General features: G+C 34.6%; 1 protein-coding gene across 1 annotated transcript; it reads left to right on the top strand.

The window, feature by feature from the left end:
• Positions 1-58,428: 58,428 nt before the first annotated feature.
• Positions 58,429-61,582, top strand: LOC139861454 (zinc finger protein JACKDAW). Its single transcript, XM_071849845.1, has 3 exons — positions 58,429-59,010; positions 59,622-60,021; positions 60,489-61,582. Exons 1-3 carry the CDS (start codon positions 58,821-58,823, stop codon positions 61,333-61,335), a joined length of 1,437 nt encoding a protein of 478 aa, XP_071705946.1. The 5' UTR covers positions 58,429-58,820; the 3' UTR covers positions 61,336-61,582.
• Positions 61,583-144,179: the final 82,597 nt, after the last annotated feature.

The following is a 144,179-nucleotide window of genomic DNA, read 5'->3' as shown; positions in this document are numbered from 1 at the left end:
GCCATAAACGGTTCACCACCGACAAGATCAATCTTACCATCCAACCAATCCTTTGCCCTACCCCGCAACAAACTAGTAGCGAGTCTTGTCCTCTTCTCAGGAGGGCATTCAATAGTACGAAAACACCCTTCGACATCCGAGATCCAAGTTATGCTTACCAAAGGATCCTGTTTTTCGTCGTACATCGGGGGTTTAGTCCTCATGAAGCTCTTAAGACAACGCTCCATTTCACCACTACATTGAAGTTCGAAATACTTCCTATCCATTTTTTCTCGAGACACACCCATTTGCTCCGCAACGGCAGCCGCAACTCTAGCGTTAAACTCCAAATCGTCCGTCTCGATCTCGTTCCGCGTCGTCATTCTAAAGAATGCAAAACGATTAGTCCACGAACGTATAAAACAACACGCACAACACCGCCCCATCTTGCTAAACACGATTTGCACCTGTAATAAGGTTTGCAAGTCCTTATTACGCACACATGCCGTATCGACTCGTTAGTACAACCAACGTCTCGCTCGATGCTATAAACAAACACAAACGAAATTCTACGCGATTTAAACACACGCGAGAATTATCATTACAACACAATCATATATTAATAATATCCGCATTACTAATATAAACGTTAGTCAACCTATAGACAAGGCACTAACTAAACCCATTTCGACCCGTAATCCTACAAGTCCCGCAATAAATTACGCACACACAAAAGTCTAAGTCTAGGCACCTATCTCAAGTCACCTAAATCCCTTAGACCATACTCTGATACCACTTGTAACGTCCTAACCCGTATTAAAACCGGCCCATAATTTTTTTTTCCTTTTAATACGCTTTAAATAACACTTTAGGTCCCAATTGTGTTTCCATAAACATCTTTAATACAATAGAAGGTTTAATAAACCTTAAAACATTTAATACATTGATTAATTGTTCAAACGGACATACACGACCCGACTAGTTTAGTTTCCAACTAAAACCGAGCATGGTGATTTGGGACTACGCTACCCAAATCCTAATCGAATACAAAAGCAAGATATTCTAAGCAACCTAGCCAAGATCTCTAATCCCCAAGCTTACCCGAGCCGCCAAGCATGCGAACCTATAAAAATATCAACAACGAGAGGGTAAGCTAACGCTTAGTGAATGATAATATACTACATACATATATATGTATAAAATGGACACGCCACACAAATATCAAATACCGCATTCCAAAGCATCCATGTATAAGGCAACTACACTAAGCATACCGTACGATCTCTAAGCAACAAGCTAAAGATATCAACAAAGTATAAGTTTACCAACGACGATGTGAACAACGCCAAAAAGCTACACCCGGAGGGTTAGCTACAACACAACATTACATTAATATATAAACAATATAAAACGAATAAGGTTAACCCCTTAACCCATTACCGAATACCAAACGCCAGAATGAAGATTGGCCGAGCTACACAAGCCTTAGTAATCCGAACCCACACGAGATTACTATCTTCACAATATCGAGGTTGGCCGAACTACACGAGCCTTAGTAATCCGAAACCACACGAGATTACTACCTCAATAAGATGACCGAACAACACGAGTCACCATGAATCCGAACTACACGAGATTCATTTTTGATAAGATGACCGAACTACACGCGTCATCGTGAATCCGAACTACACGCGATTCACTTCTACAACTCAAACCCACGGTCACGGGATTATAAAATCCACCACATCGGGGTTATCCACATCACGACAATATCAACCCTTCGCCATTGGGGTTATAACATCCAAATCACAACCACGTGTGATAACGTATACACAAACATGTACCTCGCCAAAGGTGGTCAACCAAAACGCACAACCGTGCCAATTGGACTCATACAAAGGTCCATCAAATCCACCTATATGTGAAGTGAGCTCTATAGCCGAGAATCACTTTACCCGACCCGCACCCATCCTACACATATATATGCATATAGGATATTAACACTCACCTTGTCGCCTCGATGAATGCTTCCAAGTAATCCGCAACTCGTCAATGGAAAGTACCTATTCCATTATCACAAATTCAACAACACACTTAGATTGGATTTACAAACCAACCCAATTTGACACTTAGTGCAAATTCGACCCAAATGTACTTCCAAGTACAAACCGCGCCCAAACTATCCAATAATTAATAACACGGGTGAAAATGGCCCTAACATGCCAATTAAACCCAAACCCAAGTGTTAAACACTTATTGTTCTCAAAATCGCCCATAAACCCTAATTTCTTCCAACACCTCAATAATCACTAAATACTAGTGATTACACCATTTGCAAGTCTTACAAGCATAAACTTGCACACCAAACCCAAAACCCACCAATAACAACAATAAACCCGAATATTGGTGTTAATCTCCAATTAACAACTAAATGGGTTTCACCTATGAATCATACAATCAAAAGCCCTAAATTTGGATGATGAACACGAAAATGAAATTCAGAGTTAGAGCTTACCACTAGTATCACCGTGTAGCTAAGAACGAGGAGAACAAACTTATCAACTACGCCAAAGATCAAAACCGGCTTCTTCCTTTCCAAAATCCCACTTGAATCTCTTGGGGAAATTGAGTTTCTTGAGAGAAAATGAAAAGAAAAGGAAAAAGAAAATAAGAAAATGAATGAGTGGATGAGGTTAAAACCCCATATCTGTCTCAAACGTGAAAAGACCAAATTGCCCTTGAACTTCATTTAAAATTACAAGAATCTGGTGCCAGTTCGTGCAGTATGCCGCACCGCGGCCTTAAATGTCGCGCCGCGACATTTGACTAAGTCTGGGATCATTTTATAACTAACTTCTGATCTAAATTTCAATAGAATGCCGCACCACGGCCTTATTTGTCGCGCCGCGACCCAAAGCTCGACCTGATCCCTTCTCCCGCGTACAAGACTTTAACACCCGAACACGTCTCAAATCCTTCAAACTCTAGTCGTACCTACACAATACACCTATATATATATATCATGTACGGAGAAAAACGGGATGTTACATATATTTTTAGAATTAACCTCAACCCTGTATAGATAACTCCAACATTACTGCATATAGAGTGTCTATGGTTGTTCCAAATAATATATATACATGGGACGATATGATATGTCAAAACATTTGCATACGTGTCTATGGTATCTTAAGATTACATAATATATTAGAATACATGTATAATATAATATGAGTTAGCTAGGATATGATTAATATAGATTTGTTACCAATTTTCACGTAGTTACAACAAGCAAAAATATCCAATCTTGTTTTACCCATAACTTCTTCGTTTTAAATCCGTTTTGAGTGATTCAAGTTGCTATGATTTCATATTGAACTTAAGTTTATGAATCTAAATAGAAAAAGTATAAGTTTATAGTTGGAAATACAGGTTACAAGTCGTTTTTGTAAAGATAGTCATTTCAGTCGAAAGAACGACGTCTAGATGACCATTTTGGAAAACATACTTCCACTTTGAGTTTAACCATGATTTTTGGATATAGTTTCATGTTCATAAGAAAAATCATTTTCCCAGAAGAACAACTTTTAAATCAAAGTTTATCATAGTTTTTAATTAACTAACCCAAAACAGCCCGCGGTGTTACTACGACGGCGTATATCCGGTTTTACGGTGTTTTTCGTGTTTTCAGGTTTTAAATCATTAAGTTAGCATATCATATAGATATATAACATGTGTTTAGTTGATTTTAAATGTCAATTTAGAAGGATTAACTTTTGTTTGAGAACAAGTTTAGAATTAACTAAACTATGTTCTAGTGATTACAAGTTTAAACATTCGAATAAGGTAGTTTTATATATATGAATCGAATGATGTTATGAACATCATTACTATGTCAAGTTTAGTAGGTAAACCTACTGGAAATGATGAAAAAATAACTTGAGCTTCAAAAGATCTTTGATGGCTTGGAAGTTCTTGAAATAGAATCATGACACAAAAACAAGTTCAAGTAAGATTATTACTCGAATTAAGATAGTTATAGTTATAGAAATTGAATCAAAGCTTGAATATGAATATTACCTTGATTTAGAAAGATAACCTACTGTAAATAACAAAGGTTTCTTGATCTTAGATGATTGATTGGAATGGATTAGGTAACTTGGAAGTAAACTTGTAAACTTGGAAGTGTTATTGATGTGTTCTTGAGTAATTGTTTTTATGATGATTATAGGTAATAACCAAAATTTGTATTTGATAATTTTTGTTGTAAAAATAGTAACTTAGACATTCATGGAAGTGTGTGTGTTTTGAGAGAGAATTGGGAAGAAAATTGGAAGTGAAATGGAGTAGGTGGTGAGTGGTGAAGGTGAGTGGGGTTAAAAGGAGTTCTTGTTTTTGTTTCTTTGCTCATAAGTCATGCTAGATGTTAAATTATGGTTCCAACATGGTTAGGTGACTCACATGGGCTGCTAAGAGCTGATCATTGGAGTGTATATACCAATAGTAAATACATTTAGAAGCTGTGTATTGTACAAGTACAAATACGAGTGCATACTAGTAGAATTGTTGATGAAAATGAATGAGGAAGTAATCGTAAGAATTTTTATCAAGTAGAAGTACTTTGATATGTGTCTTGAAGTCTTTCAAAAGTGTACTAATACACTACATGTATATACATTTTAACTGAGTCGTTAAGTCATCGTTAGTCGTTATATGTAAATGTTGTTTTGAAACCTTTAAGTTAACGATCTTGTTAAATGTTGTTAACACATTGTTTATTATATCTAATGAGATGTTAAATTATTACATTATCATGATATAATGATGTATTAATATATCTTAATATGATATATATATACAGTTAAATGTCGTTACAACGATAATTGTTACATATATGTCTCGTTTCGAAATCCTTAAGTTAGTAGTCTTGTTTTTACATATGTAGCTCATTGTTATTATACTTAATGATATGTTTACTTATAATTTAACATGTTTATATATAGTGTATCAATATCTTAAAATAATTTATATGTAATTAGTAAGACGTTGTTATAACGATAATCGTTATATATACTGTTTTCAAGTTTCTTAATTCAATAGTCTCATTTTTATGTATATAACTCATTGTTAAAATACTTAATGAGGTACATACTTATCATAATATCATGATAACTACATATATATCCATATGTATGTTATCATATAGTTTTTACAAGTTTTAACGTTCGTGAATCGCCGGTCAACTTGGGTGGTCAATTGTCTACATGAAACTCATTTCAAATAATCAAGTCTTAACAAGTTTGATTGCTTAACATGTTGGAAACATTTAATCATGCAAATATAGTTTTCAATTAATATATAATCATGAAAAATTTTGGGTCACTACATAAAGCTCCCACAAGCTCGCGTGCCAAACATACCCAATGACAATATGGGAATTCTTTATAAACTCTTCTCGCCTATTTATCGATCTTGGACCACTTTATTTATCTCTTCTTGCCTATTTATCGATCTTGTTAGACCACTTGCTAAGCGGGACATAAGATTCCAACCGGGCGCAATTTGATGTTCGTTAATCCTATTATGAGGCGTCAAATCCAACGTTTACAAAATTTAAGGTGTTAGTGTATTGGTGATAATCTAACTTTCCATAAGGGAGGTCAGAGGTTCGATCCCGATGAGCTCGCAAAATATTTGTCTTGAGGTTACCAACCCATTTCATAGGTCTCGAATGTTGCGGACGTCTTGCGTTCGAGCCTCATCCGATAGGATTTTACCACACGCGATGTAAGTATGGATTCGTCGTGAGGGTTTGAGCCTCACACGAGGGGGTTTATTTTATGAATTACTCCTTACGTCTCATCAGAAGTGTCTACATTGACTTTTGACGATCTTTATTATTCAACTTTGACTTAAAATTTGTGTTCGTGTTATATCATATTTAAAGTTATATGAATGGTTTGAGTTTTAAATATGTTTTTTATTTGTATAATGATTTTCAATAAAGATTATGTAACACAAATAAAAATATTTAAATTAAATGTTAAAAAATGAAGACTTTAAAAGTCAATAGTTGACATTTCTGATAAGACAAACAGAGTATTAACTAATGTAATTTTTTATATTATAAATTTTATGTTGATGTTATTAAGTAATTAATATTGCTTTAATTTTATTAAATGTAAACAACTGAGCTACTAAAATTTGACACTCAATTTTGACACTAATCTAACACAACTTCAAAACAAGTTATTTTTCATATTTATCTCTCATATAAAAAGTAAATATATAACTTCACGTCACACTCAATCATCTAAGACTATTTGTAATGGACATAGGTGAAATGTCCCGTTCATATTGATTATAAACGTTCCATATTAATTGATTTCGTTGCGAGGTTTTGACCTCTATATGAGACGTTTTTCAAAGACTGCATTCGTTTTTAAAACAAATCATAACCTTTATTTTATCGACAAGGTTAAAAAGACACCACCTAGATTATCCAGCAATGATAATCCAAAAATATCACACTTACACACTACCAATACATATTGGTTTACAATATTAATATGCTACAACAAAATAAATCTCGAATGCAGTTTTAAACAATATTATACAAGCATGCTGACACCAAATCTTGTCCATATATTAGCATGCAACAGCGGAAGCTCTTAATAATCACCTGAGAATAAACATGCTTTAAACGTCAACAAAAATGTTGGTGAGTTATAGGTTTAACCTATATATTTATCAAATCGTAATAATAGACCACAAGATTTCATATTTCAATATACATCCCATAAATAGAGATAAAAATCATTCATATGGTGAATACCTGGTAACCGACCTTAACAAGATGCATATAGAATATCCCCTATCATTCCGGGACTCCCTTCGGACATGATAAATTCGAAGTACTAAAGCATCCGGTACTTTGGATGGGGCTTGTTGGGCCCGATAGATCTATCTTTAGGATTCGCGTCAATTAGGGTGTCTGTTCCCTAATTTTTAGATTACCAGACTAAAAAGGGGCATATTCGGTATAATAATTCAACAATAGAATGTAGTTTCATGTATTTGTGTCTATTTTGTAAAACATTTATAAAACTGGATGTATTCTCATCTCAAAAATATTAGATTTAAAAAGTGGGACTATAACTCACTTTCACAGATTTTTACTTCGTCGGGAAGTAAGACTTGGCCACGGGTTGATTCACGAACCTATAACAAATATGTATATATATATATATATATATATATATATATATATATATATCAAAGTATGTTCAAAATATAATTACAACATTTTTATTACGTTAATGATTTGGGTGTGTTAAGTCAGCAGTCCTCGTTAGTAACCAACAACTAGTTGTCCACAGTTAGATGTACAGAAATTAAGTAATATATTTTATCTCGAATCAATCCACGACCTCGTGTATACAAGTCTCAGGCTAGATCACAACTCAAAGTATATATAATATTTCGGAATCAACCTCAACCCTGTATAGCTAACTCCAACATTAATGCATATAGAGTGTCTATGGTTGTTCCGAAATATATATATATAGATGGATCGATATGATATGTCAAAACATTGTATTCATGTCTATGGTATCCCAAGATTACATAATATAAGTTGAAATACATGTATAATACAATATAAGTTGATTAAGTTAGGATTTGTATAGATTTGTTACAAATTTCACGTAGCTACAACAAGCAAAATTATCCAATCTTGTTTTACCCATAACTTCTTCGTTTTAAATCCGTTTTGAGTGATTCGAGTTGCTATGGTTTCATATTGAACTTAAGTTTATGAATCTAAACAGAAAAAGTATAAATTTATAGTCGGAAATATAGGTTACAAGTCATTTTTGTAAAGGTTGTCATTTCAGTCGAAAGAACGACGTCTAGATGACCATTTTGGAAAACATACTTTCACTTTGAGTTTAACCATGATTTTTGGATATAGTTTCATGTTCATAAGAAAAATCATTTTCCCAGAAGAATAGCTTTTAAATCAAAGTTTATCATAGTTTTTAATTAACTAACCCAAAACAGCCTGCGGTGTTACTACGACGGCGTATATCCGATTTTACGGTGTTTTTCGTGTTTTCAGGTTTTAAATTATTAAGTTAGAATATCATATAGATATAGAACATGTGTTTATTTGATTTTAAAAGTCAAGTTAGAAGGATTAACTTTTGTTTGCGAACAAGTTTAGAATTAACTAAACTATGTTCTAGTGATTACAAGTTTAAATCTTCGAATAAGGTAGTTTTATATATATGAAGCGAATGAGAAAAATAGATCTAGCTTCAAAGGATCCTTGGATGGCTTGAAAGTTCTTGAAGTAGAATCATGACACGAAAATAAGTTCAAGTAAGATTTTCACTCGAAATAAGATTGTTATAGTTATAGAAATTGAATCAAATTTTGAATATGAGTATTACCTTGTATTAGAAAGATATCTTACTGTAAATAAGAAGGATTTCTTGAAGTTGGATGATCACTCAAAATGGATTTGCAAGATTGGAAGTAAGCTAGCAAACTTGGAAGTGTTGTTGGTGTGTTCTTGAGTAGTTGTTTTATAACTTGGTTTATGTATGGATTTATGAATTAGATTGAGCTAGATTTTGATGAAGATGATGAAGAACACTTAGAACAATGGAAGAACACTTGAGAGAGATGAGTTTGATTCAAGAAAAATTGAAAATGAAAGTGTTTGTGTGTGTACTCCGTCACGTGAATATGGGGTGTTCATAAAGGCTCCATTAGTTTGTAATCATTCATGCTAGTTGCCAAATGATGGTTCCCACATGGTTAGGTGACTCACATGGGCTGCTAAGAGCTGATCATTGGAGTGTATATACCAATAGTAAATACGTTTAGAAGCTGTGTATTGTACGAGTACAAATACGAGTGCATACGAGTAGAATTGTTTGCGAAAATGAATGAGGATGTAATTGTAAGAATTTTTGTTAAATAGAAGTACTTTGATAAGTGTCTTGAAGTCTTTCAAAAGTGTATGAATACATATTAAAACACTACATGTATATACATTTTAACTGAGTCGTTAAGTCATCGTTAGTCGTTACATGTAAATATTGTTTTGAAACCTTTAAGTTAACGATCTTGTTAAATGTTGTTAACCCATTGTTTATTATATCTAATGATATGTTAAATTATTATATTATCATAATAATATGATGAATTAATATATCTTAATATGATATATATACATTTAAATGTCGTTACAACGATAATCGTTACATATATGTCTCGTTTCGAAACCCTTAAGTTAGTAGTCTTGTTTTTACATATGTAGTTCATTGTTAATACACTTAATGATATGTTTACTTATCATTTATCATGATTAAACATAGTGTATCAATATCTTAATATGATTCATATGCATTTAGTAAGACGTTGTTATAATGATAATCGTTATATATATCGTTTTCGAGTTTCTTAATTCAATAGTCTCATTTTTGTGTATATAACTCATTGTTAAAATACCTAATGAGATACATACTTATCATAATATCATGTTAACTATATATATATATATATATATACATATATATATATATATATATATATATATATATATATATATATATATCTATATATATATATATATCTATATATATATATATATATATATGTCATCATATAGTTTTTACATGTTTTAACGTTCATGAATCACCGGTCAACTTGGGTGGTCAATTGTCTATATTAAACCTATTTCAATTAATCAAGTCTTAACAAGTTTGATTGCTTAACATGTTGGAAATACTTAATCATGTAAATAACAATTTCATTTAATATATATAAACATGGAAAAGTTCGGGTCACTACAGCACCTACCCGTTAAATAAATTTCGTCCCGAAATTTTAAGCAGTTGGAGGTGTTGACGTATCTTCTGGAAATAAGTGCGGGTATTTCTTCTTTATCTGATCTTCTCGTTCCCAGGTGAACTCGGGTCCTCTACGAGCATTTCATCGAACCTTAACAATTGGTATCTTATTTTGCTTACGTCTTTTAACCTCACGATCTATTATTTCGACGGGTTCTTCGATGAATTGAAGTTTTTCGTTTATTTGGATTTCGTCTAACGGAAAAGTGAGATCTTCTTTAGGAAAACATTTCTTCAAATTCGAGACGTGGAAAGTGTTATGTACAGCCGCGAGTTGTTGAGGTAACTCAAGTCGGTAAGCTACTGGTCCGACACGATCAATAATCTTGAATGGTCCAATATACCTTGGATTTAATTTCCCTCATTTACCAAATCGAACAACGCCTTTCCAAGGTGCAACTTTAAGCATGACCATCTCTCCAATTTCTAATTCTATATCTTTTCTTTTAATGTCAGCGTAGCTCTTTTGTCGACTTTGGGCGGTTTTCAACCGTTGTTGAATTTGGATGCTCTTCTCGGTAGTTTCTTGTATTATCTCTGGACCCGTAATCTGTCTATCCCCCACTTCACTCCAACAAATTGGAGACCTGCACTTTTTACCATAAAGTGCTTCAAACGGCGCCATCTCAATGCTTGAATGGTAGCTGTTGTTGTAGGAATATTCTGCTAACGGAAGGTGTCGATCCCAACTGTTTCTGAAATCAATAACACATGCTCGTAGCATGTCTTCAAGCGTTTGTATCGTCCTTTCGCTCTGCCCATTAGTTTGTGGATGATATGCAGTACTCATGTCTAGACGAGTTCCTAATGCTTGCTGTAATGTCTGCCAGAATCTTGAAATAAATCTGTCATCCCTATCAGAGATAATAGAGATTGGTATTCCATGTCTGGAGATGACTTCCTTCAAATACAGTCGTACTAACTTCTCCATCTTCTCTTATTGGCAGGAAGTGTGCTGATTTGGTTAGACGATCAACTATTACCCAAATAGTATCAAAACCACTTGCAGTCCTTGGCAATTTAGTGATTGAATCCATGGTAATGTTTTCTCATTTCCATTCCGGGATTTCGGGTTGTTGAAGTAGACCTGATAGTTTCTGATGTTCCGCTTTGACTTTAGAACACGTCAAACATTCTCCTACGTATTTAGCAATATCGGATTTCATACCCGGCCACCAAAAATGTTTCTTGAGATCCTTGTACATCTTTCCCGTTCCAGGATGTATTGAGTTTCTGGTTTTATGAGCTTCTCTAAGTACCATTTCTCTCATATCTCCAAATTTTGGTACCCAAATCCTTTCAGCCCTATACCGAGTTCCGTCTTCCAGAATATTAAGATGCTTCTCCGATCCTTTGGGTATTTCATCCTTTAAATTTCCCTCTTTTAAAACTCCTTGTTGCGCCTCCTTTATTTGAGTAGTAAGGTTAGTGCGAATCATTAACAATTCAATCCACCTTCACTGCCTCATGTTCAGTTGTTTCTAATTAAATATGTGTTGAAGACTTTTGTGGTCGGTATATATAGTACTTTTGACCCTATATAAGTAGTGCCTCCAAGTCTTTAATGCAAAAACAACCGTGCCTAATTCCAAATCATGCGTCGTATAATTCTGCTCGTGAATCTTCAATTGTCTAGACGCATAAGCAATTACCTTTGTTCGTTGCATTAATACACAACCGAGACCTTGCTTTGAGGCGTCACAATATATCATAAAATCATCATTCCCTTCAGGTAATGACAATATAGGTGCCGTAGTTAACTTTTTCTTCAACAATTAAAACGCTTTCTCTTGTTCATCTTTCCATTCAAATTTCTTCCCTTTATGCGTTAATGCAGTCAAGGGTTTTGCTATTTTAGAAAAATCTTGGATGAATCTTCTGTAGTAACCAGCTAGTCCTAAAAATTGGCGTATATGTTTCGGAGTTTTCGGGGTTTCCCACTTTTCAACGGTGTCAATCTTTGCTGGATCCACCTGAATACCTTCTTTGTTCACTATATGACCGATGAATTGAACTTATTCCAACCAAAATGCACACTTTGAAAACTTAGCGTACAGTTTTTTCTTTTCTTAACAACTCTAGTACTTTTCTCAAATGTTCTTCGTGCTCTTGGTCATTCTTTGAGTAAATAAATATGTCATCGATGAAAACAATGACAAACTCATCAAGATATGGCCCACACACTCGGTTCATGAGGTCCATGAACACAGCTGGTGCGTTAGTCAAACCAAATGGCATAACCATAAACTCGTAATGACCGTAACGCGTCCTAAAAGCTGTTTTCAGAATATCATCCTCCTTCACCCGCATTTGATGATATCCAGAACGTAAATCGATCTTCGAATAAACCGACGAGCCTTGCAGTTGATCAAATAAGTCGTCGATTCTCGGTAGTGGATAACGGTTCTTGATGGTAAGTTTGTTCAACTCTCGGTAGTCGATACACAACCTGAATATACCATCCTTCTTTTTGACAAACAAAATAGGAGCTCCCCATGGTGATGTGCTTGGTCGAATGAAACCACGCTCTAAAAGTTCTTGTAATTGGCTTTGGAGTTCCTTCATTTCACTGGGTGCGAGTCTGTATGAAGCACGAGCTATTGGTGCAGCTCCTGGTACAAGATCTATTTGAAATTCAACGGATCGGTGTGGAGGTAGTCCCGGTAATTCTTTCGAAAATACATCGGGAAATTCTCTTGCGACGGGAACATCATTGATGTTCTTTTCTTCGGTTTGTACTTTCTCGATATGTGCTAAAACAGCATAGCAACCCTTTCTTATTAGCTTTTGCGTCTTCAAATTACTAATAAGATTTAGCTTCGCATTGCTCTTTTCTCCGTACACCATTATGGGTTTTTCTTTTTCCCGTACAATGCGAATTGCATTTTTGTAACATACGATCTCTGCTCTCTCCTTTTTCAACCAGTCCATGCCAATTATCACATCAAAACTTCCTAACTCTACTGGTATCAAATCAATCTTAAATGTTTCACTAACCAGCTTAATTTCTCGATTCCGACATATATTATCTGCTGTAATTAATTTACCGTTTGCTAATGCGAGTAAAAATTTATTATCCAAAGGCGTCAGTGGACAACTTAATTTAACACAAAAATCTCTACTCATATAGCTTCTATCCGCACCCGAATCAAATAAAACATAAGCAGATGTATTGTCAATAAGAAACGTACCCGTAACAAGCTCCGGGTCTTCCTGCGCTTCTGCCGCATTAATATTAAAAACTATTCCGCGGCCTTGCCCATTAGTATTCCCTTGGTTTGGGCAATTTCTAATAATGTGGCCCGGTTTTCCACATTTATAACAAACTACGTCGGCATTATTTGTTCTGACATTATTTGTTTCTTTATTTTTGTTGTTCTTTGGTCCGTAAACCTCACATTTTATCGCGCCATGACCACTTCTCTTACACTTGGTGCAAAATGTTGTGCAGAACACATTCGGATGATACTCTGCACACCTGAAGCATGGTTGTTTCTGTTGTTTGTTGTTATTGAATCGGTTATTGTTGCGATTATTATTATTGTTGAGACGGTGGTTGTAATGGTTATTGTTGTTGAGATGGTTGTTGTTGCGAAGTTTGGTGCGATTGATGTTGTGATTGCTGTGTTGATTGTTAAAATTGTGACCCTTGTCACTGGTTTCTTCCCACTTTCTCTTGATTTGTTTCGTGTTGGCTTCTTCGGCCGCCTGCTCTTTAATTCTTCCCTCAATCTGATTTATGAGTTTATGAGCCATTCGACTTGCCTTTTGTATGGAAGCGGGCTCGTGTGAACTCACATCTTCTTGAATCCTTACTGGTAACCCTTTTATAAACGCGTCGATCTTCTCTTCTTCATCTTCGAACGTTCCTGGACACAATAGGCACAACTCTGTGAATCGTCGTTCATATGTGGTAATGTCGAACCCTTGTGTTCGTAACTCTCTAAGCTCTACCTTGAGCTTATTGACTTCGTTTCTAGGACGGTACTGCTCGTTCATCAATTGCTTGAATGCCGACCACGGTAGTGCGTAAGCAGCATTTTGTCCTACCTGTTCAAGATAGGTGTTCCACCACGTTAACGCAGTACCTGTGAAGGTATACGTAGCGTACTTAACTTTGTCCTCTTCAGTACACTTACTTATGGCAAACACCGATTCGACTTTCCCGGTCCACCGTTTCAATCCAATTGGTCCTTCGGTTCCATCAAATTCCAAAGATTTGCAGGCAGTGAATTCTTTGTAGGAGCATCCTACACGATTTCTTGTGAAATTAGTTCCACTGCTAGATCCAGAGTTATTGTTATTTTGCATCGCAGCCTGTACTGCGGCTATGTTTGCTGCAAGGAAAACACGAAAGTCTTCCTCACTCATGTTCAAGTTCTGACGAGTCGTTGGTGCCATTTCCTTCAAAAATAGCCAAAAGAATTGAGTTAATCATATAGAATTTAAGAGTAGTCAATAGTATTTCGTAGCATAATATGAACTTATTTATAAAAGCTTTTTCTTCATATTAGCATTTTATAGTTTTAATTCGGGTAGTACCTACCCGTTAAGTTCATACTTAGTAGCTATTATACAATTCAACTACTACGATTCTATATGAAAAACTTATTACAATAATATTTCGCGTTCAAACTTTTATACAATATTTTACAAACATACAATACCACTTATTATACATATAGAATGAAATATAACACATAATAACTTGCTACTCGGCAGCTATAAAGGTAGTTCTGATTAATACGCAAGTCGTTCAGCAAAGACACTAAAGACACGTAATTCATAAGTCCAGAAACAAGTCATGCATTCTGGTTTTACTAAGACGACTTCCCATCCTTGATCTTGTGGAAAGTAACCGTTATGACCATTGGCTAGGCAGCATGTTGTAATGTCGTCAAAAGGACGAGGGTTTCGTAATGTCCACAGCCCCGTAATAATCTAAAAACCTTGTTTCTCACCCCAACTACTGAATCCGTCACTTCTGGGAAGGTTTTATTTAAAAGTTGTAAACCGATGTTCTTTTTCTCACTTTGGTAAGAAGCGAACATCACTAACCCGTAAGTATAACATGCTTCTTTATGTTGCATGTTAGAAGCTCTTTCTAACTCACGAAATCCTATGTTGGGATATGTTGAGTCAAAATAGGTTCTTAACCCGTAGCGTAAAATTGCATTTGGGTTCCTCGCATTTAACGCTTTAAAGAAAACACGGCGTAACTTACGGTCTCCCCAATGTGATATACCCCACCTATCAAAGGAAAGCCTTTTATAAACTAAGGCATTTCTGGAAAGTCTTTCAAATGTTTGACAAGTTAATTTCGCCATAACTAATTGTGCTGATGAATTCTGACCGACTCTAGACAAGATTTCATCAATCATATCATCTGGTAGGTCTTCTAAAATATTCGGTTGTCTACCCTTAACGTCCATTTTGTGTTTTTATACTGTAAAATAGACAAGGATTAGATTCGTAAAAGATAATTAATAAACAATACAAGCAATTTTTACATAGAATATAAAAGTACAAGCACACTACAATACATATAATACACAACATGATTTCAACCCTCTAATCTGAATCACTGGTTTCTTCTTCTTCGGACTTGGTTCATTTTCCTAATTTTCTAGGGATATATGGTGTTCCTCTAATACGAGCCGTCGTTTTCCACAATGGTTTAGAAAAACCTGGTGGTTTAGAGGTTCCCGAGTTATTGTCACAATTTAGGAAATACAGATGTTGCCGATACATATAAAGCTCATCGGGGTTGGAATCAGGTTTCTCTATTTTTATACATTTTCCCTTATTATTTTCTTTTGCTTTATTAAATTGGGTCGAGGTAATTTCTATAACATCATCGGAATCCTCATCGGGATCCGATTCATCGAAAAATTGGTAATCTTCCCAATATTTTGCTTCCTCGGCGGAAACACCATTGACCATTTTTAACTTTGGTCCGTTGGTTGAGGATTTTCTATTATTTAATCGATTTACTGTATGTATCAATATTTCTTCCTCCGGAACCTCTTCTTCTTCTGGTTCTTTCTCATCCAGTTCCTCCTCTTCCGGTTCCTCTTCTTCCGGTTCCTCCTCTTCCGGTTCCTCCTCTTCCGGTTCTTCTTCGGGAATTTGTGAATCTTTTCAAAATATATTCTACTCTTCATTATTATTAGGTGAGTCGATGGGATTTGTACTAGTGGTAGACATCTATCACACAATATCAAACACATTAACAGGTTAATATATCACATAATATTTACATGTTAATAATATATAGTTTCCAACAAAAGTGTTAAGCAATCGTTTTTAAAGAAAATACGGTCGAAGTCCAGACTCACTAATGTATCCTAACAAACTCGATAAGACACACTAATGCAAATTTCTGGTTCTCTAAGACCAACGCTCGGATACCAACTGAAATGTCCCGTTCATATTGATTATAAACGTTCCATATTAATTGATTTCGTTGTGAGGTTTCGACCTCTATATGAGACGTTTTTCAAAGACTGCATTCGTTTTTAAAACAAACCATAACCTTTATTTTATCGACAAGGTTAAAAAGACACCACCTAGGTTATCCAGCAATGATAATCTAAAAATATCACACTTACACACTACCAATACATATTGGTTTACAATATTAATATGTTACAACAAAATAAATCTCGAATGCAGATTTAAACAATATTATACAAGCATGCTGACACCAAATCTTGTCCATATATTAGCATGCAACAGTGGAAGCTCTTAATAATCACCTGAGAATAAACATGCTTTAAACGTCAACAAAAATATTGGTGAGTTATAGGTTTAACCTATATATTTATCAAATCGTAATAATAGATCACAAGATTTCATATTTCAATATACATCCCATACATAGAGATAAAAATCATTCATATGGTGAACACGTGGTAACCAACCTTAATAAGATGCATATAGAATATCCCCTATCATTTCGGGACCCCCTTCGAACATGATAAATTCGATGTACTAAAGTATCCGGTACTTTGGATGGGGCTTGTTGGACCCGATAGATCTATCTTTAGGATTCACGTCAATTCGGGTGTCTGTTCCCTAATTTTTAGATTACCAGACTAAAAGGGGGCATATTCGGTTTAATAATTCAACCATAGAATGTAGTTTCACGTACTTGTGTCTATTTTGTAAAACATTTATAAAACTGCATGTATTCTCATCCCAAAAATATTAGATTTAAAAAGTGGGACTATAACTCACTTTCACAGATTTTTACTTCGTCGAGAAGTAAGACTTGACCACGGGTTGATTCACGAACCTATAACAAATATGTATATATATATATCAAAGTATGATCAAAATATAATTACAATATTTTTTATTACGTTAATGATTTGGGTGTGTTAAGTCAGCAGTCCTCGTTAGTAACCTACAACTAGTTGTCCACAGTTAGATATACAGAAATAAAGCAATATATTTTATCTCGAATCAATCCACAACCTCGTGTATACAAGTCTCAAGCTAGATCCCAACTCAAAGTATATATAATATTTTGGAATCAACCTCAACCCTGTATAGCTAACTCCAACATTACTGCATGTAGAGTGTCTATGGTTGTTCCGAAATATATATATAGATGGGTCGATATGATATATCAAAACATTGTATTCGTGTCTATGGTATCCCAAGATTACATAATATAAGTTTGAATACATGTATAATACAATATAAGTTGATTAAGTTAGGATTTGTATAGATTTGTTACAAATTTCAAGTAGCTACAACAAGCAAAATTATCCAATCTTGTTTTACCCATAACTTCTTCGTTTTAAATCCGTTTTAAGTGATTCAAGTTGCTATGGTTTCATATTGAACTTAAGTTTATGAATCTAAACAGAAAAAGTATAAGTTTATAGTCGGAAATACAGGTTACAAGTCATTTTTGTAAAGGTAGTCATTTCAGTCGAAAAAACGACGTCTAGATGACCATTTTGGAAAACATACTTCCACTTTGAATTTAACCATGATTTTTGGATATAGTTTCATGTTCATAAGAAAAATTATTTTCCCAGAAGAATAGCTTTTAAATCAAAGTTTATCATAGTTTTTAATTAACTAACCCAAAACAGTCCGCGGTGTTACTACGACGGTGTATATCCGGTTTTACGGTGTTTTTCATCTTTTCAGGTTTTAAATCATTAAGTTAGCATATCATATAGATATAGAACATGTGTTTAGTTTATTTTAAAAGTCAAGTTAGAAGGATTAACTTTTGTTTGCGAACAAGTTTAGAATTAACTAAACTATGTTCTAGTGATTACAAATTTAAACTTTCGAATAAGGTAGTTTTATATATATGAAGCGAATGATGTTATGAACATCATTACTACCTCAGGTTTTGTGGATAAACCTACTGGAAATGAGAAAAATAGATGTAGCTTCAAAGGATCCTTGGATGGCTTGAAAGTTCTTGAAGTAGAATCATGACACGAAAACAAGTTCAAATAAGATTTTCACTCGAAATAAGATTGTTATAGTTATAGAAATTGAATCAAAGTTTGAATATGAGTATTACCTTGTATTAGAAAGATATCTTACTGTAAATAATATGGATTTCTTGAGGTTGGATGATCACTCAAAATGGATTTGCAAGATTGGAAGTAAGCTAGCAAACTTGGAAGTGTTGTTGGTGTGTTTTTGAGTAGTTGTTTTATAACTTGGTTTATGTATGGATTTATGAATTAGATTGAGCTAGATTTTGATGAAGATGATGAAGAACACTTAGAACAATGGAAGAACACTTGAGAGAGATGAGTTTGATTCAAGAAAAATTGAAAATGAAAGTGTTTGTGTGTGTACTCCGTCACGTGAATATGGGGTGTTCATAAAGGCTCCATTAGTTTGTAATCATTCATGCTAGTTGCCAAATGATGGTTCTCACATGGTTAGGTGACTCACATGGGCTGCTAAGAGCTAATTATTGGAGTGTATATACCAATAGTAAATATGTTTAGAAGCTGTGTATTGTACGAGTACAAATACGAGTTCATACGAGTAGAATTGTTGGTGAAAATGAATGAGGATGTAATTGTAAGCATTTTTGTTAAGTAGAAGTACTTTGATAAGTGTCTTGAAGTCTTTGAAAAGTGTATGAATACATATTAAAACACTACATGTATATACATTTTAACTGAGTCTTTAAGTCATCGTTAGTCGTTACATGTAAATGTTGTTTTGAAACCTTTAAGTTAACGATCTTGTTAAATGTTGTTAACTCATTGTTTATTATATCTAATGATATGTTAAATTATTATATTATCATAATAATATGATGAATTAATATATCTTAATATGATATATATACATTTAAATGTCGTTACAACGATAATCGTTACATATATGTCTCGTTTCGAAACCCTTAAGTTAGTAGTCTTGTTTTTACATATGTAGTTCATTGTTAATACACTTAATGATATGTTTACTTATCATTTATCATGATTAAACATAGTGTATCAATATCTTAATATGATTCATATGCATTTAGTAAGACGTTGTTATAATGATAATCGTTATATATATCGTTTTCGAGTTTCTTAATTCAGTAGTCTCATTTTTGTGTATATAAATCATTGTTAAAATACCTAATGAGATACATACTTATCATAATATCATGTTAACTATATATATATCCATATATATATGTCATCATATAGTTTTTACAGATTTTAACGTTCGTGAATCACCGGTCAACTTGAGTGGTCAATTGTCTATATGAAACTTATTTCAATTAATCAAGTCTTAACAAGTTCGATTGCTTAACATGTTGGAAACACTTGATCATGTAAATAACAATTTCATTTAATATATATAAACATGGAAAAGTTCGGGTCACTACAATAGACAAGGTTGTAAAATTCGTTATTTGGGGATTAATCGGTCGGGACTTTGAAAGGATTAATCGACAATTCGAAGATTAATCGGGGATTAATCGAATTGTACTTTATGTATTTAAATATTAAATTTCAAAAACATATGTGTAAATATAGAAGAAAACCATAAACATTAAATATAGAAGAAAACCATAAACATAAACATACAGTTTAACATAATTGTCTAAAATTGTTCATTTTGTTCAAGAACTCTAAAGTTCTAGTTTAAATTCGTGTTAAAATGTTGACCAATTTTGACGTTGACCGACTTTGATTACCAAATTTGATTTTGATCCAACAACGTTGACCGATTAATTAAACGGATTTTAGAACATCGGAACGGTTTACTCTTAAAAATGAGCAATCGGATATTAATTGGCGAGTAATCGGATTTTTTACAACAGTGGATGTAAGTGTGAGTTGGTGTGATTTTTTTTTTTTTTTTTTGATGATGTTGCGGTATGGATTGAAAATGTGAAGTAATGGTAGTGTATGTGGTTTGAGTGTTGGTCGGGAGTGCTGTGATGATGTGGTTAAATATAATTGGAAGTCGTGTAAAAGAAGATAAAATAATACTTTTAATTAAGATAATAATAATAATAATAATAAATAAAAAAAATTATTTTGAGCCAATCACAAACAAGTCACAACCGTGGCTCTCATCGTGACTTTCCCGCGACTGACCTCCCAACACCTTCCAACACCCAAACTCACACCACCTTTAGAGGAAGTATTTAGGCGTGGCATTTTGCCACGTAAAAACTCACGGGCGTGGGATGAACACTTACAAAGGGTCTAAGAGATACTCTTGAGATAATTTAGGGTTTAAATTATCATGTTTTTTCGTGTTTGTTGGTAAAATAAACGATACCATGAGGGCAAAATTTAATTGATACTATCATTTTATTACTCCACTTTGATTATGCATACAACAACAACAACAACAAAAACAAAATCCAATACCACATAAGTGGTGTATAGGGGAGGTGGGATGTAGACAATTCATCCCCTATTCGAGAATAAAGACAAGTCATTTCTCCACCCAGAGTGAAAACACTCTCAAAAGTAGAGAAAGTCATCCCTCTCTCTATTCGACGGATAGAGAGATTGCTTCCGAGTGGACCTCCGGCCAATAAGTAAGAAAATGTTTAAAAAAAAATTAAACTAAAAATAAAATTGAGATGTCATGAAAATGATAAAATCAAATTTTCATGGATTTTAAATGATGTCTGAAATTTAATTTAGACTTTAAGTGTTAGTCAAGTCGTCAATAAATCGACGTTTGCTATCGACTCAATAACTAGAGCCGATACTTTGATTGAGCATAGAGTTTTAAAATTCTTCATTAACTATACTCTTTACCAACTAGATAATGTATCGACCCACTGATTTATTTTTTAATTAACTGTATTATATGAAAATAAAAAATTATATGATACAATTCAACAATGAGGAAGTAACACATTTCACTTAACTGTATAGGATTTCGTAAGCTGTCCTACACATGACTTAATTAGTTTGCTTGTCCATAGCATGTTTTTGATAATTTGTGGTATGGTATTCCAACGAATCAATGGGGTAGTGAAAAGATAAAAAGGGAGATGACAAGGCTAAAAGGTACAATCATATGATGCGAGGGCATGGTATCGTAGATGGGATTGACCAATCAATCATCTTAACGTGGTCGACGGTACCAATTAAACCAATCATCCCATACGTGTAGACCAGTGGGCCTGCATTTTATGTTATGTTCTTACTCTGTATGTGCCTCTGGCTGTGTATGTTTGTTTTCTTTCATCTATCATCATCACTGGTTCCCTTCTTTTAACATCAGTACATCACAGTAACCAATTTTACAAATTAAATGTTTAATGAACTGCAATTTCAGTCTAATTTTGCAACTTTCTATTGTTGATTCAAAAGAACAAGAAGGTATTTTTGGATTTACAATTGAAGTCCAGTTTAGTGGTGTTTAGTGCCAAGAAGCTTGAAACAAACGAAAGACAAATTTTCGCGATCTGCAAATCAGAATTGGAGTTGGCTTCGAACATTACTTCGCGATCGGGAGAATTTTGCAAAGTACACGGCTCACGATCGCGGGAAAGGTACAACGGATCAGAATTCGATTTTAATTAGGACTTCGTGTTTGTGTCTAATTCATTGTAGTTCACCAATATAACTATAACCTAATGTACCCGTAACTTGTGTACACAAAAATTATAAAGGAATAATTTTATGGTTTGCGCATGCTGAGTAAACTTTTCTCTGTGTTTTGAAGTTGGGATATAATCAAGTTAAAATCCTATGTCGTTTACGCATTTATTTACCATTATGCTTTAATTATTCGTTTGTCTATGTGGATTTGTGATCCTGGTAGATCATGTTTCTTGCTTAGGGTCCTCACGAATTCCTAACATATGGTAACAGAGCTATATGCTACGAGACCGGGCACAGTGGCGTATTGAAAGTAGTGTACGACATGATTGATGGTTCGGTTCTTTCATCAGGGTTTTTTAAAACGACGAGATCTAGAGTTTTGTGTGCAACATGTATCGAGACCAAATGATTCATTTGGTCGCGGTAAACTTAGGATATGTCTATGTATCTGGGAAGTTGATCACACCAGGACTCGATCGGGTGACGATTTTTGCAAGTTGTGATGTAAACGGTGTGCCCACCAGTTACATTGTGATGGTGATTTAACACGAAGGGTTACAAAATCAGGGGTTAGGTAAATCGGTTCATTGCAAAGACATTTTCGGGAGATATGAGTAATTGGATATGGGTTCTTGTACATCGTTATCCCGTGCGAAAGAACTATTGAGCAAAATTCGGATGTTCATGTGCATCTATAAGAGAAAATTCGTAGCGGATTTGTTAACTGTTGGATCTACTTGAGATTTGGGCTGCAGGTAGCAGACACATGGGTCAACATGTGGTGAAAATTCTAGGCTGATCGTACCGTTGGATATTCGGGTACGAATTTTTCGAATTAGGGCGGTTTCAGGATGAACTTTTCGGGTTTGATGACGCAATTGCAAGACGGTTTTATCTTGTGAAACTTCGAGAGAAACGAGCGGTTTTTTCGAGGATATGGCTTTGTTATGGGAGCTCAAGAGGGTGGTTTACTCTTAGGTTAGAGCGGTTGGGTAAGTAACAAGATGCATCGGGTTTGAAAGTCGATAGTAGGAGTTATCGAAAAATTTTGTTGCTTGCGAGACTAAAACGGGAGGAACCAAGTTTTTAGTCGGATATTCCAAGGCATATGAAATAAGCGGGTAGGTTAGAGTTCCTTGTCACTAAGAAAATTGATTGACGAAGGGTGTCGGATAGAACGCATTCAACAGTTGCTCGGGTTTGGTTGATGTTTCAAACAAAGGGAGATGTTTTTCTTCGATGGTGGCCAATTAGGAATCTTTATGTAATAGTTGGGGCGGATAATCTTGTAAGTCACGGAACTTGAGCTTTTTAGGATTATTAAGGGTGTCTAGAACTCGGTATGAGTTTGGTAACCGACGGAGGTTATCGAGCTAGTGGGTGTTAGTCGACTAGTGGAGTTGTGGAGATCTATATGCAACGTTGTTCTTCAATATTCTCAAGATTAGTTTGATGATTCGGGTAACACTGCGGCTTCAAATACTTGTTTTACTCTCCAATGGCAAAGTAATTTGAGACTGACCGGTGGTACGAACTAAGTTTTTTTCTCGAGTAGTCGTGGTTTATTTCTTACTCATAAAGTGGGAGCGTGCTTGGGAGAGAATATGGGATTTGCGAAATTTATAGCGCTATGAGGAGGTCAATGTACCAACGAGAAAGTGGAAAGTTGAAAAAGGTTGTAGATTTCAAGGTGGTGATTGCGTTTTCACTAGGGTACTTTGATGAATGGTCTACAAAAGAATCTACTTGGGATTTCTTATTCCTGGTAAAGGAAATCACTGATAGGCAGGTTAATATTTGAGCGATCGCTGACATGTGGGTACAGGATTGACATGTCTGGAGTGATGGCTGAGGTAATGTTGTCTCATGAAAGAATCCTAAAAATTGAAGAGTCGCATGCTTCAAATGGCGAAAGAAACCGAGATGTCCCAAGCTAGTAACTATGAGATTGGATTTTTGTTCAGCGGTGTTTTTGGTTTCGAAGGACTTTATCCCATTGTAGGTTACCGATGGAAATGCGGCGTGATTCGGGTGTCTCATCCCGCGGTATTAAAAGGAGTTGTTAAATCGGTCAATCTAGAGTTGTTGTGGGTTTATATAAACATAGTTGACAGGTTGGCGAAAATTATTTAAAGTCTCTTTCGAGTGGGAGATTGTTGAGTGTGAAAAAGCTTGAAACAAACGAAAGACAAAATTTCGCGAGCTGCAAATTGTAATTGGAGTTAGCTTCGAATACTACTTCGCGAACGGAAGAATTTTTGCAAGTACAAGGCTCCCGATCGCGACAAAGCATTCGGCGATTTAGAATTGAATTTAGATCATGACTTCGTGTTTGTGTCTAATTCGTTGTAGTTTAGCACTATATATAACCCTATGTACCTTGTAACCTGTGTGCACGAAAATTATAAAGGAAAATCTGTGGATTACGCTTGTGGAGTAAATCATTCTCCGCGTTTTGAAGTTGGGCTACAACCACGTTAAAATCTAGAGTCGTTTATGCATTTATTTATCGTTATGCTTTAATTATTCGTTTATCTATGTATGTTTGTAATCATGGTAGATCATGTTTTCTGGTTATGGTCCTCTTAAATTCGTAACACTGGTATCTAAGATCGATAACTTCGATGTTGTATTTCCTTAAATTCATGTACCAGTTTGTAGGATTAAAGGCCCATATGTAATACAATGTTCACAATCTAATATGTGCCTTTAGACTTTAGTCGGGCGTTCTAGAGCGTTTGACAGATAGCAAGGACGAACCTTAGTGAGGGCAAGGAAGGGTGTTGTCCCTGTCAACAGAAAATTTTGTAGCCCTTTGAGTTACAAACGTCTGGCTTTTTAAATAAACTAAATCGGAGTCCGTATGAAGAAGATATACGGTGACCGCTTACATATTAAACGAGTCTTCACCATTTTAGTCCTGTGATAAAATATTCAAAAGTCAAAATATTCGTAATTCAAAGAGCTTTTATAGTAATATTCATATATATATATATATATTTTTTTAAAAACATAATTAAATATAATAGTAATCTTGACCTACCAAAGAACAAGTTTAACCTATATTTATATAATATAGTGATAAGCCCCCCCCCCCCCCCCCCCCCCCAACCCCCCCACCCCAAGATAAACAAGTTCAAGCTCCGTCAATGCCGGGCAGCAACGGGTTGAAAACGACATTTTTATCGCAACGTTCATCTTTTACACCCTTGCTAATTATTAAACATAATGCTAATTGTGATTTACTAGTTCACGATTACACCCTTTCTAAATACCCTAACTTTGGGGATATTTTGGTAAACTTTTTTTTTTTTAAGGTAAACTCACACACACCATTACACGAATTAACCACGAAATATATATACCAATTATCCTAAGCAGGACTCGAACCCCCAATCTCTTTTGTCCACTTCCTTGTGTAAACTATCTATTTTCATTTTTTTTTTTTTTTACCCTTCAATTACCTTTCAACCGTTAACCAACTGCGAAATAACTGATCGTTAATCGGTAAACGCTAACTCCGCACTGAAACGCGGGTAGTTTTACCTGTTTTATCACATTATTCAAAAACTTTTCACGATCTTTAAAACACCCATGAATAGTACAAATGGTCTGAATGTGAATGCATGCATAAAGCTTTAAGGACATAGATAAGAAATGAATGGAGTGGAATTGGTATTCTAATGAATCAGAACTCTCGACCAAAAGAAGGCCTTGAGAACCCCACAATGTCCAGACACAGCTATCACGGACTCAATCTCGTTGGAAACTTCAATTTAAACCCCAAGTCGAATATCTTTTAAACGTCCATTCTACAATCTTTAATTATGTAGTAATCATTCTATAAAGGCAACTCACTTTTAACTTAATGTAGAAAAAAAGGTAAACATCGCATCAGTAATACTATAAACCTATTTTTTCCCAACTTCAACTACATTTTTGGAATAACTTTTTATTTTCTCGCATGAACGCATGGTTATTAAAATACTCTGTTAAAGGCTTTAAAGCTAACCTTTTTACATTTTTCCTTTTTTCGTTTTACTAATATTTAAGTATCACGAAACTTTAAGATTGACTTTGTATCCTAGATTTGCAACAAAAGTTACATGTTCAAATGGTTTACCGGAAACATGGCTCAATATTGATTAATTTGTTTAGTACGTGTTCACAATCATATACCCCATACTAATACTATTTTTCTAGTTACAGTTGCAAATTCACAAATATAAAAATTAAAAATGGACTTGATTGTAATTGTTCTTTATGTGGGATTGCTACAAAAATTTCGGATTCATAATAGATATCAAAACTGTTAGAAATGTGGATTACTGAGTTGGGAATCTGGAACCGGATTGATACTAGAATCATGTCAACACTTTCTTAATAGAGTATTTCGACTCACTTGATCATGTGTTACACGAAATTACTATTAAGATACGACTAGTATGAATAATTTTCTTGACCAAAAGAGAATTGTTCCTTGCAATTGATGAAAATATAATCTGGAAGTTTAAGAGTTGAAAGTATATTAGAAATGACAAATTTCTTGAACCCTTCTTTAATGAAAGAAGTCTTGTATTTATAATGGGTCAAAAAGTGAAATGAAGTGTTGCAACATTTCAAAATTAGTTATGATCAATAGTCATAACTCTAGGCTATGCACTTCTTTGAAAGGGTGCATTAAGACCCTAATAAAACCTTAAAACAAGCCTCAAAACGTCCAAAAATAATAACCAACTCTTTGTGAAACGGTGCAAAACGTTTGGGCAAGAGTTTCCACTTTTCAGCAGTACCAGCAGACAAGAGCGACGCTCCTGAGAAGAGGGGTGACGCTTCTTAGAACTACCAAAATCACCTTTTGCTTCAGGATTTATATGGACCCATTTTAGTTATGAGGAGCGACACTTTTGGCAACAACAGCGACGCTTTTGGCACAAAGGAGCGGCGCTCCTAAGAAGAGGAGCGACGCTCCTTAAGCCTGAAACAGCCACCTAAGTTTGTTTCTTCAACGAACTACAACCTACCTCAATCTAGCTCTTTAACTCTTTGACGGGCGTGCACCTCACACTCTCCAAATCCGTTCTAGAGTATTAGAGACTGCTTCACTTTCAACCTAGTAAATTCAATACACTAGAACGATTAACTGGATCACACTAAAATCACCAACAAATCCTCCCTATTTTAGTGTTATCCTTGATTTACTAAGATGTAAACAAACAGTCAAACCAATGCTTCAATGTAAATGTTCTACGAATCAGCTAGTATATTACACATTTCAAGAATTCAAAAATCAGGGTGCTCGTAACGTTTGAACCCATCAATTCATTTGAAAACCAGAAGATAATATACATATCAGTTTCGTACTTTCTACAATTAGACCCGACACTTTACAAGCCATGTGTCCCAATCTTCTCATGAACATGTCAAAAACCAAGTCCAAGCTTTCTTGAAGCGGCAAAACTTCATGTCCACATATGTAGTTTTCTTTCAATCTTGCTCCTACAATGCAATTTATCAAAAAAATAATTAAGAATTGTTATACTTCAACCTCACTTTACCTTGCAGGTCCAAACACATACCTTTGGATCATATTTACATGTGTTCCAATCTTCAAATATTAGGCTTTCCACATTGAATTCAAGCTTCTAGCGTTGTACTAGAAGGGAATTAGGTATCCCACTATGGAAGATCTACAAGGACTTCAATCCCACACCCATAGCTGACTTGAAAACTAATCCTTTGGTCAAGTGATCGGTCAAATTTTGTTGTGACCTTACATAGTCAACAAAAATAACTTCATCGATAATCAACTCTCGAATCATGTTATGTCTAATACCCAAGTGTCTAGACTTTCCATTATACATTTGCCTATAAGCCTTAGCCAAAGTTGAGGCACCATCACAATGTATACATATAGGAGAGATAGGCTTTGGCCACAAAGGAATCTCATATTTAAATTCCTTAACCATTCAGCTTTATTACCGGCCGCCGTCAAAGCAATAAACTCGGATTCCATGGTCGAAGTTGTGATACAAGTTTGCTTCTTCGATGCCCATGAAATAGCTCCTCCTCCAAGTAGGAATATCCAACCCGTTGTAGAATAATGGCCTTCAAAGTTGGTAATCCAACTTGCATTTGAATATCCTTCTATGATGGGAGAAAATCTGGAATATGTGATACCAAAATTCATGGTTTTCTTCAAGTACTTGAATACTCGAGTAATTACATACCAATGGTGAGTACCCGGGTTACTTGTGGATCTACTCAATTTCCCCACGGCACAAGCAATATCCGGTCTCGTTGATGTCATAGCATACATCAAACAACCCATAGCTTAAGAGTATTCAAGTTGTTTCACCGCCTTGCCTGAATTAGGCAAGAGCTTTATATTTGGGTCAATAAGGGAGGTAGCCGGTGATCAATTCTCACAATTCCATTTCTCGATAATTTTCTCAACGTAGTGAGATTGAGTAATTGTGATACTTTTTCCATCTCTTTTAATCCTTATCCCAAAGATTACATTCTCCACTCCCACGTCCTTCATTGAGAATTTTGATGACAAAAATTCTCTAGTTTTATCAACTTGATCTTGGTCGTTGCCAAAAATCAACATGTCATCAACATACAAGCAAATGATCACACCTTTTCCCTTTTATCAAATTTGCTATATACACACTTGTCCGATTGATTCAATGTGAACCCATGAGATAATACCACATCATGAAACTTTTTATGCCATTGTTTAGGTGCTTGTTTAAGTCCATACAAAGACTTAATCAAATTACACACCTTTGTCTCTTGCCCGGTATTACAAATCCCTCCGGTTGTTTCATGTATACCTCTTCATCTAATTCACCATTTAAGAAGGCTGTTATCACATCCATTTGGTGAATCACTAGATTATGAGTTATTGCGAGAGCAATCAACAATCTAACGGTGGTAATAGGATCAACCGGTGCATAGGTATCGAAGTAGTCAATACCTTCCTTTTGTCTAAAGCCTTTGATAACCAATCGATCTTTAAACTTATCAGTCATCCGATCAACCTTCATATTCCGCTTGATGATCCATTTTTCCCCCAATGATTTACAACCCGGTGGTAATTCCGCTAAAACCCGAGTATTATTTTTCATAATAGAATCCATCTCATCACGAATTGCTTCTTTCCGAAAGGCAACGTCGCGAGATCTCATAGCTTCATCATAGGTTCTAAGATCTCCCTTTATATTGTGATAATAATAGAATTGAGATTGAAGAGAATCTCTAGATCCCTCAACTAGATATAGTTGGAAATATGAACCTTATGATTTAGGAGTTCTTGGTATACTCCCTCTACGAGTTTCGAATGACTCACTTGATATTTCTTCCAATTGAGCTCCTTGAAAGGTACTTGCAACAAGTGTCACGTCCTTTAGTCTAGAAATTGAGGTAAACCTTGATTCATCAAATATTACATCCCTAGATTCTATCACAGTATTAACTGAAATGACATCATTAGGTACAATGAAATAGAATCTATAAGCCTTGAAATGCTACGCATATCCAATGAAGATGCAACAATGCCTATTTCACCTAATATTTTCCTTTTGGGTTCCGTTAGTCTCATGACCGCCTTACCACCCCAAACTCGCAAGTAATGCAAGTTGGTTCGTATCTTATGCCAAAGTTCATAAGGGGTTTTGATGTGTACAGCGGTGTATACGAAATACCATTAATTTTTTTACGAAATACTATACAAATTACACAAGTTTTTTTATTTATTTATAGAATGGATATACCTAAAGCTTGCTACAACACTTATAGGCAGTGTACCTAATCGTAGAGTAGTGTAGTTTTTAGTAAGTCCGGTTCATTCCACAGGGATCTAGCTAAGTTTAACGCTATATTTATTTTAAACTATATTTGTATAAAAATATATATATAAGTAATATTATTATTATTATAAAAGGGGATTTTTACCGTTTAGTGACCGGTTTGTCGATTTTATGTCTTAAGTCACAATTAAAACCTAATGTAAAATATTAAATATAAATATAACTTAATTTAAAGCGTAAAGTAAATGACGATAAATAAAAATGCGATAATTAAAAGTACGATAATTAAAAGTGCAATAAATAAAATGACAGTAAATAAAAGTGCGATGAGATATAAAATAAAGGAATTATGCTTATTTAAACTTCCGTAATCATGATGTTCGACGTGTTGATTTTAATTTATTACCATGGGTTAATTGTTCTTTGTCCTGGATTATTCGATACGTCCATCTGATTTTGTCCATAACAGTCCATCGGTCATAAATATAAAGTGCGAGTGTCCTCGTCAAATTATCCTTATACCTGAAGTCAAATATTCCAACTAATTAAATATTTAAACTGTGACGCAGTTATCACTTCTGTCAACAATTACACCAGTTATCACTGTATGTAATCCACCCCTGTTTTGATTAGATATGAATATTAATTTACCCACTTGATCAGTTTGAATAATCAATTACCCAATCCGAATAATTAATTAAATGATTATAATAGATTTCGTATGAATGTCACTAAATAGGACAACCATAATCATTATTAATTATTAAGTTAATTAATTTGAAGATAGGTTCGACAGACTCCAATGAGTTGTCACTCAATTAGACAATATCTCCCATCTATTAATAGTCCATAGTCAAATGCCCACAAGTGTCGGTCTTTTGTTCAAACATTAATTATGGTACAAAATCCAATAACCCCGTCTTTAATATTTAGTCTAACATCACGATTACTTCGGCTCAAATAAGCATAATAATAACTTAGTTACGATACATTAATTTAAAAAGGAAGAACATAGCTTACAGTGATTATTTATCGCGTAGCGTTACACGGACAGAGTTCCATCTTATAAAACCTTAAAACATTTCTTACAATAACCCAATTATTATTAAACTTAATTTAAACTTAATATTATAATATATATATATATATATATATATATATATATATATATATATATATATATATATATATATATATATATATATATATATATATATGTTTTCGTAACAGAGAAGGAAAAGAAAAAGATGTGTTTTACATTCGCTGAAAACGTTCCCTTTTATAGCACCTGACCCAAATTTTGAGGCCATGCGATCGCATGGCCTGGGTGTGTTAATCCCATGCGATCGCATGGTGACTGGTACCAGCTCACTTTCCCTTGTTTTCTAGCTTGTCGACATATTTATTATATATATATATATATATATATATATATATATATATATATATATATATATATATATATATATATATATATATATATAATTTATATTAATTATATATATATTATATTATATTTTTGTGAATAGTTAACTCGTAATTTTAGGACCATTGACTCCCGCGTTGATGCTCGGTTTATGTCTCAGTTCCGAATTTTCGAACGTTCTTTCGTACGCGGAGATATCTTGTACTTTGCGTTCCGCGACTTGTACTCTTTTAATTTTTAGACGTTTCTCATCAATAAATTGAACCACTTGGATTTTATCTTGTACATTTGAGCTTTTTGATCATTTGCGTCTTCAAAACGAATATTAGTTGAAAATAGAACAATTGCAACTGAAAACTTTACATATTGGAAGGATATTGTGCCTAAATATATGTTCATTTGGAGCACTATCAAATATCCGCACACTTGAACGTTGCTTGTCCTCAAGCAATACAGAACTTGAAATAAAATCACACTTCACTCGAATCACTTTTTTTATTCTCACACTTTGTACATCAGTGATTTTGATACATCGGTATAAACAATGATAGTAACGATGTGGTTTACAGTCCCACATAAAATTTAGATCCTTAAGGAAATTGGATCTTTATGAAAACATTTGATCTTTTGAAAATTCATTCTAGATTTTACCCTAGATAAGTTTTTCGGAATAACCCTTCACCGGTGTTTGTAAAATGTTTTTGTGGGTTTTGTGGGTTTCAGATTTTAAAATTTTAGCTCAAAACTTGTGGTTTTGTGTCACCCACTTGCTAATCCTTGTATTAGGAATGCACACGTCCAGTATACTTGCTCCGTATATTACCTTTAGGTAAACTATCGTCCGGTTGTAAAGGAAAGCGTTGAACAAGCAAATGTTAAGGCAATGTCTAATGACATGCAGATGTTCATGGTCTACAACGTGTCGGATGCAATTACTATCCTTTGTAAGAGCAATAGTAAAGATCACCCTATAATTTTTCGGTCTGGCACAAGGTCCTGTCTTTGACCATGCTATGCAACCACTGTTCTTACGGTTGACACCCGATTTGGTTCAGGTGACCTAATGAATTCCAGGAGAATTCCTAGGATTTTACGTTCAATGGTAATGAACGCATTGAAAATGGGTTTTCAGAAAACAAATCGGTTTGTAATTTTGATCAAAATATTTTCTCGTTCAAGCTCGAGTTTAGATATCATTGAATTCCATGAGTTTGAATTCTCAATCTTTAAAGTCAATCTCAAGGATTGAATAATATCAGGCTTAAAAGCTGATTTTTAATCTTTTAAGGAGATTATCCTTTCTGGGGGTCTAATTTGTAACGAACCTGGAATTTCCAACGTTAATTTATTAATAATTATTATTATTAATACGTGTGATTAAACGAATGTATGTTATTACATTTACATGTTACCATGATTGCCCGTACTTGACTTTTAAGTGCCCGAAACGTCTTTGTGACACACGAAACTTTTACGAATAATATTTTCAAGTATTATTTACATTCATGATTAAGTTTATTAATCATTTTAATTAACTAAAGTTACTAGTTAATTACTTGGGCTTTGATTGGGTCTATTTATTAATTATTTGAACTTGGACTTTGTTAGTGTAATGGACTCATGATATTGGGCTTCTAAGCCCACCCTACCTTTTAAGTGGACTTAGTTAACCCACTAACTCATGTAAGTATCATTTGGCAATGGAACTAGATAGTTATTACTTAAGGAATCTTGCTACAACTCTTTCCCATAACAATACACCAAATGACCAACTTTATGAACCTTTACTTGCTTGAAACCATTGAACATTTGCCTTCTTTTTTTCCTGCTGTAACCGTGGCCTAGATGGGCACAAAGGGGATTCAAAATCTTTTTTTTTCATTACTTGTTTACTTGCATTCACTTCTCATTTCTCACACTTCAACTTGCATTTCATTTTCCTCTTACTTTTCTCTCATTTTCTCTCAAAGTCTTGTAAGTAATATGAACACTTTTCCTCTCTTTTCTTCATCTTAAAACCAAATTACATATACACATTCATCATCATTTGTTAGTTGATATTTGTTCATGTTTGTTAATTAATTACTTGTTGTTGTTTACTTACTATTTTCTAAGAAGCAAACTTGTTAGTTTGATTCTTCATCTAACTTGTTCTTACAAGGCATACAAGAACATAAAGTTTCTAGCTTATGTTCTTCATTTATTGTTTCAAAAGATTTAGAGTTCATGTGTTGCAAACCATACTTGTGATTCATGAAGTAAACTTTAAAGTTTACTTTCTTAAAGATCAAACCTTGGTTTGAATCTTTAAAGTATGAACAACCATGAACAAATCACTTATTTACTTAGTTTACTTCTTCATTTTATGCACTTTAATTTCATGTAGTTAGTTTATATGGTCAAGTACTACAAGTTAGTCTTGATCTCATATCTCTTGAACAAATTAAGTTAACTTTGAAAGTTCAAGAACACACAAATAAGTTTTCTTTAAATATAACTTTGGATCTAGACTTTTGAGTCTTGGATCTTCAAGATCAAACTAAGAACTATGTTCTACTACTTATGATCTTGATTAGTTAGTTAACTTTCAAGTTTATAGTTCAATATTTCTATTATAGTTCATGTAAGTGTCAAACCTAAGACTTTGATGTAACTTTGGTTCATCAAACTACATGCAACTCTTAAGTGAGTTGTGCTTCATGTCTTAAACTTGCACTAGGGTTATGATGGTCAATACTTGGCTAAGATGATGTAGATACATCAATGAGTTATACACTTGAAGCTATATGCATCAAGGATGAGAACCATGATGAACATCAAGCACCAAGACCACCGGAACCCTTTTAAACTTACTGTTTCTGTCCAAAAGCTACTGATCTGATGTTTCTGTAACATACCATTAGACCTGGGCTTGATTTTTAGATAGAACTTTTCGAGTAGATAACTTTTCATATAGGACTCGTCTTAATCCGAGTTACGGTTTAGGATTTATGGCCCTCCGATCGTCACTATGTCCTTTAACGTTGTGCAGAAATTTCTGACCTACTCGCACTTAGACCGTCGCCACGGTCAAACGAAGACGAGTTTGCTTCTGGAATTTTTACCACACTTAAGGAACTCATAGACGGAGCCATTTCCACTGGTCTCACCTTAATTCAGTAAAGGTAGAGACCGTGGTGACTGACTGAAGTCAGACTTTGTTTTAAACTACTTTCATAAACGAAACCTATCTTACGCCTTTTGTTTAATGATGAATGATGATGACCCTTAAGATCTTATTTACATACTTTTAAACCTATTAAGACGATTTACTAACTTAGTATTATTTGCCTTAGGTTGAGGACCTTCGGACCGATTACTTGCACACCTTTTCCGAAACCGACTTTACGACTACATTATCATTGTGAGTTATAGCATTCCCTTTTTACTTTAACTTATTTTGGGAACTGAGAATACATGCGGATTTTATGTTTTACATACTAGGCACGAGTACTTAAACTTATATATGTGTGGGTTATACAACGGCATAAACATTCCCTTTAGCTCGGTAACGTTTAATCATTGGTTTTTGAACCATGAACGCGAATCTTAGATATGGATCCAAAGGGTTTGACATCCCCACTCGAGCTAGTCGCGCTAGCATTTAACGAGTGTTTAATACTTCGTAGACATACGCACTTGCCAAGTGTACTTTCAGGGGGTATAAACGTTAAGTTAGTTACCAAGTGCCCACGGTTAACATATACTTTATCATACTGTTTTGAAACGCTCTTTGTAGCACTGAAATCTCGTGGCCTACCTTACATACTGTTATACTTAAACTATAGCTCACCAACCTTTGTGTTGACGTTTTTAAGCATGTATTTCTCAGGTGCTTGAGGTTGCTTCCGCTGTCTTACTTGTTGTGCTGTAGACACCCGCTGCTTAGAGTTGTCCACGCATGAACTACTTTACTTTGCATTCAAACATTCGTACTTTTGAACTATGACTTGTAACGACCATTGTGGTCACATACACTTATTATTTGCTTCTACTTAGTGAAGCATACTTTTGAAATGTAAAACATTTGATGTCGGTTATGACATCACCTTTTTATCGTGAATGCAACTTCTTTAATTACAGCATATAGTACTTAACCTTGTAATGATCCTGTTGATGATGATTCGTACACGATGGTTTTGTACGGGGTATCACATTTGGTATCAGAGCATTGGTTGTAGGGAATTAGGTTGCATTAGTGAGTCTAAGACCGACCCGAGTAGGATTCACTAATAGGACTAATCTACAACTTGCTAGTTTACTTGTTTCCGCTGAATTTACTGCATGCTACTGCTTACTTTTTCCGCTATATGCCGTACGCTACTACATGATTTCACTACTGCATGATGCTACTTGCTTTCAATTGCATGCCACTTTCATACGAATTACTGTTATTGCCATGCTTGTTACCGTTATACATGATTTAAACTGTTGGCCTATTATTTGCTTGCTTTATGACATACTGACATGGAAAATTTATTTTTCCTTGTTCAGATGTCAGATGTTCCACCTGTTGGCATTTCGGGCAGTACAGACTCAGACCCCGTCGCCCTACCTACTGCTACACCTGCTGCTGCTACTGCCGATACACCGGCCCCGACACCCACTAGTGATCCCGGTGCTTCCACTTCCGGAGCTGGTACTAGTGCACCTGCCCCAGTGTCTGCTCCCGGACCCTCGAGGTCACAGCCCCGAATTGGTGGTATTGAGATCCCCGCGGAGTTCGGGGAAGGGCCGTTTCGTAACCACATGCGCACGCCTTGCCGACGCACTCCCGACGGACGTTTAGTCGTGATTCCGCCAGGCAGACAAAGACAGATGTTGGCCGCCTTCGGACGCTTCGGATTACCAGCTCAGCCACCAGCGTCACCACCACACGATTCGGATGACTCATCATCCGCCGATTCTTCATCATCAGACGACTCCAGCGATGATGAGGATCCTGCTGATAGACCTATTCAGGCACCCTCCACCCCGCCGAAGAAGCGGTACCGTTTCGACGGCACCGTCATTCCAGGGGTGAATGGAGGTCGTGCTTTTACTGACGCATTTGACCATCGTCGTAGGGTTACTGCTCGTAAACGAGTTGTGCCATACCCTGCCGACCCACAGATATGTAAGGTTCCCTGTTACGTATTGACTATTCCTGGAACCGTACCACCTAGATTTAGATACGGACCACTTACATCTAGGGACGTACTGTCTACATCCGGAGCCGGACCATCTACATCAGCACCACCGGCACCACCCGCACCACCCGCCCCACCTGTACCGCCTGCCCCACCAGCTCCCTCTAACGAGGAACTGATGAGGGAGATTGAGACTCTCCAAGCTCGAGTCACTGAGCTCGAGGAGCAGTTGGCTCGAGGAGCAGTTCACCCGCCTTCACCGTAGGACCTTGTATTTAGATTTCATGATGTAATCTAGATATAGTTTCATGTATTTTCATATGTATTGTACGAACTTATTCAGATGTATGAAACTTATTATTATTAATGAATGGAACTTTGCGTTATTTAATTCTTGCACGATGTTCTATCTACATTGCTGTACGATGATTCTGTGGTATTTGTACCTAGATGCATTATTTAATAACATGTGATGTTTTGATTCCATGTTGGTCACTATATACTATATTATTACTACTTGCATGCTGGATTTTGACTTGGGTCAAAATTTTTGTTTAGAATACCATGGCTAACAGAAGATCCACACCTACCGCCGCCCAGATTGAGGACATGATCAACGAACGGGTCGTTGCAGCCCTAGCAGAAAGAAATCTCGAAGCTCCACCGCCACCGCCACCGGTTATTCCACCCGTTCGAAATGGGTGTACATACAAGGAATTTCAGAGCTGCAAACCGCATAACTTCAGCGGCACCGAGGGACCAGTTGGTCTCACCAGATGGTTCGAGAAACTTGAATCAGTATTCCAAGTTAGCAACTGTTCGGAGGACAATAAGACCAAGTTTGCATCTTGCACGCTATCTGACGGTGCGCTAACGTGGTGGAACACGTTAGCTCAAGCAAAAGGTATAGATGAGGCGTATGCTACGCCATGGGAGGAGTTCAAGGCAGCTATGATTGATAAGTATTGTCCGAGAACCGAAATTCAGAAGATGGAAATTGAATTCATGCAGTTGAAGGCCGTAGGGAACGACCTTAACAGTTACAATCGTAGGTTTTTGGAGTTAGCACTGATGTGTCCGACCATGGTCACCCCCGAATTCAAGCGCATGGAGAAATACTTCTCGGGACTCCCTAAGTCCATCAAAGGAAATGTCACCTCATTCAAACCACCGAATGTTCCCGAAGCAATGCGCATGGCGCATACTCTCATGAATCAGATTCTTATTGATGAGCCGGAGAAGGCTAAGTTTGAAGCTGGTAGTAGCGAAAAGAGGAAATGGGATAACAACCATAACAACCACAACAACCACAACAACAACAACAACAACAACAACAACAACAACAACAACAGGGGGAGAAACTACGATCAAACCCCTGCCAAGAGGCACAACAACGGTGGAAACCCTAATCCCAACAACAACACCAACACCAACTCGAACTACAAAGGAACCTTACCACAATGCAAGAGGTGTTACAAGCACCACACTGGGTATTGCAATGTTGTCTGTGAGAAGTTCCAACGGGCTAGGCACATCGGGAAGGACTGCAAGGTCACTACTTTGAATGGGAAGCCAAACACCAATGGACCGAAGAAGTGCTACGAATGTGGACAGACGGGCCATTTCAGAAATGCGTGCCCAAATAAGCGAAAAGATGGCGGGCCACCCCGTGGTAGAGCTTTTAATGTTAATGCAAGGGATGCACGCGATAACCCCGACTTGGTGACAGGTATATTCACAATCAACAATCTTTAAGCTTCTGTCTTGTTTGATACTGGTGCGGATAGAAGTTATGTATGTAGACATTTTTGCGATAAGATTAATTGGTCATTAGTCCCGTTAAAAGAAAGTATGCTTGTCGAGGTCGCCAACGGTAAACTTGAAAAAGTTGACCACATTAGTCGAGGAGCTATTATCAACATAGCTGGTGCAGATTTCGAAATTGATTTGATACCTATCAAACTGGGAAGTTTTGACGTGATCGTCGGTATGGATTGGTTGAGCAAGATAAAGGCCGATATTATCTGTGGAGATAAAGCACTTCGCATACCACAAGGAGATGGCGAACCACTGGTTATCTATGGAGAGAGATGTACCTCGAAGATGAACCCCATTAGTTGCGTGAAAGCACAAAAGATTATGAAGAAGGGACGTTTTGCTGTCCTAGCACATGTGAAAACGGTAGAAACTGAGGTGAAGAGTGTGAACGACGTTCGAATTGTGAACGAATTTTCCGATGTCTTCCCAGAAGAATTGCCTGGATTGCCGCCACAGAGAGTAGTAGAGTTTCAGATTGATTTAGTGCCAGGAGCTGCACCTGTAGCTCGCGCACCTTATAGACTCGCACCTTCCGAGATGCAAGAATTACAGAGTCAACTACAAGAGCTATTAGACCATGGATTTATCTAACCAAGTTTCTCGCCTTGGGGCGCACCTGTGTTGTTTGTGAAGAAGAAGGATGGATCCTTTCGTATGTGTATCGACTACCGTGAGCTCAACAAATTGACAATCAAGAATCTGTATCCTCTTCCACGAATTGACAATCTTTTTGATCAACTACAAGGATCGAGTGTCTACTCAAAGATCGATTTGCGATCCGGATATCACCAGCTGAGGGTGAAGGAAAGTGACGTGATGAAAACTGCATTCAGGACCCGTTATGGTCATTATGAGTTTCTCGTGATGCCATTCGGTTTGACAAATGCACCTGCCATGTTCATGGACCTCATGAATCGTGTCTGCAAGATTTACTTGGACAAGTTTGTTATCGTCTTCATAGATGATATCCTCATCTACTCTAAGAGCGAAGAAGAACATGAGCAACACCTCCGATTAGTGCTTGAACTCTTAAGACAAGAGCAACTTTACGCCAAATTCTCCAAGTGCGAATTTTGGTTGAAGGAAGTACAGTTTCTGGGTCATGTTGTGAGCGACCATGGTATCAAAGTTGATCCCGCCAAGATTAAAGCCATCAGCAAGTGGGAGACCCCCACTACTCCAACGCATATTCGCCAATTCCTAGGTCTCACCGATTATTATCGAAGGTTTATCGAAGGTTTCTCTCTAATTGCGCGTCCTTTGACCGCGCTGACTCACAAGGGCAAGAAGTTCATTTGGGAACCCGCACACGAATCAGCATTCCAAACTTTGAAGAAGAAGTTAACCTCCGCACCTATCCTATCACTTCCTGAAGGCAGTGACGACTTTGTTGTTTATTGTGATGCATCGAAGAGTGGTTTTGGTTGTGTACTGATGCAACGATCAAAGGTTATTGCCTATGCCTCCCGCCAATTGAAGATTCACGAGCGGAACTACACTACACATGATCTTGAACTTGGAGCCGTTGTCTTTGCACTCAAATTGTGGAGACATTATTTGTATGGAACTAAGAGCACTATCTTCACCGACCACAAGAGTCTCCAGCACATCTTTGATCAGAAGCAACTAAATATGAGACAGCGTCGATGGATCGAGACGCTCAATGACTACGATTGTGAACTCCGTTATCACCCTGGCAAGGCCAATGTTTTAGCTGACGCTTTAAGCCGAAAGGAGAGGACGGCACCTCTTCGTGTTAGGGCTCTGAACATCACCATCCATTCGAACCTCAACAGCCAGATCAGAGTAGCCCAAGATGAGGCTTTCAAAGAGGAGAACATATCTCACGAACATTTGAACATACTTGTCTCTCGATTCGAGGTTAGGGAGTCTGGACTCCGATGTTATGCCGGAAGAATTTGGGTACCTCTTTATGGAGATCTACGGAACCTTATACTTGATGAAGCACACAAATCGAGATATTCGATTCACCCCGGTGCGGGCAAGATGTACCACGACCTTAAAGAACAGTATTGGTGGCCGAATCTTAAGAAGGACGTTGCGACTTATGTTGGTAAGTGTTTGACCTGCTCAAAGGTTAAAGCTGAGCATCAGAGACCTTCTGGTTTACTTCAACAGCCGGAGATCCCACAATGGAAGTGGGAAAGGATCACAATGGATTTCATCACCAAGCTACCAAAGACGGTGGGCGGATACGATACTATTTGGGTTATTGTTGACCGCCTTACCAAATCTGCACACTTTCTAGCGATGAAGGAAACTGATACATTGGAGAGATTTTTTCAGTTATACATCAAAGAGGTTGTATCACGACATGGTATACCTTTATCGATCATCTCCGATCGCGATCCCCGTTTTGCCTCTAGATTTTGGCGTTCTTTGCAAGAAGCCATGGGAACTCGTCTTGACATGAGTACTACTTATCATCCTCAGACTGACGGGCAAAGTGAACGAACGATTCAGACCTTGGAGGACATGTTGCGTGCATGTGTTATTGATTTTGGAAAGGCCTGGGAAAGACATTTTCCACTCTCCGAATTCTCGTACAACAACAGTTATCACTCGAGCATTAATGCCGCACCTTTTGAAGCATTGTATGGCCGTAAGTGCCGATCTCCTATTTGTTGGGCCGAAGTAGGCGAAAAGCAAATCACCGGACCCGAGGTAGTCCACGAAACCACGGAGAAGATTGCTCAGATTCAAGCTAGACTTAAGACTGCCCGTGACCGCCAAAAGAGTTATGCCGATCTTAAACGTAAGGACTTTGAATTCAACGTTGGTGATCGTGTAATGTTAAAGGTTGCACCTTGGAAAGGTGTGATTGATTTTGGAAAACGTGGAAAGTTAAACCCATGATACATTGGTCCTTTCGAAATCTTGGAATGTGTTGGACCCGTTGCTTACCGTTCGGATCTACCAGCACAATTGAGCTCAGTTCATCCTACCTTCCATGTGTCAAACTTGAAGAAGTGTCTTGCTGCACCTGAAATTATCATACCACTGGAAGAACTTACTATTGATGACAAACTCCACTTTGTGGAAGAACCTGTTGAAATTATGGATCGTGAGATCAAAACTTTGAAACGCAACAAGATTCTGATCGTCCGAGTGCGATGGAATGCCAAACGAGGACCTGAGTTTACTTGGGAGCGAGAGGATCAAATGATGCGGAAGTATCCTCACCTTTTCCCGACTCCTCCATCTACCTCAGCTTAAATTTCGGGACGAAATTTTCTTTAACAGGTGGGTAATGTAACGACCCTGGAATTTCCAATGTTAATTTATTAATAATTATTATTATTAATACGTGTGATTAAACGAATGTATGTTATTACATTTACATGTTACCATGATTGCCCGTACTTGACTTTTAAGTGCCCGAAACGTCTTTGTGACACACGAAACTTTTAAGAATAATATTTTCAAGTATTATTTACATTCATGATTAAGTTTATTAATCATTTTAATTAACTAAAGTTACTAGTTAATTACTTGGGCTTTGATTGGGTCTATTTATTAATTATTTGAACTTGGGCTTTGTTAGTGTAATGGACTCATGATATTGGGCTTCTAATCCCACCCTACCTTTTAAGTGGACTTAGTTAGCCCACTAACTCATGTAAGTATCATTTGGCAATGGAACTAGATAGTTATTACTTAAGGAATCTTGCTACAACTCTTTCCCATAACAATACACCAAATGACCAACTTTATGAACCTTTACTTGCTTGAAACCATTGAATATTTGCATTCTTTTTTTCCTGCTGTAACCGTGGCCTAGATGGGCACAAAGGGGATTCAAAATCTTTTTTTTTCATTACTTGTTTACTTGCATTCACTTCTCATTTCTCACACTTCAACTTGCATTTCATTTTCCTCTTACTTTTCTCTCATTTTCTCTCAAAGTATTGTAAGTAATATGAACACTTTTCCTCTCTTTTCTTCATCTTAAAACCAAATTACATATACACATTCATCATCATTTGTTAGTTGATATTTGTTCATGTTTGTTAATTAATTACTTGTTGTTGTTTACTTACTATTTTCTAAGAAGCAAACTTGTTAGTTTGATTCTTCATCTAACTTGTTCTTACAAGGCATACAAGAACATAAAGTTTCTAGCTTATGTTCTTCATTTATTGTTTCAAAAGATTTAGAGTTCATGTGTTGCAAACCATACTTGTGATTCATGAAGTAAACTTTAAAGTTTACTTTCTTAAAGATCAAACCTTGGTTTGAATCTTTAAAGTATGAACAACCATGAACAAATTACTTATTTACTTAGTTTACTTCTTCATTTTATGCACTTTAATTTCATGTAGTTAGTTTATATGGTCAAGTACTACAAGTTAGTCTTGATCTCATATCTCTTGAACAAATTAAGTTAACTTTGAAAGTTCAAGAACACACAAATAAGTTTTCTTTAAATATAACTTTGGATCTAGACTTTTGAGTCTTGGATCTTCAAGATCAAACTAAGAACTATGTTCTACTACTTATGATCTTGAGTAGTTAGTTAACTTTCAAGTTTATAGTTCAATATTTCTTTTATAGTTCATGTAAGTGTCAAACCTAAGACTTTGATGTAACTTTGGTTCATCAAACTACATGCAACTCTTAAGTGAGTTGTGCTTCATGTCTTAGACTTGCACTAGGGTTATGATGGTCAAGACTTGGCTAAGATGATGTAGATACATCAATGAGTTGTACACTTAAAGCTATATGCATCAAGGATGAGAACCATGATGAACATCAAGCACCAAGGCCACCGGAACCCTTTTAAACTTACTGTTTCTGTCCAAAAGCTACTGATCTGATGTTTCTGTAACAGACCAGTAGACCTGGGCTGTTCTAACCTTGACTTTTAGATAGAACTTTTCGAGTAGATAACTTTTCATATAGGACTCGTTTTAATCCGAGTTACGGTTTAGGATTTATGGCCCTCCGATCGTCACTATGTCCTTTAACGTTGTGCAGAAATTTCTGACCTACTCGCACTTAGACCGTCGCCACGGTCAAATGAAGACGAGTTTGCTTCTGGAATTTTTACCACAATTAAGGGACTCATAGACGGAGCCATGTCCACTGGTCTCACCTTAATTCAGTAAGGGTAGAGGCCGTGGTGACTGACTGAATTCAGACTTTGTTTTAAACTACTTTCATAAACGAAACCTACCTTACGCCTTTTGTTTAATGATGAATGATGATGACCCTTAAGACCTTATTTACATACTTTTAAACCTATTAAGACGATTTACTGACTTAGTATTATTTGCCTTAGGTTGAGGACCTTCGGACCGATTACTTGCACACCTTTTCCGAACCGACTTTACGACTACATTATCATTGTGAGTTATAGCATTCCCTTTTTACTTTAACTTATTTTGGGAACTGAGAATACATGCGGATTTTATGTTTTACATACTAGGCACGAGTACTTAAACTTATATATGTGTGGGTTATACAACGGCATAAACATTCCCTTTAGCTCGGTAACGTTTAATCATTGGTTTTTGAACCATGAACGCGAATCTTAGATATGGATCCATAGGGTTTGACATCCCCACTCGGGTTAGTCGCGCTAGCATTTAACGAGTGTTTAATACTTCGTAGACATACGCACTTGCCAAGTGTACTTTCAGGGGGTATAAACGTTAAGTTAGTTACCAAGTGCCCACGGTTAACATATACTTTATCATACTGTTTTGAAACGCTCTTTGTAGCACTGAAATCTCGTGGCCTACCTTACATACTGTTATACTTAAACTATAGCTCACCAACCTTTGTGTTGACGTTTTTAAGCATGTATTTCTCAGGTGCTTGAGGTTGCTTCCGCTGTCTTACTTGTTGTGCTGTAGACACCCGCTGCTTAGAGTTGTCCACGCATGAACTACTTTACTTTGCATTCAAACATTCGTACTTTTGAACTATGACTTGTAACGACCATTGTGGTCACATACACTTATTATTTGCTTCTACTTAGTGAAGCATGCTTTTGAAATGTAAAACATTTGATGTCGGTTATGACATCACCTTTTTATCGTGAATGCAACTTCTTTAATTACAGCATATAGTACTTAACTTTGTAATGATCCTGTTGTTGATGATTCGTACACGATGGTTTTGTACGGGGCATCACATAATTCATTAGTCTTATTAAGCTAATTTGCACGGCGCCCTCCCCATTTTACGAGACAGATCCTCTCATGGTTAGGATAAGTCTGACCACTTGGCGACCCTGTTTGATGCTGAGGTCCATGGATTTTCTGCTAATTTTAGAGATGACTTTTCTAGATTTTTCGTCAACCTACAGCTGGTCTGGACGACAACTTCCTGCCCTAAATCAAGAAGCGCGTGTCTTTTTCAGAAGACTTTACTTCCTTTTAATGATGGGATTGATTCATCGTGTAGATCCATCTTTCTTTCAAATATATTACAGTAAATCGGGTAAAACTAATTAGTATCGTTCAAAACAAAAGTACCTGCAATAATCTTGTACAAAAATATGTGATATCTGTTTTAAAGAACTTGGTGCATTCTTCCCACACTTAGCTTTTATTTATTCTTTTCTTTGCCTTTTTATTCTCTTCTATTCCATTTTAAATGAATTCAAGCGTTTTAGGTTATTTCTCCATTTATGTTCTCTCTGAGGTAACAATAATTTTGGCATTAACACCTAGTTTTATCGTTCATAAATATATATAAACATGATTTTGAATTCATTTAGTTGAAAATTTTTCAAATTTTCATAAAATTTCGCAATTAAACTAAGTGTAAACCCGAGAGAATTTATAACCCTTGCCCACACTTGAGATCATGCTATGCCCTCATTTGCAAGAAATCAGTAAAAATTTAAATTCATGAGGGTGATTAGTGTAGAAAAATGATTAAAAATACCGAGTTTGCAAACATATTATTTTATATCACATTTGATATTTTGCGTCTTGTCGTCAAAATTAGTAGCTTTTGCTGAACTTAATGTCAGTCTTTGAAAGTTCGTTGTTTTAACCTGTTTTGTACATAAGATAAACTACAAACATATTATATATATATATATATATATATATATATATATATATATATATATATATATATATATATATATATATATATATATATATATATATATTTACTTATTTATTTTTATTATTTTTTTATAAAACCTTTATTTATTAAAACAATTTAAATGAATAATTTTTTTTAAATTTTGTTTCCTTTTACTTTAGGTAGTTTTGGTATGTTTACCTAGTCCGTCCCTCGACAAAATTTAAAATTTGTCGTTTTTAAAGCGATTATTTTAAAAGTAAAGATTTTTGGGTTTTTTAATTTTTTTGGATATACTTTAGATCAATAAAATTAAAAATAATGATAACAAAATTTTTTGCCCCGCCCTCGGGTAAAGCAATTTCGATTCTATGATCTAGTCTTTAACTTACGACGAATTTTAAAAATCATTTTTTAAACTTAATGAAATAAAGCAAATTTTTGTTTTTAAATTCACACAAAACTTAAATTTAAAATTGCATATTAATTTTATACAAAACCTACAAAACAGAAAAAATTCAGAATGGGGGGAGAAAACTAGTTCTTTAGTGTCTGCTAGTGGAAAAGACCAATCGGATTCCATTCTCAGAATTACACGAGAACAGAACAACTAACTCTAGACAACGTTATTTCTTAGAACATTTGAATCTCCGCACACTTAGGTAGCTGTGGTGTCGAAATTGTGAGTAACTTCATCATCAATTTTCCTTGGACCATAATCAACTTGCATATCTGTGACTTTTGCTTTAAGCCATTGGTCGAATTCCTATGTAATTTCCACAAATTCAACTAGTTTCGCCTTTTCTTTAGGCGATAGATTGGTTACTAACCAGTTACATACCTTAAAGTTCCCCTTGGTTCTAGCATCACGAATCCGTTTAATAAGTTTCTTCATTGAACTATTAATAACGAGGTCATTTAATTTCGTATCAACAACGGGGTTCTTTGTTATCATGTCATCATTAGGTGTTACTTCATTTTCCCCACACTTAGGCGTTTTATTATTGTTAAGCACTACCGTTGGAGTTGGTAAAACAACATGGTTCTTACCAATCATTTTTGTTGGTTCAACGGTTTTGGTTGGTGGAGATTTAGCCTTTCGAATCACAAAGGTGACCGATTTGTCACCATCACTAAGTGTCATTCTACCCTCTCTTACATCAAATAACGCCCTGGTGGATGCTAAGAATGGTCGACCTAAAATTAGATGAATGTTTGAGTCCTCTTCTATGTCAATGACAATAAATTCGACTAGAAAGGTTAAATTAACTACTTGAACGGGTAGGTTGTCAGCAATTCCAACTGGGTGCTTAATGGTTTGATCAAAGAGTCGAACACTCATCTCTGTTGGACTTAACTCACCTAATTCTAATCTCTTATATAATGAAAGAGGTATAACACTCACACTCGCACCTAAATCTGCTAGTGCATCATACATGACACAATCACTAAGTAGACAAGGAACAATAAATTCACCCGGATCAACCAACCTGGGTGGAGGTTTAGGTGGAACCGTCTTCACCGGGTTTACTTCTACGGTTTTTGTTTCTTGCACTTTCTTATTCTTCTTCTTCTTTCTAAAGGTATCACAAACTTTATTACCTATCACTTGCTCATACTCAACTCCTTTTCTAGGAAATGGGATGGGTGGTCTGTATGGTGCCACCACTGGCTTTACATACTCGGGTGGTGGTGGTGGCGTAACTTCTTCATTGTTACTTACATCTAAAACCTTCCCATTTTCTGGTGTTGGTTTTTCAGAATTTGTTGACACCATGTTAACATTCTCATTCTGAGGATTTACTTCAGTATTACTCGGTAGCTTTCCTTGTTCCCTCTCACTCATCATGCTAGCAAGAGTACCTACGTGTTTTTCTAGATTCAAAATGGAAGCTTGTTGAGTTCTTAATGACTGATCAAACCTCTCATTTGTTTGGGTTTGAGATGTAATAAATTGTGTTTGAGATTCCATTAGCTTTGCCATCATTTCTTCCAGATTTGGCTTTTTCTCTTCGGTTTGTTGTGGTGGTTTATACAAGCTAGGTCTTTGTTGATTGAAAGTGTTGTTTTGAGTTGGTTGGTTATTTAGACCTTGTTGGTTGTACGAGTTATCGTTAGGTCCATTTGGATTGTAAAGAATGTTTTGATTTCGATTGAAGTTTGGCCTTGGCGGTTGATAATTATTTTGATAATTATTTCCCGGCCTTTGGTTCATGTAGGAAACATTCTCACGTTGTTCCATCGTTTGCTCAATGTGACAATCTTTCGTTAAGTGTGGTCAACCGCATTGCTCACAACTGATTCGTATTCCGTGAATATCTTTAGTCATCTTTTCCATTCGTCTCTCGAAAGCATCTATTTTTGCGGAAACGGAATCAAAGTCATGGCTAGAATCGGCTCTAGCCGCTTTAGATGAACGAAAAATATCTTTTTCCTGATGTCACTCATGTGAGTGGGAGGCTGTGTTATCAATAATTTTGTGAGCTTCGGTTGTGGTTTTCTTCATAATGGAACCACCAGCTGCTGTGTCGATGTCTTTTCGTGTAGTAACGTCGACACTTTGGTAGAATATTTGTACTATTTGATAAGTGTCTAAACCGTGTTGAGGACATCCTCTCAACAACTTTCCGAATCTTGTCCACGCCTCATATAATGTTTCATTTGGCTTTTGCGCGAACGTAACAATTTCTCCTTGAAGTCTCACGGCTTTAGATGCCGGAAAGAATCTTTTAAGAAATTTCTCAACTAAAACATCCCATGTGTCAATCGCTCCTTCAGGTAACGATTCTAACCAATCTTTGGCTTCTCCCTTTAAAGTCCAGAGAAATAACATGAGATAGATCTGTTCATCCTCAACTTCTCTGATCTTAAATAGAGTACATATCCTATTAAAAGTTCGAAGATGTTCGTTTGGATCTTCTTTTGGCGTACCACTATATTGACATTGATTAGTTACCATGTGTAGGATTTGTCCTTTGATTTCATAATTTGGCGCATTAATGTCTGGCTTAATAATGGCGTGACCTTGGCCAGTGCGTGTGGCTCTCATTCTATCTTCCATACTTAGAGGTTCCGTTACTTCCATAATTGAATTTGCTGAATACGAATCACTAGAGGATTCTGATTTAACGGTTTGTGGTTTAGGAGGAATAATTTGTGGTTCAGGATCTTGGAATTGTCCTTGAATATCCTCCGGGTTCTCAATTGTGAAGTCGGGTTCAAAAAATGGATTATCAGAAATTTGAATTGGAGTACTTGTTTGACTTGATGATGATTCTAAAGAAAAATCAACGGCGATAATATTGGCTAGATGTCTTGATCGGGTTACAGGTGGTGAACGTATGAAAGGTGGTGAACGTTTTACTCGGCGCATTCACTGAATATCCTATTAGTTATAAATATAAAAATTATATAATTTATCAAATTAATAGACTTTTCTGCTTTTGCTCACGTTTCGAATAGTCAAAAGATGCAGCAGGGAGCCATGATCCTTTAAGTCGAAAAATCCACAACTCAACCACTAACAAATCTAACTATTACTACGAAGTATAAAATTTTGGATGTCTATCAATTTAATCGCTTAAAATAATTTTTTCGTCGAAATTTAAAGAAGATAAGAATCTATGTCCTAAAAACTAGGGCGTAGAAATGAAAAAGAAAAAGAGTGCGTCGAAAAACGTCGAAAAATAAAAATAAGAAAGAAAAGCGTCGAAACTTAAAAGTCTAAAAACTAAATCTAAAAAGTTGCGCCTAAAGGTATTAAAGCTTAAAAGTAATTCTATATCCAAAACGGCAATAACTTAAAAGGTACTAAAATATATAAACGGCGTCGCAAAATTCTAAAGCGCCTAAATCTTAATTCTAAAGAAAAAGCACTTAAGGGATTTTACGGCAAAGTCTTAAAAGCTAAAAATCTACGGCAAATCTATAACTACGAAATTAAAATTACGAACGACAAATATTAAAAACTACGAATTAACGATAAAAAGATATAAAATATAAAATAAAATGATAAAAATATAAATTTTATAAAAATAATATTTGTATATGATATTTTATAAAAGTATTAAACTATATAATTAATAATAATAATTAAACTTAAAATTACAAATTTAATTAAAAACTAAATACTGAATATATTAATATATAATAGTTAAACCCTAGTTTAATTAAATAATAATAATTAAAATAAAATCCTACAACCGTAATTAATGCTCGAAGATTGTCCTGTCAGACCAGCTCATGCGACCGCATGAGTTTTGGTTGTTTGGGTCATGCGATCGCATGGCCCAACATTTTCTGAATTCATTCGGGCTCAGATCAGTTTCGGCCTAGCTTCTTTATTTTATTTATTATTTGATTTATTATATTTTCGGATTATTAATTTTTATAAAATAATATATATAAAAGTTATATAAAATAAAAATAAACTTATATTTTAAATCTAAAAATAAAAGTACTTGTTAATATTATATATAAAATCTTATATATATATATATATATTTTTTTTTTCTTTTATTTTTTAAAATTTTTTTTAACACTTATAATAAATAACAAAATATTTTTACGAAATAAGAAATAATATATTTTTACAAAAATATAGTTTTTCACCGAGTCCCCGGCAGCGGCGCCAAAAACTTGATGTGTGGAGCGGTGTATACGAAATACTATTTATTTTTTTACGAAATACTATACAAATTACACAAGTTTTATTTATTTATTTATAGAATGGATATACCTAAAGCTTGCTACAACACTTATAGGCAGTGTACCTAATCGTAGAGTAGTGTAGTTTTTAGTAAGTCCGGTTCGTTCCATAGGGATCTAGCTAAGTTTAACGCTATATTTATTTTAAACTATATTTGTATAAAAATATATATATATAAGTAATATTATTATTGTTATAAAAGGGGATTTTTACCGTTTAGTGACCGGTTTGTCGATTTTATGTCTTAAGTCACAATTAAAACCTAATGTAAAATATTAAATATAAATATAACTTAATTTAAAGCGTAAAGTAAATGACGATAAATAAAAATGCGATAATTAAAAGTACGATAATTAAAAGTGCAATAAATAAAATGACAGTAAATAAAAGTACGATGAGATATAAAATTAAGGAATTATGCTTATTTAAACTTCCGTAATCATGATGCTCGACGTGTTGATTTTAATTTATTACCATGTGTTAATTGTCCTTTGTCCTGGATTATTCAATACGTCCATCTGGTTTTTGTCCATAACAGTCCATCGGTCATAAATATAAAGTGCGAGTGTCCTCGTCAAATTATCCTTATACCCGAAGTTAAATATTCCAACTAATTAAATATTTAAATTGTGACGCAGTTATCACTTCTGTCAACAATTACACCAGTTATCACTGTATGTAATCCACCCCTGTTTTGATTAGCTATGAATATTAATTTACCCACTTGATCAGTTTGAATAATCAATTACCCAACCCGAATAATTAATTAAATGATTATAATAGATTCCTTATGAATGTCACTAAATAGGACAACCATAATCATTATTAATTATTAAGTTAATTAATTTGAAGATAGGTTCGACAGACTCCAATGAGTTGTCACTCAATTAGACAATACCTCCCATCTATTAATAGTCCATAGTCAAATGCCCACAAGTATCGGTCTTTTGTTCAAACATTAATTATGGTACAAAATCCAATAACCCCGTCTTTAATATTTAGTCTAACATCACGATTACTTCAGCTCAAATAAGCATAATAATAACTTAGTTACGATACATTAATTTAAAAAGGAAGAACATAGCTTACAGTGATTATTTATCGCGTAGCGTTACACGGACAGAGTTCCGTCTTAAAAAACATTAAAACATTTCTTACAATAACCCAATTATTATTAAACTTAATTTAATCTTAATATTATAAATATATATATATGTTTTCGTTACATAGAAGGAAAAGAAAAAGATGTGTTTTACATTCGCTGAAAACGTTGCCTTTTATAGCACCTGACCCAACTTTTAGGGCCATGCGATCGCATGGCGTGGGTGTGTTAACCCCATGCGATCGCATGGTGACTGGTACCAGCTCACTTTCCTTTGTTTTCTAGCTTGTCGAAATATTTATTAAATATATATATAATTTATAAAATTTATATTAATTATATATATTATATTATATTCTTGTGCATAGTTAACTCGTAATTTTAGGACCGTTCACTCGTGCGTTGATGCTCGGTTTATATCTCGGTTCCGGATTTTCGAACGTCCTTTCGTACGCGAAGATATCTTGTACTTTGTGTTTCGCGACTTGTACTCTTGTAATTTTTAGATGTTTCTCATCAATAAATTGAACCACTTGGATTGTATCTTGTACATTTGATCTTTTTGATCATTTGCGTCTTCAAATCGTCGTTTTCTTCTTTTGTCTTCGCACTTATTTATTTAAACGAATATTACTTGAAAATAGAACAATTGCAACTGAAAACTTTACATATTGGAAGGATATTGTGCATAAATATATGTTCATTTGGAGCACTATCAGGTTTTCTTTCCATTCTTGTTGGGAACCCTATTCAAGATATAGCAAGCTGTTAACATAGCTTCACACCAAAATCATTCACTCAAACCCGAATAGGACATCATAGAATTAGCAATTTATTTTAATGTCATATTCGTCCTTTCAGCTACACCATTTTGTTGCGGTGTATAAGGAGCCGTGGTTTGGTGAATTACACATATAGATTGGAAATAAATCGGGTCATAGTATTCACCACCTATATCGGTACGTAATATTTTAATTGATTCATTCTGTTGTAATTCTACTTCCATCTTACAGATTTTAAACTTGTCTAAAGCTTCATATTTAGCATGCAAAAGATATATGTAGCAAAATCTAGATGCATCATCTATGAATGTAATCATATACTTCTTGTTACTCAATGATGGAGTAGCATGGAAGTCACATAGATCACTATGAATTAGTTCTAGTGGCTTAGATATCCTGTCTATATTTTTGAAAGGTTGTCTAACAATTTTAGTCAACATACAAGTTTTACATTTTTCTTAATTTGGATCAAAACTTGGTATCAATTCTTCCTTAGACATTTCACTCAATCAACATGCATGACATAAACCAAAATCATTAGAACTAGAACTAATCATACAAGTAGAATTCACAAAATTAGAAACATTCTTGAGATTAAGCATAAACATGCCATTATTATTATAATAGCCAAAACCAATAAACACACTACCTTTAGACAACTATATTTGTCCATTTTTCTTAATTTGGATCAAAACTTGGTATCAATTCTTCCTTAGACATTTCATTCAATCAACGTGCATGCCATAAACCAAAATCATTAGAACTAGAACTAATCATACAAGTAGAATTCACGAAATTAGAAACATTCTTGAGATTAAGCATAAACATGCCATTATTATTATAATAGCCAAAACCAATAAACACACCACCTTTAGACAACTATATTTGTCCGATTCAAATACTTGTTTATACCCACATTTATTCAATATGGGATTAGAAATAAGATTCTTTCTTAAGTTAGGTACATACAATACATTGTAAAGAGTAATAGTTTTTCCAGACCTAAACTCCAATACAAAATTTCCATAACCTAAAACATTTACTATAGATTCGTTACCCATATGGAATACATCATTATCCGGTACAAATGTATTGAACCAATAACTATCCTTGCACGCATGGCAAGTAGCACCCAAATCCATCCACCATCTAACATAATCATCTTGCACATAAAATGCATCAGAAATATGTGTAACATATTTGTTAATTAGATAAGTCACAAAGTATGAATTTTGACCTTGATTTGGAGTCGGATCCTTATATCCTTGAACCGCCCCCGAAGTGCTCCCTCCTTCAATGTTCTTTACCCGACAATCCCTTTTTAAGTGTCCTGATTTTCCACACATCTAACAAGCCTTTTCATCTTTCTTGTTGGATCCACTTTTACCATTTTCGCTTCTTTCCGTTTGATTTCTTGTTATTGTTGTGTTTATTACCACGGTGATTATCTTCAATCATGTTGATAGAAGATGGCCCCGTTTCCTTTTCCTTACCCTTATTGCCACTTTCTTGCACACGTATTGATTCCTTAATACGCAAGTGGTTACCCAAATCATTCAAATTCATTTCCTCTTTCTTGTGTTTCAATGTGTGTTTAAAGTCTTGCCATGAAGATGACAATTTATCAATGATATAGGAAACCGATATGGTTTCATTCATATTCATCTTGTGTTGAGCAAATTTCCCCAAGATTCTTGGGATCTCATGGAATTACTCCATGTCTGGCCTTGTATCAACAATCTTATAATTATTATAATTACTTACAAGAAATTTCTTGCAAGAGGCATCCTCGACCATGTATTTGGCCTCCAACTTATCCAACAATTCCTTTGCCGATTTAACGGTATTATAAACATTAAATAAAACATCGGAGATACCGTTCAAGATGTGTCCACAACACATTAACTCATCATTGTCCTATTTGCTCCTACGTCGTGCGTTTTCCAAGGTCTCTTTTTCCATCTCAGTGGGCCTTGGGTTTAATAGAACATAAACCACCTTTAATGTGGTCAATAAAATTTGCATCTTCTTTTGCCATCTTCTAAAATCAACACCCTCAAACTTCTCCAACTTTGCAAACCTTTAAGTCATCTCTTTAACCGATTCACCGGCCATGATTCTAAATACTCTATTAATTTATTAGAAATGTGGATTACTGGGTTGAGAATCTGGAACCAGATTGATGCTAGAATCGTGTGAACACTTTCTTAACAGAGTATTTTGACCCACTTGATCATGGGTTAGACAGAATCACTATTAGGATAAAACTAGTATGAACAATCTTCTTGACCAAAAGAGAACCGTTCCTTGTAATTGATGAAAGTATAATATGAAAGTTTAAGAGTTGAAAGTGTATTAGAAATGACAAATTTCTGGAAGCCTTCTTCAATGAAAGAAGTCTTGTATTTATAATGGGTTAAAAGGTGCAATGAAGTGTTGCAATATTTCAATATTAGTTATGATCAATAGTCACAACTCTAGGCTATGCACTTGTTTGAAAGGGTGTATTAGGACCCTAATAAAGCCTTAAAAAGTCCCAAAACATCCAGGAATAATAACCAACTCTTTGTGAAACGTTGCAAAATGTTTGGGCAAGAGTTGCCACTTTTCTGCAGTACTAACACACAAGATCGACGCTCCTCGGAGGAGGAGCGAAGCTTCTTAGAACTACCAAATCACCTTTTACTTTGTGATTTATATGGATCATTTTAGTTATGAGGAGCGACGCTTTTAGCAACAATATCGACGCTTTTGGCACTTAGGAGCGGCGCTCCTAAGAAGAGGATTAAGGCTCCTTAAGCCTCAATAGCCACCTAAGTTTGTTTCTTCAACAAACTACAACCCAACTCAAGCTAGCTCTTTAACTGTTTAACGTATGTTCACTTCACACCCTCCAAATTCATTATAGAGTATTAGAGACTGCTTCACTTTTAACCTAGTAAATTCAATACACTAAAACGATTCATTGGAACACACTAAATCACTAACAAAAACTTTGCAAATTTCTTGATCATAAGAATAATATGAGGATGACATTTTGAATCTACTACGTGTTGACAAATAAGTGTTTTTCTTTTTAGGGTAAGCTTGTGAACCTAATTAGTAATGAACTAGTTTATAGACGAATCTTATTTTTTAATTAAGCTTGTGCATATGAGATTTTTTACAATTGTTAAGCTAATTAGCTATAGTCGAAAGTTTATACAGATTTAAATTAATCTAAAATGATCAACAAGTAATTAATTGTTGGGATTGAATATGTTAAACGAAAGAAAATGAAAAACGACTACTAAAGCTGCTGATCTCGCGAAACGCGAGATGGGTGACCAAAAGAGAAAGTGTTGGCAGGAGCGAACGTTTTTGGAAGCTATAAATCTCACATTCGGAAGGTGACTCTCGAGTTTGGAAGGCCTCGCGAAACGCGAGGTGTATCTCGCGAAACACGTGATAGTTCGTGTGCGGCACATTTTTGGTATTAGGAAAGAATTCCCTTTTGCTCTATATATTGTTACCCTATTCTTATTATATTTGTAACCACCTACGAAAATCAATAGAAAAAATCACTGTGTTTGGTTGTGGACTAAACCAATCGTCAGATTGAACGATTGGACATAACCACGTTAAACTCATTTGTTCTTTATGTTTCTCGCACTTACTTTATCATTGTTTTTGCGTGTTTCTTGTTAATTATATGTTTGTTGGTTAGTGGGTGATAACTAGGGTTATCAGTTTCTTGTTAGGGCTCACCAAATTTCCTAACAAGTGTATACATAGCTTAGGCTTGGTTTGTGCGGGAACAATGGCAGATAATAACACGATTGAGATATACAAGTTTGATAGGTCATATTTTGGCTTCTGGAAGATGCAGATCAAAGAAGTACTTTATCAGAAGGGTTTATATCAACCGATCACTAGTATTAATCCAAAATAGATGAAGCAGGAGGAATGGGATTTATTGGATAGAAAAAGGCACTTGTTGTAGTCCAACTTTATATGACTAAGAATTTCGCCTACAACATCGTGGGTGAAACCACAACCAAAGGTGTGTTGTCTTATCTAACCAACATGTACGAGAAACCCATGGATTTAAATAAAGTCTTCTTGATCAGGAAGCAAGTTAACGCAAAGATGAAAGAAGGGTCTTCTGCAGCAGATCATGTGAATAAGTTCAACTTGATTTTGACTCGTCTAAAACTAGTTGATGTTAAGTTTGAAGATGAGATGGAAGCCTTATTTCTTTTTTCATCGTTACATGAGAGTTGGTCTGGCGCAGTTACAATAGTTAGTGGTTCATACGGAACTATTGATTTGACCTTTGAAGGGATTCGAGATTTGATTCTTAGTGAGGTAATTAGGATGAAAGATTCGACTGAAAGTTCGGGTCTCTTTTGAGTGCAACAGGCAGAGTTAGGGATAGAAGTAGAACCAGGACAAGATCTAAGAGAGATCCATCACATGCACGAAACGTTATTTGTTGGAATTGTCAACAAGTCGGTCAATTTAGATCGCAGTGCCTGATTTTGAAGGCGGGTGAGAATACATCTACGGTGGTTGAAGATGCTTTGATATGTTATGATGAGTTTCTTGACAAGTCTTGGGTTTTAGATTCGGGTGCCTCGTATCATGCGTCTCCTTACATGAACAAGATGCTTATTTCAGGGGGGTATTCCGGTAGAGTTCGAATTGCAGACGGAAAATTACTTGATATAGTAGGTATTGGTGATCTTGCCATAAAATACTTAGATTATGTTTGGATCTTGTAGACAGAAACACCTTGTAGATAGAAAGTTCGTGAGGCCGAGTCTGTTTAGTATTTTAGTTTGTGTTGATATATATATATATATATATATATATATATATATATATATATATATATATATATATATATATATATATATATATATATATACATACATACATACATACATATAATGTAAACTTATTGTACCTGTAACCCTAAATACGATAATAATAATAATTTCTCTCTGGTTGGTCATAGATTAAACCAATAACAATATTTGACATAACCACCATAAATTCCTTCTATTTGTTTATGTTTCTTGCATTAATTTTATGTTTTCACTTAGTTATTCGTTTGTTGTTGGTGATTGATAACTTGGGGTTATCAAATCTTGTTGGGCCTCAATTAATTCCTAACACATATAATATATATATATATATATATATATATATATATATATATATATATATATATATATATATATATATATATATTACCACCATCCATTCAAGTAACCAGTCCTAGGCCACTACCAACCACGATGCTCTTCCTCTCCAAGACAGAGCGCCACATCAACTTTCTCTCTCAATTTTCTACTCATTTATTCACCATCACATCACACACCACTATCAACCATGATATATTTCCACACCCCACTAAATTAATTAAATAACCCAATTTACATGTCTTAAAGCTTTATGTACAAGTATATATTACTTTTGCTCCGTCCTAGAATATGTCATGTGAAGAAATAACTCATCACGAGGTTGTGACGGCAAAGCAAGGACACACTGAGGGCATGGCAATTCCATTGGCGCCCTTGAGGGCAAGGCTAAGGGCGAAGGCTATTGAGAGCGGTCTTATAACTCGAAATCGACATTAGACGATTCTAAAACGAAAAGAAACCAAAACTTTGGTTAACTCAAGATTTATTACTCCTCATTGGAACCACTTGGGCATAGCCTAGTGGCCACCGAGTTTCTGTGAAGCTGGAGACCCATGTTCGAATCTTGGTAACACTCAAGATCGAATTCAAAATGGACTCTTGACCGGATGGGGCGACAATGTGCGCACGTCACCCTGTTACGGGTCGCGTTGCTCGGGATTCGTCACTCATGAATTTTTACTCGCTAGTGGGGACCTAATGTGGTTGTCGATAGAGTAGTTTCATCTTTGAACCCCAAAAAAAGTAATTTTTTTTTTAAAAAAATACTCCTTATTGGATTGTACATTTGTACGTACATATACTCCGTATTATGTTAGAATTAACACGAGTATTTTCTAGCTAATTAAATTATACATGTAATCGATGTAAATTTGTTTACCTTTTTACAGTAAATTGTTTTATTATGGTCTTTTCTAAAAAATGATAAAGAATTAAATTTCACTTCCCAAGCTATATCTAGACTTTCTCTAATTGCATGTATATACGTGAAAGAAAATATTAAATCTTTTGAAAAGCTCATATATGGTTGATAACAGGAATTTGAGGTCCATAAAACTCCAAATGACACACAACTCTACACATTCTGGTTACAAGCAGCTAACAGCCAACACACACACACACACTCACACACGATATATACATACAATTTCTATATCTATATAGAGATAGATAGATATATAGAGGCAAGAGGGGCCCAAATAGCTACATCTATGGCTGACCGACTTTGAAAATAAGGGCTAAAGATAAAAAGATAGAAGACGAATTGAAAATAAGTAAGCATAATAATTAATTTATATGTAAATATAATTTGCAATTTGCATCCATAATAATAGAGAGAGACTAGAAATATTCTGCTTATAATAGAGTTTTTAACGTTTTGGGTTTTTCTAGTTTTTGGTGTTTTCTTAGTAGTGATAAAAACACCAAAAAACACACACAAGAATTCTGGTTGTGTTTTTTTGTATGTTTTAGTTAAATTCAGCTACTTCAGTTCTTTCAGCTATCTTGTGTTTTAAGGAATTGTTTCTTACATCTTTTTTTTGGCACAATCCTAGTTATAAACTCATATATATATACTTATCTTGGAAGTTAGTTTTGTTGTTTCATTACATTTACATATATAAAACCAAATCCTTTCCTGTGTTGTGTTTACTTTGTTTTTGTTTTCTAGTTTATTTGGTTTCAAAATCTTGTTACTTGTTTGTTCTTCAAGTGTTAGCTAAACTACAACAAAAGCTTTCAATCTTAATCTTAGCTAAAAAACAACTAAACTTTTGTAGATATATATGATGTCTGGTGATATGTTCACTGTTCCCCTTCAAGATCATCATCATCATCATCATCATCATCATCATCTTCTGCAACAGCAACAACATCAACCATCTAATGAACAAATTAATCCTACTCCTAATCTTAACCCTAACCCTAAACCCATATCTAATCTCAAGAAAAAGAGAAATCTACCAGGCACCCCAGGTATGAATTCAACTTAATTATTTTACTCCTAAATCCTCTTCAATGTGTTTTTCTAGCCCTCTTACACTCTTCATTATTTTCGACATGCACACCAACAAATATATGGCATTTAGAAGATTAAATGATTGTTTAGTTGGGAATATATCTTGATCTTGAATGAATTGAATAAAATATCTTATTTGGAATTAATTTATTCTTTGGGTTTCATTTAATTAATTAATAAAAGATAAATTGTTTACATAAAACCTAGTAGTGTGTTGTAATTTAGATGTCTTAAGCTCAAATCTAGTACTATATATTAAAAATGGGGTCTCAACATCAATATGTTGATCAAACAAAAACCAACCTCTTTTAAAAAGATAAATAAATCTTTCTCAAAAATTGAATTGATTAATAATAATTCAAACATTATTGGCTCAAATCTAGTAAATAAATTTCAAAATTTTCTACTTTGAGTGATAGTCCAAACTTAATATGGCTTCTTATTTTAAGTATTACCTTTTAATTATATTACTGAAATTAAACAAGCGAGTAGATTGTGTCAATAAGTTTTGTGTTCATGAAACTAATTTAATCAAATTAAATTTGCTAATTTTGAATTAAATTTACAGATCCAGATGCTGAAGTAATGGCACTTTCACCAACGTCGCTAATGGCAACAAACAGATTTGTATGTGAAATCTGCAACAAAGGGTTTCAAAGAGACCAAAACCTACAACTTCATCGTAGAGGTCACAATTTACCATGGAAGTTAAAGCAAAGAAACACAAAAGAACCTATAAAAAAGAAAGTTTATATTTGCCCGGAAAAGAGTTGCGTCCACCATGATCCATCACGAGCACTTGGTGATCTCACCGGAATCAAGAAACATTTTAGCCGGAAACATGGTGAGAAAAAATGGAAGTGTGAAAAGTGTTCAAAGAAGTATGCAGTACAATCTGACTGGAAAGCTCATTCCAAGACTTGCGGTACTAGAGAGTACAAATGTGACTGTGGCACACTTTTCTCCAGGTGCTCTTTTATTTATTATTGCAAAGAATATTTGTATTTTGTTACAAAATATTGAATTAAATGTTTGAAATTTAATGCATTTTCACATTAAATGTGACTTGTTTTTAATTGGTGTTGGTACAAATAGATCGATGAATCTAATCAATATGTAATGATCGGCAGTTCAAATAGATCGATGAATCTAATCAATATATAATGATCACTTAGATGGTCTGATTCTATTCGGAGGCGGAATATAGCGTATCCGAAAGGGGGTATGTCCCACCAGAATTTAGAAAAAAAAATTACACTTAAAAAAAAATTTACTTGTTTTTTCTAATTTTTACTCCTCTGTCACTAGTTTCACCCCGTAGTAGACCCCTTAGTAGTCAGGTTCACGTTTCGACACTGATTCTATTAAAATTATGTGTTTTTCAAAAAAAAAAAAAAATCATGTATTAATGACTTGTGTTCCACTTTTTGTGCAGGAAGGATAGTTTCATAACTCATCGTGCCTTTTGTGACGCGTTGGCTGAAGAAAGTGTAAGATTTAACTCAGTGACATCGAATAATAGTGGCTTAAAAAATGAAGGTATGAATAAATCCTTGATGAACCCTAATTTCCACAATGGATTCACTCAATTCGGGTCAGGTTTACGGCCTGATTTTGGTGATCAAAACAAGCCAAGATTGTCACTTTGGTTAGACCAAGCAAATTCCCAGTTCAATAATCTTTCTCCAATGGACCAAATGACTATGAATTCGAATCTTTACATGTCGTCGAGTTCTTCAGGTTTAGGTGATATGGTCAATAATGTCTATGGTTCATTAACACCGGACAGTATAAAAGAAGAAACCTTAGCTTCTTTATATTCAATGAACCAAACCAATCAAACCGAACCTAGTGGTCCAATGTCTGCAACCGCGCTTCTTCAAAAAGCGGCTCAAATGGGTTCAACCAGAAGCAACCCATCAATATTTGGGACAAGTTTTGGACTCATGAACTCATCCTCTACTACTACATCAAACACTGCAGTCAGTTTGGTGAACAACAACATAAATTCTCTACCTCAACTACAAGTTTCAACATCAATGAACAATAATTCTTCGAATTCTAGCCCTCAAGGGAGTAATCTTGACCAACAACAAATGTTCATGTCAATAAACGAAACAATGGCGCCGTTGAAGATGATGAATCAGAACGAATTAACTAGAGATTTCTTGGGGATGGGAGGAGAAGGTGGTCGGCCGCCATTGTTGCCACAAGATCTAATGAAGTTTGCATCTTATGGTTCAACAATGGGATCAATGAGGCAATTCGCTGGTAATAATTAGTTATATACTTAATAAATTTAATTATGTTGTTTAATTAATTTGTATTTCTCAATCCTCATGTGTGTTGTAGCATAGTAATTGTGTATTGATAGAATTGATTTTGTCAATGGTTAAGTTGCACTTTATAAGATAAAAACATGTTACTTTGCTTGGTTTGTTGACATGGGGATGTCAAATAGATAGTGAAAAGTCACTGTTTACTTTCTTGTACGTGCAAGTCAATATGTAGTGGAGTATTATTTATTTGACTTAATCAAGAGCCTTTATATAAAAGAGACTATGTACAGTATGATATAATATTTATAAATAAAATAGAAATTTGGAAATGATCAATTGCATCGATGTTGATTACAATTATTGAAAGTGTGAGCATAAAAGATACTCCGTATAAAAGAATTATGATTCACTAGAAATAATTAATCTGTTACCCTGATAATATTGAATATATAAAATGACAAAATTATTCTCACATGTCCTAACACGTAAATCTACCTTATGGAAAATATTAAGAACTTCAAGTTAACGATTGAACTATCAATGAAAGATATGCAAATTAACGGACTATCCAGGGAAAAAGAAATTAGACTATCCGCGGAATGAGAGACAAAGCAGGAGGACTATCTGTGTAATTATGTCTTGAATAATGACAATCATTTACATCAAATGGTGGGTTGAATTGGTGTCATTTTTAATTGAACGGAAAACGAAGAATTCAAATTTAAAATATATATTTATCGTTGTTATAACTTGCCATGTTAAAAAAAAATGCATGTCATATACACAATTCATATGAAGCAACAACATCAAGCATGATCGCGATCTGGTTACCCCTAGTGTATTGACATTTTCACTTATTCAGATAATTCTTTGACTCCCAATTGTAACAACCTGGTCTGAAAAACCAGTTAGTGCGTGCCGCGCAGGTAGGGTGCGTGTTGCGCAGTTTTGGGTTGTTTTGTAAATAGTGTAGAGTCGTGGCCTTCTATGCAATTTTTCATGGGACGCGTTTTAAGACCAGAGAGCAGATCAGGAAGTCCATTTTTTACTTCCAAAACATAGTTTAGAGCTCTCAAGTTCTAGTGTGAGAAAGGTTCTTGAAAGAGAAAGCTCATTTAGTGAAGAAGGTGTCGATATTCGCTCAAATTGGACCCCAATCCTTATGTTGCTGCCATCTAACTCGTATTTGCACATAAGGTAAAACCCTAATTTAAACTTTTGGTGTTTGATTTCGGATTTGAGGTAGGATTTGAGTTAGTGATGGGTTATAAACCCCATTTCTGGAAAAATTTGAGGTTATTGGTGTCTAATGTGGTATGTAAACCCCTTTGAAAGTGGGTTTGGGTTGGATGACGAATTTAGAACATTTGATATTGGATTTTGAGTGTATTATTATTGTTGAACAAGAGTTGGGTGATTTTGGGTGTTAGATTGTCAAGAAAATTGGTCATGCACATTAAGTGTTTGATGAAATGCTCCAACTAAAAATTGTTGATAATGATGATGATATTTGTTGTTGAAATCGGTCCTTTAAGTGTGTATAAACTGATTTTGATCAAATAAAAGTGTTATGGTTCATTTTGAGTTGAAATTGTGTCATTTTGGTAAATTTTGTATTTTAATCAGATTTGGTGTGTCGTTCGCAAACGGTCATTTCTTGGCTCCATTTGAGGTGTGTGAACATATTTCGAAAAGGTCTTTGTGTATACTTTTCAACGGATAAGTTTGTCTTTTCTGAATCGGTGTTTAAACGGGTCATAACTAAGGAACACAAGGGTTGTCCTGTTTGGGTTAAATAGGTAAAGAGTGAATAAAGTGTTGTTGTTTGGGATTTTGGGCATGATGCAAGTGTCGATAACTTTAAGGTGTTGTTGGGCTTGAAATACTACATGTAGTGGTGATTGTTTGAGTCCTTTTTGGGTCAAGTACAATTTGATTGAATGGTATTTGTTTTGTGTGTGTGTGTATGTGTGTGTGTGTGTGTGTGCGCGCGCGCGTTAGAATTACCACCCGTAGAGGGTAATTTGGTGGTGTCCATTTAGGTGTCTAAATGGGCGGGTTTTTAGTGAGTATGGTGGAAACTCTTGGCTAATGGTGTTGGTGTCGGACTCTCTTATAGAGAATGGGTGTTTATATGTTTGAATGCATATATGTTATATAGGTGAATACTTTCTCCGATGTGATGACGGTGGCTGTACATACATGGCTTGTGCGTGCATACTAAGGCGCGTGGAATAATTATATGTATGTATATATAATTTGTTTGCTTGCGGGTGATGTAGCGAGTGATATCCGGGCGTGAAGATTCACTCTTCGTCGGCCACGGGATTAGTGTGGAGAGTGATATCCGGGTGTGGGGATCCACTCTTCGTCGGTCACTTGATGCAATGTGGTAAGTGTTATCCGCGAGGATTCAATTTTCGTCGTCCACATTTGCTTTATGATATGTAGTAAGTGTTATCCGTGCGGATTCACTTTTCGTCGACCACAGTTGTGTTGTGACATGTGGAAAGTGCATTCCGTAAGGTTTCAATTTTCGTAGTCCACATGTGATGGATAGTGTTATAACGTACGATGTATAATATTATTGCGTATGGTAAACCATATTATGTGTTTGTTGTTTTAGCATATTTTATTGTGACTATATGCTATTGCGGTGCTAGCTTTGCATGCGTTGTTTGTGTAAGTGATTGCAAGCAAGTGGATTATTTATGTATATGTATAATTATTGTATTCATTAAGATTTACGTTTACCTCTCGCGTTGATTACCTTATAATAGGTGTTCGTTGGACGATTTGGAGATTTTTTAGCAGTTTGACTAGAATACTAGGAGTTTGCTCGTGGCGGGTAGTATTGGATTTTAGATATGGGTTGGGGGATTGGGAAAATTCCCGGGATCATGCTCATGATATTGGTTAGGTTGTTGAGTCCTAAACCGTTAATTTTTGTAATTGGGTCGAAAATGGCACTTTGAATTTATAACGGGTCAAAATGTCCCAAATGGTTGAATGGGTACATTGATGTTTGAACTTGTTGTATTCATGATTTATTGATGTATGATTGGTTTTAAAGTGTCAAGCAATGTGTTAGAACGATTTTGGTAAAACTTGTGTTAGTGCTACATTTGTTTCAGGGTCTGACCTGGAAAACAGCTATACGGTGCGCCGCGCAAAGATTTTGTGCGTCGCGCAATGGGCGTGAGTTAGTGGTCAAGTCTGTTTAAACTCATGTTTTGAATTTTAGATATACGGCGCGACGTGCGGTGATATTGCGCGCCGCGCAGACCTCTTGTAAAACATGTGTCGCTTTTTAAAGAAAACGGGTTTGAGTCGTTTTACCAATGCATATGACCAATACTCCCGTACCTCCCTGTAAATCATATTACTCATCGTGCGCTTTATACAAGCTAGCAGTAACTCTTGCTCTCGGATTTCTATATTTTTCATTATCATATAGGCCAATAACGCACTAACAAAAAAATTTTTAGACAATTGACTGATGATAAATCATTCAGTATTATGTAATAAACGAAAATATCCGTGGTCCTATCATACATCAATTGACAGATGTAGACTTATGTAATATAGTCAAAGATTGTCAACCAAATGCATTCGAACGTTGTTGAAAAAATTAAAATGTTTGGAAATAGATTAAATAGTGTATTCAAAAATACCTTGTGCAATTTAGAGGAACAACTAACAATGCATACGAGAAAGTCTTTTAAACAAAATTCGATGGATCCTTGGCGTCTTCGAAAAGTAGTCGTCTCATTGTGCGGCACTTTCCCTTGAAATGTAGCTTCGGGTTCATCAATTTCATTGCTTCGAAGATTTATCCACTTCAAGATTTTGTTCGCGCTTTTTTTCTTCGGTGTATAGCTTCACGCTTCAAAATTAGATTAATAAAGAAATTATAGTGGTTGTACTGGCTCCAACATTCCACCATCATTTCCACCCGTCCGCTCACGCCATGTCAAAACCAAGATCTAAATTTTGCTCCTTGCATAATTGAGCGACGCCTCAAAATTCGTCATGAAATGATGTGGCATAAAGGGCATAGTTTTTCGTTATTTTTTGTGCTAAATAGGATTAAACGGACATAGTTCTTGATGCAAGGTATGGTCTAACTTATAACACTATCAAAATGAACAGTTCTATACAACTTAGTTTTTGTAGTTTTTATTTTCATTTAGGTGATTGATGAGAAGTACCACATAATAGTTATCCTACAACTTTAGCACACTATTTGTGGAAGATAAATTTTTGGGTTGATTTTCCGACGCAATTTTTATAAGTACTTTTGAGGAGGTCAGTCCTACTAATTTAGGTCAAATAGTACTACTGGTAATGCTAAAAAGGAGTAACATTTAACTTTATTGAAATCAGATAAATCAATTTGGCGTTGGTAGTTGTTAATTAAGTACTCACCTTTCAAGGACTTCTTTCGTTTTACCTTCTTACCCTTTTAAAAAGGTTCACCTTTTCGATACTTGGCTCCAAGGGAGCATCTAGACCCATGTCCTTTTAGTCATTTTTTAATTTAAAATGAGTGTCAACTTGTCAACGGTTTTGTATGAAAAAGGGAAGTGATTCCTGTAAAAACACGCTTTCGTTATCAAACTTTCTTGGTACAATGCTAATTCTAATTTATGATCTTGTTTTGTCAGTGGCGATTGAGGCACTAAATATGTAGGAGTATATCCATGATGTTTGTTGCACTACATTTGTATATATAAAGAAAAAATTACACTAAATATAAACCACCTTCGTACACTATTAAGTTCATGATTTATGATGTTTTTACATTGGCGAAATAGATTTTTTTTTTTTTTTTTTCACTAGATATGAAACCATGATATTGTTATGATTAGTGAGTTAATAATATACCTTTAGTGATTTATTTGAATACTTCTATTAAGATGAAGAATAAGAGAATAAGGAGTGAAAGTAATATTTCAGTGTATTCATCTTACATACGTACAATACATATTTATAGTCCTTAAAGTTACTGTATACAGCCACAATTCATGAAATGCATTTAATGCATTCACCATATGCATACAATTTTGTCGGCCATACTATTTGACTTATAACATGTAGTGACCCAATATTTATATATTTTGTCTTTGCGCTGTTTTAGAATCGCATGTTTCTCTTAAAGTTGGATATTACATATATGTAGTTCTTGTTTTACCCCAATTCACTCGGCTATCGTATTGTATCTCAGGCCGTAAAACCCCAATTTCAGGTTTCCATCACCAAATTCACTCGGATCTGGTACAAATACGATTGTTAACATCTTCATCCTCAAATTATTCCCCAATTTCAACCTAACCCGCCTTTTAGTCTCAAAATTTTCAGTCACCATCATCGGAGGCTGATTAAAGGTGGATTTAGGAACATGGGTAAAAATTCGGGAGGGAAGAAGAAGAAGGAGGTGAATACGGTTCCAAGAGTCTTGAGAAACAGGAAAATTGGTTTTGAGGGCTCTAATTCGACTGAAACAATGAGTAAGAGCAACGATGATGTGTCTGCTACGGATGAAGCATCAAAGAATATTGATTATGATCGGGTTAGTATTCATACAGTGGATGAAAACGAAGGATCCACTGAGGAGGAATTGGAAGAGAATGTGTTTACTAGCAACAAGACGCCTATTGAGTCTAATCAGAAGGGTGCATCGCCTGTAACTGCAAAGGTGTCTTCTCCAGTGATGACTAGGGAAGATACAATGCATACTGATCAAACGCCTACTAATGAAGATAATCCTAAACCGACGTTCAAAGAGATGCTTGGTGGGTCTGTACCCACTCGTAAGGTTAACTTTCGTTATATGGAGCAACCTACTGGTGTTGAGGATGGTGTGGATGTCACTATTCCATTATCATCTGTGAAGGAGGCAACGACTAGATACAATCACACGTTATATGGATATTTCTTGGGCAAAAGGATAGCTTATCCGGTTGTCCAGAATTATGTGTTGAATGTTTGGAGGAAATATGGTATTGAAAAGATCATGATGAACTCGAAAGGGTTCTTCTTCTTCAAGTTTTCGACTGAGCAAGGGTTAAAAGGGGTGTTGGAGAACGGGCCATGGGTAATTCGATCGATGCCTATTATCTTGAACAAATGGACACCTAATATTTCAATGACAAAGGAGGATCTGACTAAGGTTCCGGTGTGGGTAAAAATTCATGACGTTCCGTTAGCCGGGTACACTGATGATGGCCTTAGCTCGATTGCTTCAAAGATTGGTATACCATTAATGTTGGACTCGTACACAAGTACGATGTGTATGGAGTCATGGGGTAGACCCAACTACGCTCGTGCTCAAATTGAAATTCATGCAGACGAAGAACTAAAGGAGAGCCTTACTGTTGCTACCCCAAACTTGGAGGGTAATGGTGTTACTATAGATGAAGTTCGAATTGAATATGAATGGAAGCCTCCTCGTTGTGGAGGTTGCAGAGTGTTTGGACATAAGGATGCTCAATGCCCAAAAGCTATCCCGGTAACGAATGTAGTGGTGGAAACGAATGATGGATTCAAGGAGGTTAATAGGAAGATGAGTAAAGGGGGTGCCAAAATTAATAAGGATGCTGGTGATGGGTTCAAGGTGGGCAAACAACCTAAGTTTGTTTATAGACCTGTTAATGCACCAGTAAAGAGTAAGGAGATTAACAAAAACCAAACAAATATGAGTGGCATTGGTGAGACCAGTAATCCATTTGGTGTTCTAAAGGATTTAAATGAGGAAAAGGATAAGGATCATGGCAAAGATGTGGCTTATGGGCTTATAGATGAAGATACTGATGTGGAAGAGGACCATGATGGTGGGACCCGCATTACAAACACTGAGGGGGCAAGCACTCCCGGGCAAGAGGGTCTCAATGTTTAGTCTCGCATCATGGAATATTCGGGGTTTGAACCTCATCCCGAAGCAGAAAGAGGTTCGGAATGTTATTAATAGTAATAATTTATGTCTTTGCGCTGTTTTAGAATCGCATGTTTCTCTTAATAAGATTAGCCGGATTTGTGATAAAGTATTTCGGGGATGGAACTGGTCATCAAATCAAAGTATGTGTGATAAGGGTACGCGTATTATTATCGGATGGGATCCTAATGTTGTGAATGTCATGGTTGTGGCTCTTACTGATCAAGTTATGCATTGCCTTTTGCGTACGGTGCAAGATGATAAGCGAATGTTTGCATCGTTTGTGTATGCTTCTAATTCTTATATTAAACGTCGGAAGTTATGGAGCGATTTATGTATGCATAAAGGTTTTGTTGGGAATCACCCGTGGACTATCTTGGGGGACTTTAATGCGTCTTTGTTTGTTGATGAATCAACATCAGGAAGTTCAAGGATGACTATAGCTATGAGAGAATTCAAGGAGTGTTTGGATGAGATTCAAGTGACTGATCTGAATTACTCTGGTATTAATTTCACTTGGAACCAAAGTCCCCTGGAAAATCATGGTATGTTGAAGAAGATTGATAGGGTGCTCGTTAATGAGGCGTTTTTGACAGAGTATCCAAATGCATATACGATTTTCCAACCATATAGGATCTCTGATCATAGTCCAGCAGTTCTCAAAGTTCCTTCGATTGTGAGTACGCGTCCAAAAATGTTTCGGTTCAGCAACTATATTGCTGAAAATGAGAAGTTTCGTGATTGTGTGGCTGATGTGTGGAAGGAACAGATAGAAGGTCATGTCATGTATACTATAGTTAGAAGATTACGTCTTCTTAAGAAACCGCTTCGTAAGTTGATGTGGCAAAAAGGTAATTTACATAATAATGTGATTCGTCTTCGAGACAAGTTAGATAATCTGCAACTCCAACTCGATGCTAACCCGTCTTCAGAGGAGATTAGGGACGCTGAAATTAAGACTCTTAAGGAATACAACGATGCCATTTGGGACGAAGAAAGGTTCCTTAAACAAAAGTCTAAAGTAGAATGGCTCCAAGTGGGTGATAGTAATTCGAAGTGTTTTCATAAGGTGGTCAAAGCGAAGGCGAATAGATGTAGAATTAATGCAGTGACCAACAATGAGGGTATTTTGGTGGAGGGAGCTGCGGTTCCAGAAGTATTTATACAACACTACTCGAGTTTTTTGGGTACCTCAGCGAATGGCAGTCCTTCTCATGTGGACACGGGGTTATTTACGTCTAAATTACCTCAACAAATGGCGTTAGATATGGTGCGTCCGGTAACAGATGCTGAAATAAAAGAGGCGATGTTTGGGATTGGGGATGATAAAGCGTCGGGTCCGGATGGCTACACGTCTACTTTTTTCAAAAAAGCATGGGATATTGTCGGAGTGGATGTTTGTTGTGCGGTTAAGGACTTCTTTTCTAATGGTCAACTTCTAAAAGAAATAAATCATACCATCATCACGTTACTGCCGAAAGTGGACTCCCCTTCTAAGGTTAATGACTATCGTCCTATATCTTGTTGTAATGCTATTTATAAGTGTATTTCCAAAGTGATTACAAGCAGGATCAAAGGAGCTTTGGATGTTATTATTAGCGATAACCAATCAGCTTTTATTCCGGGAAGGAGAATTACCGATAATATTTTGCTTACTCAGGAGATCATGCGCAATTACCACTTGAATAGAGGTGTCCCGCGATGTGCTTTTAAAGTCGATATTCAAAAGGCGTATGACACGGTCGAGTGGAGTTTTTTAAGTGATATTCTTCACGGTTTTGGCTTCCATAAGATTATGATTAACTGGATCCTCAAATGTGTGATGTCTACCTCATTCTCTATTAACATTAACGGTGACTTACATGGCTTTATTATTGGGAAGAGAGGGTTAAGACAGGGAGATCCAATGTCGCCGTATTTATTTACTATGGTTATGGAAATTCTAACTCTAATGATTAAACGTAATATTCGGCATACAGAAGACTTTAAATATCATCCGAAATGTGAAAGTCAAGAAATTGTAAATGTGTGTTTTGCTGATGATCTATTCTTGTTCTCTCATGCAAGTGTGGGCTCGGTTCAAGTTATTGCTAATGCATTGGAAGAATTCAAAATGTATTCGGGTTTAGTGCCAAGTGTTCAAAAAAGTACAGCGTTTTTTGCCGGGGTGAACCAATTATTGAAGGAGAATATTTTGTTGATCATGCCTTTTGAAGAAGGGTCCTTTCCGGTAAAGTATCTCGGTGTTCCTCTGATTTCTTCAAGGCTATATTATAATGATTGCAAGGAACTGATTGATAAAATGAAAGCCAAGGTAGGAGACTGGAAGAACAAAGCTCTATCATTTGCAGGACGAGTGCAACTTATTTCTTCGGTGCTTGCTTCTATGCAAGTTTATTGGTCCTCGGTTTTTATTTTACCTGATAAGATTATTAAAGAATTGGAGAAGATTATGCGCGGGTTCCTTTGGTGTCAAGGTGACATGAAAAAAGGTAAGGCTAAGGTCAAATGGTCAGACGTGTGTATGCCAAAGGTAGAAGGAGGGTTAGGGATTAAAAGCTTAAAATCATGGAATATAGCGCTGATTTCGTACCACGTGTGGAGCATTATCACGCAAAAACAGACCTTATGGGTGAAATGGATCCATACATATCGGTTGCGTAATCGTAATTTTTGGGCAGCGGAGGTCGACTCATCAGCTAGTTGGGGATGGAGGAAAATTTTAAGTATCCGAGAGATCATTCGTCACTTCATTTTTCATGTTGTTGGAGAGGGATCTAGTACATCTGCCTGGTTCGACTCGTGGACTGATTTCGGTCCCTTAGCTGCTGTCATTTCGATCAGAGAGATTCATAGGCACTCATTTAGGGAGTCTTCTACAGTTGCTGACCTTCGAAACCAGTCTGCATGGTTATGGCCATCGGAATGGATTGAGAAGTACCCGATGCTTTCAACAGTTGCATTCCCAGATGTTACAAAGCAAGATCAGGTATGTTGGAAAGATTTTGATGGTAATTTTGTACAATTTACTTCTAAAAGTGCTTGGGAAATTTTAAGATCTCATGCTCCTCAAGTGCGGTGGTATCATGTTATTTGGTTCTCAAAGTGTATCTCTCGGCACGCATTTATTGCTTGGTTGCTTATGAACGAGAAACTTAAGACTCAAGATAAGATGCGTGCTTGGGATTTGAACGGTTCAAATAATGGCCCGTTAGTGTGCTCGTTATGTAAGTTGCAACAAGACTCGCACGATCATCTATTCTTTGAGTGTATGTACTCTAATCAAGTTTGGCATATGATTAAGAGGTACATTACTATTCCCGGTATTAGTGACGAGTGGAAGATCATAGTTGAAAGATTGATTCCGTTTGCTCAAAGGAAGGTAGCCCGAGTTATGGTGACAAAAATTCTCTTTAGTGCTACGGTATATTACATTTGGTTGGAGCGGAACTCAAGGTTGTTTAAAGGTGAAGCTCGTGATCCAAAGAAGCTTGTTGACATCATCCATGGTACGGTTCGTTTGAAGCTGATGTCGGTGAAGTTCAAGGAGTCGCAACACGTGAGGAACTTGAAGATAGCATGGCAAATTTAAGGTTCTAGCGTTTGGTTTAGTTTGTTTGTAGATGCCTTGTTGCGTCTTGGTTTTTTTCCCTGTCTATGAGTCGTTTTTCTTATAGACATTCTTGTAATTGTGCGTCTTTAATATATCATTTACCGGGTGAATACCCTTTACCCAACAAAAAAAAAACATGTAGTGACCCGAACTTTTCCATGTTTATATATATATTAAATGAAATTGTTATTTACATGATTAAGTATTTCCAACATGTTAAGTAATCAAACTTGTTAAGACTTGATTAATTGAAATAGGTTTCATATAGACAATTGACCACCCAAGTTGACCGGTGATTCACGAACGTTAAAACTTGTAAAAACTATATGATGACATATATATGGATATATATATAGTTAACATAATATTATGATAAGTAAACATATCATTAAGTATATTAACAATGAACTACATATGTAAAAACAAGACTACTAACTTAATGATTTTGAAACGAGCCATATATGTAACGATTATCGTTGTAACGACATTTAATGTATATATATCATATTAAGAGATATTTATACATCATAATATCATGATAATATAATAATTTAAAATCTCATTTGATATTATAAACATTGGGTTAACAACACTTAACAAGATCGTTAACCTAAAGGTTTCAAAACAACACTTACATGTAACGACTAACGATGACTTAACGACTCAGTTAAAATGTATATACATGTAGTGTTTTAATATGTATTCATACACTTTTGAAAGACTTCAAGACACTTATAAAAATATTTCTACTTAATAAAAATGCTTACAATTACATCCTCGTTCAGTTTCATCAACAATTCTACTCGTATGCACCCGTATTCGTACTCGTACAATACACAGCTTTTAGATGTATGTACTATTGGTATATACACTCCAATGATCAGCTCTTAGCAGCCCATGTGAGTCACCTAACACATTTGGGAACCATCATTTGGCAACTAGCATGAAATATCTCATAAAATTACAAAAATATGAGTTATCATTCATGACTTATTTACATGAAAACAAAATTACATATCCTTTATATCTAATCCATACACCAACGACCAAAAACACCTACAAACACTTTCATTCTTCAATTTTCTTCATCTAATTGATCTCTCTCAAGTTCTATCTTCAAGTTCTAAGTGTTCTTCATAAATTTCAAAAGTTCTAGTTTCATAAAATCAAGAATACTTCCAAGATTGCAAGTTTACTTCCAAGTTTTCTAAATCCATTCCAAGTAATCATCCAAGATCAAGAAACCTTTGTTACTTACAGTAGGTTATCTTTCTAATACAAGGTAATAATCATATTCAAACTTTAATTCAATTTCTATAACTATAACAATCTTATTTCGAGTGGAAATCTTAGTTGAAATTGTTTTCGTGTCATGATTCTGCTTCAAGAACTTTCAAGCCATCCAAGGATCCTTTGAAGCTAGATCTATTTTTTCTCATTTCCAGTAGGTTTATTCAAGGAACTTGAGGTAGTAATGATGTTCATAACATCATTCGATTCATACATAAAAAGCTGTCTTATTCAACGTTATAAACTTGTAATCACTAGAACATAGTTTAGTTAATTCTAAACTTGTTCGCAAATAAAGTTAATCCTTCTAACTAGACTTTTAAAATCAACTAAACACATGTTCTATATCTATATTATATGCTAACTTAATGATTTAAAACACGGAAACACGATAAACACCATAAAACTGGATATACGCCGTCGTAGTAAAACCGGGGGCTGTTTTGGTTGGGATAATTAAAAGCTAAGAAGAACTTTGATTTAAAAGCTATACTTCTGAAAAAATGATTTTTCTTATGAACATGAAACTATATCCAAAAATCATGGTTAAACTCAAAGTGAAAGTATGTTTTTCAAAATGGTCATCAAGATGTCGTTCTTTCGACGGAAATGACTACCTCTTTCAAAAACGACTTGTAACTTGTATTTCCGACTATAAACTTATACTTTTTATATTTAGATTCATAAAGTTAAGTTCAATACGAAACCTTGGCCACTGGAATCACTCAAAACGGATTAGAAACAAAGAAATGGCGAGTAAAACAAGATTGATAAAAACTACTCATTTTACCTACGTGAAAGTTAGTAATAAATCTATTCCAACCATAACCTAATCAACTTATATTGTATATTATGTAATCTTGAGATACCATAGACACGTATACAATGTTTCGACCTATCTTGTCGACCCATATATATATATATATATATATATATATATATATATATATATATATATATATATATATATATATTGCGGAACAACCATAGACACTCTATATGTGAATGTTGGAGTTAGCTATACAGGGTTGAGATTGAATTCAAAATATATATATAGTTTGAGTTGTGATCAATACTGAGATACGTATACACTGGGTCGTGGATTGATTCAAGATAATATTTATCGATTTATTTCTGTACATCTAACTGTGGACAACTAGTTGTAGGTTACTAACGAGGACAGCTGACTTAATAAACTTAAAACATCAAAATGTATTAAAAGTATTGTAAATATATTTTGAACATACTTTGATATATATGTATATATTGTTATAGGTTCGTGAATCAACCAGTGGCCAAGTCTTACTTTTCGACGAAGTAAAAATCTGTGAAAGTGAGTTATAGTCCCACTTTTAAAATCTAATATTTTTGGGATGAGAATACATGCAGGTTTTATAAATGATTTACAAAATAGACACAAGTACGTGAAACTACATTCTATGGTTGAATTATCGAAATCGAATATGCCCCTTTTTATTAAGTCTGGTAATCTAAGAATTAGGGAACAGACACCCTAATTGACGTGAATCCTAAAGATAGATCTATTGGGCCTAAAAACCCCATCCAAAGTACCGGATGCTTTAGTACTTCGAAATTTATATCATATCCGAAGGGTGTCCCGGAATGATGGGGATATTCTTATATATGCATCTTGTTAATGTCGGTTACCAGGTGTTCACCATATGAATGATTTTTATCTCTATGTATGGGATGTGTATTGAAATATGAAATCTTGTGGTCTATTGTTACGATTTGATATATATAGGTTAAACCTATAACTCACCAATATTTTTGTTGACGTTTAAAGCATGTTTATTCTCAGGTGAATACTAAGAGCTTCCGCTGTTGCATACTAAAATAAGGACAAGATTTGGAGTCCATGTTTGTATGATATTGTGTAAAAACTGCATTCAAAAAAACTGATTTCGATGTAACATATTTGTATTGTAAACCATTATGTAATGGTCGTGTGTAAACAGGATATTTTAGATTATCATTATTTGATAATCTACGTAAAGCTTTTTAAACCTTTATTTATGAAATAAAGGTTATGGTTTATTTTAAAATGAATGCAGTCTTTGAAAAACGTCTCATATAGAGGTCAAAACCTCGCAACGAAATCAATTAATATGGAACGTTTTTAATCAATAAGAACGGGACATTTCAGTTGGTATCCGAGCGTTGGTCTTAGAGAACCAGAAAATTTGCATTAGTTTGTCTTATCGAGTTTGTTAGGATGCATTAGTGAGTCTGGACTTCGACCGTATTTTCTTTAAAAATGATTGCTTAACATTTTTGTTGGAAACAATATATTATTAACATGTATATATTATGTGATGTATTAATCTCTTAATATGTTTGATATTGTGTGATAGATGTCTACCTCTAGCACAAATCCCATTGACTCACCTAATAATAACGAAGAGTCGAATATATATTGGACTGATTCACAAGTTCCCGAAGAGGAACCGGAAGAAGAATCAGAACCGGAAGAAGAATCAGAACCGGAAGAAGAATCAGAACCGGGGGAGGAAATAGAACCGGTGGGGGAAATAATAAAACGGTTAAGTAAAAGAAAATCCTCAACCAACCGACCAAGGTTAATTATGGTCAACGGTGTTTCCGCCAAGGAAGCAAAATATTGGGAGGATTACCAATTCTCCGATGAATCGGATTCCGACGAGAATTCCGATGATGTTATAGAAATTACCCCAACTGAATATAAAAAGGCAAAAGAAAATAATAAGGGAAAGGGCATAAAAATAGAGAAATCTAATTCCAACCCCGATGAACTTTATATGTATCGTCAACCCCCGAAGTCCTTAAGTTGTAACAATGACCCGGGAACCTCAAAACCACCAGGTTTTTCTAAACCGTTGTGGAAAACGACAGCTAGTATTAGGGGAACATCATATATCCCTAGAAACTTGGCAAAACGAACCAAAACCGAAGAAGAAGAAACGAGCGAGTCAGAATAAGATAGTTGTATTAGTATGGTGTAATATATGTAATATAGTGTGCTTATGCTTTATGATATATGTAAAAATTGCTTGTATTAATAAGTATTTTTTTTATGAATCTAACTCTTGTCTATTTTACAGTATAAAAACACAAAATGGGTAGACAACCCAATATTTTAAGAGACCTACCCGGAGACATGATTGATGAAATCTTGTCTAGAGTCGGTCAGAATTCTTCGGCACAACTATTTACGGTGAAATCAGTTTGTAAGACATTCAAAGAACGTTCCAAGAATGCCTTGGTTTATAAGAGACTTTCGTTTGAAAGATGGGGGATATTACATTGGGAAACCCATAAGTTACGATGTGTTTACTTTGACGCATATATTACGGGGAACCCAAGTGCTATTTTACGCAACGGGTTAAGAAATTATTTTGACTCAATGTATCCGAACATAGGACTTCATGATTTAGAAAAAGCGGCTAACATGCAACATAAAGAAGCATGTTATGCTTACGGGTTAGTAATGTTCACTTCTCACCAAAGTGAGAACAAGAACATCGGGCTACAACTATTAAACAAAACATTTCCACAAGTAACGGACTCAGTAGTTGGGGTGAGAAACAAGGTTTTTAGATTGTTACGGGACTGTTGGACATTACGTAACCCTCGTCCCTTTGACGACGTTACAACACGCTGTCTTATCAACGGCCATAACGGTTATGTTCTACAAGACCAAGGATGGGAAGTAGTCCTAGTAAAACCAGAATGCATGACTTGTTTCTGGACGTATGAATTACGTGTCTTTATTGCCTTTGCTGAACGACTTATGTACTAGATAGAATTATCTTCACAACTATCTTGTATCAAAGTTATTGTGTGCTATATTTCATGCTTTATGTAAAATAAGCGGTATTGTAAGTTTGTAAAATATTGTATAAAAGTTTGAACGCGAAATATTATTATAATCAGTTTTTCATATAGAATTGTAGTAGTTGAATTGTGTATTAGCTACTAAGTATGAACTTAACGGGTAGGTACTACCCGAATTTAAACTTATAAAACGCTAATATGAAGAAAAAGCTTTTATAAATGAGTTCATATTATGCTACGAAATACTATTAACTACTCTTAATATTCTGTATGATTAACTTGTTCCATTTGACTATTTTGAAGGAAATGGCACCGACTACTCGACACACCGTGAATATGAATGAAGAGGAATTCCGTACTTTTCTAGCTTCAAACATAGCCGCAGTACAGGCTGCGCTACATACCAACAATAACCTTGGATCTAGCAGTACAGGAAATCGTGTAGGATGCACCTACAAAGAATTCACTGCCTGCAAACCTTTGGAATTTGATGGAACCGAAGGACCGATCGGATTGAAACGGTGGACCGAGAAGGTCGAATCGGTGTTTGCCATAAGTAAGTGTACTGAAGAGGACAAAGTAAAGTACGCTACGCATACCTTCACAGGTTCTGCGTTAACATGGTGGAATACCTATCTAGAGCAAGTGGGACAAGATGATGCTTACGCACTACCGTGGTCAGCATTCAAGCACTTGATGAACGAGAAGTACCGTCCCAGAACCGAGGTCAATAAGCTCAAGACAGAACTTAGAGGGTTACGAACCTAAGGATTTGATATTACCACGTACAAAAGACGATTCACAGAATTATGCCTATTGTGTCCAGGAGCGTTCGAAGATGAGGAAGAGAAGATCGACGCGTTTGTGAAAGGATTACCGGAAAGAATCCAAGAAGATATAAGTTCACACGAGCCCTCTTCCATACAACAGGCATGTAGAATGGCTCACAAACTAGTGAACCATATTGAAGAAAGAATTAAAGAACAGACTGCTGAAGAGACCAATGTGAAGCAAGTCAAAAGAAAGTGGGAGGAAAATGGTGATAAGAATCACCAATACAACAACAATAGCAATTACAACAATAATCGCAACATCAATCGCAACTACAACAAACGGCCCAACAACAACAACAACAACAACAACAACAACAACAACAACAGCAACTACACCAATCATCCCAACAACAATAACAACCGCAACAACAACAACAATCAAAAGCAGCTATGCCAAAGGTGTGAAAAGTATCACTCGGGGTTCTGCACCAAATTTTGCAACAAGTGTAAAAGAAATGGTCATAGCACGGAGAAGTGTGAGGTCTACGGACCAGGGGTTAACAGAACGAAAGGAACAAATGGCGTCGGAACGAGTAATGGCGGAGCAAGTAGTGTCGGAGCAAGTTATGCCAATGTAGTTTGTTATAAATGTGGAAAACCGGGCCACATTATTAGAAATTGCCCGAACCAGGAGAACACGAATGGACAAGGCCGCGGAAAAGTTTTCAATATTAATGCGGCAGAGGCACAGGAAAACCCGGAGCTTGTTACGGGTACGTTTCTTATTGACAATAAATCTGCTTACGTTTTATTTGATTCGGGTGCGGATAGAAGCTATATGAGTAGAGATTTTTGTGCTAAATTAAGTTGTCCATTGACGCCGTTGGATAGTAAATTTTTACTCGAATTAGCAAACGGTAAATTAATTTCAGCAGATAATATATGCCGGAATCGAGAAATTAAACTGGGTAGCGAAATATTTAAGATTGACTTGATACCAGTAGAGTTAGGGAGTTTTGATGTGATAATCGGTATGGACTGGTTGAAAGAAGTGAAAGCAGAGATCGTTTGTTACAAAAATGCAATTCGCATTATACGAGAAAAAGGAAAACCCTTAATGGTGTACGGAGAAAAGGGCAACACGAAGCTACATCTAATTAGTAATTTGAAGGCACAAAAACTAATAAGAAAAGGTTGCTATGCTGTTCTAGCACACGTCGAGAAAGTACAAACTGAAGAAAAGAGCATCAATGATGTTCCCATCGCAAAAGAATTTCCCGATGTATTTCCGAAAGAATTACCAGGATTACCCCCACATCGATCCGTTGAATTTCAAATAGATCTTGTACCAGGAGCTGCACCAATAGCTCGTGCTCCTTACAGACTCGCACCCAGCGAGATGAAAGAACTGCAAAGCCAATTACAAGAACTTTTAGAGCGTGGTTTCATTCGACCAAGCATATCACCGTGGGGAGCTCCTGTTTTGTTTGTCAAGAAGAAAGATGGTACATTCAGGTTGTGTATCGACTATCGAGAGTTGAACAAACTTACCATCAAGAACCGCTACCCACTACCGAGAATTGACGACTTATTTGATCAACTACAAGGCTCGTCTGTTTATTCAAAGATTGACTTACGTTCCGGGTATCATCAAATGCGGGTGAAAGAAGATGATATTCCAAAGACTGCTTTCAGAACACGTTACGGTCATTACGAGTTTATGGTCATGCCGTTTGGTTTAACTAATGCACCAGCTGTGTTCATGGACCTTATGAACCGAGTGTGTGGACCATACCTTGACAAGTTTGTCATTGTTTTCATTGATGACATACTTATTTACTCAAAGAATGACCAAGAACACGGTGAACATTTGAGAAAGGTGTTAGAAGTATTGAGGAAGGAAGAATTGTACGCTAAATTTTCAAAGTGTGCATTTTGGTTAGAAGAAGTTCAATTCCTCGGTCACATAGTGAACAAAGAAGGTATTAAGGTGGATCCGGCAAAGATAGAAACTGTTGAAAAGTGGGAAACCCCAAAAACTCCGAAACACATACGCCAGTTTTTAGGACTAGCTGGTTACTACAGAAGGTTCATCCAAGACTTTTCCAGAATAGCAAAACCCTTGACTGCATTAACGCATAAAGGGAAGAAATTTGAATGGAAGGATGAACAAGAGAAAGCGTTTCAATTATTGAAGAAAAAGCTAACTATGGCACCTATATTGTTATTGCCTAAAGGGAATGATGATTTTGTGATTTATTGTGATGCATCAAAGCAAGGTCTCGGTTGTGTATTAATGCAACGAACGAAGGTGATTGCTTATGCGTCTAGACAATTGAAGATTCACGAACAAAATTATACGACGCATGATTTGGAATTAGGCGCGGTTGTTTTTGCATTAAAGACTTTGAGGCACTACTTATATGGGGTCAAAAGTATTATATATACCGACCACAAAAGTCTTCAGCACATATTTAATCAGAAACAACTGAATATGAGGCAGCGTAGGTGGATTGAATTGTTGAATGATTACGACTTTGAGATTCGTTACCACCCGGGGAAGGCAAATGTGGTAGCCGACGCCTTGAGCAGGAAGGACAGAGAACCCATTCGAGTAAAATCTATGAATATAATGATTCACAATAACCTTACTACTCAAATAAAGGAGGCGCAACAAGGAGTTTTAAAAGAGGGAAATTTAAAGGATGAAATACCCAAAGGATCGGAGAAGCATCTTAATATTCGGGAAGACGGAACCCGGTATAGGGCTGAAAGGATTTGGGTACCAAAATTTAGAGATATGAGAGAAATGGTACTTAGAGAAGCTCATAAAACCAGATACTCAATACCTCCTGGAACGGGGAAGATGTACAAGGATCTCAAGAAACATTTTTGGTGGCCGAGTATGAAAGCCGATGTTGCTAAATACGTAGGAGAATGTTTGATGTGTTCTAAGGTCAAAGCTGAGCATCAGAAACCATCAGGTCTACTTCAACAACCCAAAATCCTGGAATGGAAATGGGAAAACATTACCATGGATTTCATCACTAAATTGCCAAGGACTGCAAGTGGTTTTGATACTATTTGGGTAATAGTTGATCGTCTCACCAAATCAGCACACTTCCTGCCAATAAGAGAAGATGACAAGATGGAGAAGTTAGCATGACTGTATTTGAAGGAAGTCGTCTCCAGACATGGAATACCAATCTCTATTATCTCTGATAGGGATGGCAGATTTATTTCAAGATTCTGGCAGACATTACAGCAAGCATTAGGAACTCGTCTAGACATGAGTACTGCCTATCATCCACAAACTGATGGACAGAGCGAAAGGACGATACAAACGCTTGAAGACATGCTACGAGCATGTGTTATTGATTTTGGAAACAGTTGGGATCGACATCTACCGTTAGCAGAATTTTCCTACAACAACAGCTACCATTCAAGCATTGAGATGGCGCCGTTTGAAGCACTTTATGGTAGAAAGTGCAGGTCTCCGATTTGTTGGAGTGAAGTGGGGGATAGACAGATTACGTGTCCAGAGATAATACAAGAAACTACCGAGAAGATCATCCAAATTCAACAACGGTTGAAAACCGCCCAAAGTCGACAAAAGAGCTACGCTGACATTAAAAGAAAAGATATAGAATTTGAAATTGGAGAGATGATCATGCTTAAAGTTGCACCTTGGAAAGGCGTTGTTCAATTTGGTAAACGAGGGAAATTAAATCCAAGGTATATTGGACCATTCAAGATTATTGATCGTGTCGGACCAGTAGCTTACCGACTTGAATTACCTCAACAACTCGCGGCTGTACATAACACTTTCCACGTCTCGATTTTGAAGAAATGTTTTGCTAAATAAGATCTCACTATTCCATTAGATGAAATCCAAATCAACGAAAAACTTCAATTCATCGAAGAACCCGTAGAAATAATGGATCGTGAGGTTAAAAGACTTAAGCAAAACAAGCTACCAATTGTTAAGGTTCGATGGAATGCTCGTAGAGGACCCGAGTTCACCTGGGAACGAGAAGATCAGATGAAGAAGAAATACCCGCATTTATTTCCAGAAGATACGTCAACACCTCCAACTGCTTAAAATTTCGGGACGAAATTTATTTAACGGGTAGGTACTGTAGTGACCCGAACTTTTCCATGTTTATATATATATTAAATGAAATTGTTATTTACATGATTAAGTATTTCCAACATGTTAAGTAATCAAACTTGTTAAGACTTGATTAATTGAAATAGGTTTCATATAGACAATTGACCACCCAAGTTGACCGGTGATTCACGAACGTTAAAACTTGTAAAAACTATATGATGACATATATATGGATATATATATAGTTAACATGATATTATGATAAGTAAACATATCATTAAGTATATTAACAATGAACTACATATGTAAAAACAAGACTACTAACTTAATGATTTTGAAACGAGACATATATGTAACGATTATCGTTGTAACGACATTTAATGTATATATATCATATTAAGAGATATTTATACATCATAATATCATGATAATATAATAATTTAAAATCTCATTTGATAATATAAACATTGGGTTAACAACACTTAACAAGATCGTTAACCTAAAGGTTTCAAAACAACACTTACATGTAACGACTAACGATGACTTAACGACTCAGTTAAAATGTATATACATGTAGTGTTTTAATATGTATTCATACACTTTTGAAAGACTTCAAGACACTTATAAAAATACTTCTACTTAACAAAAATGCTTACAATTACATCCTCGTTCAGTTTCATCAACAATTCTACTCGTATGCACCCGTATTCGTACTCGTACAATACACAGCTTTTAGATGTATGTACTATTGGTATATTGTCATAACCCAACCTTAACCATAAGGACAAATACAATAACATATGATTTCATCGCGAGGTATTGACCTCTATATGCGACATTCTTCAAAAACTGCATTCGTTTTTACAATACAAACCATAGCTTTTATTACAAATACAAGGTTTAAACAACTTAATAATGATTATCGTTTAGCGATAATCTTAGACTTACAAACTTTACATGTGATAATAACAATACGACCTCCAACATATTTTACATTACAAATCCTCCGATATGCAGTTTTATTTTTGACACAAATATGCATACTCAAGATCTTGCTTAAATTCAACATGTTGCAGCGGAAGCTTTTAGTTATCACCTGAGAATAAACATGCTTAAAACGTCAACATAAAGTTGGTGAGATATAGGTTTAATGCCGGCAGCATTATAAATATAGACCACAAGATTTCATATATAAACGTTTTAATAAAAATATTCTAAGTTGTTGAGCACTTGATAACCATACTTAACATTTAATCAACGTCGCATATTCCCTTTATTATGAAATCTTACTACACCGTACCAAGTGTAGTCACCGAAATGAAGTACTGTGCAACCGTTGAATACTGGTCGTCCAGTCCGGTTGGAGTTGTCAGGCCCGATAGATCTATCAACAGGATTCGCGTTTACAATACCTCATGTAAATAATAGTTACCAAGCTACAGGGAAGTATGCCAGTGGTACAACTCAACGTAGAATATATTTTTTTTAATCACTTGTGTCCATTACGTAAATCATAAAATGCATGTATTCTCATCCCGAAATATCTAGAGTTTAAAAGTTGGACTATATACTCACTTTTGCCTTGAAGGTAATAAACACGACTTGGTCTCCGATTGATATCACAAACCTAACCATATATATAATATATCAACATATTTTCTTTTCAAGTAATTGTTATATATATATATATATATATATATATATATATATATATATACTTTTAATACTTTTAATATTTTCTTAGTCCGTAGTTAGCAGTCCGATGTTAGTGGTCCACAATTAGTTGCTTAAATAAAATAAATAAAGACCCCATCGTATTTGTATTGATCAGAATTAATCTCGACCCATGGTACCATGTTGTCAAGTGACGTGTTGCGTACATAAAGTACCATGTTGTCAAATGACGTGTTGCGTACAATCATGAGGTCTTATGATTAATCTTCTCGTGTTGTTTACGGGTGGTCCTGAAATATATAAAATCAAATCATAAGTAAATATATATTAAATATTATGTTAATTAGCCAAGATATGATTAATCCGATTTTGTCATAATATGATATATTACAGGTCTTGAAGTGTTTTTTTAAATATCAAATTAGAAGGATCTATTTAGTTTGCGAACAAGTTTGAAATCACTCAAACTATGTTCTTGTTGTTAAAATTTTACAACACAAAATAAGATAGCTATATAAATATGAATCGAATAAGGTTATGAATAAGGTTACTACCTCAAGTTACTTGGACAAAGCTACTGGAAAAGGTAAGAAAAATCTTGGAATCAAAAGAGTGGTGGAGTGGGATTGAAAGATTGGAAGTAATCTCCTTGAAATCGGATGACTATATTGATACGTTCTTGAGTAGGTAAATGAAGAGAGATTAGGGAGTGAATTAACTTGAAAGAAAATTGGAAATGAAATTGTATGTGTGTGTGTGTGTGTGCAAAATAGCATGATTATGGGATGGATATATAGGAGATTTAGTTTGTTTTCTTGCACAAAAGTCACACATGAGGTTAAATGGCTGGTTCTCACATGTAACATCATGTCTAGTGGCTAATCATTGAAGTTTATTGTTGGTATATACCAATAGTAAATACGTATAGAAGCTGGGTATGATACGGTTACATATACCCTAGATATACTTGTAGAAATTTTGAGGAATCGGAACAAGAATTCAAATATGGACGGGTTTATAACTGTAAAAGAGGCTCAAAAACTGGGCTTTTATTTTTGGGTCAAACCGGGCCAAAATAAAATTTTAAGATATTTTTAATAAAGCAATGTTAGCCCAAAAAAAATTTCCAAGCTGACCTGGCAGCTCGACCCCAGCCAGAGGCTCTGCCCCTTGGACCCCGGCAGGGGTTGCCACCCCTTGGACCCCGCTTATCGGGGGCGCTGCCCCCGAACCCCCGTCATAATCAAGATAAGTTCAAACAAGTGTGCACTCCACACTTCCCCAAACTTGTTCGATATTTATCAAGATTATTTTGGTTACAAATTAATCCCATTACACTTAAATCATATTGGTGACATAGATCACCAACACATTATAGATTGTAAGTATATATGTCAAAGAACGTTACATATAGTTATCGTTTTGAAAACTTAAGTTTGTGGTCTCAAAGTATACTTATAACTCATTGTTGTTAGTTCACAATGAAATGTTAAACCATCCTTAAATCATGTTAAATATGTATAGATATGTACATATACATAATCGTATAATTATCGTGTGTTATATAGTTCGTGATATCATCGGTCAAATTGGACGGTCAAACGTTGTGTCAAACTCTTTTCAAAAACATAAGTCTCAACAGTTTGGATTGCTTATCATGTTGGTAAGGTTTATTTTATGTAAATATTAATCTCATAAGTATAAAACGATCAGAAAATCTGGGTCGTTACAGTACCTACCCGTTAAATAAATTTCGTCCCGAAATTTTAAAGTTGTATCTATTTTGCGTTGTCGGGAAACAAATGTGGATACTTTTGTTTCATCTGATCCTCTCGTTCCCAAGTAAACTCGGGACCCCTTCGAGCATTCCAATGAACCTTGACAATTGGTATGTTGCTCTGCTTGAGTTGTTTAACTTCACGGTCCATGATTTCGACTGGTTCTTCTATGAATTGTAGTTTCTCGTCGACTTGGATTTCTTCAAGAGGAATGGTGAGATCTTCCTTTGCAAGACATTTCTTGAGGTTTGAGACGTGAAATGAATTATGTTCCCCGGCGAGTTGTTGTGGTAACTCGAGTCGATAAGCTACCGGTCCGATGCGTTCGATGATCTTGAACGGGCCTACATACCTTGGGTTCAGTTTACCCCTTTTTCCAAAACGTATTACACCTTTCCAAGGTGACACCTTTAGCATAACCATGTCACCAATCTGAAACTCTAATGGTTTCCTTCGGACATCGGCGTAGCTCTTTTGGCGACTACGGGCTGTTTTCAATCTCTCCTTGATTTGCGCTATCTTCTCAGTAGTTTCATGGATGATCTCGGGACCAGTTAATTATCGATCTCCTACTTCATTCCAACAGATAGGGGATCTACACTTCCTTCCATACAGTGCTTCGAATGGTGCAGCTTTAATGCTCGTATGATAACTATTATTTTACGAGAATTCTGCTAATGGTAGATATTTATCCCATCCGTTTCCAAAATCGATCACACATGCCCTGAGCATGTCTTCAAGAGTCTGAATTGTTCTTTCACTCTGCCCGTCAGTTTGCGGATGATATGCGGTGCTCATATCCAAACGGGTTCCCAGGGCCTCCTGTAGTGATTGCCAAAACTTTGATGTAAATCTACTATCACGATCGGATATAATGGAAATAGGTATTCCATGCATTGAAACAATTTCCTTTATGTATAATCGTAATAGTTTCTCCATTCTATCCGTTTCCTTTATAGGCAAGAAATGTGCAGATTTGGTGAGACGATCAACTATTACCCAAATGGTGTCATAACCCCAGGCAGTCTTAGGTAACTTTGTGATGAAATCCATGGTAATACCATCCCATTTCCATTCTGGGATTTCTGGTTGTTGAAGTAACCCTGACGGCTTCTGGTGTTCTGCTTTGACTTTGGAACAAGTTAAACATTCCCCAACATATGTTGCAACATCTGTCTTTAAATTAGGCCACCAATAATGCGTCTTAAGATCTTGATACATCTTTCCAACTCCAGGATGTATCGAGTATCTTGTCTTATGTACCTCGTTCAATATCAACTTCCTTAATCCACCCAACTTCGGTACCCAAATACGGTTTGCGAAATATCGAATTCCATCTTCCCGTATAACGAGTTGCTTCTCATACTTCTTCATTATTTCATTTCCTATGTTTTCTTTAGTAAGAGCTTCTCGTTGAGCCTCTTTGATTTGTGAGTTGAGATTCATGCGAATTTTTATGTTCATTGCTCGTACTCGAATTGGTTCCCGTTCCTTTCTGCTTAGAGCGTCGGCCACTACATTTGCTTTCCCGGGATGATAGCGAATCTCACAATCATAGTCGTTTATCAGCTCGACCCACCTACGTTGCCTCATGTTCAGCTGTTTCTGATCAAAAATATGTTGAAGGCTTTTATGATCAGTAAACACAGTGCATTTAACCCCATATAAATAGTGTCTCCATATCTTCAATGCAAACACTACTGCTCCCAATTCTAAATCATGCATCATATAATTCCGCTCGTGAATCTTCAATTGTCGGGATGCGTATGCTATAACTTTCTTCCGTTGCATAAGGACGCAACCAAAACCTTGTCGCGAAGTGTCACAATATATCTCAAAATCATCGTTCCCTTCAGGTAACGATAAAATAGGTGCTGTAGTCAACTTCTTCTTCAGTAATTGAAATGCACTCTCTTGCTCAGAAGTCCATTCGTACTTCTTCCCTTTTTGCGTTAACGCTGTTAATGGTTTAGCTATTCGGGAAAAATCTTGAATAAACCTTCTATAATAACCAGCTAAACCCAAAAATTGGCGTATCTGCGTTGGTGTCTTAGGAGTCTCCCATTTTTCAATGGCCTCAATTTTAGCTGGATCAACCTGAATTCCTTTGCTACTAACAACGTGGCCAAGAAATTGCACTTCTTTCAACCAAAATGCACACTTAGAAAATTTGGCATATAACTGTTCTTTTCTTAACAATTCTAATACCAACCTTAAATGCTGCTCATGCTCTTGCTCACTCTTGGAATAGATAAGAATATCGTCAATGAAAACGATAACAAACTTATCTAAATACGGACTACAAACTCGATTCATGAGGTCCATGAATACAGCTGGCGCATTAGTCAACCCAAACGGCATGACCAAAAATTCATAATGACCGTAGCGTGTCCGAAAAGCAGTTTTCGGAATATCTTCTTCTTTGACGCGTAGTTGATGATAGCCCGACCTTAGGTCGATTTTCGAGTAAACACATGATCCTTGCAATTGATCAAATAAGTCATCAATTCTCGGTAGTGGATACCGATTCTTGATAGTTAACTTATTTAATTCACGATAATCTATACACATTCGGAAAGATCCATCTTTCTTCTTGACGAATAAAATCGGAGCTCTCCACGGTGAAGTGCTCGGTCGAATGAAACCACGGTCCAGTAATTCTTGTAACTGGCTTTGTAACTCTTTCATCTCAGATGGTGCAAGTCTATATGGAGCACGAGCCACTGGTGCAGCTCCTGGTACTAGATCTATTTGAAATTCTACAGATCTAAATGGAGGTAATCCCGGCAACTCTTCCGGAAATACTTCAGGAAAATCTCTTGCCACAGGCACGTCGTTGATGCTCTTCACTTTTTCCTTCGTTTCGACTTTATTAACATGTGCTAGGATAGCATAGCACCCTTTCTTCAAGCACTTTTGAGCTTTCAAACAACTAATGAGTTTTAGCTTTGAGTTACCCTTCTCTCCATAAATCATTAATGGCATTCTATCCTTACGAGGAATGCGAATTTCCTTCTTGGCGCATACAACTTCAACTCCTATTTTGGACATCCAGTCCATGCCGACTAATACATCAAAACTTCCTAATTCTACGGGTATCAAATCAATCTTCAATATTTCTCCGGCTAAATTTATTTTACAATCACGGCAAATTTTATCGGCTTTAATTAGTTTACCATTAGCTAACTCAATCATGTACTTAGCATCTAGAGGTAATGATGAACAATTCAATTTAGCGTGAAAGTCTCTACACACGTAACTTCTATCGGCACCAGTATCAAATATAATAGATGCGGATAAGTTATTAATGGTAAACGTACCCGTAACAAGCTTCGGGTCTTCATACGCCTCTCTAGCATTAATAACAAATGCTCTTCCACGTGCAGATCCGTTATTCTTCTCTGGATTCGGGCACTGACTCTTATAATGACCCTGTTTCCCACACCCATAACAAGTAACAGTGGCCAAGAAAGTTCTATTTGCATTGGTGGCAGGAGTCTTGGTACCGTTGGTATTTGTAGCGGGAACCCTACAATCTTCAGCAAGATGACCTTTTCGATTACAATTGTTGCACACCACATTACAATAACCAGAGTGATGTTTGTGGCATCTGTTACATAAAGGATTTCGTCCTTTGTAACCTGAGTTTGAACCGCTACCCGCACCTTGCGTGGTTTCTTGTTTCTTGTTGGATTGTTAATGATTACCTTCCCACTTTCTTTTATTTCCCGATGTCTTGACATCAGTGTTCTTATCCAGAATAATCTGGTCCATCAACTCGTTTTCCATGGTGATAGCTTCATGAATAGTCTTGGGTTTGGATGCTGTAACATTTGCCTTGACCTTTTTAGGCAAACCGTCTTTGTACAGTTCAATCTTCCGTTCTTCGGTTGGTACCAATTCGGGACATAGCAAAGCTAATTCCATGAATCGCTGATTGTAGTTGGTGAGTTCAATACCAACAACTTTCAGGCTTCGTAATTCAGCTTCCAACTTTCTAACCTCATTCCTTGGACAATATTCGTTGATTAGCATTGTTTTGAATTCTTCCCAAGGAGTATCATAAGCTACATCTCCTCCTACGGCCTTCACATAGTTTTTCCACCACGTGAGTGCACTATCTTGTAGGGTACACGATGCATACTTGGTCATGTCCTTCTCAATACAACCACTGATTTTAAACACAGACTCAATCTTTTCGATCCACCGGGTTAAACCAACCGGTCCTTCTGTTCCACTGAATGATGAGGGCTTGCAACCTTGAAAAGTTTTGTAAGTGCACCCCACACGAGGATTTGGGTTAACTGCAGCACCTCTTGCAGCCTCGACCCATAACATTCTGTAGTTCACTAGCTGATTGATGAGTTCCTAGATTTCTTGTTCCGTCATTCGGTTCAATCGCGCCATAATCTTCAACAAGAATGAAAAAAAATAATTATTCACATGGAATATTATAGATGTAGTATGTATTTACAGTACATCGTAGCTTATTAATAATATGAACCAGTTATTATTATAAAAGCCTTTTCTTCTTATTAGCGTTTTATAATTATATCTAGGGTAGTACCTACCCGTTAAAGTTCATACTTAATAGCTTAGTACGAAAATCAATTACTACCACCCAAATAATACTTAACCATGGAAAATTATTGCATTTCATACTTCACTATTTTACATATGCTTATCTTACATCAAACATTAAGCAAACCACACTAGTAATATTATACAAAACATTATATGGTCCCATGGTTTAAAACAACAGCGCATCATTTAACCTAAAGCGTTTGTGTTCAAAGAAATCGCTTAAAGGTTATCCTGGTTGTCTCCCTGCGTTTTGGCTGAGGAACCAAAGAACTGGATGTCGGGATAGAACTAATAGGAATAGCGGGAATAGGTGTGGAAGTATCTGGTGGAGTTGGTGCGACAACATTCTCTCTAGACTCGGGATTTGGATTTTCCATTTCAGTAGCCTTTCGTTTCTTTCCTCGTTTGAACTTGTCTTTCGTAATTTCCTGTATTTCTTCCTCCTCAGGATCACTTTCTGGTTCCTCTTCAATTGATTCATCCGAAACTTGTGAGTCTTCCCCAAAGGTGTCATTTTCATCATCGGATAGGTTAATGACTGGAACACCATCTGAAGATTCTGGTTCGGAGTCACTGAATGTGATAATAAGTTCTAAGCCAGACATCTATCACATAACAACTAGCACGTTAATACCACATAATATTTATATATTAATTTTTAACCAACAAGGATAAGCAATAGTTTTCGAAATCAAACACGGTCAAAGTCCAGACTCACTAATGCATCCTAACAAACTCGATAAGACACACTAATGCAAATTTTCTGATTCTCTAAGACCAACGCTCTGATACCACATGTCATAACCCGACCTTAAGCATAAGGACGAATACAATAACATATGATTTCATCGCGAGGTATTGACCTCTATATGCGACATTCTTCAAAAACTGCATTCGTTTTTACAATACAAACCATAGCTTTTATTACAAATACAAGGTTTAAACAACTTAATAATGATTATCGTTTAGCGATAATCTTAGACTTACAAACTTTACATGTGATAATAACAATACGACCTCCAACATATTTTACATTACAAATCCTCCGATATGTAGTTTTATTTTTGACACTAATATGCATACTCAATATCTTGCTTAAATTCAACATGTTGTAGCGGAAGCTTTTAGTTATCACCTGAGAATAAACATGCTTAAAACGTCAACATAAAGTTGGTGAGATATAGGTTTAATGCCGGCAGCGTTATAAATATAGACCACAAGATTTCATATATAAACGTTTTAATAAAAATATTCTAAGTTGTTGAGCACTTGATAACCATACTTAACATTTAATCAACGTCGCATATTCCCTTTATTATGAAATCTTACTACACCGTACCAAGTGTAGTCACCGAAACGAAGTACTGTGCAACCATTGAATACTGGTCATCCAGTCCGGTTGGGGTTGTCAGGCCCGATAGATCTATCAACAGGATTCGCGTTTACAATACCTCATGTAAATAATAGTTACCAAGCTACAGGGAAGTATGCCAGTGGTACAACTCAACGTAGAATATATTTTTTTAATCACTTGTGTCCATAACGTAAATCATAAAATGCATGTATTCTCATCCCGAAATATTTAGAGTTTAAAAGTGGGACTATATACTCACTTTTGCCTTGAAGGTAATAAACACGACTTGGTCTTCGATTGATATCACAAACCTAACCATATATATAATATATCAACATATTTTCTTTTCAAGTAATCGTTATATATATATATATATATATATATATATATATATATATATATATATATATATATACTTTTAATACTTTTAATATTTTCTTAGTCCGTAGTTAGTAGTCCGATGTTAGTGGTCCACAATTAGTTGCTTAAATAAAATAAATAAAGACCCCATCGTATTCGTATTGATCAGAATTAATCTCGACCCATGGTACTATGTTGTCAAGTGATGTGTTGCGTACATAAAGTACCGTGTTGTCAAATGACATGTTGCGTACAATCATGAGATCTTATGATTAATCTTCTCGTGTTGTTTACGGGTGGTCCTGAAATATATAAAATCAAATCATAAGTAAATATATATTAAATATTATATTAATTAGCCAAGATATGATTAATCCGATTTTGTCATAATATGATATATTACAGGTCTTGAAGTGTTTTTTTAAAAATCAAATTAGAAGGATCTATTTAGTTTGCGAACAAGTTTGAAATCACTCAAACTATGTTCTTGTTGTTAAAATTTTACAACACAAAATAAGATAGCTATATAAATATGAATCGAATAAGGTTATGAATAAGGTTACTACCTCAAGTTACTTGGACAAAGCTACTGGAAAAGGTAAGAAAAATCTTGGAATCAAAAGAGTGGTGGAGTGGGATTGAAAGATTGGAAGTAATCTCCTTGAAATCGGATGACTATATTGATACGTTCTTGAGTAGGTAAATGAAGAGAGATTAGGGAGTGAATTAACTTGAAAGAAAATTGGAAATGAAATTGTATGTGTGTGTGTGCAAAATAGCATGATTATGGGATGGATATATAGGAGATTTAGTTTGTTTTCTTGCACAAAAGTCACACATGAGGTTAAATGGCTGGTTCCCACATGTAACATCATGTCTAGTGGCTGATCATTGAAGTTTATTGTTGGTATATACCAATAGTAAAACGTATAGAAGCTGGGTATGATACGGTTACATATACCCTAGATATACTTGTAGAAATTTTGAGGAATCGGAACAAGAATTCAAATATGGACGGGTTTATAACTGTAAAAGAGGCTCAAAAACTGGGCTTTTATTTTTGGGTCAAACCGGGCCAAAATAAAATTTTAAGACATTTTTAATAAAGCAATGTTAGCCCCAAAAAAATTTCCAAGCTGACCTGGCAGCTCGACCTCAGCCAGGGGCTCTGCCCCTTGGACCCCGGCAGGGGTTGCCACCCCTTGGACCCCGCTTATCGGGGGCGCTGCCCCCGAACCCCCGTCATAATCAAGATAAGTTCAAACAAGTGTGCACTCCACACTTCCCCAAACTTGTTCGATATTTATCAAGATTATTTTGGTTACAAATTAATCCCATTACACTTAAATCATATTGGTGACATAGATCACCAACACATTATAGATTGTAAGTATATATGTCAAAGAACGTTACATATAGTTATCGTTTTGTAAACTTAAGTTTATGGTCTCAAAGTATACTTATAACTCATTGTTGTTAGTTCACAATGAAATGTTAAACCATCCTTAAATCATGTTAAATATGTATAGATATGTACATATACATAATCGTATAATTATCGTGTGTTATATAGTTCGTGATATCATTGGTCAAATTGGACGGTCAAACGATGTGTGAAACTCTTTTCAAAAACATAAGTCTCAACAGTTTGGATTGCTTATCATGTTGGTAAGGTTTATTTTATGTAAATATTAATCTCATAAGTATAAAACGATCGGAAAATCCGGGTCGTTACATATATACACTCCAATGATCATCTCTTAGCAGCCCATGTGAGTCACCTAACACATTTGGGAACCATCATTTGGCAACTAGCATGAAATATCTCATAAAATTACAAAAATATGAGTAATCATTCATGACTTATTTACATGAAAACAAAATTACATATCCTTTATATCTAATCCATACACCAACGACCAAAAACACCTACAAACACTTTCATTCTTCAATTTTATTCATCTAATTGATCTCTCTCAAGTTCTATCTTCAATTTCTAAGTGTTCTTCATAAATTCCAAAAGTTCTAGTTTCATAAAATCAAGAATACTTCCAAGATTGCAAGTTTACTTCCAAGTTTTCTAAATCCATTCCAAGTAATCATCCAAGATCAAGAAACCTTTGTTACTTACAGTAGGTTATCTTTCTAATACAAGGTAATAATCATATTCAAACTTTAATTCAATTTCTATAACTATAACAATCTTATTTTGAGTGGAAATCTTACTTGAAATTGTTTTCGTGTCATGATTCTGCTTCAAGAACTTTCAAGCCATCCAAGGATCCTTTGAAGCTAGATCCATTTTTTCTCATTTCCAGTAGGTTTATCCAAGGAACTTGAGCTAGTAATGATGTTCATAACATCATTCGATTCATACATAAAAAGCTGTCTTATTCAACGTTATAAACTTGTAATCACTAGAACATAGTTTAGTTAATTCTAAACTTGTTCGCAAATAAAGTTAATCCTTCTAACTAGACTTTTAAAATCAACTAAACACATGTTCTATATCTATATTATATGCTAACTTAATGATTTAAAACCCGGAAACACGATAAACACCATAAAACTGGATATACGCCGTCGTAGTAAAACCGGGGGCTGTTTTGGTTGGGATAATTAAAAGCTAAGAAGAACTTTGATTTAAAAGCTATACTTCTGTAAAAATGATTTTTCTTATGAACATGAAACTATATCCAAAAATCATGGTTAAACTCAAAGTGAAAGTATGTTTTTCAAAATAGTCATCAAGATGTCGTTCTTTCGACGGAAATGACTACCTCTTTCAAAAATGACTTGTAACTTGTATTTCCGACTATAAACTTATACTTTTTATATTTAGATTCATAAAGTTAAGTTCAATACAAAACCATGGCCACTGGAATCACTCAAAACGGATTAGAAATAAAGAAATGGCGAGTAAAACAAGATTGATAAAAACTACTCATTTTACCTACGTGAAAGTTAGTAATAAATCTATTCCAACCATAACCTAATCAACTTATATTGTATATTATGTAATCTTGAGATACCATAGACACGTATACAATGTTTCGACCTATCATGTCGACCCATATATATATATATATATATATATATATATATATATATATATATATATATATATATATATATATATATATATATATATATATATATATATATATATATATATATATATATATATATATATATATATTGCGGAACAACCATAGACACTCTATATGTGAATGTTGGAGTTAGCTATATAGGGTTGAGATTGATTCCAAAATATATATATATAGTTTGAGTTGTGATCAATACTGAGATACGCATACACTGGGTCGTGGATTGATTCAAGATAATATTTATCGATTTATTTCTGTACATCTAACTGTGGACAACTAGTTGTAGGTTACTAACGAGGACAGCTGACTTAATAAACTTAAAACATCAAAATGTATTAAAAGTATTGTAAATATATTTTGAACATACTTTGATATATATGTATATATTGTTATAGGTTCGTGAATCAACCAGTGGCCAAGTCTTACTTCCCAACGAAGAAAAAATCTGTGAAAGTGAGTTATAGTCCCACTTTTAAAATCTAATATTTTTGGGATGAGAATACATGCAGGTTTTATAAATGATTTACAAAATAGACACAAGTACGTGAAACTACATTCTATGGTTGAATTATCGAAATCGAATATGCCCCTTTTTATTAAGTCTGGTAATCTAAGAATTAGGGAACAGACACCCTAATTGACGTGAATCCTAAAGATAGATCTATTGGGCCTAAAAACCCCATCCAAAGTACCGGATGCTTTAGTACTTCGAAATTTATATCATATCCGAAGGGTGTCCCGGAATGATGGGGATATTCTTATATATGCATCTTGTTAATGTCGGTTACCAGGTGTTCACCATATGAATGATTTTTATCTCTATGTATGGGATGTGTATTGAAATATGAAATCTTGTGGTCTATTGTTACGATTTGATATATATAGGTTAAACCTATAACTCACCAACATTTTTGTTGACGTTTAAAGCATGTTTATTCTCAGGTGAATACTAAGAGCTTCCGCTGTTGCATACTAAAATAAGGACAAGATTTGGAGTCCATGTTTGTATGATATTGTGTAAAAACTGCATTCAAAAAAACTGATTTCGATGTAACATATTTGTATTGTAAACCATTATGTAATGGTCGTGTGTAAACAGGATATTTTAGATTATCATTATTTGATAATCTACGTAAAGCTTTTTAAACCTTTATTTATGAAATAAAGGTTATGGTTTGTTTTAAAATGAATGCAATCTTTGAAAAACGTCTCATATAGAGGTTAAAACCTAGCAACGAAATCAATTAATATGGAACGTTTTTAATAAATAAGAACGGGACATTTCATAACACTCCCCCTTGGATGACAATTTTGTTTTATTAAGATCAACTACAAGTTACTGCCTCGTTAAAAACCTTGCTAAAGAAAACTCAGTGAAAAAAACTTTAGCTAAGGGAAAAATAGTGCAGCATAGAGTTGACTCCCCCTCAAGTAGACATCGTTGAGCTGTTACATCTTTTGAACATGCCTCATGCCAATATTGTGAACGTGTATTCTGAAATAGCAGTTGGGAGTGCTTTGGTGAAAAGACCAACAGAGTTTTTGCTGGACTGAACATATATCATTTCAATCTGGTTGTCCTTAATGAGATCTTGAGTGTATGAGAAGAATCTAGGAGGTATGTGTTTTGTTCGGTCACTTTTGATATACCATTCTTTCATCTGTGCTATGCAAGCTGCATTATCTTCATAGATAGTTGTTGGACTTTTCTCGCGTTCTAGTCCACAAGAATCAGTAATGAGTTGTGTCATTGATCTCAACCAAAAACATTCTCGAGTAGCTTCATGTAATGCAATCACTTCGGCATAATTTAATGATGTTGCAATAAGTATTTGTTTTTTAGAACGCCATGATATTGCGGCACCTCTATTTAGAAATACATATCCAGTTTGAGATTTAGATTTATGTGGATCAGATAAATAACCTGCATCTGCATAACCAACCAAATCTTATTTTGAATCGTTAGAATAAAATAATCCTAAATCAGTAGTTCCTCGAAGGTATCGAAATATGTGTTTGATCCCATTACAGTGTCTTTTGGTAGGAGCTGAGCTGAATCTTGCCAACAAATTAACTGCAAAAGAAATGTCAGGTCTTGTACAATTTGTAAGATACATAAGAGCTCCAATTGCACTAAGATATGGTACTTATGGTCCAAGAATATCTTCATGATCTTCACAGAGACGAAATGGATCAGTGTTAACATTGAGTGATCTATCCATCATAGGAGTACTTAATGGTTTTGCATTGTTCATATTGTAACGTTTTAAAACCTTTTCGGTATAATTTGTTTGATGTACAAGTAAACCAGTAGGCGTATGCTCAACTTGTAAACCAAGGCAATACTTGATTTTTCCGAGATCTTTCATTTCAAATTCTTTCTTTAGAAGTTGAATGACTTCATGAATCTCTTTATATGTACCTATGATGTTAAGATCATCGACATAAACTGCTATGATCACATATCCATATGTTGTTTTCTAAATGAAAATGCATGGGCAAATAAAATTATTTGTATACCCTTTGCTTATCAAGTAATCACTTAATTGATTATACCACATGCGTCTTGATTTTTTCAACCCATATAAGGATCTTTGTAATTTAATTGAGTACATTTCCTTGGATTTTGTGATGAATGTTTCAGGTATCTTAAATCCTTCAGAAACCTTCACACACACACACACACACATATATATATATATATATATATATATATATATATATATATATATATATATATATATATATATATATATATATATATATATATATATATATATATATATCACTATCAAGTGATCCGCATAGATAAGCAATAACAACATCCATGAGACGCATTTCTAAGTTCTTAGAAACTGCCAGGCTGATCAAGTATCTAAAAGTAATTGCATCCATAACCGGAGAATAAGTTTCCTCATAAATAATTTCTGGTCTTTGAGAAACCTTGAGCTACAACTCTAACTTTATGCCTTGTAACTTCATTTTTCTCATTTCTTTTTCGGACAAATATCCATCTATATCCCACGGGTTTCACATCTTTAGGTGTGAGAATGATAGATCCAAAAACTTTTCTTTTATTAAATGATTCTAATTCAGCTCGTATTGCTTCTTTCCATTGAGTCCAATCTTGTCTATTTTGACATTCAATGACAGATTTTGGTTCTGGATCATCATCATCATTCATGATGTCATATGCAACATTATATGAAAATATCTCGTCAAGATTTTTCATTTTATTTCGGTTCCATAATATTTTTGAATGTGCATAATTGATTGCAATTTCTGTATTAACATCATTAATATCCTCTTCGGTAGGAGTATTGATTTGCGGTTCTTCTTGAACACTTTCTTTTACCTCATTATCAGTTGATTTTCTTTTTCGAGGATTTTTATCTTTAGAACCAATTGGTCTCCCACGTTTCAGACGTGGTAAAGATTCTTGAGTGAGTATATTATCAGCTTTCTGATTTGGAATCTCAACTCGAGCTGGAGCATTTACTGCTGGTATATAAGATTTAGTCACCCTTTTTGTATCTGTAAATGCATCAGGCAATTGATTTGCAAGTTCTTGTATATGCATTATCTTTAGAACTTCTGTTTCGCATTCTTTTGTGCAAGGATCAAGTTATATTAATTGAGGTTCACACCATGAAACATCATTTTCTTTATTTTTCATTTCTCCCCTAATCTAGGGAATAATGTTTCATTAAAGTGACAATCAGCAAAAAGAGTTGTAAAAACATCACCCACCATGGGTTCAAAATACCTTATGATTGAAAATGTTTCGTATCCAACATATATTCCGAACCTCCTTTGAGGACCCATTTTTGTACGTTGTGGTGGTGCAATTGGAACATACACTGCACAACCAAATGTTCTAAGGTGGGAAATATTTGGCTCTTGACCAAAAGCAAGTTGTAGGGGTGAAAACTTATCACTTGCACTTTGTCTAATGCGAATCAATGCGGCAACATTTAAAATTGCATGAACCCATATTGATACATGGAGTTTTGTTCTCATTATCAATGGTCTAGCTATCAACTGTAGGCGTTTAATCAATGATTTGGCTAAACCATTTTGTCTATGTACATGAGCAACAAAATGTTCAACAACAATTCCTATAGATATGCAATAGTCATTAAATGCTTGAGACGTAAACTCACCAGGATTATCAAGTCTCACCTTTTTAATGGTGTAATCAGGAAAATGTGCTCTCAATTTAATAATTTAGGCAATAAACTTTGCAGATGCCACATTACGGCTTGATAACAGACAAACATAAGACCAGATGCTTGATGTATCTATTAGGACCATGAAATATCTAAATGGTCCACATGTTGGATGAATTAGTCCACACATGTCACCTTGAATTCGTTCATATAACATTGGTGATTCTTTCTCAACTTTAAGTGGTGATGGTCTAGTTATCAATTTTCCAAGAGAGCAAGATGTACATGGGATAATTGTATCATGAGGGATCTTTTTATCCTTCAGTGGATGCCCATGTGTACATTCAATAATCCTTTTCATCATTGTTGATCCTGGATGGCCTAATCTGTTATGCCATAAATTGAATATACCAGGATTTGTATACTTTTCGTTAACTACCATATGTGCTTCTGGTACATTTATATGTGTATAATATAATCCAGAACTAAGTCTTGGTAGTTTTTCAACCACACGGTTCTTGTTAGTGATACTTAAGAATTTATCATTTATTGTTGTCACTGACTGATAATCATACCCATTAAGGTATATGTCAGAAAAACTCAATAAATTCTGCTTGATTTAGGAGAGAATAAAGCATCATTAATCAAAAATTTTGTACCATTTGGTAATACGAATTTTGCCTTTCTTATCAAGTTAGCAGGTCCAAATATTGTATGTATGATCGATGTCGAAGGGTCGACCAAAAATAGCCTAATTACTCTAACTTAGCTAGGGTAAGCAGGATTCGTTCCACGGGAAGTTATGGTTAACTAGCAAGCAATTTCAAGATTGAGTTGTTGGTTTAACTAAAGACTACTAAGATTAATTAACTAAATTAAAACTTAAAACTTAAACTAAAGTGCAATTGAAAGTATTGAAATGTAAACAATGGGAGTAAAGCCTTTATCCTTTCACAATCCCAATCTAATATGTATTCATTCAAACAAGAATTATGTTTATCAATGGTTGATCAAATCTCATAGACAAGATTTCTTGAGTTCATTACTTCTATTACTTTGGGATTAAACTATGCAATCTAGACAAGGTGTCATTATCTCTAATCTAATTAACACTAAGTTGGATCAAGAACCCACTGTTAAATCACGATAATTTAACTTGCAATAACAAAACATAGAACTTGCATTAATCAACAATAAACTTGATTCACAATATCATAATCCAAAAGTATTAAACATCACGAATCACATAATCTTGAATGAAATCATGCATATTTCAATTGTTCATGGAAAGGATAAAGTTAAGAAAACTAGCCAAGCATGTTGGTGATGATGATCATAGAGTTTCTTGAAGATTGCATGATGAACAACACCTAATCTTGACTTGAATCCTTGAATAATGATGATTGAATGGTGTTTTGATGTGTTTGGGAGTGTTCTCTGCTGCAAAAACTGATGGAAAAAGTTCCCTTTTCGTAACCCTAATGCTCCCTTTATATAGGGGTTGGATAACTTGATCACAAAGCTAAAATTCGTATTTCCCGGCACCAAAATATTTGTATTGGCATATTTTACGCCAATCCTGGTGTATTTTATGCCAATCCTAGCGTATTTTACGCCAATCCTGACGTATTTTACGCCAGTGTATTTTCAGCTTGGGCGTATTTTTACGCCCGAAAATGACTTTTGCACTGAAAGGGCCTGAGAGATGGCGTATTTTACGACAATGGTGGCGTATTTTACGCAAAGCCATAAAAACCAAAGTTGTAGCCCTCTGAAATACGAACATCTGAGCTTTTGAATCACCTCGATCGGAGGTCGTATGCTCAAGTTATGGCCAAAACCGTAACAGCGCGCATGAGACAACTTTTTCAGCATTTTCAGCATCTTTTATTTTCTTTTCTCCACAAACCTGAAATATACGAAACTATATCAAAGTACCTTGTTTTCCACTTAAATTTAATCACTTTTATCATGTTTAAGTACAAACGATCATGTCAAACAATGACCGATCAAACCCCCCACACTTGGCTTTTGCTTGTCCTCAAGCAAATCTGTTTTTGACTATAAAACAACTATACCTAAGTGGCCTTGATTCAAATAACTTTTCGTAAACAACATTAACTATTAATCGAGATGTAAGGACAATACTGGACAATCACTCAAAACCTCAAACAATTTTCAACCTCTAACGCTTCGATCATAAAACTATTCCTCATATAACATTTTCAATAATTCCAATGCTATTTATAACATTAATAACCTCAATCATTTCCCAAAATCGTCAAATGGATCAACACTTGGAACTAAATTAAACAAATATCCTTCACAACTTTTCATGATCCATACTTAATCTTTTAACAACAATATAAATGTATCTAAGTAGCATGTCAAAAGAAACACAAAATGGGTTAAATTACATCTGGAGTGATTTCATTGGGTTAGCCATGACTCAAATAAAAATGGGTGTAAAGAGATTACGAATGTCGAACCAATCAAACTTTATAAGGTTTAGAAATTCTAACGTGACCCTCATTCGCACAAAGATAAATTAGCTAAAATCGGAATGTCAACTATAACTGGAATCGTGCATATGTTTGTGTTTTTGTCCTCCTTAACTTTTCAATTAGCCAAACTCATGCCCTTGTCTACACTAGTACTAAGTGCATAGCTTCTAAGTCCTGACACCAATGAATCCCCTAAGTCTAATTGGAAATACCCCATACAACAAGCTCGGTGAAGTGGATTTTGGTTACATTACCCATTTGTACGAGGCATCACATGAAAGGTGTAGGTACTTTTGTGAAGTTATAAGGAGTCTTGCATTTTCGACTTGACATTTCAACGAGAACGAATTTTATGCCTCAGTGGTCCATGCTTTATAAGGCACTCGTTTCACAATTTTTGGCATACTCTTCTTCTACTTTCTTTTTTCATCATTTTTTTTCCTATGCCTCAGTGGTCCATGCTTTTTAGGGCAATCGTTTCACAATTTTTGGCATATATTTTTTAAATTCGTCTCTTTCACTTCCTCCTCTTTTTCTTTCTTTCTTTTTTTTTTTCTTCCTTTTCATGATAGCACACAGCATTTAACATATTAAGAACATTTAGGATGTAACGGTGGATGCGTGGTGATGGTGACATTTAGGATGTAATATAGATAATGGGTGTTGGGTGTGGTGAATATCATTGTCATAGCTTGTGATATAAAGTACTCCCTTTCGACCTTTGCCTAGGGAAGAGTAAACTCTACAAGTGTCGCATTGGTGACCATCATCATTATTATGCACTTTCATACTAGTGAGTAAATCGTGGAATCCATTGTGGAACCTAGGAAACCACTCTGAGTCAAACTAATTAAAAAGCCTCAAACACTATAACATAATAGCTAGTTATAATTGCCATGCTAATTTAAACTAATTATGTCTTAGTAAAAATAAGTTGCGTTGCCACTTAATGTTACTAAATCTAAACAAGATAAAGTTTGATTAAATTCGACATTAATAACTAAAAATAAGGTTAGGAATGGAAAATTGATTTTTCTTTGGTTTAATTCTAAAGGCTCTGGCTGCTAATGGTAACTAATTGATTCTAGTACACAATTGTGTACTAACGACCTGGGTAGACTGGCTGCAAAATAAAAAAGAATGGTTTAAAAAGAAAATCCTAAAGTGTTTCTTTATCATCCATGTTACCTAGAATACAACAATGGGATCTCATATTTATCCTTTCTTTTCTCATGAGAATACAATTTCTTAAAGTTAACTAGCTGAGGTCAACAAGGTCAAATGCATTCAATAAATTGCCTAACACTATCATTCCTCACTGGCCAAGTCCAAAAACTTCCAAGTTAATTCTTAGTAACTATGGGTACTCTCATGGGTCAACATCTCAATTATAGCCTTGAAATTAAAAATTTGACCACCTAGGCACTTTAGAACCATTTATTTCATAAAACCTCAACACAACCATCCTTTTCAAGCTAAGCCATATGTGAAAATTTCCTTCCTCCCCCCACACTTAAGTCATGCTACGTCCTCGTATGTATGTTTAAAAATTATTTTAGACAAAAGTGAGGAAATTAAACAAAGAGAAAGAAGAAAAAGAATAATATTACCCGGGATTAAAAGCAACTTCCCAATATAATTGTGATAAGTACACCAACTCCCATTTCATCACATAACATGTTTTCTTTCATCCAACTTTATTCTTACAAAACAAAAACAACAAGAAAACGTAAAATCTAACTGATGTGCGTAGAGGTGTATACGAAATAGTTATATTTTTACTACAAAATACTATTAAATACGATACAATTTTACACAAGTTATTTATTTATTTATAGAATGGATATACCTAAACCTTGCTACCACACTTATAGGCAGTGTACCTAATCGTACAGTAGTGTAGTTTTTAGTAAGTCCGGTTCGTTCCACAGGGAGTTAGCCAAGTTTAACGCTATATTTTTTTAACTATATTTGTAAATATATAAATATATATCTATATAAGTAGTATTATTATTATAAAAGGGGGTTTTTACCGTTTAATGACCGGTTTGTCGATTTTAAAACTTTAGTCGCAGTTAAAACCTAATGTAAAATATTAAAAATATAAAAGACTTAATTTAAAGCGTAAAGTAAATAACGATAATGAAATTGCGATAAATGAAAATTGCGATAATTAAAAAGTACGATAATTAAAATGAAAATAAATTAAAGTGCGATAATTAAAAGTGCAATTAAATATGAAATAAAGGAATTATGCTTATTTAAACTTCTGTAATCATGATGTTTGACGTGTTGATTTTAGTTTATTACCATGGGTTAATTGTCCTTTGTCCTGGATTATTCAATATGTCCATCTGGTTTTTGTCCATAACAGTCCATCAGTCATAAATATAAAGTGCGATTGTCCTCGTCAAATTATCCTTATATCCAAAGTCAAATATTCCAACTAATTGGGGACTTAAACTATAATTACACCAATTTTCCTTGTGTATAATTCACACCTGTTTTAATAAGTCCATAGACTATAAATCCATTCCCTTGTCCGGTTAAATGAACGATTATTAGTACTTATAAATATCCCGCCCATCGTGTCCGATCGAGTGTATATGGTTATTTATAGGTACGTCCAATTGTAAATCTTTATATTAAATTAACAAACTATCATTTAATTAAACAAAGTGTCATTCTTTTGTCCATAGTCTAATTTCCACAAGTCTAATTTATTAAATAGCTCATAGTCTAATTTTCACAAGTGTCGTTCTTTTGTCCAAACCCCAATTATGGTACAAAGCCCAATTACCCAATTTTAATAATTAGCCCAACATCACGATTACTTCGGCTTAAATAAGCATAATAATAACTTAGCTACGAGACATTAATTTAAAAAGGTTGAACATAACTTACAATGATTAATAATAGCGTAGCGTTACACGGACAGAATTTCGACTTACACCCTTACAACATTCGCTAACATACCCTTATTATTATTAAATTAAATTAAATTAAATTAAAATTAAAATTAAAATTATAATATATATATAATACGTGAGAGTGAGAAGAGAAAAAGATGTGTTTTATTCGGCCAAAAACTGCGAAATTTATAGATGTGGCCTGACATTTTGGGTCATGCGACCTCATGAAATTCCTTCTTCTTGGCCATGCGATCGCATGGCCAGCTGGGACAGCTCACATTTGGTTGTTTTCTTCTTACCGACGGTTTTATTAAATAATATAATATATAAATAATTTTAAGAATTAATTATATATTATATTATATTCATGTGCATAGTTGACTTGTAATTTTTAGTCCGTTGCGTCGAGTGTTGAAAGTTGACTCTGGTCCCGGTTTAGGATTTTCGAACGTCCTTGCGTACAATTTAATATCTTGTACTTTGCATTTTGTGTCTTGTACTCTTGTAATTTTGAGTCGTTTCTCATCAATAATTTGAACCACTTTGATTGTACTTTGTACTTTTTAGCTTTTTGGTTGTTTGCATCTTCAAATCGTCGAATCTGTCTTTTGTCTTCACCTTTTATTATTTAAACGAATATCACTTGTAAATAGAACAATTGCAACTAAAAGCTTGTCTTTCTTGAGGGATAATGCTATGAAATATATGTTCATTTTTAGCATTATCAAATATTCCCACACTTGAGCATTGCTTGTCCTCAAGCAATATAGTCTTGAAATAAAAATACTAGAATCACTTCTTTATTCTTCACACTTTGTACATAAGTGATTTCTATACGGCGGTATGAATAATGGTAGTAACGATGTGGTTTACAGTCCCACATGACTATGAAAATTTAGATCCTTTAGGAAATTGGATCTTTATGAAAACATTTGATCTTTTGAAAATTCAATCTAGCTTTTATCCTAGATAAGTTTTCCTGAATAACCCTTCACCGGTTTTTGCAAATTGTTTTTGTGGGTTTTGTGGGTTTCAAATTTGAAAATTTTAGCTCAAAACTTGCGGTTTTGTGTCACCCACTTTCTAACCTTGTATTGAAAAAGCAACACGTCCAGTTTACTTGCTCCGTATATTACCTTTCTGTAAACTACTGTCCGGTTGTAAAGAAAAGCGTTGAACAAGCAACTGTTGAGGTAATGTCCCGTGACATGCTTTTAATTATGGTCTATAATGTGTCGAATGCAATTACTATCCTTTATAGGAGCAATAGTAAAGATCATCCTATAGTTTTTCGGTCTGGCACAAGGTCCTGTCTTTGACCATGCTATGCAACCACCGTTCTTACGGTTGACACCCGATTTGGTTCAGGTGACCTAATGAATTCCAGGTGAATTCCTAGGATTTTACGTTCAATGGTAATGAACGCATTAAAAATGGGTTTTTCAGAAAATAAATCGGTTTGTAATTTTTGATCAAAATATTTTTTCGTTCAAGCTCGAGTTTAGATATCATCGAATTCCATGAGTTTGTAATTCTCAATCTTTAAGGTCAATCTCAAGGATTGAGTAATATCAGTCTTAAAAGCTGATTTTTGATCTTTTAAGGAGATTATCATTTCTGGGGATCTGATTCATTAGTCTTATCAAGCTAATTTGCACGGCACCCTACCCATTTTACGAGACAGATCCTCTCATGGTTAGGATAAGTTTGACCACTTGGCGACCCTGTTTGATGCTGAGGTCCGTGGATTTCCTGCTGATTTTAGAGATGACTTTTCTAGATTTTTCGTCAACCTACAGCTGGTCTGGACGACAACTTCCTGACCTAAATCAAGAAGCGCGTTTCTTTTTCGAAAGACTTTACTTCCTTTTAATGATGGAATTGATTCATCATGTAGATCCATCTTTCTTTCAAATATATTACTATTTACCGGGTAAAACGGTTAATTTTGTCCAAAACAAAAGTATCTTCAATTATTTGTACAAAAATATGTGACATATGTTCTAAATAACTTGGTAAATTTTTCCCACACTTGGCTTTTATTTCCTTTCTTTGCCTTTTTATTGTCCTCTATTCCATTTTAAATGAATTCTAACATTTTGGGTTGTTTCTCAATTTATGTCCTTTCCGACGTAACAATAATTTCGGTGTTAACACCTAGTTTTACCGTTCATAAATACGTATAAACATGATTTTGAATTCATTTAAATTTTTTTTACTAGAATTGGGTAGTCAGTATATAAGACTAGGGCTGTTCTTTATTATCAGAGAGCACTAGATTCTAATACAACTACTGCGTTACTAGTATTTTTAATGGTAACCAAGTGTTTAAGTCAAAAAATTTTAAAAATCCGAAATAATTTAACCCCTTTCCACACTTAAGATCTTGCAATGCCCTCATTTGCAAGAAATCAGTAACAATTTAAATTATTGAGGGTGATTAGCGTAGAAGAATGATTAAATTTTACCAAAGTTTCCAAACATATTGGCGTTTGTTTGTTGAATGATAAATGGTGCACATCATTTGTTCATTCATTCTTGTTGTTACATCATATTTGTTTTTCGTTTTGTCGTCAAAATTAGTAGCTTTTGCTGAACTTAATGCCAGTCTTTGAAAATGCGCTGTTTTACCCTGTTGTGTACAATTGATAATATACATACATACAAACAATAAAATGCAAGGTAATTTGAAATGGGACTTAAAATCCCACTTTCAAATCAAAATATGAAATATTAGTACAACATAATAAAAATGTTAAAACTTACATAAAAGTATCACAATATAATATGCTTAAACATAAATAAATAAAAATAATAAAAAAATAAAAATCATAGAAATCACCAACGGAACTATATCAATCTGGATAGGGGTTCCAGTTCATGTCGTCGGGCGGGTTCCATGGTTGGTTATAGGTGTACTATTAGGCCTGGTTAGGGTCGTAGAGAGTAAATGGTGGTCGCATATCGGGCTGGTGTGGAGGATAGTAAGCAGGTCGGGTCGGTACGTAGTGATCCTGATGTAATAGCTGGCTCATGATCTTATGCTGATGATAGTGCCATCTATCATGCTGTCGTTGCCTAAAATGCTCGTACACATCCTGGGCGTGCCACTGCTCGTATCGACTATGTCTATCCTGGTTTGTCATTTCTACCTCATCTATACGCTGGTAGACGTCAGTCATAGCCTCCCTAATGACATCCCTAATGTCATCTGCTTCCACCATTTCCTCATCTGAACCTCTCTCTATCTGAGGATGATTACCATCATATGGTATCGCCTGATTGCGTATGCTCTTTAATACCTTAGCACCCTGATAGACCTTCAATCCTAAAGTATCATCATGTTCCCTACATACCAAAAGTGGACCCCCTTGATCCCTATCTATACCCAAATACTCTCCAATGAGAGTAACAAAAATACCTCCTCCTATTATTCCCCCGTCCTGTATTCCTGCCAGTAATTTGGACAGATAAAAAACAACACAGTAGGGGATATTAACAAAACTTCTATTGTTTCAAATACACTTAAGGTAAAATAAGTCATGTAAGGTCATCTTCTCCTTGTTTTTACCTCTTTGTGTAATTGAATTAGCCAAAAATCTATGTATAATACGTAGCTCTGCTTTGTTAATATCTAAGTAGGAGTGTCTTCCTCCTAGCGAAAAAACATTATAATCTGACATACGCCTCCAGACGGCGTTTGCGTCAAAATTCCTATCTACCTGCTCCCCATGATAAATCAAATTTGTACAATCGGGTAGTAGTAATTCACCAGGAGTGTAAATCTGTAAAGCCCTGGCCATGTCCAGCATGGACATCCTGTACATCCTACGGCCAAGTATAAATCTAAGAAAACTTCTATCATCTAACCTATCTACATCTGCATTTAACACTATAGTACTCATAAGCTCAACACACCATTCCTTATATACAGGCCTACGAATGGTGAATAAACGTTCCCAATCGGGAAAAGAAGAGCTGCCATACCTTTGGATCAGATGCATCTAACTGAGTTAACTAGGTGGACCCTTTCCAAAGGCTCCAAATCAATTACCCTCGGCACTTCTACATTTTTCGTTACCAGTTTGAATTTGTTACTTTGGTACGTCGGGTAATCTCTCCAACTTCGATCAAATCTCAAATTGGGATGCAACTGTTCTTCATGAATCGTTGGGTGTGCTACTATCGGATGAATTGGAAATATTACGTAGGCATTAGCATATTCTTTCTGCGGATCATAATATGGTACGTGTTGATCAGGTTGTTGTTGTTGTTGTTCCTGTTGTTGCTCCGGTTCATATTGCATTTCCGGTTCAGGTTCTGGAGCAGGTTGCCTAGATGATGATGATGCACCATCAGTATCAGTAAATCTCTACAAAACACATTAAACACAAAATTTGTGCATCCAAATATGCATTAGTGTTAGTAAAATAACAAATTAACACAATTACAATAACATGTTTAATCAAAATTAAACTTATACACATTTTCACAATTTTAACAATTCTACACTTTTTCAAATAAGCATTTATGAAAATGTTTACAAAGTTCATAAGCATTTAACTCAAATAACATGGTAAAATAACCATTACTAGCAAATAAACAAGTTTCAAATGGCATTTACATCCATTTAATCAAGTTCATGAATTTTAGACCTAAAAAGTCCACTTTAATTCTCAAAAATCATGTTTAGGATCAAAGTTTGGATCATTTATGTAGTGACCCGAGAATTTCTGACCAAATTTAAACTTAATCTTTATATATTTCAGACACGATAAGCAAAGTCTGTTAGACCGAGTCTCAAATTTTTTGAACTATTATATGAATGCATTTAACCTTTGACTATATCTGACGATTCACGAACAACTATATAAATAGATGCATATAGATACTATTGAAATAATATATGATTAAACTGTTAGAATTAAATATGTAAAACAATATGCGATGTAATGGAAACTATATTATAAATATATAGATATATATAATTATGTATATAAATATTAGTTGTAAATATATAAAGTTATATTAAATCTATTTGTTTAAAAATATATGATATATTTGTTTTAGTAATCAAACTTGCTATTTTAAAACTGTTTATATATATACAATGTGAATATATTAAAGATAAATGATTTTGAGCTTAATTGGTAAACGTCGGTAACACTCGGTTGATGTTTTGTTAGTTTTAATATAGATATTGTACATGTTCATGAAGAATTGAAATAAAAGTTGAACTGTAAATTGATTGCGAAGATCTTAGATTTGTTTATTATATTTTTACCTTTTTAAGTTTGAATATTAGTACTCCGTACATGTTATTTGGTACATAAAATAAATAATTACCGAACCTTTTTGATCAGGTTTCAAACAGTTAATGAGTGAAATAATTAATTATATCTAATCTAAAAATTTAGGATTTTTAGGAACACTTTTATATTCTAACTGTTTAGCAATGGTCACGATATAACACAGTCCTCGAAAACTGTCAGTAGAATGCATACAAATATAATTCACGTGAATTCAATTAAGTATACTGTGCTATTTGTTTCTTTTCAACCCACTAACTGAATATGATAAAGAAATATATATTTTATTATTCTTAGCTGTGTACCCGTTTCAAATCCTCTTGGATTATGATTCTTATTATATTGTATAATATATTATATTTGCAACTAACTATCTGTATCTGTTTCATAATTTGACCAAACCAAATTGCAACCCATATTCATGCTCCATTCTATCTCAACTACACGAACCCACAATGGCTTCTTAATTCCCTCTTCGTGAACTCACTTCACCTTTACCATATTTCTGTTTTCAAAGATCACGATCAAACCACATCATCCTATCATTGTTGATCACCAACTCGACAACCTTCTTCACCTTCAAGTACAACCGGAAACCACCCCTTCCACTTTCAAACTGTAATCATACATGTTCGTTGTTCGCGGTTACATCAACCCACATATGAAGTTGTCGATCAAGGAAAAATGCTTTAGTTGTAACTTCTGTAGATACACCCTTGTAAACACCACGACCACGTTGTTTCAACCACCATCACAACCACAATAACTGATCACCACCTTCAACATGTAAACCATTTTCTAGCACCTTGAGAACCACCACAAAGCACCACCACTCGAACAAACCACTTCTTATATGTATATTTTTTTTTGGTTCAGTTTCGATATAACAACCCCAAAACCACCAAACCATCACCTCTTGCAAACCATTGCTGCAATACGTTATCTTTCTGTTTTCGTTCAAGTTGTAACCTACCATTTATATTACTTCGTGCAGTTCACCATTGATGCAGTCCAAAATCACCATAACACACAACCACCACCAACTCGTCACCTTAGTTTTCTATTTCCTTCTGTTTTTAACAAACAATAGCGTTTACTTTTGTTCTATCCAACACCAAGAATCATCAATAAACAACCCAAGATCGAACACCATGGCTGCTACAATTGTACTACCCTACAAACCATCATCTTCTTGCTCGAATATTACTACTGTTTTATTATTGCTACCACCGCAGCTGTCTTTCTGTTTCTTTTACAACCATAATGAAAAAGATTGCTTTATGTATCTGCTGTTTCCCGTAACTGTTTAACAACTGTGTTTATCTTCCTTCTATCGAATTTCAAACGTAACCCATGAAACCCACTTTTGAACGAGATGACAAGAAGAAGAATAATGATGATTAAAGAAACAAAGAATATTGAGATATTAATAAAGATAAATCGATAATTATTGAAGCCGACATTTTTTTATCTATCGAACCCTACCTGGTGACTACAGCAATTCCCACTTGTTAATTTTTTTCTTTCCTTTCGACGTGCACAATAATAACAAAGTGTGATGATGAGTTAGGTCGGATCATCCTTGGGCCAGAAATTTTTGAATGGTTGCAGAATCATAATTGGGTCACCACTTTATTTCGGGCCAATTAAGTGTAGTTGGGCCGAGAATTTCAGTTGGGCTCTTAAACGGGTTAAATAGTTGCGGCTAGCAAACTAAATCAGAAAAACAGAAGCGGTCGTATGGTTAAAGTTGTTTGCAAGTGAGAAGCAGGTCATGGGTTCGAGCCTGGGCAGGAGCGTTTAATTTTTTTTAAGCTTGTTTCATTAAGGTAGCACTTCTATTATTATTGTTATTATTATGATTATTATTATTATTGGTATTATTAATATACTTACAATTATTATTAGTATTACCATATTTATAAGTAATATCATTATTACTATCATTAGTATTAGTATATGTATTATTTACATAATTATTATTAATTTTATCATTTTAAGTATCACTATTAATACTATAATTATTATTATCGTTGTTATTGTTATTATTATAATAATAATTATTATTAATATCATATTTATAATTATAAGTATTAGAGGTGTTATATTTATAAACTGTATCCTTTAAATATCATTATTATTATAATTATTATTATTAGTATTATTATTAATATCATTATTATAATCAAATACAATTTTTTTATTATTATTATTGACATTATTTTATCAAATAAATATTAGTTATATAAAAAATATATCTAGTAACATAACTAAATTAATATATTACCATAAATACTAACTATCTAAAGTATATAAAATAAATATAGTTAATTAAGTTATTAATAAAACTCATGATTAAAATAAAAATCTAATCTCTAATAAAATACAAATTTGTTCAATTTCGATTATACGTGTTAATATATATACAAATGATATAGGTTCGTGAATCCGAGGCCAACCCTGCATTGTTCAATTTCGTCGTATGAATATTTTTACTACAAAATATTGTAGAGTGAGTTTCATTTGCTCCCTTTTACTCTTTATATTTTTTTGGGACTGAGAATACATGCGCTATTTTTACAACTGCTTTATTAAATGCTTTCGAAATATATTTGGAACTGAGAATACATGAAATGCTTTTATAAATGTTTAACGAGGTAGACACAAGCAAAACATTCCTCGAATGAATTATTATGCAGACAGAAGTTCTGCGGATTATTATTGAATTATGTGGACATGATAAGTGACACCATTGAATTATGTGGACATGATAATTGCCACCATTGAATTATGTGAACATGATAATTGCCACCAGTTGAAGTGAATGTTATATATCGAGAGAATGATTTTATACACAGGTTATGTGTATGATATTTTGTACACAAGATATGTGTACGGTTACTATGATTTATGAAAATGGTTCCGTACACGAGAAAGATGTACTGTATTTAAAAGATATAGCATGTACATTACAGGTGGGTTTAGGATTCGGGCCCATTTGTACCATGCAGCATTTAAATCTTGTGGTCTATCAAAATGTTGAATTTTTACTGTTTATGATAAACTTATGAACTCACCAACCTTTTGGTTAACACTTTAAAGCATGTTTATTCTTAGGTAATAAAGAAACCTTCCGCTGTGCATTTGCTCATTTTAAAGATATTATTTGGAGTCGATCATCGCAATGGAACCAGATGTTGATGACTTCGTCCAGATGGATTAGGACAGGGTATGACAGTTGGTATCAGAGCGGTGGTCTTAGCGAACCAGGTCTTGCATTAGTGTGTCTAACTGATAGTTGTTTAGATGCATTAGTGAGTCTGGACTTCGACTGTGTCTGCATGTTAAAAGTTTTGCTTATCATTTCGTGTCAAAAATTACTTACTTATCATCCTTAAAGTCTAGACACATCTTACTGCCTCTATTGCCTAGATAGTGTATAGACAAAACTCATATCTTAGCATATCTGCTAATTCATATCTTAGCGTATCTGTTACTGTAGACCTTACTTGACAGCTTCCGTAGATTCCTTCGTAACTTATGGGATTTTAGTATTATATATGCATATGTAAATTATGTATTGCAGGGTACTAATCTACATTCTATAATCTATTTCTTATCGAAAATCCTTCATCTGATCGTACGAGACGAATCCCTCAACCAATTCGAATTCCTTGGATTCCGACAACTTTTCCGATATGGAGTTTCAACTAAGCTCCGAAAGCAGAGTCACCAGAATGAATCAACCAATTCATTTGATGGGTTCGTAGTCTACTTAATCATTGGAGACAAGAAGAAGGTGATCCTTTCCGTCAACCGAATTCACCTCTTGGTGAAGAACCTGAAGCACTTACCGGCGAACCTATCCGCAACACCATTTTCACCCTCATTTCCTGAATATCTCGCCACGATTATATACTATCTCAAATTCTAAACCTTATTCATCCGCTCGTTCCGACCGACAATCATCCTGGAATAATAGAAGAAGTCAATGAACATCGCACTCGAGTAATCAATCTGGATAATATGGTGCAAAATTTACCAGCTTCAACAACATAACCGGCACCAACAGTATCATCAGTAAAAGCACCAGTACCATCAACAATCCATGCCTCAACATCTCATTCTGTACCTCGAGTATAATCATCGTTCTACGTATCGTTCTACATCGATTATCTTCATTCTTCATGGAGATTAAGTAATCTCTAAATGTTTTAGAGATTATGTATTTTAGTTCTAACGGTAAACCAAATGAGTTTAATATCATATTAACTCAATGAATCCATGATTACATCTGAAGAAAATATATATGTATATATGTTTTCATAAAGATTGTAATTAAAAATTCTTTCGTACAAACTGTTAATGGTGAAAATATTTTAATAAGTAGGTAATACCCGAGGAATATTTAGATTTCACATTAATAAGTTACATTGTACATTCTTCGAATCTGATTCAACAGTCATTTACTATCCTACTTACATCCACAGATATACGAATTCGTTCACCACAGAATAACCATTTTCATTCAATTTCATATTTGTATTTTGACTTATCAGAATCCAACAAGTGGCATAATGAAGAAAATATTTGACAAAATAAAATTTGTTAGAAACAAACAAATTAACTATGAGAAAATTCGTTAAGAATCCACGCTAACAGTTCCTAGCTAACTGTTAATACCGTATTACCTTTTATTTATCGCATTTTATTTATCGCAATTTTAATTCTCGCAATTTTATTTATTGTCATTTAATTTCTGTTATTTATTTTACGCACTTTAAATATCGGGACACGTATACAAGGTTTTGACATATCATATCGACGCATCTATATATATTATTTGGAATAACCATAGACACTCTATATGCAATAATGTTGGAGTTAGCTATACAAGGTTGAGATTGATTCTACAATAATATATATAGTTTGAGTTGTGATCGAGTCTGAGACATGTACACGGGTCACGATACGTATTAATTAATTCGAATATTATATAGTAAACTATATATGAATTATTATTTGTACACTACTAACTATGGACTATCAACATTGGACAATTAAAATAAATTAAAATATTAATTATAACATATGAAACTAAACAATTCTTCAAGTTTGCCACTTGATTTCATCTTAAACCTCATTTGTATCTTGACGATTACAATCAGCGTTCAAATCTATCATGATTCTTAAAAACACCTCAATCGAGAGGATGAACCAACCGCACTTTATCTACAGAATTGATGCATATAGTTATGCACCTGAAAACATTTGGAACTTGCATACACGTTTAACACGTATATGTGTTAGCTCCTTTGGCGTTGTTATTACCGAAAATAACTTTGCAACTCCTTTCCAAATTAGCCAATTTTGTCACAGCTTCAACAAATCAATTTTGACTTTTCATTCGAATGAAACACTATTATAACTTTGATATATATGCTTGCCCTTCATCATCGTACCAGAGAACCTCTTATATTCCACACATTACCAGCAGAGGTACCAACAACCTCGTTGCTCCTTGGCTTAAATCTCTCCGAAAAATTTCTATATTTACTTATTAAAACCCTATCATGTACTCATCGACATCTTGTAACGATAGTTGCCATACTAAATACCGGGAAGCATTGATCAGTATTTCGATTCTCGCAGCATTTCTACATCAACAGTTATATGTATACATATAACATTTATCTCTAGGAATTATGATCTTTCGTTCTTAAATTCTGAAAAGCACCCAGTCTACGAATCAATACACTGAATGTTGAAAAAGCTGAATGAAGCAGCAGAAACTGTAGACAACCGTAAACGACCTTAATCATCGGAAGTTTGATGATAAAGAATAGTATGTTGGAAAAGCTCAGAAAAGTTGGAACTGGAAAACGGATTGAGCTAACCACAAAGGAGATCAAGGACAAATACAAGGACCATACCCTATATTCAAAGAATCCAGGTAATTCTGGATCCGTTGAAATCTTTAGAGAATATCTTGCTCCGAAGTCACGTTAAAATCTTGCGGAAAATCTTTCTTCATCAACCATCGAACTTAGAAATTCCAAAATATCATCATAAATATCTTCGATATTTCTGAGGATATTTTCATAAATATTCTGGTTCGAAAATATTTATCTCTTCGCGCTATCTATATTACATCATAAAGGAAACTACTTTAGTTTCTAACTTTTTTTAAAATTCGAGTTTGAATTATGAATGAATTTCTTCATCACAACTTGATTTAAAAATTCCAAGATATCATCGTATCTTTCATTATAAATATCCTCCATATTTCTGAAGATATTTTTATAACTATTCTTATCTGAATCATTAATCTATTAGTGCTATCAGTGTTACATCATATAGAAACTGTTAGTTTCTATAGTCTGTAAACTTCCGAGCTTAAAATATGAATGTTATTGAAGTAATGTTAGGAACTGATGCATGAGTTAGTATAATATAATGACACTTGATCAACGTGATTATATTACAGTAAGTCATGCTGAGTTTCTAATAGAACGTGATGATTCACAGTACCATCATCATGTGTCATTTACACGACTCTTACATTCTAACCAATCTCCAAACATATTAAGAACATATCTTCTTAATAGTTCTATCTTTTCGGATATTCTGGTAATTTGCCAAACCAAAATCGTGCTATAACAATCTCTCTCATAGAACATTAGTCATATTCATTCGAAACTCCATACCTACGAATTTTGGACCATTACTTGTAGTACTTAGAGTCGAGAAGAGAATAAAAAGGCAAATAGCTCCTAATTATAAAAGAAAATATAAAGCTCGACAACAACACATAAATTAAAAACCGTGCATATCAATATGTATTGCCACATAAAGGCGGAGAATTAAAATTACTATAACCCCAAGGTAATAGTAAAAATAAATAAAAACCTTCGGGGGTAAATGAAAAAGAAGAATGACATATATGAAAGTTAGGAGTATATCAAGAATCAGTATTGGATGGAGCATATTGATGAATACTTTAAAGTATGAGTTGAGGGAGAATGAATAGAAGGTGTGAGTTGTAAGGAAACGAAAGGGGTGGATATATAGTAAAATATCTGACAGAGCAATTGAGATAGATTATTGCATTTAATCAAAGAAGATCCTGATTTCCTTAATCGCCGAAGAACCAAATATTATTAAGAAGATTTTCTTTAAATCCCAAGAATTCCGGAAATCAATCATAACTACGTCATCAGTTAAAATGATTCTACAGTTACTCATTTCACTCTCTTGCGAAAACTTCACTCATACTCTTCGCGTAATCAAATTGTTTTATCTATATTACCCAATGATGATAAAACTCTATTTATTAGCTCATATTCGTCAGGAAAACATACTTATTGTTAACCATGACCACCACAATCAAATTTCGGGATGAAATTTCTTTAACGGGTAGGTACTGTAGTGACCCGGGAATTTCTGACCAAATTTAAACTTAATCTTTATATATTTCCGACACGATAACAAAGTCTGTTAGACCGAGTCTCAAAATTTTTGAACTATTATATGAATGCATTTAACCTTTGACTATATCTGACGATTCACGAACAACTATATAAATAGATGCATATAGATATTATTGAAATAATATATGATTAAACTGTTAGAATTAAATATGTAAAACAATATGCGATGTAATGGAAACTATATTATAAATATATAGATATATATAATTATGTATATAAATATTACTTGTAAATATATAAAGTTATATTAAATCTATTTGTTTAAAAATATATAATATATTTGTTTTAGTAATCAAACTTTCTATTTTAAAACTGTTTACATATATAGAATGTGAATATATTAAAGATAAATGATTTTGAGCTTAATTGGTAAACGTCGGTAACACTCGGTTGATGTTTTGTTAATTTTAATATAGATATTGTACATGTTCATGAAGAATTGAAATAAAAGTTGAACTGTAAATTGATTGCGAAGATCTTAGATTTGTTTATTATATTTTTACCTTTTTAAGTTTGAATATTAGTACTCCGTACATGTTATTTGGTACATAAAATAAATAATTACCGAACCTTTTTGATCAGGTTTCAAACAGTTAATGAGTGAAATAACTAATTATATCTAATCTAAAAATTTAGGATTTTTAGGAACACTTTTATATTCTAACTGTTTAGCAATGGTCACGATATAACACAGTCCGCGAAAACTATCGGTAGAATGCATACAAATATAATTCACGTGAATTCAATTAAGTATATTGTGCTATTTGTTTCTTTTCAACCCACTTACTGAATATGATAAAGAAATATATATTTTATTATTCTTAGCTGTGTACCCGTTTCAAATCATCTTGGATTATGATTCTTATTATATTGTATAATATATTATATTTACAACTAACTATCTGTATCTATTTCATAATTTGACCAAACCAAATTGCAACCCATATTCATGCTCCATTCTATCTCAACTACACGAACCCACAATGGCTTCTTAATTTCCTCTTCGTGAACTCACTTCACCTTTACCATATTTCTGTTTTCAAAGATCACGATCAAACCACATCATCCTATCATTGTTGATCACCAACTCGACAACCTTCATCACCTTCAAGTACAACCGGAAACCACCCCTTCCACTTTCAAACTGTAATCATACATGTTCGTTGTTCGCGGTTACATCAACCCACATATGAAGTTGTCGATCAAGCTTTAGTTGTAACTTCTGTGGATACACCCTTGTAAACACCACGACCACGTTGTTTCAACCACCATCACAACCACAATAACCGATCGCCACCTTCAACATGTAAACCATTTTCTAGCACCTTGAGAACCACCACAAAGCACCACCACTCGAACAAACCACTTCTTATATGTATATATATTTTTTTTTGGTTCAGTTTCGATATAACAACCCTAAAACCACCAAACCATCACCTCCTGCAAACCATTGCTGCAATACATTATCTTTCTATTTTCGTTCAAGTTGTAACCTACCATTTATATTACTTCGTACAGTTCACCATTGATGCAGTCCAAAATCACCATAACACACAACCACCACCAACTCGTCACCTTAGTTTTCTGTTTCCTTCTGTTTTTAACAAACAATAGCGTTTGCTTTTGTTCTATCCAACACCAAGAATCATTAATAAATAAACCAAGATCGAACACCATGGCTGCTACAATTATACTACCCTACAAACCATCATCTTCTTGCTCGAATATTACTACTATTTTATTATTGCTACCACCGCAGCTGTCTTTCTGTTTCTTTTACAACCACAATGAAAAAGATTGCTTTATGTATCTGCTGTTTCCCGTAACTGTTTAACAGCTGTGTTTATCTTCCTTCTATCGAATTTCAAACGTAACCCATGAAACCCACTTTTGAACGAGATGACAAGAAGAAGAATAATGATGATTAAAGAAACAAAGAATATTGAGATATTAATAAAGATAAATCGATAATGATTGAAGCCGACATTTTTTTTCTATCGAACCCTACCTAGTGACTACAGCAATTCCCACTTGTTAATTTTTTTTCTTTCCTTTCGATGTGCACAATAATAACAAAGTGTGATGATGAGTTAGGTCAGATCATCCTTGGGCCAGAAATTTTCGAATGGTTGCAGAATTATAATTGGATCACCACTTTATTTCGGGCCAATTAAGTGTAGTTGGGTCGAGAATTTCAGTTGGGCTCTTAAACGGGTTAAATAGTTGCGGCTAGCAAACTAAATCAGAAAAACAGAAGAGGTCGTATGGTTAAAGTTATTTGTAAGTGAGCAGCAGGTCGTGGGTTCGAGCCTGGGCAGGAGCGTTTAATTTTTTTTTAAGCTTGTTTCATTAAGGTAGCACTTCTATTATTATTGTTATTATTATGATTATTATTATTATTGGTATTATTAATATACTTACAATTATTATTAGTATTACCATATTTATAAGTAATATCATTATTACTATCATTAGTATTAGTATATCTATTATTTACATAATTATTATTAATTTTATCATTTTAAGTATCGCTATTAATACTATAATTATTATTATCGTTGTTATTGTTAGTATTATAATTATTATTATTATTAATATCATATTTATAATTATAAGTATTAGAGGTGTTATATTTATAAACTGTATCCTTTAAATATCATTATTATTATAATTATTATTATTAGTATTATTATTAATATCATTATTATAATCAAATACAATTTTTTAATTATTATTATTGTCATTATTTTATCAAATAAATATTAGTTATATAAAAAATATATCTAGTAACATAACTAAATTAATATATTACCATAAATACTAACTATCTAAAGTATATAAAATAAATATAGTTAATTAAGTTATTAATAAAACTCATGATTAAAATAAAAATCTAATCTCTAATAAAATACAAATTTGTTCAATTTCGATTATACGTTTTAATATATATACAAATGATATACGTTCGTGAATCCGAGGCCAACCCTGCATTGTTCAATTTCGTCGTATGAATAGTTTTACTACAAAATATTGTAGAGTGAGTTTCATTTGCTCCCTTTTACTCTTTATATTTTTTTGGGACTGAGAATACATGCGCTATTTTTACAACTGCTTTATTAAATGCTTTCAAAATATATTTGGAACTGAGAATACATGAAATGCTTTTATAAATGTTTGGCGAGATAGACACAAGAAAAATATTCCTCGAATGAATTATTATGCAGACAGAAGTTCTGCGGATTATTATTGAATTATGTGGACATGATAATTGCCACCATTGAATTATGTGGACATGATAATTGCCACCATTGAATTATGTGGACATGATAATTGCTACCATTGACCTATGTGGACATGATAATTACCACCAGTTGAAGTGAATGTTATATATCGAGAGAATGATTTTATACACAGGTTATGTGTATGATATTTTATAAACAAGATATGTGTACGGTTACTATGATTTATGAAAATGGTTTCGTACACGAGAAAGATGTACTGTATTTAAAAGATATAGCATGTACATTACAGGTGGGTATAGGATTCGGGCCCATTTGTACCATGCAGCATTTAAATCTTGTGGTCTATCAAAATGTTGAATTTTTACTGTTTATGATAAACTTATGAACTCACCAACCTTTTGGTTGACACTTTAAAGCATGTTTATTCTCAGGTAATAAAGAAAGCTTCTGCTGTGCATTTGCTCATTTTAAAGACATTATTTGGAGTCAATCATCGCAATGGAACCAGATGTTAATGACTTCGTCCAGATGGATTAGGACGGGGTATGACAATTTAGCTACCTAAACATGTTACACTACTTAATTTAGCAATAATTCATGACAAAAATCGGCCATAACCTGTTTATATCAAAAAGCCCCAAATTGCTCAAGAACACAAACCCTAGATTCCTAAAAATTTTAAAGTTTTTGGCTTCAAATCATGTTAAATAGCATCAATCTAGGTTATACATGCATAATATACTAACAATTTAACTCTATTATGTAGTGACCCGAACTTTTCCATGTTTATATATATTAATTGAGATTGATGTTTACATGATTAAATGTTTCCAACATGTTAAGCAATCAAACTTGTTAAGACTTGATTAATTGAAATATGTTTCATATAGACAATTGACCACCCAAGTTGACCGGCGATTCACGAACGTTAAAACTTGTAAAAACGACTTGACGATATATATATGGGTATACATATGGTTAACATGAGATTATGATAAGTAAGTATCTCCATAAGTATATTAACAATGAGTTATATACATATAAACAAGACTACTAACTTAAGGATTTCGAAACGAGACATATATGTAACGATTATCGTTGTAACGACATTTAAATGTATATATATCATATTAAGATATATTAATATATCATAATATCATGATAATATAATAATTTAACATCTCATTAGATATAATAAACAATGGGTTAACAACATTAATTGAGATCGTTAACTTAAAGGTTTCAAAACAACACTTACATGTAACGACTAACGATGACTTAACGACTCCGTTAAAATGTATATACATGTAGTGTATTTAGATGTATTAAAATACTTTTGGAAGACTTCAAGACATATATCAAAACACTCATACTTAACGAAAATGGTTACAGTTACTTTCCCATTCTTTTCTTTCATCAAGAATTCTAGTCGTATTCTTACCCGTATTATACACAGCTTCAAAACGTACTTACTATGGGTATATACCAATAGGAACTAGCATGGGATTCCACTCTTGATTATGTCATGTATGACTAATCAATTTTAACTTCTACCATGAGCTAGTCAACTAACTAGAACTCCTTTTAACCCCACTCACCACTCACCAATTAACACTCATCATTCACTCCATTTCACTTCCAAATCTCTTTCTAATTCTCTCTCAACACACCCACACTATTATGAACGTATTTTTCCAGTAGTTAATCATCATCTTCATCAAAAATCACTTCAAGAATCAAGCTATAATCATCATAGGAAGAACACTTCAAGAATACTTCAAAAATCCCTTCAAGTTTACTAATTTACTTCCAAGCTTTCTAATCCATTCCAAGTAATCATCTAAGATCAAGAAACCTTTGTTATATACAGTAGGTTATCTTTCTTATTCAAGGTAATATTCATATTCAAACTTTGATTCAATTTCTATAACTATAAACTATCTTAATTCGAGCAAAAATCTTACTTGAACTTGTTTTTGTGTCATGATCCTACTTCAAGAACTTTCAAGCCATCCAAGATCCTTTGAAGCTAGATCATTTCTTGTCACTTCCAGTAGGTTTACCTACTAAACTTGAGGTAGTAATGATGTTCATAACATCATTCGATTCATATATATAAAACTATCTTATTCGAAGGTTTAAACTCGTAATCACTAGAACATAGTTTAGTTAATTCTAAACTTGTTCGCAAACAAAAGTTAATCCTTCTAACTTGACTTTTAAAATTAACTAAACACATGTTCTATATCTATATGATATGCTAACTTAATGATTTAAAACCTAGAAACACGAAAAACACCGTAAAATCGGATTTACGCCGTCGTAGTAACACCGCGGGCTGTTTTGGGTTAGTTAATTAAAAACTATGATAAACTCTGATTTAAAAGTTGTTATTCTGAGAACATGATTTTTATTATGAACATGAAACTATATCCAAAAATTATGGTTAAACTCAAAGTGGAAGTATGTTTTCTAAAATGGTCATCTAGACGTCGTTCTTTCGACTGAAATGACTACCTTTACAAAAATGACTTGTAACTTATTTTTCCGACTATAAACCTATACTTTTTCTGTTTAGATTCATAAAATACAGTTCAATATGAAACCATAGCAATTTGATTCATTCAAAACGGATTTAAAATGAAGAAGTTATGGGTAAAACAAGATTGGATAATTTTTCTCATTTTAGCTACGTGAAAATTGGTAACAAATCTATTCCAACCATAACTTAATCAACTTGTATTGTATATTATGTAATCTTGAGATACCATAGACACGTATACAATGTTTCGACCTATCATGTCGACACATCTATATATATTTCGGAACAACCATAGACACTCTATATGTGAATGTTGGAGTTAGCTATACAGGGTTGAGGTTGATTCCAAAATATATATAGTTTGAGTTGTGATCAATACTGAGATACGTATACACTGGGTCGTGGATTGATTCAAGATAATATTTATTGATTTATTTCTGTACATCTAACTGTGGACAACTAGTTGTAGGTTACTAACGAGGACAGCTGACTTAATAAACTTAAAACATCAAAATATATTAAAAGTATTGTAAATATATTTTGAACATACTTTAATATATATGTATATATTGTTATAGGTTCGTGAATCAACAGTGGCCAAGTCTTACTTCTCGACGAAGTAAAAATCTGTGAAAGTGAGTTATAGTCCCACTTTTAAAATCTAATATTTTTGGGATGAGAATACATGCAGGTTTTATAAATGATTTACAAAATAGACACAAGTACGTGAAACTACATTCTATGGTTGAATTATCAAAATCGAATATGCCCCTTTTTATTAAGTCTGATAATCTAAGAATTAGGGAACAGACACCCTAATTGACGCGAATCCTAAAGATAGATCTATTGGGCTTAACAAACCCCATCCAAAGTACCGGATGCTTTAGTACTTCGAAATTTATATCATATCCGAAGGGTGTCCCAGAATGATGGGGATATTCTTATATATGCATCTTGTTAATGTCGGTTACCAGGTGTTCACCATATGAATGATTTTTATCTCTATGTATGGGATGTGTATTGAAATATGAAATCTTGTGGTCTATTATTATGATTTGATATATATAGGTTAAACCTATAACTCACCAACATTTTTGTTGACGTTTTAAAGCATGTTTATTCTCAGGTGATTATTAAGAGCTTCCGCTGTCGCATACTTAAATAAGGACGAGATTTGGAGTCCATGCTTGTATGATATTGTGTAAAAACTGCATTCAAGAAACTTATTTTGTTGTAACATATTTGTATTGTAAACCATTATGTAATGGTCGTGTGTAAACAGGATATTTTAGATTATCATTATTTGATAATCTACGTAAAACTTTTAAACCTTTATTGATGAAATAAAGGTTATGGTTTGTTTTAAAATGAATGCAGTCTTTGAAAAACGTCTTATATAGAGGTCAAAACCTCGCAACGAAATCAATTAATATGGAACGTTTTTAATCAATAAGAACGGGACATTTCAGTTGGTATCAGAGCGTTGGTCTTAGAGAACCAGAATTTTGCATTAGTGTGTCTTATGTAGTTTGTTAGGATGCATTAGTGAGTCTGGACTTCGACCGTGTTTACTTGAAAAATGATTGCTTAACAAATTTTGTTGGAAACTATATATTTTTAACACGTGAATATTATGTGATATATTAATCTCTTAACGCGTTTGATATTATGTGATAGATGTCTACCTCTAGAACAAGTCTCATTGACTCACCTAATAATAATGAAGAGTCAAATGTAAATTGGAATGATTCGTGGACTGATTCACAAGTTCCCGAAGAGGAACCGGAAGAAGAGTCGGAACCAGAAGAAGAATCGGAATCGGAAGAAGAATCGGAACCGGATGAAGAAATAGAACCGGTGGGGGAAATAATAAAACGGTTAAGTAAAAGAAAATCCTCAACCAACCGACCAAGGTTAATTATGGTCAATGGTGTTTCCGCTAAGGAAGCAAAATATTGGGAGGATTACCAATTCTCCGATGAATCGGATTCCGACGAGAATTCCGATAATGTTATAGAAATTACCCCAACTGAATTTAAAAAGGCAAAAGAAAATAATAAGGGAAAGGGCATAAAAATAGAGAAATCTAATTCCAACCCCGATGAACTTTATATGTATCGTCAACCCCCGAAGTCCTTAAGTTGTAACAATGACCCGGGAACCTCTAAACCACCAGGTTTTTCTAAACCAATGTGGAAAATAACGGCTCGTATTAGGGGAACATCATATATCCCTAGAAACTTGGGAAAACGAACCAAAACCAAAGAAGAAGAAACAAGCGAGTCGGAATAAGATAGTTGTATTCGTGTGGTGTAATATATGTAATATAGTGTGCTTATGCTTTATGATATATGTAAAAATTGCTTGTATTAATAAGTATTTTTTTATGAATCTAACTCTTGTCTATTTTACAGTATAAAAACACAAAATGGATAGACAACCCAATATTTTAAGAGACCTACCCGGAGACATGATTGATGAAATCTTGTCTAGAGTCGGTCAGAATTCCTCGGCACAACTATTTAAGGCGAGATCAGTTTGTAAGACATTCGAAGAACGTTCCAAGAATGATTTGGTTTATAAAAGGCTTTCGTTCGGAAGATGGGGGATATCACATTGGGAAATCCATAAGTTACGATGTGTTTACTTTGACGCATATATTGCGGGGAACCCAAATGCTATTTTACGCAACGGGTTAAGAAATTATTTTGACTCAGTATATCCAAATATAGGACTTCGTGATTTAGAAAAAGCCGCTAACATGCAACATAAAGAAGCATGTTATGCTTACGGGTTAGTAATGTTCGCTTCTCACCAAAGTGAGAACAAGAACATCGGGCTACAACTATTAAACAAAACATTCCCTCAAGTGACGGAGTCGGTAATTGGGGTAAGAAATGAGGTTTTTAGGTTATTACGAGACTGTTGGTCATTACGTAACCCTCGTCCCTTTGATGACGTTACAACACGCTGTCTTATCAACGGCCATAACGGTTATGTTGCACAAGACCAAGGATGGGAAGTAGTCCTAGTAAAACCAGAATGCATGACTTGTTTCTGGACGTATGAATTACGTGTCTTTATTGCCTTTGCTGAACGACTTGTGTACTAGCTAGAATTGTCTTCACAACTATCTTGTATCAAAGTTATTGTGTGCTATATTTCATGATTTATGTAAAATAAGCGGTATTGTAAGTTTGTAAAATATTGTATAAAAGTTTGAACGCGAAATATTATTATAATCAGTTTTTCATATAGAATTGTAGTAGTTGAATTGTATATTAGTTACTAAGTATGAACTTAACGGGTAGGTACTACCCGAATTTAAACTTATAAAACGCTAATATGAAGAAAAAGCTTTTATAAATGAGTTCATATTATGCTACGAAATACTATTAACTACTCTTAATATTCTGTATGATTAACTTGTTCCATTTAACTATTTTGAAGGAAATGGCACCGACTACTCGACACACTGTGAATATGAATGAAGAGGAATTCCGTACTTTTCTAGCTTCAAACATAGCTGCAGTACAGGCTGCGCTATATACCAACAATAACCTTGGATCTGGCAGTACAGGAAATCGTGTAGGATGCACCTACAAAGAATTCACTGCCTGCAAACCTTTGGAATTTGATGGAACCGAAGGACCGATCGGATTGAAACGGTGGACCGAGAAGGTCGAATCGGTGTTTGCCATAAGTAAGTGTACTGAAGAGGACAAAGTGAAGTACGCTACGCATACCTTTACAGGTTCTGCGTTAACATGGTGGAATACCTATCTAGAGCAAGTGGGACAAGATGATGCGTACGCACTACCGTGGTCAGCATTCAAGCACTTGATGAACGAGAAGTACCGTCCCAGAACCGAGGTCAATAAGCTCAAGACAGAACTTAGAGGGTTACGAACCCAAGGATTTGATATTACCACGTATGAAAGACGATTCACAGAATTGTGCCTATTGTGTCCGGGAGCATTCGAAGATGAGGAAGAGAAGATCGACGCGTTTGTGAAAGGATTACCAGAAAGAATCCAAGAAGATATAAGTTCACACGAGCCCGCCTCCATACAACAGGCATGTAGAATGGCTCACAAACTAGTAAACCAGATTGAAGAAAGAATTAAAGAACAGACTGCTGAAGAGGCCAATGTGAAGCAAGTCAAAAGAAAGTGGGAGGAAAACGGTGATAAGAATCACCAATACAATAACAACAGCAATTATAACAATAATCGCAACAACTATCCTAACAATCGCAACATCAATCGCAACTACAACAAACGGCCCAACAACAACAACAACAACAACAACAGCAACCACAACAACAGCAACCACAACAATCATCTTAACAACAATAATAACCGCAACAACAACAACAATCAGAAGCAGCTATGCCAAAGGTGTGAAAAGAATCACTCGGGGTTCTGCACCAAATTTTGCAACAAGTGTAAAATAAATGGTCATAGCGCGGCGAAGTGTGAGGTCTACGGACCAGGGGTTAATAGAACGAAAGGAACAAATGGTGTCGGAACGAGTAATGGTGGAGCAAGTAGTGTCGGAGCAAGTTATGCCAATGTAGTTTGTTATAAATGTGGAAAACCGGGCCACATTATTAGAAATTGCCCGAACCAGGAGAACACGAATGGACAAGGCCGTGGAAGAGTTTTCAATATTAATGCGGCAGAGGCACAGGAAGACCCGGAGCTTGTTACGGGTACGTTTCTTATTGACAATAAATCTGCTTACGTTTTATTTGATTCGGGTGCGGATAGAAGCTATATGAGTAGAGATTTTTGTGCTAAATTAAGTTGTCCATTGACGCCTTTGGATAGTAAATTTTTACTCGAATTAGCAAATGGTAAATTAATTTCAGCAGATAATATATGTCGGAATCGAGAAATTAAACTGGTTAGCGAAACATTTAAGATTGATTTGATACCAGTAGAGTTAGGGAGTTTTGATGTGATAATCGGTATGGACTGGTTGAAAGAAGTGAAAGCGGAGATCGTTTGTTACAAAAATGCAATTCGCATTATACGAGAAAAAGGAAAACCCTTAATGGTGTACGGAGAAAAGGGCAACACGAAGCTACATCTTATTAGTAATTTGAAGGCACAAAAACTAATAAGAAAAGGTTGCTATGCTGTTCTAGCACACGTCGAGAAAGTACAAACTGAAGAAAAGAGCATCAATGATGTTCCCATTGCAAAAGAATTTCCCGATGTATTTCCGAAAGAATTACCGGGATTACCCCCACAGCGATCCGTTGAATTTCAAATAGATCTTGTACCAGGAGCTGCACCAATAGCTCGTGCTCCTTACAGACTCGCACCCAGCGAGATGAAAGAACTGCAAAGCCAATTACAAGAACTTTTAGAGCGTGGTTTCATTCGACCAAGCACATCACCGTGGGGAGCTCCTGTTTTGTTTGTTAAGAAGTAAGATGGTACATTCAGGTTGTGTATCGACTACCGAGAGTTGAACAAACTTACCATCAAGAACCGCTACCCACTACCGAGAATCGACGACTTATTTGATCAACTACAAGGCTCGTCTGTTTATTCAAAGATTGACTTACGTTCCGGGTATCATCAAATGCGGGTGAAAGAAGATGATATTCCAAAGACTGCTTTCAGAACACGTTACGGTCATTACGAGTTTATGGTCATGCCGTTTGGTTTAACTAATGCACCAGCTGTGTTCATGGACCTTATGAACCGAGTGTGTGGACCATACCTTGACAAGTTTGTCATTGTTTTCATTGATGACATACTTATTTACTCAAAGAATGACCAAGAACACGGTGAACATTTGAGAAAGGTGTTAGAAGTATTGAGGAAGGAAGAATTGTACGCTAAGTTTTCAAAGTGTGCATTTTGGTTGGAAGAAGTTCAATTCCTCGGTCACATAGTGAACAAAGAAGGTATTAAGGTGGATCCGGCAAAGATAGAAACTGTTGAAAAGTGGGAAACCCCGAAAACTCCGAAACACATACGCCAGTTTTTAGGACTAGCTGGTTACTACAGAAGGTTCATCCAAGACTTTTCCAGAATAGCAAAACCCTTGACTGCATTAACGCATAAAGGGAAGAAATTTGAATGGAATGATGAACAAGAGAAAGCGTTTCAGTTATTGAAGAAAAAGCTAACTACGGCACCTATATTGTCATTGCCTGAAGGGAATGATGATTTTGTGATTTATTGTGATGCATCAAAGCAAGGTCTCGGTTGTGTATTAATGCAACGAACGAAGGTGATTGCTTATGCGTCTAGACAATTGAAGATTCACGAACAAAATTATACGACGCATGATTTGGAATTAGGCGCGGTTGTTTTTGCATTAAAGACTTGGAGGCACTACTTATATGGGGTCAAAAGTATTATATATACCGACCACAAAAGTCTTCAACACATATTTAATCAGAAACAACTGAATATGAGGCAGCGTAGGTGGATTGAATTATTGAATGATTACGACTTTGAGATTCGTTACCACCCGGGGAAGGCAAATGTGGTAGCCGATGCCTTGAGCAGGAAGGACAGAGAACCCATTCGAGTAAAATCTATGAATATAATGATTCATAATAACATTACTACTCAAATAAAGGAGGCGCAACAAGGAGTTTTAAAAGAGGGAAATTTAAAGGATGAAATACCCAAAGGATCGGAGAAGCATCTTAATATTCGGGAAGACGGAACTCGGTATAGGGCTGAAAGGATTTGGGTACCAAAATTTGGAGATATGAGAGAAATGGTACTTAGAGAAGCTCATAAAACCAGATACTCAATACATCCTGGAACGGGGAAGATGTACAAGGATCTCAAGAAACATTTTTGGTGGCCGGGTATGAAAGCCGATGTTGCTAAATACGTAGGAGAATGTTTGACGTGTTCTAAGGTCAAAGCTGAGCATCAGAAACCATCAGGTCTACTTCAACAACCCGAAATCCCGGAATGGAAATGGGAAAACATTACCATGGATTTCATCACTAAATTGCCAAGGACTGCAAGTGGTTTTGATACTATTTGGGTAATAGTTGATCGTCTCACCAAATCAGCACACTTCCTACCAATAAGAGAAGATGACAAGATGGAGAAGTTAGCACGACTGTATTTGAAGGAAGTCGTCTCCAGACATGGAATACCAATCTCTATTATCTCTGATAGGGATGGCAGATTTATTTCAAGATTCTGGCAGACATTACAGCAAGCATTAGGAACTCGTCAAGACATGAGTACTGCCTATCATCCACAAACTGATGGGTAGAGCGAAAGGACGATACAAACGCTTGAAGACATGCTACGTGCATGTGTTATTGATTTCGGAAACAGTTGGGATCGACATCTACCGTTAGCAGAATTTTCCTACAACAACAGCTACCATTCAAGCATTGAGATGGCGCCGTTTGAAGCACTTTATGGTAGAAAGTGCAGGTCTCCGATTTGTTGGAGTGAGGTGGGGGATAGACAGATTACGGGTCCGGAGATTATACAAGAAACTACCGAGAAGATCATCCAAATTCAACAACGGTTGAAAACCGCCCAAAGTCGACAAAAGAGCTACGCTGACATTAAAAGAAAAGATATAGAATTTGAAATTGGAGAGATGGTCATGCTTAAAGTTTCACCTTGGAAAGGCGTTGTTCGATTTGGTAAACGAGGGAAATTAAATCCAAGGTATATTGGACCATTCAAGATTATTGATCGTGTCGGACCAGTAGCTTACCGACTTGAGTTACCTCAACAACTCGCGGCTGTACATAACACTTTCCACGTCTCGAATTTGAAGAAATGTTTTGCTAAAGAAGATCTCACTATTCTGTTAGATGAAATCCAAATCAACGAAAAACTCCAATTCATCGAAGAACCCGTCGAAATAATGGATCGTGAGGTTAAAAGACTTAAGCAAAACAAGATACCAATTGTTAAGGTTCGATGGAATGCTCGTAGAGGACCCGAGTTCACCTGGGAGCGTGAAGATCAGATGAAGAAGAAATACCCGCATCTATTTCCAGAAGATTCGTCAACACCTTCAACAGCTTAAAATTTCGGGACGAAATTTATTTAACGGGTAGGTACTGTAGTGACCCGAACTTTTCCATGTTTATATATATTAATTGAGATTGATGTTTACATGATTAAATGTTTCCAACATGTTAAGCAATCAAACTTGTTAAGACTTGATTAATTGAAATATGTTTCATATAGACAATTGACCACCCAAGTTGACCGGCGATTCACGAACGTTAAAACTTGTAAAAACGACTTGACGATATATATATGGGTATACATATGGTTAACATGAGATTATGATAAGTAAGTATCTCCATAAGTATATTAACAATGAGTTATATACATATAAACAAGACTACTAACTTAAGGATTTCGAAACGAGACATATATGTAACGATTATCGTTGTAACGACATTTAAATGTATATATATCATATTAAGATATATTAATATATCATAATATCATGATAATATAATAATTTAACATCTCATTAGATATAATAAACAATGGGTTAACAACATTAATTGAGATCGTTAACTTAAAGGTTTCAAAACAACACTTACATGTAACGACTAACGATGACTTAACGACTCCGTTAAAATGTATATACATGTAGTGTATTTAGATGTATTAAAATACTTTTGGAAGACTTCAAGACATATATCAAAACACTCATACTTAACGAAAATGGTTACAGTTACTTTCCCATTCTTTTCTTTCATCAAGAATTCTAGTCGTATTCTTACCCGTATTATACACAGCTTCAAAACGTACTTACTATGGGTATATACCAATAGGAACTAGCATGGGATTCCACTCTTGATTATGTCATGTATGACTAATCAATTTTAACTTCTACCATGAGCTAGTCAACTAACTAGAACTCCTTTTAACCCCACTCACCACTCACCAATTAACACTCATCATTCACTCCATTTCACTTCCAAATCTCTTTCTAATTCTCTCTCAACACACCCACACTATTATGAACGTATTTTTCCAGTAGTTAATCATCATCTTCATCAAAAATCACTTCAAGAATCAAGCTATAATCATCATAGGAAGAACACTTCAAGAATACTTCAAAAATCCCTTCAAGTTTACTAATTTACTTCCAAGCTTTCTAATCCATTCCAAGTAATCATCTAAGATCAAGAAACCTTTGTTATATACAGTAGGTTATCTTTCTTATTCAAGGTAATATTCATATTCAAACTTTGATTCAATTTCTATAACTATAAACTATCTTAATTCGAGCAAAAATCTTACTTGAACTTGTTTTTGTGTCATGATCCTACTTCAAGAACTTTCAAGCCATCCAAGATCCTTTGAAGCTAGATCATTTCTTGTCACTTCCAGTAGGTTTACCTACTAAACTTGAGGTAGTAATGATGTTCATAACATCATTCGATTCATATATATAAAACTATCTTATTCGAAGGTTTAAACTCGTAATCACTAGAACATAGTTTAGTTAATTCTAAACTTGTTCGCAAACAAAAGTTAATCCTTCTAACTTGACTTTTAAAATTAACTAAACACATGTTCTATATCTATATGATATGCTAACTTAATGATTTAAAACCTAGAAACACGAAAAACACCGTAAAATCGGATTTACGCCGTCGTAGTAACACCGCGGGCTGTTTTGGGTTAGTTAATTAAAAACTATGATAAACTCTGATTTAAAAGTTGTTATTCTGAGAACATGATTTTTATTATGAACATGAAACTATATCCAAAAATTATGGTTAAACTCAAAGTGGAAGTATGTTTTCTAAAATGGTCATCTAGACGTCGTTCTTTCGACTGAAATGACTACCTTTACAAAAACGACTTGTAACTTATTTTTCCGACTATAAACCTATACTTTTTCTGTTTAGATTCATAAAATACAGTTCAATATGAAACCATAGCAATTTGATTCATTCAAAACGGATTTAAAATGAAGAAGTTATGGGTAAAACAAGATTGGATAATTTTTCTCATTTTAGCTACGTGAAAATTGGTAACAAATCTATTCCAACCATAACTTAATCAACTTGTATTGTATATTATGTAATCTTGAGATACCATAGACACGTATACAATGTTTCGACCTATCATGTCGACACATCTATATATATTTCGGAACAACCATAGACACTCTATATGTGAATGTTGGAGTTAGCTATACAGGGTTGAGGTTGATTCCAAAATATATATAGTTTGAGTTGTGATCAATACTGAGATACGTATACACTGGGTCGTGGATTGATTCAAGATAATATTTATTGATTTATTTCTGTACATCTAACCGTGGACAACTAGTTGTAGGTTACTAACGAGGACAGCTGACTTAATAAACTTAAAACATCAAAATATATTAAAAGTATTGTAAATATATTTTGAACATACTTTAATATATATGTATATATTGTTATAGGTTCGTGAATCAACAGTGGCCAAGTCTTACTTCTCGACGAAGTAAAAATCTGTGAAAGTGAGTTATAGTCCCACTTTTAAAATCTAATATTTTTGGGATGAGAATACATGCAGGTTTTATAAATGATTTACAAAATAGACACAAGTACGTGAAACTACATTCTATGGTTGAATTATCAAAATCGAATATGCCCCTTTTTATTAAGTCTGGTAATCTAAGAATTAGGGAACAGACACCCTAATTGACGCGAATCCTAAAGATAGATCTATTGGGCTTAACAAACCCCATCCAAAGTACCGGATGCTTTAGTACTTCGAAATTTATATCATATCCGAAGGGTGTCCCGGAATGATGGGGATATTCTTATATATGCATCTTGTTAATGTCGGTTACCAGGTGTTCACCATATGAATGATTTTTATCTCTATGTATGGGATGTGTATTGAAATATGAAATCTTGTGGTCTATTATTATGATTTGATATATATAGGTTAAACCTATAACTCACCAACATTTTTGTTGACGTTTTAAAGCATGTTTATTCTCAGGTGATTATTAAGAGCTTCCGCTGTCGCATACTTAAATAAGGACGAGATTTGGAGTCCATGCTTGTATGATATTGTGTAAAAACTGCATTCAAGAAACTTATTTTGTTGTAACATATTTGTATTGTAAACCATTATGTAATGGTCGTGTGTAAACAGGATATTTTAGATTATCATTATTTGATAATCTACGTAAAACTTTTAAACCTTTATTGATGAAATAAAGGTTATGGTTTGTTTTAAAATGAATGCAGTCTTTGAAAAACGTCTTATATAGAGGTCAAAACCTCGCAACGAAATCAATTAATATGGAACATTTTTAATCAATAAGAACGGGACATTTCATATTACACTAGAAATTAACAAAATCAAATTAGGTAAATTATAGCTCAATAACACTAAAAATCAAATTTAAAGAGGTTTAGAGGTGTAATCTTTACCTTCTTTGAAAAGTTTCTGAACAATTTCTTGATTAGAGCAAGAAATTTGATGAATTTTGGTGAAAAATGCGAATTTTTTGAGTGTGTTTGTGAGAATTTTCGGGTATGTGTGTGTGTTTTGTGTTGAAGACAGAACTCGTCTGTCTATTTGTTTCTGGCCAGATTTCTCTCTCCATTCGATCGCATGGATTTGAAGGGGAAACCCCATGCGATCGCATGGGGTCTGCTATTTTTTTTAATTTAAAAAACCTTTACTAATAAAAAATATAATTAATTAAAAATTAAAATTTTGTTTCTTTTTAGGATGAGGGCGTTTCGGATCGTTGTCCTAGTCCGTCCCTCGACAAAATTTTAAAAATTTGTCACGTTTTAAGCGTTGTTTTAAAAGCAAAGATTTTTGAGTTTTTTTAATGTTTTTGGCATACTTTAATTCAATAAGATTTAAAAATAATGATAATAAAAAATTTCGTCCCTCCCTTGGGTAAAGCAATTTCGGTTCAACGACCTAGTTTTCAACTTACGACGAATTTTAAAAATCAAATTTTTAACTTAGTGAAATAAAGCAAATTTTTGTTTTTAAATTCACACCAAACTTAAATTTAAAATGCATAAAATTAAAAATTCACAGCAAACTTATATTATATTTTTGTTTTTATACATAAAAACTTATATTAAAAATATTAATTTTTCAAATATTTACAAACTTAAATATATTGATTTAAAAAGTTTACAATATTAATTTAATATTTATATATTAATTTTAAAAACAAGGTAAAAAGTTAAAATAAAAAAAAATCTTTTAGGTCTTTTATCCCACTTTAATCAATCATATATATTCAAAAATATACGCCCCTCTTTTCGGTAAAGTAATTTCGGCTATATTACCTATTTCTACTCCTGACGAATTTTTGAAATATTTTGGTTTGATTGATTAAAGATATTTATACCTTAAGAATAAACGGTAAATTTCGCAGTGATGTAATAAATTTTTGTATGATATCAATAATTTCGGTTACGCATACCTAATTTTATTGAATACCAATTTAATACTTTATAGCGAACGATTCAGCATTTATTATCAAAAGGTTAAAAACAATAAAAAAAAAAAAAACTGTACATACTTACCTGTGAGATAGAATTCTCAGAGATCTGCTTTAGCCGACTCATAGGAGAGTCGTGTGATTTGGTTCTCCATAGCTACGTACGAATAACCTCGATTCTTCAATATCTTTTCTTCTAAACATATGAATGGTCCTTCTCTGCATAGAGTAACAAATTCGGTATTTGAATATGTTTGATTATTTGAACATTTACCTTCGTGTGACCATTTTCCGCATTTATAACATCTTTCAAGGTGTCGTTCTCTTCTCTTTGTTGCGGATTTTGATTTTCCTTTACCAAAATGTATCTTATGATGATCTTTTCTGAGTTCTTTTCTTACTCCGTCCATTTTGCTTCTTATGAATGATACCAATTCACTCGGAAGGGTGTCATTATTACGTTTAGTAATCATAGCGTGTAGCAATAGACTATGGTTCAGATCAAAGGAATTCTTCATCTCGTAAAACCTAAAAAAAATAAAAATTCAGAATGGGGGGAGAAGACTAGTTCTTTAGGGTCTGCTAGGGAAAGACCATTCGGATTCCATTCTCGAAAACTACATGAAAACAGAATATCTAACTCTAACAGAAATAACTATTATCCTAAAAAGATTCGAACTTTCCCACACTTAGTTAGCTGTGGTGTCGAAATTGTGATTAACTTCATCTTCAACTTCCATTGGACTATCTATGTAATGTTTAACTCTGTGACCATTAACTTTAAATTCAATCCCATTTGAATTTATTAATTCTACTATTCCGTACGGGAAAACTCTTTTGACTATGAATGGTCCAGACCATCTTGATTTCAATTTTCCAGGAAATAGCTTGAATCGTGAATTGAAAAGAAGAACTCTGTCTCCTTCTTTAAATTCTTTTGAACTTCTGATTCTTTAATCATGCCATTTCTTTGTTCTTTCCTTATAGATTAACGAATTTTCATATGCTTTATGTCTTAATTCTTCTAATTCGTTTAATTGACTTAACCGTAGACGTCCAGCTTCATGTAAATCAAGATTACATGTCTTCAAATCCCAAAATGCTTTATGTTCAATTTCTACTGGAAGATGACATGCTTTTCCGTAAACGAGTCTAAAAGGTGTGGTTCCAATTGGAGTTTTGTAAGCTGTTCTAAAAGCCTAGAGTGCATCCTCCAATTTCATGGACCATTCCTTCGGATTTGATCCTACGGTTTTCTCTAGAATACGTTTTAAAGCTCGGTTGGTATTTTCAACTTGTCCACTTGTTTGTGGATGATACGCGGTTGAGATTTTATGAGTTACTCCATATCTTTTGAGAACTTTCTCAAGTTGATTATTACAAAAATGAGTACCCCGATCACTTATTAAAGATTTCGGTGTTCCAAACCTAGCAAAAAGACGTTTTAAAAAGTTGACTACAACTCGTACATCGTTAGTTGGGAGAGCTTGTGCTTCCGCCCATTTAGATACATAATCAATGGCAATGAGAATGTAGAGATTATTATGAGATTTTGGAAATGGACCCATAAAGTCAATACCCCAAATGTCAAATACTTCACATACTTGAATGACATTTTGTGGCATTTCATCACGTTGACTTATTTTTCCGGCCCTTTGACATGCATCACAGGATTTGCAAAGAAGGTGTGCGTCTTTGAAAATTGTAGGCCAATAGAATCCAGCATCGTAAACTTTTCTTGCTGTGAGTTGAGGCCCATAATGCCCTCCTGTTGGTCCTGTGTGACAATGGTTTAAGATTTGACTGGCTTCATCCCCAAATATACATCGGCGTATTATTCCATCGGGACAACTTTTAAACAAATGTGGATCTTCCCAGAAATAGTGTTTTATATCACTAAAGAATTTCTTTCATTTTTGGTACGACAACCCTTTTTCAAGGAATCCACATACTAAGTAGTTTGCATAGTCTGCAAACCATGGAATTTCAATATAATCTATCTTCAATAGATATTCATCAGGAAAGTTATCTTGTATGGCCGATTCATTGAGAACTTCTAATTCAGGATTTTCAAGACGAGAAAGATGATCAACGGCGAGATTTTCTGCTCCCTTTTTATCTCGGATTTCAATATCGAACTCTTGTAAGAGTAAGATCCAACGGATTAATCTTGGTTTGGCATCTTGTTTCGAAAATAGATATCTAAGAGCAGAATGGTCGGTATAGACCACCGTTTTAGCTAGAACGAGATATGAACGAAATTTGTCAAAAGCAAAGACAATAGCAAGGAGTTCTTTTTCAGTAGTTGTGTAATTTGTTTGTGCTCCTTGTAACGTCTTACTAGCGTAATAAATAGGTTGAAATCGTTTTTCAATCCTTTTTCCTAAAACGGCTCCCATTGCAAAATCACTTGCATCGCACATTAGTTCAAACGGTAGATTCCAATTTGGAGTTATCATGATCGGCGCATTAGTGAGTTTTTCTTTAAGAATATTAAAAGATTTGATGCATTCATCTGAAAAGATGAATGGTGCATCATTTTCTAGGAGTTTATTCATAGGAGTAGCAATTTTAGAAAAATCTTTTATGAAATATCGGTAAAAACCGGCATGCCCTAGAAAACTCCTAACTCCCCTAACATTGGTGGGATGTGGAAGTTTAGCAATTGCATCTACTTTAGCTTTATCCACTTCAATTCCTTCCTTTGAAATTTTATGACCAAGAACGATGCCTTCTTTAACCATGAAATGGCATTTCTCCCAATTAAGAACTAGATTTGATTGTTCTCATCTAATTAGCATTCGTTCAAGATTAACTAGATATGATTCAAATGTATCACCGAAGACTGAAAAGTCATCCATGAAAACTTCCATGCATTCTTCTATCATGTCGTGAAAAATTGCCATCATGCACCTTTGAAAGGTCGCAGGGGCGTAGCAAAGTCCAAATGGCATGCGTTTGTAAGCAAAAGTACCATAAGGGCACGTGAACATGGTTTTCTCTTGGTCCTCGGGTGCTATTAGAATTTGAAAGTATCCAGAAAAACCGTCAAGAAATCAATAGTAACTGTTTCCAGCTAATCTTTCCAACATTTGATCAATGAAAGGTAAGGGAAAGTGATCTTTTCTGGTGGCGTCATTTAATTTTCTATAATCAATACAAACACGCCATCCTGTTACAATCCTAGTAAGAATAAGCTCATTTTTCTCATTTGTGATGACAGTCATGCCACCCTTCTTAGGTACGCATTGAACTGGGCTTACCCATGGACTATCAGAGATTGGATAAATTAAACCTGCATCAAGCAGTTTAATAATTTCTTTTTTAACAACATCTTGCATATTAGGATTTAGTCTTCGTTGGCGTTGCACATACGTTTTATGATCTTCTTCCATAAGGATTTTATGTGTGCCATACGAAGGACTTATGCCTTTAATGTCATGATTTTTCCATGTAATAGCTGGTTTATGAGCTTTTAGCACAGAAATGAGTTGAGATTTTATATTTTCAGTAAGAGAAGACGATATTTTTACAGGTAATTCAGATTCACCATGTAAATAAGCATATTCCAAATGGTTTGGAAGTGGCTTTAACTCTAATGTCGGTGGTTCTTCTATCAATGATTTATATCGATATCTGTCTTCTTCTTTTAGCATTTGAATTTCTTCTGTTGTTGGTTCATATCCATTAGCCATAAGTGAAGCTAACATTTCAGTTTCATCAATTGGTTCAGTTCCTTGTTCCTTGTAATTCTAGAAATTCTTCTAACAATTTTGCATGTGAATCTATAGTTTGAATATAATAACATGTATCATCTGCAGATTGCGGTTGTTACATGACTCTATCAACTGAAAAGGTAACACTCTCGTCCTCTATACTTACCAACTTTAACTAGCATGTTCTCCATTATCCCTCTAGGATATTTTACTGATCGATCGGCTAGTTGTATGCTTATTCGTGTTGGTTTCAATTCTCCAAGGTCTAGTTTAGCGTATAGTGAATACGGCATTAGATTTATACTAGCACCTAAATCTGCCAATGCTTCTATTGAACTAAGACTACCCAGAAAACATGAAATTGTGAAACTTCCTGGATCAGATAATTTTTCTGGTATCTTATTCAATAACACTGCAGAACAATTAGCATTCATAGTAACAGCCGAGAGTTCTTTCATTTTCTTTCTATTCGTGATTAGATCTTTCAAGAATTTAGCATATCTAGGCATTCCTGAAATCACATCAATGAAAGGTAGATTGACATTTATTTGTTTAAACATATCCAAGAATTTGGATTGCTCGGCTTCAAGTCTCTCTTTTCTCATTTTACTCGGGTAAGGAAGTGGTGGTTGGTATGGTTTAACATAAGGTTTTGCCTTAACTGTGTTATTTTCATTAACCTTTTCAACTACCGGTTCTGTTTCCTTATTTTGATCAGGTTTTGGTTCTTGTGGAGTAGGAATAGCATCATCAGAAATTACAAGCATTTCAGGTGGTTTAAGTGTAATACCACTTCTTGTGGTAATAGCTTTAGCTGTTTCATTCCGGGGGTTAGCATTTGTATCACTAGGTAGACTCCCCGGTTTTCTTTCACCTATCAACCGTGCTAGGTTACTTACTTCTTGTTCCAGATTTTGAATAGAAGCTTGTTGATTTCTAAATGCTTGAGCATTTTGTTCATTGGTTTGTTTCTGAGATGTGAAAAACTGTGTTTGAGATTCAACTAGCTTCGACATCATATCTTCTAAATTTGGCTTTTTATCATCGGTTTGTGGTTGTTTGTTTTGAAAAATAGGTCTTTGCTGATTGTAAGGATTGTTGGATACTTGTTGATTGCTAGGACCTTGTTGGTTGTTGTATGGAACATTTCGATTATAATTCTGATTTTGATTGTAGATTGGTCTTGGCGGTTGATAATTATTTTGATAATTATTTCCAGGCCTTTGGTTAATGTATAAAACATTCTCTCTTTGTTCCATTGTTTGTTCAATACTGAGACAATCTTTTGTTAAATGTGGTCCTCCACACTGCTCACAACTAATTCGTATTGAGTGAATATCCTTAGTCATCTTTTCCATTCATCTCTCGACAGCATCTATCTTTGCGGAAATGAAATCAAAGTCATGGCTAGAATCGGCTCTAGCTGCTTTAGATGATCTAACGATATCTTTTTCTTGGTGCCACTCATGTGAGTGGGAAGCAGTGTTATCAATAATTTTGTAAGCTTCAGTTGCTGTTTTCTTCATAATGGAACCACCAGCTGCTATATCGATGTCTTTTCTTGTAGTGATGTCGCATCCTTGGTAGAATATTTGTACTATTTGATAAGTGTCTAAACCATGTTGCGGACATCCTCTCAATAACTTTCCAAATCTTGTCCACGCTTCATATAGAGTTCCGTTTGGCTTTTGTGTGAACGTAACAATTTCTCCTTGAAGTCTTACGGCTTTAGATGCCGGAAAGAATTGTTTAAGAAATTTTTCAACTAAAACATCCCATGTATTAATCGCCCCTTCAAGTAACGATTCTAACCAATCTTTGGCTTATCCCTTTAAAGCCCAGGAAAATAACATGAGATATATCTGTTCATCCTCCACTTCTCTAATTTTAAATAGAGTACAGATCCTATTAAAGGTACGAAGATGTTCGCTTGGATCTTCCTTCGGCGCACCACTAAATTGGCATTGATTATTTACCATGTGTAGAATTTGTCCTTTGATTTCATAATCTGGCGCATTAATGTCAGGTTGAGTAATTGCGTGACCTTGACCAGTGCGTTTAGCTCTCATTCGGTCTTCCATACTTAGAGGTTCCAGATTCTCCATTATTGAATTTGTTGAATCTGAATCACTAGAGGATTCTGATTTAATGGTTTGTTCCTCGACAATCTCTGTTTGAATGATTGGTGGTTCCGGTGGAAAGATTAGTGGTTCAGGATCTCTGAATTGTCCCTGAATATCCTCCGGATTCTCAATTGTGAGGTCGGGTTCAAAAAATGGATTATCGGAAATTTGAATTGGAGTACTTGGTCGAATGGATGACGATTCTAAAGAAAAATCAACGGCGACAATATTGGCTAGATGTCTTGATCGAGTTACAGGTGGTGAACGTATGAAAGGTGGTGAACGTTTTGCTCGGTGCATTCACTGAATATCCTATTAGTTATAAAAATAAAAATTATATAAGTTATCAAATTAATAGACTTTTCTGATTTTGCCCACGTTTCGAATAGCCAATAGATGCAGCAGGTAGCCAGGACCCTTTAAATCGGAAGCCCACAACTCGCCACTAACAAATCCAACTATTACTACGAACCAGAAAATTTTGGATGTCTATCAATTTAACCGCTTAAAATAATTTTTCGTCGAAATTTAAAGAAATTTTAGAGAAGAAATAGAAAAAAAAAAAATCTAAGTCCTAAAAACTAGAGCGTCGAGAAATAAGAAAGAAAAAGAGCGTTTCGAAAAAAGTCGAAAAATAAAAGGTCGAAAAATAATAAAAAGAACGTAGCGCGTCGAAACTTAAAAGTCTAAAAACTAAGAATTAAAAGTTGCGTCTAAAAGTATTAAAGCTTAAAAGGAATACTATATCCAAAACGGTAATAACTTAAAAAGTACTAAAATTTAAAAACGGCGACGCAAAATTCTAAAGCACCTAAATCTTAGTCTAAAGAAAAAGCACTTAAGGGATTTTACGGCAAATCCTAAAAATCTAGAAATAAAAATAACTACGGCAAATACTATATCTTAAAACTATTTACGAACGATAAATATACAATTGCGTACTAAATAATAAAAAGATACAGAAATATAAAAATAAAACTAAAGTTATCAAAATACAATTTTTTTTAAAAAAATATTATTTTTATATTATTTATATAAAAGTATTAGTTTTTTTTCAAGTATTAAAACTAATTAAAACTAAAAATACAAATTAAATACTAAAATTAAAAATAAAAACTAATTAAATATCTATAACCTAATTAGGGTTAATAATAATTATTATTATTATTTAAAAACCCTAATCGTACAGACTTAGGTACCAGGCCTGTCAACTCAGCTCATGCGATCGCATGAGTTGAGGGTTAATTTTCCATGCGGTCGCATGGATCCAGAAATCAGGCCGGATAGTTGGGCTACTACAGTGTTCGGGCCCGAATAAAATTTTAATAATTATATTTTTTTTCTATTTTTATATATAAGATATAAATATATTTAGTATATAAATATTACTTATTAGTTTTATAACTTTTTTTTTACAATAAATAAAAATATAAACTTTTTAATTTAACTAAACTTAAAAATATAGATATATTTTTCTTTTTCTTGTTTTTAAATTTTTTTTTAAAACGTATTTTTACAAAAAGAAATTAAACTTAATAAAAATCTTTTTTTATATATATATAGCGTTTCGCTTCCGGCGTTTAAACAGTTCCCCGACAGCGGCGCCAAAAATACTTGATGTGCGTAGAGGTGTGTACGAAATAGTTATATTTTTACTACAAAATACTATTAAATACGATACAATTTTACACAAGTTATTTATTTATTTATAGAATGGATATACCTAAACCTTGCTACCACACTTATAGGCAGTGTACCTAATCGTACAGTAGTGTAGTTTATAGTAAGTCCGGTTCGTTCCACAGGGAGCTAGCCAAGTTTAACGCTATATTTTTTAACTATATTTGTAAATATATAAATATATATATATATATATATAAGTAGTATTATTATTATAAAAGGGGGTTTTTACCGTTTAATGATCGGTTTGTCGATTTTAAAACTTTAGTCGCAGTTAAAATATAATGTAAAATATTAAAAATATAAAAGACTTAATTTAAAGCGTAAAGTAAATTGCGATAAATGAAATTGCGATAAATAAAATTGCGATAATTAAAAAGTACGATAATTAAAATGACAATAAATTAAAGTGCGATAATTAAAAGTACAATTAAATATGAAATAAAGGAATTATGCTTATTTAAACTTCTGTAATCATGATGTTTGACGTGTTGATTTTAGTTTATTACCATAGGTTAATTGTCCTTTGTCCTGGATTATTCAATATGTCCATCTGGTTTTTGTTCATAACAGTCCATCAGTCATAAATATAAAGTGCGTGTGTCCTCATCAAATTATCCTTATATTCGAAGTCAAATATTCCAACTAATTGGGGACTTAAACTATAATTACACCAATTTTCCTTGTGTATAATTCACCCTTGTTTTAATAAGTCCATAGACTATTAATCCATTCCCGTGTCCGGTTAAATGAACGATTATTAGCACTTATAAATATACCGCCCATCGTGTCCGATCGAGTGTATATGGTTATTTATAGGTACGTCCAATTGTAAATCTTTATATTAAATTAACAAACTATCATTTAATTAAACAAATATAAAGCCCATTAATAGCCCATAGTCTAATTTCCACAAGTGGCGTTCTTTTGTCCAAACCCCAATTACCCAATTTTAATAATTAGCCCAACATCACGATTACTTCGGCTTAAATAAGCATAATAATAACTTAGCTACGAGACATTAATTTAAAAAGGTTGAACATAACTTACAATGATTAATAATAGCGTAGCGTTACACGGACAGAATTTTGACTTACACCCTTACAACATTCGCTAACATACCCTTATTATTATTAAATTAAATTAAAATTAAAATTATAATATATATATATATAATACGTGAGAGTGAGAAGAGAAAAAGATGTGTTTTATTCGGCCAAAAACTGCGAAATTTATAGATGTGGCCTGACATTTTGGGTCATGCGACCGCATGAAATTCCTTCTTC

The sequence above is a fragment of the Rutidosis leptorrhynchoides genome, chromosome 8 (genome assembly GCF_046630445.1).
Source record: "Rutidosis leptorrhynchoides isolate AG116_Rl617_1_P2 chromosome 8, CSIRO_AGI_Rlap_v1, whole genome shotgun sequence".
NCBI classification, from domain to species: Eukaryota; Viridiplantae; Streptophyta; class Magnoliopsida; order Asterales; family Asteraceae; genus Rutidosis; species Rutidosis leptorrhynchoides.
The sequence above is the reverse complement of the archived record's forward strand: the minus strand, read 5'-3'. Positions and strand labels throughout refer to the sequence as shown.

What these genes read in the sequence shown, in the direction of transcription:
- LOC139861454 (XM_071849845.1), top strand. Translation starts at nt 58,821, where the DNA reads ATGATGTCTGGTGATATGTTCACTGTTCCCCTTCAAGATCATCATCAT. An exon ending in AAATCTACCAGGCACCCCAG is followed by an intron (nt 59,011 to 59,621) that starts GTATGAATTCAA and finishes TTAAATTTACAG; the next exon opens with ATCCAGATGCTGAAGTAATG. An exon ending in TGTGGCACACTTTTCTCCAG is followed by an intron (nt 60,022 to 60,488) that starts GTGCTCTTTTAT and finishes CTTTTTGTGCAG; the next exon opens with GAAGGATAGTTTCATAACTC.